The sequence below is a fragment of the Dendrobates tinctorius genome, unplaced genomic scaffold, assembly GCF_039654945.1.
Source record: "Dendrobates tinctorius isolate UK_male_01 unplaced genomic scaffold, ASM3965494v1 ptg000021l, whole genome shotgun sequence".
In the NCBI taxonomy this organism is placed as follows: domain Eukaryota; kingdom Metazoa; phylum Chordata; class Amphibia; order Anura; family Dendrobatidae; genus Dendrobates; species Dendrobates tinctorius.
Window position 1 is genome coordinate 8,766,875 of NW_027361689.1, and position 144,179 is coordinate 8,911,053.

At 43.8% G+C, this 144,179-nt stretch overlaps 1 long non-coding RNA gene across 1 annotated transcript; it reads left to right on the forward strand.

Annotated features, from left to right (window-relative positions):
• The first annotated feature begins 40,215 nt into the window (after positions 1-40,215).
• On the forward strand, positions 40,216-120,845 carry LOC141083718 (uncharacterized). Its single transcript, XR_012230798.1, has 3 exons — positions 40,216-40,310; positions 117,810-117,898; positions 120,545-120,845. It is a non-coding gene; the product is annotated as an uncharacterized lncRNA (long non-coding RNA).
• Positions 120,846-144,179: the final 23,334 nt, after the last annotated feature.

Sequence of the window (144,179 nt, forward strand, 5' to 3'; positions counted from 1 at the left end):
CCTTTATTGTATTTTATATGGGAGGGACTATCTGGGTGATTTTTATTATTGTTAGTTACTAATACTGTTTCTCTATTTGACATACTTTTTAAGCTTCCCATCATTATTCTTCTATGTTTTTTCTCTCTATGGATTTTACAGCATATGTGCATCATGTTCCTCGGGATTCCCAAGCTTCCACCAGTTGTATCTCGTGAAGAAAGACTTTTTATTATTATTTTCATTAGGTCTTCTGTTCATGTTGCTTTCTTCTATTATCATTAATAATTTTCTCTATACTATTGATAAATTTGTGATGTTCTTTGATGTGTTATGATTTTTATTATTTTTTGCATTGCTGCAGCATTCCAAAAGCAGTATATTGTTAATTATAATTTTGTCACCTCTTCTTTAAAACATAGTTAGCTCCATGTGGCCTTGTCCTCAACAGTGAAGCGGCTGTGCAATGTTGCTCCTCCCTCTTCATTGTAAGGTATGGTCCCGCATGGCACTTATTTATAGAGTTGAGCGAAACAGGTCGAAAAATTTCAAAAGTCGCCGACTTTTGGCAAAGTCGGGTTTCATGAAACGAAACCCGACCCTAGGATGAGGTCGGCCACGAGGTCGGCGACTTACGCGCCAAAGTCGCGTTTCAAAAGTTTGTTTTGCGCTCTTTTTCAGCCAATCAGGATCCACGGACACTGTGGGCAACGTGATGACATAGGCAGGGGTCACCACCATCTTTCAGAAGGGCCTGCAAGTGATTGGCTTGCTTTGGTGGGCGTCACAGGGGGTATAAAAGGGCGTGCACGCCGACCGCCATCTTACTTCTGCCGATCTCAGTATAGGGAGAGGTTGCTGCTGATTCTGTAGGGAGAGCGTTAGGCAGGGAAGAAGACAAAAAAACTGCTTCTGCTGCTAGCGATTTGGCCTGCACAACACACCAGTCACTGTGTGTGCAGTGCAAGGGGAGGCTATATAGTGGTGTATCAGTGGTGTTGGTTGTTGGGCTGCCTTCTAAGGCTTCCTGACATTCCTGCATTGCTGTTTACCCACTGCTCCGCAAACTGCTTTTTTAAAAGCAATCCCAATTTTTTTTTTTGTCCTGCTGAGAAGAAAAAAAAACTGCTTCTGCTGCTAGCAATTTGGCCTGCACAACACAACAGTCACTGTGTGTGCAGTGCAAGGGGAGGCTATATTGTGGTGTATCAGTGGTGTTGGTTGTTGGGCTGCCTTTTAAGGCTTCCTGACAGGCTGGCATTGCTGTTTACCCACTGCTCTGCAAACTGCTTTTTTAAAAGCAATCCAATCTCCCTTATCCTCTAGTCACTTTTGTCACAGCTGTGCCATCGAGCCTGTGACATAGTGCTCAGATATCAGTGGGCCTCACACAATCCAAAAGTGTCCAGTGTCCAAAAGTGTGTGCAGAGATTCAAAATCTCCCTTATCCTCTAGTCACTTTGGTCACAGCTGTGCCACCGAGCCTGTCACATAGCGCTCAGATATTCATTGGGCCTCACACAATCCAAAAGTGTCCAGTGTCCAAAAGTGTGTGCAGAGATTCAAAATCTCCCTTATCCTCTAGTCACTTTGGTCACAGCTGTGCCATCGAGCCTGTCACATAGCGCTCAGATATTCATTGGGCCTCACACAATCCAAAAGTGTCCAGTGTCCAAAAGTGTGTGCAGAGATTCAAAATCTCCCTTATCCTCTAGTCACTTTGGTCACAGCTGTGCCATCGAGCCTGTCACATAGCGCTCAGATATTCATTGGGCCTCACACAATCCAAAAGTGTCCAGTGTCCAAAAGTGTGTGCAGAGATTCAAAATCTCCCTTATCCTCTAGTCACTTTGGTCACAGCTGTGCCATCGAGCCTGTCACATAGCGCTCAGATATTCATTGGGCCTCACACAATCCAAAAGTGTCCAGTGTCCAAAAGTGTGTGCAGAGATTCAAAATCTCCCTTATCCTCTAGTCACTTTGGTCACAGCTGTGCCATCGAGCCTGTCACATAGCGCTCAGATATTCATTTGGCCTCACACAATCCAAAAGTGTCCAGTGTCCAAAAGTGTGTGCAGAGATTCAAAATCTCCCTTATCCTCTAGTCACTTTGGTCACAGCTGTGCCATCGAGCCTGTCACATAGCGCTCAGATATTCATTGGGCCTCAAACAATCCAAAAGTGTCCAGTGTCCAAAAGTGTGTGCAGAGATTCAAAATCTCCCTTATCCTCTAGTCAGTTTGGTCACAGCTGTGCCATCGAGCCTGTCACATAGCGCTCAGATATTCATTGGGCCTCACACAATCCAAAAGTGTCCAGTGTCCAAAAGTGTGTGCAGAGATTCAAAATCTCCCTTATCCTCTAGTCACTTTGGTCACAGATGTGCCATCGAGCCTGTCACATAGCGCTCAGATATTCATTGGGCCTCACACAATCCAAAAGTGTCCAGTGTCCAAAAGTGTCTGCTGAAATTCAAAATCTCCCTTATCCTCTAGTCACTTTGGTCACAGCTGTGCCATCGAGCCTGTCACATACAGTGGGGCAAAAAAGTATTTAGTCAGTCAGCAATAGTGCAAGTTCCACCACTTAAAAAGATGAGAGGCGTCTGTAATTTACATCATAGGTAGACCTCAACTATGGGAGACAAACTGAGAAAAAAAAATCCAGAAAATCACATTGTCTGTTTTTTTTTATTTTATTTGCATATTATGGTGGAAAATAAGTATTTGGTCAGAAACAAAATTTCATCTCAATACTTTGTGATATATCCTTTGTTGGCAATGACAGAGGTCAAACGTTTTCTGTAAGTCTTCACAAGGTTGCCACACACTGTTGTTGGTATGTTGGCCCATTCCTCCATGCAGATCTCCTCTAGAGCAGTGATGTTTTTGGCTTTTCGCTTGGCAACACGGACTTTCAACTCCCTCCAAAGGTTTTCTATAGGGTTGAGATCTGGAGACTGGCTAGGCCACTCCAGGACCTTGAAATGCTTCTTACGAAGCCACTCCTTCGTTGCCCTGGCAGTGTGCTTTGGATCATTGTCATGTTGAAAGACCCAGCCACGTTTCATCTTCAATGCCCTTGCTGATGGAAGGAGGTTTGCACTCAAAATCTCCCGATACATGGCCCCATTCATTCTTTCATGTACCCGGATCAGTCGTCCTGGCCCCTTTGCAGAGAAACAGCCCCAAAGCATGATGTTTCCACCACCATGCTTTACAGTAGGTATGGTGTTTGATGGATGCAACTCAGTATTCTTTTTCCTCCAAACACAACAAGTTGTGTTTCTACCAAACAGTTCCAGTTTGGTTTCATCAGACCATAGGACATTCTCCCAAAACTCCTCTGGATCATCCAAATGCTCTGTAGCAAACTTCAGACGGGCCCGGACATGTACAGGCTTAAGCAGTGGGACACGTCTGGCACTGCAGGATCTGAGTCCATGGTGGCGTAGTGTGTTACTTATGGTAGGCCTTGTTACATTGATCCCAGCTCTCTGCAGTTCACTCACTAGGTCCCCCCGCGTGGTTCTGGGATTTTTGCTCACCGTTCTTGTGATCATTCTGACCCCACGGGGTGGGATTTTGCGTGGAGCACCAGATCGAGGGAGATTATCAGTGGTCTTGTATGTCTTCCATTTTCTAATTATTGCTCCCACAGTTGATTTCTTCACTCCAAGCTGGTTGGCTATTGCAGATTCAGTCTTCCCAGCCTGGTGCAGGGCTACAATTTTGTTTCTGGTGTCCTTTGACAGCTCTTTGGTCTTCACCATAGTGGAGTTTGGAGTCAGACTGTTTGAGGGTGTGCACAGGTGTCTTTTTATACTGATAACAAGTTTAAACAGGTGCCATTACTACAGGTAATGAGTGGAGGAAAGAGGAGACTCTTAAAGAAGAAGTTACAGGTCTGTGAGAGCCAGAAATCTTGATTGCTTGTTTCTGACCAAATACTTATTTTCCACCATAATATGCAAATAAAATGAAAAAAAAACAGACAATGTGATTTTCTGGATTTTTTTTTCTCAGTTTGTCTCCCATAGTTGAGGTCTACCTATGATGTAAATTACAGACGCCTCTCATCTTTTTAAGTGGTGGCACTTGCACTATTGCTGACTGACTAAATACTTTTTTGCCCCACTGTAGCGCTCATATATTCATTGGGCCTCACACAATCCAAAAGTGTCCAGTGTCCAAAAGTGTGTGCAGAGATTCAAAATCTCCCTTATCCTCTAGTCACTTTGGTCACAGCTGTGCCATCGAGCCTGTCACATAGCGCTCAGATATTCATTGGGCCTCACACAATCCAAAAGTGTCCAGTGTCCAAAAGTGTGTGCAGAGATTCAAAATCTCCCTTATCCTCTAGTCACTTTGGTCACAGCTGTGCCATCGAGCCTGTCACATAGCGCTCAGATATTCATTGGGCCTCACACAATCCAAAAGTGTCCAGTGTCCAAAAGTGTGTGCAGAGATTCAAAATCTCCCTTATCCTCTAGTCACTTTGGTCACAGCTGTGCCATCGAGCCTGTCACATAGCGCTCAGATATTCATTGGGCCTCACACAATCCAAAAGTGTCCAGTGTCCAAAAGTGTGTGCAGAGATTCAAAATCTCCCTTATCCTCTAGTCACTTTGGTCACAGCTGTGCCATCGAGCCTGTCACATAGCGCTCAGATATTCATTGGGCCTCACACAATCCAAAAGTGTCCAGTGTCCAAAAGTGTGTGCAGAGATTCAAAATCTCCCTTATCCTCTAGTCACTTTGGTCACAGCTGTGCCATCGAGCCTGTCACATAGCGCTCAGATATTCATTGGGCCTCACACAATCCAAAAGTGTCCAGTGTCTACAAGTGTCTGCAGAAATTCAAAATCTACCTTATCCTCTAGTCACTTTGGTCACAGCTGTGCCATCGAGCCTGTCACATAGCGATCAGATATCAGTGGGCCTCACACAATCCAAAAGTGTCCAGTGTCCACAAGTGTCTGCAGAAATTCAAAATCTCCCCTGTCCTATAGACACCTTGTACCTTGTTTTACATTACTATATAGTTTGTTGGATTTTGTCTACATTTCTACCAAAAATGAGGAAGGCTGGTGGAAGAGGCCGTGGAATTGGGCGGGGGTTGGCAGCTGGTAATGATGGTGTTGGTGGTGGATCTGATGGTAGTGGCAAGAGCAAAATAGGACTGAATGCAGGAGGTGTTGAGCCTGTGTCATCGTCTGGCTACATAAGGCCTCGAACGCTTAGTTTTCTAGGAGTTGGCAAACCGCTTTTAAAGCCAGAGCATCCGGAAAAAGTTTTGTCTTACATTGCTGACTCAGCCTCCAGCTCTATCGCCTCCTCTTCTTCAGTTGTAAAAAGTAAAAGCACTGAGTCGTCATTGGAGGCTCATGTTCATGAACCACACCTTTCCTTGTGTCCTTCACCACAACCAAGATTGAAGGATGACGCAGGCCATACTACTGATTACTCCATGGAGCTGTTTTCACATACCATGCCTGGATTATCAAGTGAAATGGTGAATTACCCAGGCCAAGATGAATCTGACATGGAGTGCACTGATGCACAGCCGCTGATGGATGATTCTGCTGGTACATTCACTCAGAGCACTACATTGTCCTCGCAGTGTACAGAGCCAGATTCTGACCCTGATGAGACTCAGGTGCCCCTTCCCGCACACTATACCACCATACACGGTGACACAGAGGAAGGTGCACATGACATAGAAGAGGAGGTGATGGATGACCCAGTTGTTGACCCAGATTGGCATCCATTGGGGGAAGAGGGTGCTGCTTCCAATAGCTCAGATGAGGAGCATCCACAGCAGACATCGACATCGCAACAGCTGTTATCTGGCAGGCCCGGAGCACTCCAAAGACAGGTTCCAAACATCAAAAGAGTTGCTGGACAGCTTGTCCAGAGGGTCAAAAGATCACAGCGTGCTAGGCCGCAAAATGTCTGCCAAAGTAGGAAGAGTGCAGTGTGGCACTTTTTTGAACAAAATCCTCATGATCAGGCCAAGGTTATCTGTAAGAAGTGCGCAAAGACCTTTAGCCGAGGGAAAAATCTGAAAAATTTGAATACCAGTTGCATGCATAGACATTTAACCAGCATGCACTTGCAAGCGTGGACACAACACCAAACCTCAAGTGCCACATGTGCAACTGATCACAACGAAGGTAGTCAGCAACGCTACATTGTTTCCCACACTGTAAGCCCACCGGTTAGCACAGCAGCAAATGTTGAGGTGTCGTTGCAAGGCCACAGCAGTCAGGGAATCCCACTGTTATATCAACGAAAGACTGATTCTAGGCCATCAGAAAGAACACCAACTCCATCACCATCATCAACCCTCTCTCAGTCCACCCTGTCCACCGCTACTTCCACCATATGCAGCTCTCAAGTCCAGCTCACCCTCCCAGACACTATGAGTAGGTCAAGAAAGTACTCAGTCTCTCATCCGCGTACACTGGGTTTGAACGCCCACATTGCCAAACTAATCTCGTTTGAGATGATGCCCTTTCGGTTGGTGGAAAGCACAGCTTTCCGCGAACTCATGGCCTATGCAGTACCACGCTATGACCTACCCAGTCGCCACTACTTCTCTCGCAAAGCCATCCCAGCCCTCCACCATCATGTGAAAGACCGCATTGTCCATGCACTCAAGCAGTCAGTGAGCGGAAAGGTGCACCTCACAACTGATGCATGGTCCAGTCGGCATGGCCAGGGCCGTTACGTGTCCATAACTGCGCACTGGGTTAATGTGGTGGATGCAGGGTCCACAGGGGACAGCGGTGGTGGGACAGTGCTGCCTAGCCCACGGTATAGGAAACAGTTGGCTGTAGGCGTTCGACCCTCCTCCTCCTCTTCCAGAAGCGAAAGCTCGTCCACAGAGCGCAGTCGTACGAGCACTCCATCTGCAGCTGCCACTGTTGCACACGATGTGTCCCCCTATCGAGCAGCTAGTGGAAAGCGTCAGCAGGCTGTGTTGCAGATGATGTGTTTGGGCAACAGACACACCGCCGAGGTGCTGGCGGAGTACTTGAAGCGACAAACTGAGTCATGGCTGGGCAGTGTACATCTTGAGGCAGGCAAGGTAGTTAGTGATAACGGCCATAATTTTGTGGCAGCCATAGCCCTTTCAAAACTCAGCCATATACCTTGCTTGGCTCACACCTTGAACCTGGTGGTGCAGTGCTTCCTCAAAAATTGTCTGGAGTTAACAGCCCTGCTCCAGAAGGTGCGAAGACTGTGCGCGCACATCCGCCGGTCGCCTGTACACTCCGTTCGTATGCAGAAGCTGCAGCGATTGCTCCACCTTCCCAACCACCGCCTCATTATCGACATTGCAACAAGGTGGAACTCCACCCTGCACATGGTGGAGCGGCTGTGCGAGCAGAGGCAGGCCATAATGCATTTGTGGGAGGATACACGGCCAGGCACTTTGAGAGAAGACATGGAGTTGACAGGTGTGCAGTGGTCAAAGCTGAAAGACCTCTGTAAAGTCCTTCAGTGTTTTGAGGAATGCACACGGCTGGTAAGCGCAGACGACGCCATCCTAAGCATGAGCATCCCACTTATGCGTCTGCTCATGCAAACTTTGACGCACCTTAAGGAGCAGGCTTCTGCAGCCAATGTTGATGAGGAGGAAGAGGAGGAGGGAATCCTTGATGACATTCAGCCATTGTCTGCTCAGGGACCTCTCCTGGACGAGGTGGAGGAAGCAGAGGAGGAGGAGGAGGATGATGGGGATGATTACTTAGGGGAGGAGGATGCATCTCGTGGGGCAAGTGAAAATGTTGGCGTGGCAAGGTCTGGTACAGGGTTTGTGCGTGACTGGAGGGATGTGGATTTGCCAGAAAGTGCTCCTCCAACTAGCACTCGCAGTGCATCATTGACACCGGGAACATTGGCCCACATGTCAGATTATGCCTTGCAGATCCTAAAAAGGGACCCCCGCATTGCCAAAATGATGAACGATGACGACTACTGGTTGGCCAGCATCCTGGATCCACGCTATAAAGGCAAATTACAAAACATCATGCCACAGGAGAACCTTGACCTAATATTGGCTAATAAACAAGCAACTCTGGTAAATCGGTTGCTTGAGGCATTCCCAGCACACAGCAGCGGTGATGGTTCTCACACGAGCCGTACGGGCCGGGGGCAGCTTGGCAGAGGTGTTCGTGGTGCACACAGCAGAAGTGGCGTTGGAGACAGGGGTTTCATGACAATGTTGTGGACTGATTTTTCAAGTACCGCTCACACAACTGGTAATACTGCATCGATGGAAAGTGACAGGAGACAGCAGTTGTCAACTATGGTTACAAACTACTTTTCCTCCCATATTGATGTTCTCCCACACAGGTCATTCCCCTTTGACTATTGGGCCGCTAAACTGGACACCTGGCCTGAATTGGCACAATATGCCTCACAGGAGCTCGCTTGCCCAGCTGCAAGTGTGCTATCGGAAAGAGTCTTCAGTGCAGCTGGATCAATCCTGACAGAAAAAAGGACCCGTCTGTCACCCCAAAATGTGGATGATCTAACCTTCATTAAAATGAACCACGCATGGGTTTCCAAGGATTTTGTCCCACCTTCCTCTGATGACACATAGGGTGACAGAAAAATGGCTTGCTTTGGTCCACCTCTTCCTGGGACTTGACCTATTTCACCTTTTGCATCAGCTGAATGTCCAACATCAACATATGCCACTTTCTAAAACTCCCTAACTGTGCTGCCTCCCCCCTCCATGGCCGGGGTCACCACCTAGCGCACGACACCGTGCGAGTGCTGTTTCCCTGGACAGGTGGGTAGGCCGACTCTTGGGCGCGGGCACTGGTACAGGGTCCTTCATAGTGCAATCAAGTGTCTCTGACGGTGGTGGTGCACACCCGCCGTCAGACACACCGCCGTACTATGAGGGGACCAGTGCCAGTACCGACGCCCACGAGTGGGCCCCCCTTGCTTGGGCAGGGCCCCAGCATTTGCAATCTTTACCTCTCCCTGCTCCTCCGCTGTGTAGTCTGGGCCGTCAAATCCATACTGTGCCTGACACCGTCTGAGCCTGCCTCCTGATGTATAGACATATATTTTGAATGTGTACGCTATCCATACATGTTATCCGGGGATACGGTACCCTTTCTAACCTTTGTGCAATCACGTGCAATCCATACTGGGCCTAACACCGTCTGAGCCTGCCTCCTGAGACATATATTTTGAATGTGTACGCTATTCATACATGTTATCCGGGGAAACGGTACCCTTTCTAACCTTTGTGCAATCACGTGCAATCCATACTGGTCCTAACACCGTCTGAGCCTGCCTCCTGAGACATATATTTTGAATGTGTACGCTATCCATACATGTTATCCGGGGAAACGGTACCCTTTCTAACCTTTGTGCAATCACGTGCAATCCATACTGGGCCTAACACCGTCTGAGCCTGCCTCCTGAGACATATATTTTGAATGTGTACGCTATCCATACATGTTATCCAGGGATACGGTACCCTTTCTAACCTTTGTGCAATCACGTGCAATCCATACTGGGCCTAACACCGTCTGAGCCTGCCTCCTGAGACATATATTTTGAATGTGTACGCTATCCATACATGTTATCCGGGGAAACGGTACCCTTTCTAACCTTTGTGCAATCACGTGCAATCCATACTGGGCCTAACACCGTCTGAGCCTGCCTCCTGAGACATATATTTTGAATGTGTACGCTATCCATACATGTTATCCGGGGAAACGGTACCCTTTCTAACCTTTGTGCAATCACGTGCAATCCATACTGGGCCTAACACCGTCTGAGCCTGCCTCCTGAGACATATATTTTGAATGTGTACGCTATCCATACATATTATCCGGGGAAACGGTACCCTTTCTAACCTTTGTGCAATCACGTGCAATCCATACTGGGCCTAACACCGTCTGAGCCTGCCTCCTGAGACATATATTTTGAATGTGTACGCTATCCATACATGTTATCCGGGGAAACGGTACCCTTTCTAACCTTTGTGCAATCACGTGCAATCCATACTGGGCCTAACACCGTCTGAGCCTGCCTCCTGAGACATATATTTTGAATGTGTACGCTATCCATACATGTTATCCGGGAAAACGGTACCCTTTCTAACCTTTGTGCAATCACATGCAATCCATACTGGGCCTAACACCGTCTGAGCCTGCCTCCTGAGACATATATTTTGAATGTGTTCGCTATCCATACATGTTATCCGGGGAAACGGTACCCTTTCTAACCTTTGTGCAATCACGTGCAATCCATACTGGGCCTAACACCGTCTGAGCCTGCCTCCTGAGACATATATTTTGAATGTGTACGCTATCCATACATGTTATCCGGGGATACGGTACCCTTTCTAACCTTTGTGCAATCACGTGCAATCCATACTGGGCCTAACACCGTCTGAGCCTGCCTCCTGAGACATATATTTTGAATGTGTACGCTATCCATACATGTTATCCGGGGAAACGGTACCCTTTCTAACCTTTGTGCAATCACGTGCAATCCATACTGGGCCTAACACCGTCTGAGCCTGCCTCCTGAGACATATATTTTGAATGTGTACGCTATCCATACATGTTATCTGGGGATACGGTACCCTTTCTAACCTATGTGCAATCACGTGCAATCCATACTGGGCCTAACACCGTCTGAGCCTGCCTCCTGAGACATATATTTTGAATGTGTACGCTATCCATACATGTCATCCGGGGAAACGGTACCCTTTCTAACCTTTGTGCAATCACGTGCAATCCATACTGGACCTAACACCGTCTGAGCCTGCCTCCTGATGCATAGACATATATTTTGAATGTGTACGCTATCCATACATGTTATCAGGGGATACGGTACCCTTTCTCACCTTTGTGCAATCACGTGTAATCCATACTGGGCGTGAGAACGGCTGGCGAGCTGTTAAGCAAGCTACAGCACCTGTGGTTTGCACACGTAAGTTTTTCATTTTTTCAGGAATGACGGTTAGGCCTAATTCCGGAACTGCGGTTGACCTGCCTTACTGGGAAATCATTGTTCGCGGGTAATAATTGTAATCAGTGATCCCCATCACTAACGTTGTTCAGCGGGTTATCTGCACCTGTAAGCGACAAACGCTGGCCTTTTCAGTGTAGCGCACATGCAGCCACGGACATGTAAGGGCATGACACACCAGTTATTGGCCAATCTCATGTGCCAGAGCCTCACGTGTCCCTCTAGTAAGCCGGACTCGGACCGCGGGGCATGACGGAGTCTCGTTCGTTAACGGAATTAAGCTTGCAATGTGTGCATCTGTTCTGTAGCTGGCATGGTTGAGGTTTCCCAGGTGGAGTCGAATTTAACCGCAGGCTCCACTCCTGGTGGTGCCCTTCTGGACATTCCTTTAAGGTTCAGCTTTGCAACCATACTGCCCACGTAAAACAAACACTTTGCCTTCATGAACGCTGTTTGGAGGGTCATGACTCGTGGGAATAACGCCGCCCAATCAGTTAACCTGCTAGAGAGATCCTTCGTTGCTCCCAAGCATGACATCACACTCCCTAGGAAGAAGGTAATGCCACTGTGGCGACCGTACTCCTGGGGGCGACACAAGTGCACTGATGCCCAGCCACTGCTCGATGAATCTGCTGGTACATTGACCCAGACCACTACATTCCCCTCGCACGCTACACGACCTGAATCTGACCCTGATGAAACTCAGGTTACCCTTCCCATATACAGTTCCATCTTACACGGTGACAAAGAGGAAGCTGCAGATGAAAGTGCAGGTTCGGCCCACCCGCCATCAGACACACCACCGTACTATCAGGGGCCCTATGCCAGTGCCGTCGCCAACGAGTGGGCCCCCCCTGCTTGCCCAGGATCACAGCACTTGCAAAGTTGAAATACTGTGCAGTGAGATGGAAGATGGGGACGACGAGGAATCCAGACAAGTACAGGGATTCCCTAGCGAGGAGACTTATTTGATTGTTTTCAATGTTGGGACAGCAATTTTTGGGGAGCACTATACTCTGGAGAATGATAGATGGGGCCCACCATACACTGGAACATTCCAAAGGTGGACATCAGACACTGGAGCAGCATTTACAGGGCCCATTATACACTAGAGCATTAGAAATGGGGCCCATTATGTTTGGAGCATTATTTGGGCCCATAAGACAGTGGAGCATCATCCATGGGGACCAACATATACTGTAGCATTGTGTGGAGCTCATCATATACTGTTTCAAACATTATATGGGACCAATTATTCTGTATGGAGAAATAGATGGGCCTCGTCATGAGATGTAAAAAGTGAGGTATTTTTCATTGTACTATACCGCTATTTCTCTGCCGTATCGGAGCATGATGAGTTGTGGTATGTGTTAAAGGGGCGCTCTTTCGCCCAGGGCACATGAAAACCTGCAGCCAGCCCTCCCCCCCACAACTTTAGCCAAATAACCCCCATTTTTCAGTGCGTAACTTGTATTATGAAGTTAATTAAGGTTGACAAGCTTAAGTAAGAAGAATTGATGCTTTTGGCATTCAAATGGGCACTGTAGGTGTGTTTCCTGTCCTCCTCTCACTGCCGACTTTTATTCCCCATTGACTTACATTGGGTTTCGTGTTTCGGGACGACCCCGACTTTTCCCTATAATCGGACGATCTTGCTCGACCCGACTTTTGGAAAAGTCGGGTTTCACGAAACGAAACGCGACCCTAAAAAACCAAAAGTCGCTCAACTCTACTTATTTACTATGCTATATTTTACTTTTGCCATTCCTTGTGATGACCCATACTTCTGAACCCCTGCCTTTGCTGATGGGGCATTCATTTCCCTCGCTGTAACAGTTGGGAGGTCTTCTCCCTGCACTGGCGGTGTGGCCCCACATTCCATCGCAATGGTGGGTAATCCTATGTTCTAGCTTTTATACTGTTATCCACTGTGACAAGCACAAGTTACAGCTTAGACCTCAGGCCTCGTCCACTGGAGATTCGGCTGGCCACATCATGGCGACTGAGCGGTGAAACCTTTACTTGCCATTGGTGGTGCAACCTCACCCACCTCACTGCGGGTCTATACATTTCTTAATGACATATGATTAAGTATCATAACACTTTGAGGCCCTGACCCTACCAGTGACATGGCCCAAACATGTCATAATGGTGATGTGGGACACTAATCTCCTTGCTGTCTGGCATGCGACTTACTTGTCTCACTGCAAGTCTGTCTATTTAGGGAACACTTTTCACACATTGCTGAGATGAAAAGCAGAGCTGATTAGTGCAGTTGTGCCTCGCACATGTGCTGCTCTGCCCCGGTGGCATCAAGGCCCTGGCACGTTGCAGTAGTGATGGGGGCAATAATGTATGTCCTCTACCCCATTATGCACTGTGCGCTCCGGCCCACCCTGTCACGGGGGCAGAGCAACCTGATGGGCTACATGCCGATTCACTGTTTACCCAGACATTTTCATTTACATAGCACCCACCTTTTATTTTGACCACGCGACCACGCCTTCTGACAAAGCCAAGCAGATGAAAAGCAAGTTGAGGCTTTTGCACAATCCCTAGTTTGCTTCTGACCTATCTGACATCATGACATGTATGGAATGGACAAGGCAACTGTTAGGTGGACTCATAACTGGCTTAGTGATCGGATCCAAAGAGTGGTCGTAAATGGCTGCACATCCAGTTGAAAGAATGTCTCAAGTGGGGTACCACAGGGCTCTGTCCTGGGCCCTGTATTGTTCAACATCTTTATCAGCGATTTAGAGGAAGGAATTGAGGGTAAACTGATTAAATTTGCTGATGACACAAAGCTAGGAGGGATAACTAATACTAGAGAAGAGAGAGAGGATGGAAAAAGATATAAATAAACTGGAGCAGTGGGCAGCAGCTAATAGAATGGTTTTTAACAGGGCAAAATGCAAAGTACTACATCTGGGCAATACAAATGAAAAAATCATATACAGAATGGAAGGAATAGGGCTAAGCAACAGCACATGTGAAAAAGACTTGGGTATGGGTATACTAATAGATCACAGACTCAATATGAGTCAACAGTGTGATGCAGCAGTAAAAAAGGCAAATGCAATTCTAGGATGTATTAACAGAAGGATACAGTCTAGATCACGTGAAGTCATTATTGCCCTCTACTCCTCTTTGGTCAGACCTCATCTGGAATACTGTGTCCGTTTTGGCGCCACATTTTAAAAAAGACATCAACAAACTGGAGCAAGTTCAGAGAAGAACGACCAGAATAGTGACCGGCCTGCAAACCCTGTCTTATGAGGAATGGTTGCAGGATTTGGGAATGTTTAGCTTGCAGAAGAGAAGACTGAGAGGAGACTTAATAGCTGTCTACAAATATCTCAAGGGCTGTCACATTGTAGAAGGATCATCTTTATTCTCATTTGCACAAGGAAAGACTAGAAGCAATGGGATGAAACTGAAAAAGAGGAGACAAAGATTACATATTAGAAAAAACCTTTTGACAGTTAGAGTGATCAATGAGTGGAACAGGTTGCCACGAGAGGTGGTGAGTTCTCCTTCAATAGAAGTCTTCAAACAGAGGCTGGACAGACATTTGTCTGGGATGATTTAGCAAATCCTGCTTTGAGCAGGGGGTTGGATCAGATGGCCCAAGAGGTCCCTTCCAACTCTACAATTCTATGATTCTATGATGCAAGGTATTTTCTTGCCATATATTTGAGTTGGTTCATTGGATTTAACTGCCATATGACGGTGATCGACCTATGTTGTTTACAGGATATGGACTTATTTAAGTTTGCTATCTATTGTGGCATTGCTAAGGGTCGTATAGTCGATGGGAGGTATGTTGCACAGAGATGGCTTGTCTGTTTGATGTAGCCCAGAGTGTTTTCTTTAGTGCACGTAAGCACTAAGGGACGTCACCATACCACTATATGTGTTTAAGGACCTATGGTGATATCACAGTCACGTGGTTAGTCAGTTGGTTGGTTTGTGGGTTTGGCTATACCTATATAATGTAGACTACTGCTTAACACAGGGCTGTATGTGGGGAGGGGGAAGCCTCCTGTGTGTGTTGAGGCTCCAGGACAGAGCCTAAAGTACTGTACATTTGTACTTTGTTTTGCCTGAGCTAAAGGCTATTTCTTTTTGTTCTCTTTTGTTTTGTGGGTTTGTGAAGCAATAAACCCCATGAACTTTAAAAGGAACGTGCCTCCTGATTGCCACTCATTGCACATGAGCGAGTACAATCCCTACACGATCTATAACCTGTATCTTAATAGATTGTCTCGCTATGGGTTCCCCTGTATTGTTATATCCAGTATATTTTATGTATGCGTGGAGCTGGTTAATCGTGTATTTTATCTATTGGGCATTTAGACTATGCTGTATTGGCAATTTTATTGCACACTTGCATTATGTCAGTTTACAGCATTTCTTATACTTCTGCTGAGTTATAAGGCTCATTATTTTTCAGAAGAATCTGTTTAAGGATTTTTTTTGTCTCCCATTGATTTGATGAATTTTATCATCTTTTCCCATATCTTCTTTTAGTTGTACTTCTTTCATTAACTCCATGTTATTGTAATACTATTTTTTGTATGATATTACATAGTAACATAGTAACAAAGTAAGCAAGGCCGAAAAAAGACATTTGTCCATCCAGTTCAGCCTATATTTCAGTCTATATGCCGTCAGAATAAATCCCCACATATACGTCCTTCTAAAAGACCTAATAACTGTAAGATACAATATTGTAACGCCCCAGGAAGACATCCAGGCCTCTCTCGAACCCCCCGACTGAGTTCGCCATCACCACCTCCACAGGCAAGGAATTTCAGATTCTTATTGCCCTAACAGTAAAGAATCCTGTTCTATGTTGGTGGAAAAACCTTCTCTCCTGCAGACGCAGAGAATGTCCCCTAGAGACCGTCACCTTCCTTGGTATAAACAGATCCTCAAAGAGATATTTGTATTATCCCCTTATATACTTACATATGGTTATTAGATCACCCCCTCAGTCATCTTTTTTCTAGACTAAATAATCCCATATTTGCTAATCTCTCTGTGTATTGTAGTTCCCCTTTATTAATTTTGTTTCCCTCAATTGTACTCGCTCTCGTTCCATTATATCCTTACTGAGCACCGGTGCCCAAAACTGTACACAGTACTCCATGTGTGGTCTAACCAGGGATTTGTACAGAGGCAGTATAATGCTCTCATCATGTGTATCCAGACCTCTTTTAATGCTCCCCACGATCCTGTTTGCCTTGGTAGCCGCTGCCTGGCACTGGCTGCTCCAGGTAAGTTTATCATTAACTAGGATCCACAAGTCCTTCTTCATGTCAGATTTTCCCAGTGGTTTCCCATTTAGTGTGTAATGGTGATATTGATTCCTTCTTCCCATGTGTATAACCTTACATTTATCCTTGTTAAACTGCATTTTCCACCTTTCGGCCCAAGTTTCCAACTTATCCAGATCCATCTGTAGCAGAATACTATCTTCTCTTGCTTTACATAGTTTTGTATCATATGCAAATATCGATATTTTACTGTGCAAACCTTCTATCAGATCATTAATAAATATGTTGAAGAGAATAGGTCCCAACACCGACCCCTGCGGTACCCCACTGGTCACAATGACCCAGTTAGAGAATATATCATTTATAAACACCCTCTGATTTCTATCACTAAGCCAGTTATTTACCCATTTACACACATTTTCCCCGAGACCCAGCATTCTCATTTTGTGTACCAACCTCTTGTGTGGCACGGTATGAAACGGTTTGAAAAAATCAAGATATACCACATCCAATGACTCACCTTGGTCCAGTCTATAGCTTACCTCTTCATAAAGACTGATTAGATTGGTTTGACAGGAGCGATTCCTCATAAACCCATGCTGATATGGAGTTAAACAGTTATTCTCAATGATATAATCCAGAATAACATCTCTCAGAAACCCTTCAAATATTTTACCAACAATAGAGGCTAGACTTACTGGCCTATAATATTCAGGTTCACTTTTAGAGCCCGTTTTGTATATTGGTACAATATTTGCTATGTGCCAGTCCTGTGGAACAGACCCCGTCACTATAGAGTCTCTAAATATAAGAAATAATGGCCTGTCTATTACTTTACTTAGTTCTCTTATTACTCGTGGGTGTATGCCATCCGGACCTGGAGATTTATCTCTTATTTAGCCAGTTTCGCACCTCTTCTTGGGTTAGATTCGTAACCCTTATTATGGGGTTTTCTTTGTCTCTTGGCATTTCACCTAGCATTTCATTTTCCACCGTGAATACCATCGTGAAGAAGGTCTTTAATATATTAGCTTTTTCCTCGTCCTCTACAACCATTCTTTCCTCATAATTTTTCTTGGCTATTAGCAGAAAACTGTTGCCTTTATGGGTTTCACAGGTCTCTGTTTCTCAGTTAATATCGGTTAATATCTGTGCTTCTGTTAAAGTCCCCCATGACAAGAGCCTCATTATGGGTTGCAGCTTCATCTACCTGCCTTAGTAGTAGACTTTCGATGATTTCTGTTATATTTGGGGGTTTGTTACAGACCACAATGAAAATTTTGTTACTATTTTTCCCTCCATGTATTTACACCCATATGGACTCGACATCCTCATTCCCTTCTTTAATATCCTCCCTTAAAGTGGACTTTAGGCAAGACTTTACATAAAGACAAACCCCTCCTCCTCTCCGATTTTTACGATCCTTTCTATACAGACTGTAGCTCTGTAAGTTAATTGCCCAGTCATAGCTTTCATCTAACCATGTGTCAGTTATTCCCACTATGTCATAGTTACCTGTAGATATTTCTGCTTCTAGTTCTTCCATCTTGTTTGTCAGGCTTCTGGCGTTTGCGAGCATGCAGTTTAGAGCATTTTGTTTTGTTCCAATCTTCTCTTAGCCAGTTGTTCACATCAAGAAATCAAGAATCCTTTTCCATCTCCTGGTTCCATGCCCATCTACTGGAAAGATAGAAGAAAAAACTACTTGTGCATCCAGTTCCTTTACTTTCTTCCCCAACTCTTCAAAGTCCTTGCAGATTGTTGGTAGGTCCTTCCTTGCCACGTTATTGGTGCCAAATGTATCAAAAGAAATGGGTGGACGTCCTTGGAACTGATGAGCTTTGGTATCCTATCGGTCACATCCTTGATCTTCGCACCTGGGAGGCAGCATACTTCTCTTGCGGATATGTCCGGTCTGCAGATGGCTGCTTCTGTGCCTCTCAGCAGTGAGTCTCCCAACACTACCATTACAATTTCTGCTTAAAATAAAATTATTACTTTTCTAGTTAACTCCTTGGAGTCTTTGCTCTTTTGGATTTCTCGACCACCCCTGACTGGCTATAAAAGTATCATCTGTTATTTTATTAACTATATGTATCTGTTGGGTAGGATTTAGATAGGGAACCCATCACTTTGGTTATGTACAATATTTCAGAGGTTTATTCCACTCTTGTTTAGTGGTAAATTTCTTTGAGGTTCAAGTCTGCAGTCCCTGTTTGTGATTGCAAACTTGTGAATCCTCACAGCGTGCACACTGCAGCCTCTCAAGAGTCTCTGGTGATGGTGCCAGGAGTGGGCGGGTATGTAATCGCAAGTATGCAATGAACCAGCCTTAACCCTAACAGGCTAATTAAGGTCTGAAAACTTCGTCTAGTTTATCTGACCACACACAAATCTCCAAAGGGGCCCATTTTCCTTTTTGTAATTTTTAAAATGTGAAAAATGAAAATATTTTTCCCCCTAAAATATAATGGATATTTGTCTTCTTTAACTTTAGTCCTTTTAGAGATAATTTCATCTTCAACTTACTTAACTGTTCACAATAACAGTGATTTTCATCAGGGGTGCCCAAACTTTTACATGCCACTGTATTAATCACAATAAAAATTTTAACAATCCTATAGACTATAATGGATTTGTGTTCTATCCATGAAAGCATAGAAAGAACTTGTATATTAAAAGTAGATGTCTGAATGAGGTCTAAAAGATCTAAAAACACTGAAGCATGAAAAATTGTGCATACCACACTGCAGAAATTTTGCATCAGTGCTTGTATGCCAAAGCCAGTAAGGGAACTTAGAGATAAAAACTATAATTGAAATATTGACTACTGTTCTGTGTTTTAGTGGCACTTCTTTAGGTATAAATACTGTGAGGCAGCGACTGGGGTGATTTGCGAGGGTCACTATGTGTCCCCCAGGATGCGCTCAGAAGCATATTAGATCCACTGGAGTGCCTTGTGGTCACAGCAGGATGCCTGTGAGTCACAAGGCAGAACAAAAGTATGCATGAGCCTGGTCAAGTTATTTGGCCAAGGAATTGTTAAGGAAAACCTGGTATGGACTTTTATTTTTGAAATGGACTGCAGGAAGGTAGTAGGGCCAGTCCGTTTCCTCCAGCCCGGATCTTACAAGTGGCCCATGGCCACAGAGTTGATTTGAGGAAAAAAAACCCTGCAGGAAGGCGTTTGGGTGTGTCAGTTTGTAGTTGGCATGGTGTAGAGCAGACAGCTTTGCAAAAACTCTGGTTTTGTGAGGGAACACAGAGCTCAGTGCGTTGAACTCCTGGCTCCCCGCAGCGTGATATGGTGGTGCAGTCGGCCATGGCAACCAGACACATTTATGGACTGTTTTGCTACTCGGCTGTGGTCTGGAGGATACCATTTCTTTTATTTGTAAGGTTTTTTTTGGACATTAAAACCTATGCTTACTTTGATCTTTCTTGGGTCACTGCCTCATCACTGCATAGCGTGGACACCGCTGCACTGCAATACTGACGAAATAAAAATTAAAATATACTGATGTGTGAATGAGACTTAAGTCTTGAAAAATTTTAGCCATGAATATACATAAGCAGAATATTAAATATATATGCTAAAAAGTATGATCTCCTATCCAAACACGTAAATTAAAATATATAACCCAAAACAATCTGTTAACTAAAATAAACCTGATTAGAATTCTGCAAAAATATACAGCACTTCCCAATTTAGAAAAAAATCACAAGTACAACCAGTCTTTATGTCTGTAGACAATTAAGTGCCATTAATAAGGTTGGGTGCATCAGGTGCATGTTTATAAAAAGCTCTTTGTAGTGGCTAAGATGATGGGATCTAATCCTCTAAGAGGCAGGTGTTTTTCTGTGAATTGCATCTCTAGCCATCTCTACCTGCTGGGAAGGACATCACCGAGGTCATTAAAAGGATTGGATCCAAATTTTGGGCTTTCCTTACATCCCCTTGTTGATGATATGAATAAGAATGGACAGTTTTCATCTCTCGGATGGCTAAAGCACTGTCATATGTCACTGCAATTATCACCGTATTAAAGGGACGCGTTATATGTTCTAGAAGTAAAGCTCCAGATTTCACAGCGGGTTACAAATGTTTAAGAGAAGACTGAATGGTCTCCTCAGAATTGCAGATCAATATTCTGTGCTAGACAGGTGATGATTTGGAAATGCAGCCAACAAGACTAAATTGCCTATTTTAAGACACAACATGTAATTAGTACCAGTGCTGAATTTTTCTACACTTTTACAACATATTCATAAAGAAATTAAAATAAGCTTTGTAGTATATTTCAAAGCAGAGATGCAATTAAACATTTCTGAGACCATCAGCAGAATATAAAATATATCTGCAGTGCTTATGTCTCCTTCTTATCTATTTTTAAAGAGCTCTTGCGCCTCCTGGAGGTAAAGGGAAGGGTCTAAATTGTGGGACTTAGACATCTTGCAAGATTTCATGATTTGCACAATTTATTGTTTGAAAGCAAATGTACTATCACTGTTTTCTTGAAATGTGACCCTTGAAATCTTTATATGAGATCATTATGGAATTCAGCCGTTAAAGAACCCTGAACATGTACTTTTTACTCTACGTTCGGTGTCCTGTTTGGGTTCGCCAGTCTAATAAAGCTTGTTGAAAGGCAGCAGCACAGCCAATCAAAAAGCATTTAGACTGTGGGCACTTCCGGAGCCATCATAGCCATGCCATGTATTGGTATGACTGTGATTGGCTGGCTCATCACGGCCTTCGTTAGTGTAGCGATAGGACGCAGCTGGAAAAAAGCTGCTGTGTCTACTCTGCAACCCATATATCTGGGAGTACTGTGCCAAAAAGACCCTGAGTGCACTCTGCAACCCATTTCTGTGGAAGTACTGTTCCTTTAAGCCGCTGTAGGAACTCTGCAGCTTTCCTCCGCCTGTGGGAGTACTGTGCCTTTAAGCCCCCCAACTCTGGGAGTACTTTGCCTTTAAGATGCTTTGTATGCTGCCCCCCACACCTGTGGGAGTATTTTGCCTTTAAGCCACTTTGTACTCTGCCCCCCCACCTGTGGGAGTATTTTGCCTTTAAGCCACTTTGTACTCTGCCCCCCTACCTGTGGGAGAACTCTGCCTTTAAGCCATAGTGCGTACTCTAAAACCCTGCCTGCGGGGGTGCTGTGCCAGACTGTCTGGGTGTGAAATTTTTAATCAAATTCTCTGTGGGAAATGTGAAAACAAGCTCTGTGGGTGAAATTTGCTATCAGCATCTGAGGGGGAAATGTGAATACATAAGAATGTGGCTTTGTTTTACCAATTAGAACCTTTTTTGTAGGGGATGAGCTGGTATTTTTATTTTATTTTTTTTATTTTATTCTAAATGTGAAAACATCCTCTCGGGTGAAATTTGCTATCAGCTTCTGCAGGGGAAATGTGAAATCGTGCTCTATGGGTGAAATTTTTAACTGGATTGCCAGCAGCAAGCCTCACAGCGGACCGCCACCTCAATTCAAGATCATGCTAACAGCTTTTGTTTGGTGGCATTTGTAATGTACGCTACTGGAGCTGACATTTTGGACCTGTGGGGATTCTCTACCACATGCTCTGTGGATGAAATTTGTTATCAGCTTCTGTGTGGGTACTGTGCCCCATGCTCTATGGGAGACATTTTTAACTGGACTGGCAGTAGCAAGCCTCAGTTTCTGTGGGGGCCATTGTAAAATGTTTATGTTATACATTTACTTCCTATTTTACCATGATTGCTGTGGTGAAATAACCTCTTTAATCCCTTTCCTACAATGGACGTAATATTCCGTCCATGTGACCCTGGACCTAATTCCCATGGACGGAATATTACGCCATAGCGATCAGCGGCACCCACGTGGTGAGCGCCACTGATCGCAGCCAGGTGTCAGCTGATTATCACAGCTGACACCCGGCACAATGTGTCAGGGGCGGTCATGAACTGCCCCCGACACGTTAACCCCTTGCACACCGCGATCAAACATGATCGTGGTGTACCGTGGGTTAAAGGGAAGCATCGGCAGGGAGGGGGCTCCCTCCGTGCTTCCCTGAGCCCCCCACAGCAGCGCAATGTGCAGCGCTGCTGCGGGGGGCTCTTTCACTGCAGGTCCCCGGATCCAAGATGGCGACGGGGACCTTCGGGGGCATGCAAGGAGCTGGCTTCCTCAGTGCCTGCAAAGCGCAGGCAAGAGGAAGTCTTTTCAATGCCTGTGACAGATCGCTGATCTGTCACAGTGATCTGTGATGTGACAGATCAGCGATCTGTCACATGACAGTTATGTCCCCCCCTGTGACAATGTAATAAAGTTAAAAAAAGTGTAAAAATAATTTTAAAAAAATTGCTAAATAAATTAAAAAAAAAAAAAATTCCCAAATAAATTCATTTTTTGGAAATAAAAAAAAAACAATAAAAGTACACATATTTGGTATCGCCGCGTCCGTAACGACCCGCCCTATAAAACTGTCCCATTAGTTATACCCTTTAGCGAACCACTTAAAAAATAAAAATAAAAAACGAAGCAAAAAATAGTGATTTATTATCATACCGCCGAACAAAAAGTGCAATAACGTGCGATCAAAGAGACGCATATAAATATCCATGGTACCGCTGAAAACGACATCTTGTCCTGCAAAAATCGAGCTGCCATACAGCATCATCAGCAAAAAAATAAAAAAGTTATAGCTCACAGAATAAAGCGATGCAAAAATAATTATTTTTTATATAAAATTGTTTTCATTGCATAAAAGCGTCAAAACTTAAAAAAAGACCTAAATAGGTATCGCTGTAACTGTACTGACCCGAAGAATAAAAGCGCTTTATCAATTTTACCGCAGGCGGAACGGTGTAAACGCACCCCCCCCAAAAGAAATTCATGAAACGCTGATCTTTGTTCATTCTGCGTCCCAAAAATCGGAATAAAAAGCGATCAAAAGATGTCACGTGCTCAAAAATTATACCAATAAAAACGTCAACTTGTCCCGCAAAAAATAAGACCTCACATGACTCGGTGGGCCAAAATATGAAAAAATTATAGCTTTCAATATGTGGTGATGCAAAAAATATTTTTACAATAAAAAGCATCTTTTAGCGTGTGACAGCTGCAAAACATAAAAACCACCATAAATAGTAAATCAAACCCCTCATTATCACCCCCTTAGTTAGGGAAAAATAATAAAATTAAAAGAAAATGTATTTATTTCCATTTTCCCATTAGGGTTAGGGCTAGGGTTAGGGTTAGGGCTAGGGTTAGGGCTAGGGTTAGGGTTAGGGCTAGGGTTAGGGCAAGGGTTAGGGTTAGGGCTAGGGTTAGGGCTAGAGTTAGGGCTGAGATTAGGGTTAGGGGTGTGTTGGTGTTAGGGTTGGAGTTATAATTGGGGGGTTTCCACTGTTTGGGCACATCAGGTGCTCTCCAAATGCAACATGGCATCTGATCTCAATTCCAGCCAATTCTGCGTTGAAAAAGTCAAATGGTGCTCCTTCCCTTCCAAGCTCTGCCATGCACCCAAACAGTAGTTACCCCCACATATAGGGTATCAATCTACTCAGGACAAATTGCAAAACAACTTTTGGCATCCAGTTTCTCCTGTTACCCTTAGGAAAATAAAAAATTGGGGGCAAAAATATCATTTTTGTGAAAAAAAATGATTTTTTTATTTTCACGCCCGGGCGTTATAATCTTCTGTGAAGCACTTGGGGGTTCAAAGTGCTCACCATACATCTAGATAAGTTCTGTGGGGGGTCTAGTTTCCAAAATGGGGTCACTTGTGGGGATTTTCAATAGGTTAGGTACATCAGGGGCTCTCCAAACGCACATGACACCCACAGACCATTCCATCAAAGTCTGCATTCCAAAACATCACTCCTTCCCTCCTGAGCCCCGACGTGTGCCCATACAGTAGTTTTCTCTCACATATGAGGTATCAGCATACTCAGGACAAATTGGACAACAACTTTTGAGGTCCAATTTCTCCTGTTACCCTTGGGAAAATAAAAAAATGGGGACTAAAAGATCATGTATGTTGAAAAAGTATGATTTTTTTATTTTCACGCCCGGTCGTTATAAACTTCTGTGAAGCACTGGGGGGTTCAAAGTGCTCACCACACATCTAGATAAGTTCCTTAGGGGGTCTAGTTTCCAAAATGCTGTCATTTGTGGGGGGTTTTCACTGTTTTGGTACATCAGGGACTTTCCAAACGCAACACGGTGTCCGATCTCACTTCCAGCCAAAAACGTCAAATGGCGCTGCTTCCCTTCCGAGCTCTGCCATGCGCCCAAATAGTGGTTTACCCCCACATGTGGGGTATTAGCATACTCAGGACAAATTGCACAATAATTTTTAGGGTCCTGTTACCCTTGGAAAAATAAGAATTGAGGGTGAAAAGATAATTTTTGTGGAAAAAATATGATTTTTTAATTGTACGGCTGTACGTTATAAACTTCTGTGAAGCCCTTGGGGGTTCAAAGTTCTCACCACACATCTAGATAAGTTCCTTGGGGGGGTCTAGTTTCCAAAATGGTGTCATTAAAGTGGGGTTTCCACTGTTTTGGTACATCAGGGGTTTTCCAATCGCGACATGGTGTCCGATCTCAATTCCAGCCAAAAAAGTCAAATGGCCCCGCTTCCCTTCTGAGCTCTGCCATGTGCCCAAATAGTCGTTTTCACCCACATATGGGTATCAGCATACTCAGGAAAAATTGTACAATAACTTTTAGGGTCCTGTTACCCTTGGGAAAATAAAAATTGGAGGTGAAAAGATCATTTTTGTGGAAAAAATATGATTTTTTAATTGTACCGCTGTACGTTATAAACTTCTGTGAAGCCCTTGTGGGTTCAAAGTTCTCACCACACATCTAGATAAGTTCCTTGGGGGGTCTAGTTTCCAAAATGGGGTCACTTGTCTGGGGTTTCCACTGTTTAGGTACATCAGGGGCTCTCCAAACGTGACATGGCATCCGATCTGAATTCCAGCCAATTTTGCATTGAAAAAGTCAAACGGCGTTCATTTCCTTCTGAGCGCTGCCATGCGCCGAAACAGTGGTTCCCCCCACATATCAGTAACAGTGTACTCAGGACAAACTGCACAATAACTTTTGCAGTCCAATTTCTCCTGCTACCCTTGGTAAAATAAAAAAAATTGAACCTGAAGTATTTTTTTGTGAAAAAAAGTTAAATGTTCATTTTTTTAAATATTCAAAAAATTCCTGTGACGCACCTAAAGGGTTAATAAACTTCTTAAATGTGGTTTTGAGCTCCTTAAGGGGTGCAGTATTAAGATTGGTGTCACTTTTGGGTATTTTCTATCATATAGACCCCTCAAATTGGCTTCAAATGTGATGTGGTCCGTAAAAATAAAATGGTGTTGCAAAAATGAGAAATCGCTGGTCAACTTTTAACCCTTATAACTTCCTAACAAAAAAAAATTTTGGTTCCAAAATTGTGCTGATGTAAAGTAAACATGTGGAAAATGTTATTCATTAAGTTTTTTGTGTGCCGTATCTCTGTGATTTAAGGTTATAAAAATTCAAAGTTGGAAAATTGCGAAATTTTAAAAATTTTTGCCAAATTTCCGTTTTTTTCACAGATTAACGCAAGTTATTTGATTGAAATTTTACCACTAACATGAAGTACAGTATGTCACGAGAAAACATTGTCAGAATCCCTGGGATCCATGGAAGTGTTTCAGAGTTATTACCTCATAAAGGGACAGTGGTCAGAATTGTAAAAATTGGCCCGGGAGTTAACGTGCAAACCACCCTTGGTAGTGAAGGGGTTAAGTCATTTCCCTATCCACATTTGTTTGCAGGGCAATTATCCTGCTCTTACACCCATTTCTCTTCCTTTTTTCGGCCCCTAGCCCTTACTCAAACCATTTTACAGCCATTTTACAGCACTGAAGTTTAGGTCCACATTGACTTAAAAAGGATTTGGAGTCCGGGGTCAAGTTCAGGTACAAAACTGGACTTTTTAAATAGTCCAGCCGAACCCGGCCAACCTGAACATCCACTGGTTCGCTCATCACCACTCTCTAGTCTTAGACAAGAATATATTAATTTCCCATTCAGTTTTTTGTAAACAAAACTGAAACTGCCCACTAGAAATGAGTTGATATATTTGAGTGAAATTGAATTTTACTTGCTAAAATTCTAATTTTTTTGTAATTTGCTGTAGTGCGCATTCAGCAAAATAGCAGTAAATGATCACCGTTTTGCTAAACCATAAAGGGAAAACCAAAGAAATGAGCCAGAGCATAAGTTGATATGCGTGCACAGTAGACCCAAGAAAAAATAGGACCAGATAGGACCATCTTAATTAAGTACACTGGGGTGGCTTTTACATGTTTTTGTTAACTAAGTACCTTGTGTAATTTACATGTACTATTACTATTTACTTATGTACTTGCTACATGGTATTTGCTTATTTTGTTGAATTGCAGGGGGCCATCAAAATGTTAAAAAGAAAAAAAAAAATTCTTACAATCACGTTACCATTCATCTCTCTGGCTCCTCCGCTCCACACAATTACCTGTCTGGTCCTTGTCGCTTGCCCATCTGGTTCTCAATGCATCTTCAGAGCACTGCCACAAGCATTGAATTAGTCTCTAATGTTGACTAGGACAGTTCTCACAAGGTCTCAAAGCTTGTCATGTCATCATGACGTTTCACCCACTTGCACAGAACGGTCCCGGACCTCATCAGAACTGGAAGACCTTGCCTAGAGTGAAGATTCCTGGATATTTAGCACTTTAGGTGGCAATCAGAAGATGTGACAAGAGCAGGATAGCTGAACATATGGAGTTGAGGGGCGGTAAGGTAAGTGTAAAGTTTTTTTTCTTACAGTTTTTAATTTTGACTTTTATTATGCTTTGGGGTCTGGAGAGACTCCACAGCATAATAAATAACACTTCATTTGCAGAAAATAACATCTCTGCAAATCGAATTTCCTGTGAAAATCCATATGAACAGGTGATCGAATTTTGCCTGAATCCACTCATGCCTACTGCCAATGAGAGTATACTTTTGCCCTAAGATAGTTGACTTTGGGCGAAGCACGATCAAATGTTTATCAACTATAGGACGGGTAAGGGGCAGGCGTAGGACAGACGAGTACAATCTTTTCATAGATTTTAACCCCTTCCCGTCCCTTTGTTTCTTATGCTCTGTGGTCTGTAGAGATGTCTGAGCATAAAACACATCTTATCAGTGGAAATTCAAATTGGACCAAATTCTATTCGAATATGCCGGCCGTTTCCAGCAAATCTGCCAGAAAAAAAATCTCTAGATCTTATCTCATCTCTAATAATAAATTTGACTTGAACCATGTATTTTGGTGCATTTTGCTTATTAAGTCCTCCTACTGAATGTAACTTATTTCTATACACTGCCACACATTTTTATGGTCGGAGAGCCCTGTCCACTTGCTATAATGTCAGTTTCACCTTTTGGAAAGAACCCTTATGTATGTCAAAAAATGACACAATTGAATACCAAATAGGACGACTTCAGTGTATATTATATTACAGAAAACAAAGTGCACGTACTGCTATACATCATCCGTATGGATATGGCAAACCATCAAGATGAGAATATATAGCATTACATAGTAATCATATTATGACTGCACAATATTTATTCTCACTATTGAAATGCGCTAATGTACATAGCGCCGTGTGATCGGTTTGTCTTTGTCAGGTCTTATGCATATTTATTTCATCCATTTTAATATTATATTGTGCACATGCACGTTGTTCATGGCATCATGAAAATGTAGATTCTCTCAGCATTCCGGAATCTTTTCAAGAGGATTGGCAAACAAAGGCATTCACCCAAAAAAATAGATAATGGATACAGATGACCAGATTTGAGATCACTGGTCGGGGTATTTAATCAACTCATTGATGCATCTCGTAAAGTAAAGTATGTTTTATTACAGTCATCAGCGCATTGGCCCAACTTCCTATAACAACCCTAAATCAAGCTGAAATGTTGATGATTTTGTACTTGCATTAAACATCTTTTTATGATTGTGCCTGCACCCTAAATGTTACTTGGTGTTGATGGTATAAAATGCATGCTGATGGAGGAGTTTGTAATGAATATTTGAATATTTCACCTTAACTCATTCATTATCAACCTACGAGCCGCAGGGATAATCCCATATGTGAGTTCAGACGATATGTTTATGTGAAAGACAAGATACTGAACACATTATGGAAATATTTTGAATTACAATTATTGGGTTGGGTCTTTCCAGTTGGATTCTGTTTTTTCTTAGTGTTTTATTGTTTCATTTTGTATCTGATGTTATACAGTACATACACTGCCCATCCAGTTGGAAGAATGTCTCAAGTGGAGCACCACAGGGCTCTGTCCTGGGCCCTGTATTGTTCAACATCTTTATCAACTATTTAGATGAAGGAATTGAGGGTAAACTGATTAAATTTGCTGATGACACAAAGCTAGGAGGGATAGCTAATACTAGAGAAGAGAGAGAGGATTCAAAAAGATATAAATAAACTGGAGCAGTGGGCAGCAACTAACAGAATGGTTTTTAACAGGGAAAAAATGGAAAGTACTACATCGGGGCAATAAAAATGAAAAAAGCATATACAGAATGGGAGAAATAGGGCTATGCAACAGCACATGTGAAAAAGACTTGGGTATACTAATAGATCACAGTGTCATGATCTGCTGAGTTCGTGGGATCTGGTAGTTTAGAGGTTAATCTGACAGCCTCACTCTGAGATTCTGGGAGGCTTTTTAAAGCCTCATTGTGGGCTTACTCCTTGTCGCTAATACTCAGACCCTTGGCCGAGTGTGTGACCCTGGGGTGCTTTGTGACTGTGATACTTTATGCTTGCTTGGTCTTGATCCGGTTCTGTCCCTGTTACGAGTTCTGCCTGTTCCTTTTGTACTGCTCTGCTATTCCCGTGTATGACTCTTTTGCCTTTGACCTGACTACTCTCTGACTGCCTCCCTTGTACTGCGTTGCTATCTCTGTGTATGATTCATTGTTTACGTTTTGACTATTCTCTGCTTGTCCCTCTGGTACCGCGCTGTTCTCCCAGTGTATGACCCCCCGCTTGTCTGACCTGAGTTTCCCTAGCCTTTGCTCCAGGATTCCTGTAATAGAACCCGATCCTGCAGCAGGATGCTAAGCCACGCCCCCTGTGGTCACATGATCGTAGGTCCTTGTACTGCTAAACTACTTTCAGTGTCGCAGGTCCTGTTGTCTGAACTTTCCCTGCAGTATCGGACCCCGGGTCCTCCCATAGTCTGGGTGAGTTACACTGTTCAGCTGCGGCAGCCCGCCGGTGCTGACAGGATACTGATACACGGATCACAGACTCAATATGAGTCAACAGTGTGATGCAGCAGCAAAAAAGGCAAATGCAATTCTAGGATCTATTAACAGAAGAATACAGTCTAGATCACATAGAAAACCAAAAACAAAACACAAAACAAATATCCTCTCTTCTCTTCTCAGTCTAGATCACATGAAGTCATTATTGCCCTCTACTCCTCTTTGATCAGACCTCATCTGGAATACTGTGTCCAGTTTTGGGCGCCACATTTTAAAAAAGACATCAACAAACTGGAGCAAGTTCAGAAAAGAGCGACCAGAATGGTGACTGGTCTGCAAACCCTGTCTTATGAGGAAAGGTTGCAGGATTTGGGAATGTTTAGCTTGCAGAAGAGAAGACAAAAAGGAGACTTAATAGCTGTCTACAAATATCTCAAGGGCTGTCACATTGTAGAATGATCATCTTTATGCTCATTTGCACAAGGAAAGACTAGAATCAATGGAATGAAACTGAATGGGAGGAGACACAGATTAGATATTAGAAAAAACTTTTTGACAGTTAGAGTGATCAATGAGTGGAGCAGGCTGCCACGAGAGGTGGTGAGTTCTCCTTCAATAGAAGTCTTCAAATAGAGGCTGGACAGACATCTGTCTGGGATGATTTAGCGAATCTTGCTTTGAGCAGGGGGTTGGACCAGATGGCCCAGGAGGTCCCTTTCAACTCTACCATTCTATTATTCACTGCACTGTGCCGCCGCTGTCATCATCTGCCCCCTCCACCTTCCTTCCGCTCCCCCCGCAGTCCGATGACCCCCCTCCCACCCCCGGTGCTTACCGAGTGCCATTGTCACTCCCGTTGTCCTGCGGTCCCGGATCATGAGCGCCGCCATTTTGGAAAATGGCGGGCGCATGCGCAGTGCGCCCGCCCGAATCTGCCGGCTGCAGATTTGATTAATTCATTTTGATCACTGTGATAAACTCTCACAGTGATCAAAATGAAATAAAAAGTAAATAACCCTCCCTCTATCACTCCCATAGGTAGGCACATATAATAAAATAAAGAAAATATTTTTATTTTTATTTTTCCATTAGGGTTAGGGTTAGGGCTAGGGTTAGGGTTAGGGCTAAGGCTAAGGTTAGGGTTAGAATTAGGGTTAGGGTTGGAATTAGGGTTAGGGTGGAATTAGGATTAGGGTTGGAATTAGGGTTAGGGTGGAATTAGGGTTAGGGTGGAATTAGGGTTAGGGTTGGAGTTAGGGTTAGGGTAGAATAAGGGTTAGGGTTAGAATTAGGGTTAGGGTTGGAATTAGGATTAAGATTAGGGTTAGGCTTGTGGTTAGGGTTATAGTTAGTGTTGGGATAAGGGTTAGGGGTGTGTTCGAGTTAGGGTTGTGGTTAGGGGTGTGTTGGGGTTAGAATTGAGGGGTTCCCACTGTTTAGGCACATCAGGGGGTCTACAAGCGTGACATGGTGCCACCATGGACTCCAGCCAATTTTGCGTTCAAAAAGTCAAACGGTGCTCCCTCCCTTCCAAGCCCCGAAGTGTGCCCAAACAGTGCTTTACCCCAACATATGGGGTATCAGCGTACTCAGGACAAATTGCACAACAACTTTGGGGGTCTAATTTCTCCTGTTACCCTTGGGAAAATAAATAATTGGGGGCTAAAAAATGATTTTTGCGGAAAAAAAATGATTTTTTTATTTTCACGTCTCTGCGTTATAAACTTCTGTGAAGCACTTGGGGGTTCAAAGTGCTCACCAGACATTTAGCTAAGTTCCTTGGAAGGTCTAATTTCCAAAATGGGGTCACTTGTGGGGGGTTTCTACTGTTTAGGCACATCAGGGGCTCTGCAAAAGTAACGATGACCTCAGACCATTCCATCAAAGTCTGCATTTCAAAATGTCACTACTTCCATTCCGAGCTCTGACGTATGCCTAAACAATGGTTCCCCCCACATATGGGGTTCCAGCACACTCAGGACAAATTGGACAACAACCTTTGGGGTCCAATTTCTCCTCTTACCCTTGTGAAAATAAAAAATTGTGAGCTAAAAAATCATTTTTTGAAGAAAAAAATGATTTTTTATTTTCACAGCTTTGCATTATAAACTTCTGTGAAGCACTTAGGGTTTCAAGGTGCTCACCACACATCTAGATAATTTCCTTGGGGGGGTCTAGTTTCCAAAATGGGGTCACTTGTGGGGGGTTTCCACAGTTTAGGTACATCAGGGGCTCTGCAAATGTAACATGATGCCCGCAGACTATTCCATCAAAGTCAGCATTTCAAAGTGTCACTACTTCCCTTCCGAGCCCCGACGTGTGCCCAAACAGTGGTCCCCCCAACATATGGGGTACCAGCATACTCAGGACAAACTGGAAAACAACTTTAGGGGTCCAATTTATCCTGTTACCCTTGTAAATTAAAAAATTGCGGACTAAAATATAATTTTTTGAGGAAAAAAAATATTTTTTATTTTCATGGCTCTGCCTTATAAACTTCTGTGAAGCACCTGGGGGTTCAAAGTGCTCACTATGCATCTAGATAAGTTCCTTAGGGGGTCTAGTCTCCAAAATGGGGTCATATGTGGGGGAGATCCAAAGTTTAGGCACACAGGGGCTCTCCAAACACGACATGGTGTCCGCTAATGATTGGAGCTAATTTTCCATTCAAAAGTCAAATGACGCTCCTTCCATTCTGCGCCCTGCCGTGTGCCCAAACAGTGGTTCCCCCCCACATATGGGGTACCAGCATACTCAGGACAAACTGGACAGCAACTTTTGGGGTCCAATTTCTCATGTTAGCCATATGAAAATAAAAAATATGCTAAAATATCATTTTTGAGGAAAAAAAATGATTTTTTTATTTTCACTGCTCTGCTTTATAAACTTTTGTGAAGCATTTGGAAGTTCAAAGTGCTCTCTACACATCTAGATAAGCTCCTTAAGGGGTCTAGATTCCAAAATGGTGTCACTTTTTAGGCACACAGGGGCTCTCCAAACGCGACATGGTGTCCGATAACGATTGGAGCTAATTTTCCATTCAAAGAGTCAAATGGCGCTCCTGCCCTTCCGGACCCTGCCGTGCGCCCAAACAGTGGTTTATGACCACATATGAGGTATCAGTGTACTCAGGAGAAATTGCCCCACAAATTTTAGAATCCATTTTATCCTGTTGCCCTTGTAAAAATGAAAAAACTGAGGCTAAAAAAATTTTTTGGGAAAAAAAAGTACTTTTTTTTATGGATCAATTTGTGAAGCACCTGGGGGTTCAAAGTGATCACTATACATATAGATAAGTTCCTTGAGGGGACTAGCTTCCAAAATTGGGTCACTTGTGGGGGAGTTCCAATGTTTAGGCACATAGGGGCTCTCCAAACGCGACATGGCAACCGCTAAATATTCTAGCATATTTTCCATTCAAAAAGTCAAATGGTGCTCCTTCCCTTACGAGCCCTGCCGTGCGCCCAATCAGTGGTTTATGACCACGTATGAGGTATTGGTGTACTCAGGAGAAATTGTCCAACAAATTTTAGGATCCATTTTATCCTGTTGCCCATGTGAAAATGAAAAAATTGATGATAAAAGAAAATTTTTGTTGGAAAAATTAAAATGTCCATTTTTTCCTTCCATGTTGCTTTAGTTCCTGTGAAGCACCTAAAGGGTTAATAATCTTCTTCAATATAGTTTTGAGTAGCTTGAGGGGTGCAGTTTTTAGAATGGTGTCACTTTTGGGTATCACTTTTGTGTATTTTCTGCCATATAGACCCCTCAAAGTGACTTCAAATGTGAGGTGGTCCCTAAAAAATATGGTTTTGCAAATTTTGTTTTAAAAATGAGAAATCGCTGGTCAACTTTTAACCCTTATAACTTCCTAACAAAAAAAATTTGTTTCCAAAATTGTGCTGATGTAGAGTAGACATGTGGGAAATGTTATTTAGTAACTATTTTGTGTCACATAATTCTCTGGTTTAACAGAATAAAAATTCAAAATTTGAAAATTTCACAATTTTCAAACTTTTCGCCAAATTTCTGATTTTTCCACAAATAAACGCAAAAATTATCGACCTAAATTTACCACTAACATGAGGCCTAGTATGTCACGAAAAAACAATCTCAGAATTGCTGGGATGCGTTGAAGCATTCCAGAGTGATTACCTCATAAAGGGACACTGGTCAGAATTGCAAAAAATGGCCTGGTCATTAAGGCCAAAATAGGCTGGGTCATGGCCGTGTGCTGAGTTATTAACGGTACACACACATTTACACTGTTATATAAGCTGTGAACTGACTACTTTACATTGCATCAAAGCGTCATTTCTTCAGTGTTGTCCCATTAAAAGATATAATAAAATATATTCAAAAATGTGTGTACTCACTTTTTTGATATAATGCAATAATGCTGTGCCTAAAAGAAGATTTCATGTTGGCTATACTTTCTCCCAGTGCTATCTACATTATTACTCTTTGGTGCACTGTTTTTTTCTCTTGTTCCTTCACACACACACAGTAATGATACCAAGAGCACAAACATGGAATGGAAAATTCACCTTCTCCATCCTTTGCTTGAAGAATGCAAGCTTTAGTGAAAATGTTAGGATGAAGCAAAGGTTGTATTCATTTATACAGAAGACTGAGTAGATCAGTACTTACAGCACAGGGTTCTAAACTGGAGCCCCATTATCAAAATATTGGGATTAGCACCTTTGTCTAGGATAAAACAAAACAATATTCTAAGAGTGTTACCATCCATGAGAAATGCAGCAATCTTTTGACTCAGATACCGTCCTAGTCGCATCTTAGTTGCATCCCTTTTTTTTCTTATCCATTTTCCTTTTCACTGAAGCAGTTAAACTTTTAACTATTTTCTCCAATGACGCCTCCCAATGGATCAGATTAAAAGGAATGACACTTGGTTGAATCTCTGCGGTACAAAGTCTGTGTTCAGTGCGTCATCAGTTTTACACAGCTCTCCATAGACTATAATGGCCATCTCTAGTGGATGAGAATAAGTCCTGCTCTGAGATCTATGGACACGCAGATTTGTTTTTAAAACTGATGTGTGCATGGATCAATGAAAGGGCTCGCGCAGATGACTATATTATCTGGCCAAGTGCGATCATTCAAAACATTGGATCACACTTTGGACCAATGTTGATCTATGAGACTTTGCACGTCCCATTTTTTCCACTGCTTGCCTGAGTTTGATCCGATATTCGGAACGCACTTGACCATGCAAGTCGATGAGTGCTTGGAAAATTTCGGACTGCACTTGACATTAGATTTCCACGAACTGACAGAATGGAGAAGACGGAGAGGTTTTTTTTCTCCATCTTCTCCTCATCTGAGAGAATTGGAACGCGCTATGATTACACTGTGATTTGCGTAATTGACTTGATTCTCTAGGGATGAGAAAATATGCAAGAGAATATACAATCGCGGGACACTAGCCATAGAAAGATTTTTCACGTCACATGCATATGTTGCCTTTTCTATACTAAAGATGTATTTTAATTTATGAATGAATGTTTATTTCAGGGAAATATTGCATCAGAAGCAAAACTACATTATTCGACAACACTCTCCATAAAGCAGCTCTAGAGTCCAATATTTTCTGCATTCTGTGGCATTCACAAAGCCCCTTAGTTTTGCTTATTTCATAGCACACATTATAAAACCACTTCTTTCACAATACCAGGCTTGTTCCCCGCTCTGTACTATATAGCTATCCTTCATTCGCAGCAGACTGTAAACCGTGCCCTCGCTATATCATCAAACACAATTTTAGACCATATTTACAGCTTTATTTTTCGCTTTACTTATGCAAAAGTGTTGACTTGACCTAAATAAAGTCTTGTTTTCGATATTATTTTTTATTCTTTAGAGCCGTTCCTGTATGTGAACGATTCTGTGTTTGCTACGGTCCCTTCTGTTAACAACTCGCAATCAACAAATTGAAAACCTCAGTGTTTTATTAGCTGATGTCGAGAATTTCGATCCTTGGGGCTCATTTCAACACCTTCCTTTCATCATTTTTCATTACTGAACTTGCATGGTGGAATCCATGGGCACAAGTGAGGAAAATAAAAATGTCCATGGTAAAAACTTCACATTTCTAATTATTTATATTAATGAGTGGCTGTGCATGAATGAATTCTGCCAGGTGGCAGTTATATTTTTATCATTTGTATATTTTATTAAAGCCATTAAAGGATTTCTCCACTTTATCTTCATTTCACCAGATGTGAGAGGGACATGATTTTGTGCCACTTAAATATATATTAATTGATTGTTAGTGCGGTGTTCCTCACAGATTGCATAGCTCCCTCTATCCTCAAAATGGCCACTGATGAAGGTGCATGGACTCTCACAAGACTGTGAACCCCGCCTCCATGTCATAGTATGGATCACATGATGGAGGTGGGTCAGGTGATACGTCATATGACGGATAACTTGAATGGCCATGTGATGGATAATGTGATGAACCTTCAGGTTTTCATGTGCACATTTTGGAGACATCTAACAAGCTAAGATTGCAAATTTTTTTCCTTATGAATTACAGCCTTTCACTCCTTAAAATGAATATGTACCACACTCCAGACTTGTACAAAACACACACAGAGGTATCAATGATTATATGTACACACATGGTCAAAATTGTTGGTACCCTCGATTAATGACAGAAAAACCCACAATGGTGACAGAAATAACTTGAATCTGACACAAGTAATAATAAATAAAAAATCTATGAAAATGAACAAATGAAAGTCAGACATTGCTTTTCAACCATGCTTCCACAGAATTTAAAAAAAATAAAACTCATGAAATAGGCCTGGACAGAAGTGATGGTACCTTAACTTAATATTTTGTTGCACAACCTTTTGAGGCAATCACTGCAATCAAACGATTCCTGTAACTGTCAATGAGACTTCTGCGCCTCTCGACAGGTATTTTGTCCCACTCCTCAAGAGCAAACTGCTCCAGTTGAAGGTTGCCTTTTCCAGACGGCATGTTTCAGCTCTTTCCAAAGATGCTCAATTGGATTTAGGTCAGGGCTCATAGAAGACCACTTCAGAATAGTCCAATGTTTCCTCTGAGCCATTCTTGGGTGTTTTTAGCTGCGTGTTTTGGGTCATTATCTTGTTGCAAGACCCATGACCTGCAAATGAGACTTTTGATGATGTGTGTAAAAAGGAGGACACTTTATATTATTAGGTAACTGGTCTATACAATAATGGATGACTCATGTAAGGGAGAACACAATGCAATAATGGACGTTGCTATGCATAATAAGGTAGGACACTATGTACTAATGGATGATCGCTATACATAATAGGAAAACTTGTTATACAAACAAGACTGTCACTACCATCATCTTTCTGAGATCGTACCGGTGACATTCCCTCTGATATATGTTTTATTTAATTTATTCTCCATCTGGACAGACTTCCATGTTAAGTTGGATGCAGACTTCTGGTGCTTCTAGATTTTTCAGCAAATCGCCCAGCCTGTGAAAGTAACAAGGTTGCATACATACAGTGGCTATAAAGAGTTTAGACACCACTGTTAAAATGGCAGATTTTTGTCATGTAAAAAAATCATACCAAGAAGAATCTTTTTACATGTTTTTCTACAGGGATGTGGAGACTTTTTAAATCCACTGAAGATGTCCCCTGAAATAAAATTTCCCATGCAGAACACCTTACTTAAAACATCCTCCACACCAATATCATATAATTTGTCACTGTGCACCCCGAACATATTAATAATCCACTCTATGCATCCCCTTATTAACTATGAATTAATCACACGCTTCACTCCACCCATTGAGAGAATGCATTCACCAAACACTCTGCAGTTTCCATTAAATATATAAATCCTTTTCCCACTTCCCCTACATGTTTTGAGCCACTGTATTACACCCAATTTAATACCCACTGATCCACCCTCCAATTTATTATACATTGTACTACTCCCCCAATTTGTTACCATTGTGCGCCTCCCCAATTCATTTACCACTCTGCCTCTCTCCTTAATTCTCTACTCACTGTGCCTGTCCCAAGTTGATTGCACACTGTTCTCACCTACACCCCATTTATAACATTTAATTAAAATAATTGCAGCTGAGAAATAAAACAAATTACTCATCACACACCTCCCACTCCCACGAGGTGCAACCTCCATGAGCAACATAAGCCCCTGTAATCCTGCTTCATCAATAAGATGCCAGGGAGGGAACTAAAATTTGTGTCTGATTATCTCCAAATATTGTAGTCAGTGTGATAGTGACATCAATTTTGGCTATAAAGGACATAAAGGGAACTTCCCATCTTTAAAATAGTAATTGATCTACAGATAGGATGGTTTTGAGAAGAAAGAGCTGATCAGATTAATAAACATTTTTTGTAGGAAAAGTTTCAGCATGGCTTGTAATTTATTCATTGAAATCCCAGGTGTCTTGTATGCATGAGTCCAGTGGGTAGTACCATTCTGTGATTGTCAGTGTTCCTTGTAGGACTATGCATGCAGAGATAGCTGTCAATCACTAGTAGGCTTGCCCAATGGACATGAATACATTCAAACATCAGATATTTCAATGAATAAACTACAAAGTAGTCCAGGATCTCATTAGCATATGGCATCCAATGTGTCATGTCTTCCAGTTATTACTGCTGTGGGGAGAGCTGCACAAAGCAGCAAGGGAGCTGAGCAAAGCACCGGGTAACTATCCAGGTAACAACCAGGACCTGAACCATGTGACAGAGAAGGAGGTGGTCGGAGGAGGAGCCAGACACCAGGGTGCAGAGGAGACGATAAACACAGGAGAGTAGACAAGCAAGCTAAGATCAGAATCGGGAGATCACGAGGTACCAATGGGGTGAGACAGGGAATTGTCAGAAGGGAAGCCAGAGGTCAAAAAGCCAGAACGAGCAGTGCGGTACAATAGGGATAAACTGTAACGGAGTAACAATAGCCAAGCCAGGAGGTCAGAACCGAAGAAGACAATAATACCAAAACGTGAGACGGAGAACAGAGTGAGCGGACAGACCAATTCATACACGGGAGGAAATCAAGCAATGCTGTTGTGAACACTTTTCACCTGGCTTCTGAGTTTGGGCTCCCTATGGTGGTTGCTGCTGGTAATAGAGCTGGTCTAGCTGACAGAAGTCAATCACCTGAGCAGGATGATTGGAGGTCAGGTGTTACAGACTGGAGTGATTTAAGTGAGCAACCTTTCCTAAGCTCTTGCCGGTGATTTGGTTTTCTTCCTGAACTTTTTGGAAGTCTGCTTGCCTCCTGATTCGTCCTGCATCTTTCAGATAAGTTATTTGTCTGCTTAAATCTTTTTGCATTTGATCCATTTTTTGCTTTTCTCTGATTTCTGCCTTGCTGGTGTGAGTCCCTGCTGGGACCTGTGCTGGACTCTGTTTAATTTGCCACAGCTTATGTCAGTCTTTGCAGTATTTCTAATCCCCTTTTATATCAGTATCTTTTGTTTGTGTCCAGTTACACCAGAGTTCTGATTTAGTGCGGGAGAGGTCGTGTGGCCTCAGTATTTTTGCATATCAGACATGTTGGAGTTTTTCTTAGGGTTTTTTGCGTGATTGCAGACAGTATCCTTTCCGGTCCCATTCTATCTAGACAGTTTAGGCCCCATCGTTTGCCTACTCTATTTTCTGCCTGTGTTTGTGCCTCATCTTGTCTCACTGGCAATATATGTTCGGGGTCTATCTATTCCTTTGGGGTTCTACTCTGGGGCAATTTAGCTTTACCCTTTCTCTCTTTAGGCTTAGTTAATTTTTTGGCTGTGCCGAGGCATCTAGGGCATCGTAGGTATGTCCCACGGCTAATTCTAGCTGTGTTGTCAGTTTAGGGGTCTGCAATCCGCTAAGTTACCAACCTCTCTGGTTATCTGGTTGCCTCGCCTATTCCCCTGTTATCCTCCTCGGTTACCTAATCATAATACAATACAATATATACGCATACCAGGAGGTCAGACACACAGTCAGAACAACAGTATAGCTGACAGGGAATCCTAGTCTGGAGTGAGTATAAATATTCCAACCAGATCCAAAGGGAGGCCAGCAAAATTAACCCTGAGAGAACAGGACATTAACTATGTCCTAACATGAGACAATGATTTTCTCTCTGATGCAACATGCTAATGACACTCGGCTCATTCTCTGCTGCGATAGTGAGCCAAGTGTCAGTGCTCTATGCTCCGATCCTCTAGCATGAGAAAAGAAATTTATCCATCTTCTCTGCTGCCGGCGTTGGCTGGAATCGCACTTGGGCAATATCCGAGTGCATTGCGATGTTTCACATGCACACGTAGACTTACATGGGTGCGTGCGATACAATTCTCAGGAGCAATTGCAACAATGTGCCAAATCAGCATGAGAAAATAATCAGATGTGAGCTGCGCCATAGACGAACATTGGTGCTAGTGCAATCCAATTTTTTTATCGGATTGTGTTCTGCCCATTTATGTGCAGCAAGTATTTTCATAAGTGCTGTACCAGTTATGACCATTAGATGTCATAGTTGTTCCCTTTTTCTGTTCCTAGATTTAGGAACCTCTCGCTTTAACAGCTTGTTTTGATTAGAACCACCCCTTCAGTTTCCCAGGCTAGGGAACTTGTAGCCATTTTCAACCCGGATCTCTGAGTTACATACACACATGTTCCTGGCTTTCTCTACAAATACAGCTTCTATCAAGCGGATTTTGGTGAGGGTTAATACAGTTAAATATCTGTGCTAGCTAGCCATTATGCATCCACCGTGCAGTGTCTTATGAGAGAGGCATATGGTGCAGCTTGTTGTAATGCCTTTTGCACTGCTTGTAGATAGGTGCATTTCTGTTTAGGGTAGTGCAATGCTGGCAGCCTAAATTTGCTTTAGTTATCCCTCTTAACTGCATTATGTGTTGTATTGTGCAACCTCTGTAATTCTCCTGTTACTGATGTAATATCACTCTGTATTATTGCCTGTTACTGATGTAATAGCACTCTGTATCATGCTGTTGTCTCTGTTATCTGCCAGTACTGATACACTGTTTATTTCTTTGTAGTTTTTACCCTTTATCATCACCATTGTTGTTCACTGTTACCAAGTTCACATCATCATCTCAATAAACATAGACTTAAGCATCCATACAGTCTTTTTACTGGGAGTGGGTGAAGGGTATAGCCATATGCTGGAATCCACAAAGCATCATAAGTGGAAGAAGGCAGAACAGATTGCATTAGTCCAATTGCATCACAAGTGGAAATGAGCCCTTAGGCTACTTTCACACTTGCGTTTTTTTGCTGCGCGTTTTTTGTGCACACAAACGCGTGAAAAAAACGCATCATGCGTTTGTGTGCATTTTTTTGCGAGTTCTGGTGCGTTTTTTTTAAAAAAACGCATCCTTTTTTTGAACATACGTGCGCATTACAATGCGCACGTATACGCACCCATAGAGTACAATGGGGGTTTTGCTGTAAAAAAAAAAAACGCATTGCGTCCACATGCGTTTTTTGGGGGCAAGTCGGACGCACAAAAAATGCAACAGGATGCATTTTGTGCGCCCGAGCACACACTACAAAAAAACCGCATGCACATACAAACGCGTACAAACGCATGTGTATGCGCACATAAGCACACCCCATGTAAAATATAGGAAAAAAACACATGCGTTTTTTACACTAAAAAGCAGCGCAAAAAAACGCAAGTGTGAAACCAGCCTTACCCTCAATTTTTGTCCAGCAAACCTACATAGTATATCATTTGACACAGCTTCTCCATGTCTATACCATTCTTTCCACAGATTTGACTACATGAACAATGCAACAGGTTACCTTTAATTTTACTGGGGTATGCATATATGGTTGAAGATGGCCAGATGTTAGTATAACTTTAGATATGATACTCATAATAATTCATAAGATTTTAGCTTTGAAGATTTCATTTTTTAATGCAATCTACAAATAAAAGTCTCAAAATAGCAAAAAAGCGCATACTCAAAATAGCAAATAGCGCATATTTTAAGCCACAGCAAAATACAACTACTACAGATTAGTGAATCTATTTGATGAAAATTGCATGAGAATCATTTTTTAAATGTAAGAAATTCACTAAATCTGGAAATTTCAACAATATGGCAGAATCGGTGCAAAGCTCCTAAAATGGTCTTTGCTACAGTGGGGAAAAAAAGTATTTAGTCAGTCAGCAATAGTGCAAGTTCCACCACTTAAAAAGATGAGAGGCGTCTGTAATTTACATCATAGGTAGACCTCAACCATGGGAGACAAACTGAGAAAAAAAAATCCAGAAAATCACATTGTCTGTTTTTTTTTTCATTTTATTTGCATATTATGGTGGAAAATAAGTATTTGGTCAGAAACAAAATTTCATCTCAATACTTTGTGATATACAGTATCCTTTGTTGGCAATGACAGAGGTCAAACGTTTTCTGTAAGTCTTCACAAGGTTGCCACACACTGTTGTTGGTATGTTGGCCCATTCCTCCATGCAGATCTCCTCTAGAGCAGTGATGTTTTTGGCTTTTCGCTTGGCAATACGGACTTTCAACTCCCTCCAAAGGTTTTCTATAGGGTTGAGATCTGGAGACTGGCTAGGCCACTCCAGGACCTTGAAATGCTTCTTACGAAGCCACTCCTTCGTTGCCCTGGCGGTGTGCTTTGGATCATTGTCATGTTGAAAGACCCAGCCACGTTTCATCTTCAATGCCCTTGCTGATGGAAGGAGGTTTGCACTCAAAATCTCACGATACATGGCCCCATTCATTCTTTCATGTACCCGGATCAGTCGTCCTGGCCCCTTTTCAGAGAAACAGCCCCAAAGCATGATGTTTCCACCACCATGCTTTACAGTAGGTATGGTGTTTGATGGATGCAACTCAGTATTCTTTTTCCTCCAAACACGACAAGTTGTGTTTCTACCAAACAGTTCCAGTTTGGTTTCATCAGACCATAGGACATTCTCCCAAAACTCCTCTGGATCATCCAAATGCTCTCTAGCAAACTTCAGACGGGCCCGGACATGTACAGGCTTAAGCAGTGGGACACGTCTGGCACTGCAGGATCTGAGTCCATGGTGGCGTAGTGTGTTACTTATGGTAGGCCTTGTTACATTGGTCCCAGCTCTCTGCAGTTCATTCACTAGGTCCCCCCGCGTGGTTCTGGGATTTTTGCTCACCGTTCTTGTGATCATTCTGACCCCACGGGGTGGGATTTTGCGTGGAGCACCAGATCGAGGGAGATTATCAGTGGTCTTGTATGTCTTCCATTTTCTAATTATTGCTCCCACAGTTGATTTCTTCACTCCAAGCTGGTTGGCTATTGCAGATTCAGTCTTCCCAGCCTGGTGCAGGGCTACAATTTTGTTTCTGGTGTCCTTTGACAGCTCTTTGGTCTTCACCATAGTGGAGTTTGGAGTCAGACTGTTTGAGGGTGTGCACAGGTGTCTTTTTATACTGATAACAAGTTTAAACAGGTGCCATTACTACAGGTAATGAGTGGAGGAAAGAGGAGACTCTTAAAGAAGAAGTTACAGGTCTGTGAGAGCCAGAAATCTTGATTGCTTGTTTCTGACCAAATACTTATTTTCCACCATAATATGCAAATAAAATGAAAAAAAAACAGACAATGTGATTTTCTGGATTTTTTTTTCTCAGTTTGTCTCCCATAGTTGAGGTCTACCTATGATGTAAATTACAGACGCCTCTCATCTTTTTAAGTGGTGGAACTTGCACTATTGCTGACTGACTAAATACTTTTTTTCCCCACTGTATATTACAAATTGTCAAAGACTGTATCAGCCAGAGAAATGTGTGACTTCAGAATGCGGTCTTCTCAATAATGTCTTGCAGCCATGATGTCATCTGGCATACTACAGGCAATCAGGAGGGACTATCATTGTCTGTGTAAAAGCATAAACAGCAAAAGCAGCAGCCATTATGCCATGAATATGGATAGTGAGAGGAAGATAGTCCAGCCATAGAGATAGAGAAAGCCTGAAGAGCTGCAGAGATAGTGTGGGAAAGGACAGCAGGGCTTGAGGAAAATAAAAATAAATTCTGGTGAGACAAAAAGAGAATCACTAGGTCATACACATCTAGGAAACGAGAGGCTTTGAAGTACTTTTGATTTGACTTGCTGCAAATCAAATTTGCTGTCAAGGTTTGGTGAACTTTGCAAATCAAAATTTCAAGAGTTTCACTTATCTATAACTACTACTACTATCAATATTAAAAAAAACAAGCGTGGCTTCCAGCACAAGCAACTGGATAAAAACTGTAAGTTTATGAAATCAAGTTAAAAATCCATAAAACTTAAAAATCTCAACACCTTACGTGTTTCTGGCATTTTAAGACGTAATGCGTGTTAATTTTTTGAAATTTGCGGTTTCACAAAGAATCAAATATTTTGAGATTTGATTCTCGGTTTTCAAAAAAAAAAAACATGCCCTGCACCATTTCCCACACTGCTGAAGCATTAGAGAGTGGGCTAATGTAAATTTGTGCTGCTGCGTGGTCCTCCTTCAATGTCCTACAGCTGTGTCATTGTACAGTGGGGGTCAGTACCAGAGCCATCACAGATATGAGGTTCCCTGTGGAGCACAGCTTGTATGGTAGTTTTTCAATATCCATTTCCAGAGTCACTGAGCTAGCCTCTCTCTCCTGTAGAGTGTAAGCTCTTATGATCAGCAGAGTCTGCTCTTTCCTTCAAAATGGAAGCTCTTATGGTCAATGGGGTCCTTTCTCCTTCACCTGTAAAGTTTAAGCTCTTATGGTCAGCGGAGTCCTCTCTCTCCTGTAGAGTGTAAGCTCTTATGGTCAGCCGGGTTCTTTCCTTCTTCTCTAGTGTGTAATCTCTTATGGTCAGTGAGGTCTTCTCTTTCTTTTTCACTTGTCTAGCTTGTGAGCTGTTATGGTCAGTGTGCTCTTTTTTCTTTGTCCCGCCTTTTTTTGTCTGCAATATTTTCTCTCTAGCCTTGCCCTCGCGTATTTTTTTGAGCAGTTACAAGTTTTCCAGTATTGAGATTTGTGTTAATTTATTTTCCTAAAAATCAAATTTTTGTGGTACGTTAGGCGAAGTCAGTAAATTGAAATTTCAAAAGATTTGCTTGTCACTATTTATTATTATTATTATTATTATTATTATTATTTCTGTATTTCTAAATTATAATTGTTATTGCTTGTTTTACTATATGCTTTTTATTTGTGTTTTAAATCTTTGACTGTTTCTAACATGTTTTAAAAAACATCCTAATATTGGTGCTATAATTATTCACAATTCCCCATCGTGCACCATATCTCGCTGCAACATCTCCAATGTGTTCTGCCCTAACCACATATTAAGAACCCCTATGGCTTTGTGTCATTACTCATAACAAAAGAAGATATGTTAGACTCTATATAAGTTTATTATGTGTAACATAATATAAAATTTAGCAGCACAATTTATGAGCAGCTTGTAAGATTTCTCTGGTGGGGTAAGTCAGTGGTGTGAAAGAAGCCTTATTATTACACTTTCCAGCCTAATCCACCATATGGTAAGGCTTTCCTTATTGATAAAACAAAGGTCTGAATCTCGGCAGACATGGATTTTACATCCTGACATCACATCTGTCACTTGATGCTGAGAGTGGCATAGTCAGGATTAGAGCAGCACTTATTGACTTGTGCAATTACTAACACCCCCTCCAGATAACACTGAGCTTGTAGTAACCTTAGGGGTTTATAGGCATGAAGATACATGGTGGACTGTATAACAAGATAATGGTTCTCTGTCTCTTTGTATATATGAATACTACAAGGAAAAAAAGTATTGTGGCACACTGCTGAATCATTAAATTCAGATTTTTCATATGTGTGTAAGGCTAGTTTTACACTAGCGTTCGGAGGCACAGTGCAGGGCCGCTGCTAAGCTCCGGCCCCGGCCGCTCCTCCTCCGGTCAGCTTCTCCTCTGATCGCATGACGCTGCATGCAATCAGCGTACCCTATATTTAGCTTTGGGTACGCTGGTCGTGCGCTGACATGATTTTGCCGGCGCTGCGCCGAGCGCACAAAAACTCACTGTGTTGCATTTTTGCATTTTTGGCTAACTTTGATATATATATTTTTTCTTGTGATTTTTAATGATTGATTTTATATGTATGCTCTTATGCCTGAATAAAGATATATAATTATATACCTTTCTATTGAGTCTATATTATTCTAAAAATATACCTTTCTATTGAGGTTTATTTACACCTTATTTTTTATATGCTCATCTATATGGGGAGAGTAAAGTAAGCCTTAGCAAAGGTTTATCTGCAGGAATGTAAGAAATAGCATATCGTGAACAATATCAATATCGAATGACAAGTATGCTGAACAATAACAACATCAATAAATGTTTTAATTGACAACACCGATATCAAACGATAAGAATATTGCACAACAACAATATTCCTAGGTAGAATATAGGGGACGTTCAGCAAAGAAAGCACAACGACAAAAGTGTATAAAAAGACATTTTATATCCCAAACCAAATGCACAGTATCAAACTGATATAACAGATAATCCTTAATAAACCATTACAATATAGCAACAGATGACACATACATCCCTTAGGCTTATACTCATTTCCATCATATCATAGTTAGGGATGAGCGAGTACTGTAGTATTCGGACTCGCTGTACTCGTTACGAGCACCTCCAATGTAAGTCTATGGGAAATGAGATTAAAGGGCGGGGACTGTGATGGACTGGGCGGGGACTGTGCTGGCCTGGGCGGGGACTGTGCCGGGCTGTGCGGGACTGTGCAGGGCTTTGCAGGTACTGTGCGGGACTGTGGTGGGCTGTGTGGGACTCTTTCTTTTCACACCATATTTAAATTACACAGAGACGTGCTAACTGGTTGTTATCACCCAATAATGGTTTTAATACACAGGAACCAAAGATATATTTTTTGTGGTCTCAGGAACCTTTGCACTTTCAGATGCCATAAAAATTGACATAAGCATCCTGATTACTACATCTAAGAGCCTTTTAAAAATTGTCCAATGGTCTACATTTTAGCTACAAAATGCAAAATGATATATACCCATATTTCAATGTCTTACATTTGCATATCTTACAGGGAGATCACAAGTATTGACCGTTTGAATGCAATTTGTCTGATTCCCTTTTTGTTCAACATCTTGTGTTAGAAAGAGTTACATAGTAACATAGTAACATAGTAATTAAGGTTGAAGGGAGACTTTAAGTCCATCTAGTTCAACCCATATCCTATCCTAACTTGCCCTAACATGTTGATCCAGAGGAAGGCAAAAAAAACCCATGTGGCAAACAGTAAGCTTCACATTGGGGAAAAAAAATTCTTCCCGACTCCACATACGGCAATCAGACTAGCTCCCTGGATCAACGCAATATTAAGGAAACTAGTGTATATACCCTGTAATATTAGACTTTTCAAGAAAGGCATCCAGTCCCTTCTTAAATTTTAGTAGGGAATCACTCATTACAACATCATATGGCAGAGAGTTCCATAGTCTCACTGCTCTTACAGTAAAGAATCCGCGTCTGTGATTATGCTTAAACCTTCTTTCCTCCAGACGTAGAGGATGCCCCCTTGTCCCCGTCACAGGTCTAAGAGTAAAAAGATCAATAGAAAGGTCTTGGTATTGTCCCCGCATATATTTATATATTGTAATAAGATCACCCCTAAGCCTTCGATTCTCCAAACTAAATAACCCCAAGTGTAATAACCTGTCTTGGTATTGGAGACCCCCTAGTTCCCTAATAACCTTGGTCGCTCTTCTCTGCACCCGCTCCAGTTCAGCTATGTCTTTCTTATGCACCGGAGACCAGAACTGTACACAGTATTCTAAGTGTGGTCGCACTAGTGACTTATATAGAGGTAAAATTATGTTCTCCTCATGAGCATCTATGCCTCTTTTAATGCATCCCATTATTTTATTTGCCTTTGCAGCAGCTGCCTGACACTGGCCACTAAATGTGAGTTTGTCGTCCACCCATACACCCAGGTCTTTTTCAGTGACTGTTTTGCCCAGTGTTTTACAATTAAGCACATAATTATACATTTTGTTCATTCTACCCAAGTGCATGACCTTACATTTATCCCCATTAAAGCTCATTTGCCATTTATCAGCCCAAGCTTCTAGTTTACATAAATCCTCCTCTAATATAAAATTGTCCTCCTCTGTATTGATTACCCTGCAGAGTTTAGTGTCATCTGCAAATATTGAAATTCTACTCTCTATGCCCCCTACAAGGTCATTAATAAATATGTTAAAAAGAAGCGGGCCCAAAACTGACCCCTGTGGTACCCCACTGCTAACCGTGACCCATTCCGAGTGTGCTCCATTAATAACCACCCTTTGTTTCCTATCCCTGAGCCAGCTCTTATCCCACTTACACATATTTTCCCCTATCCCCATTGTTCTCATTTTATGTATCAACCTTTTGTGTGGCACCGTATCAAAAGCTTTTGAAAAGTCCATGTACACCATGTCCACTGCATTCCCTTGGTCCAGTCCGGAACTTACCTCTTCATAAAAGCTTATCAGAAAGAGATGAAGTTGGAGGGTATGGACAACTAAAATCTGACATGTAAGGAAAGCTTTTTCTTTGCATACTCTGGTTTTATCTTGCGCTTCAAAAACAAGTATTCTGTGAAAGTGCTGTGTATATGTTCAGTGCATAGAAAAAATAAAATGTATGTGTCATTGATGACAAAAGTGTTAAATTGGAGCAGAAAGCTGACCATAAGTGAGGTGTTTTAGGTTCAATACAAAGATAATGACTGCTGTTTTATCACTGATCATTAGTGATTAGTCAAAGTGCATTGTGATACTCAGATATCTGGGCACTTGGATGTGGTCGGCACTCATCGAGCATTGGCTTGTGCTAGGATTGGGCCTTGCATGTTTCATGTCTGTTGCACAGTCAATAAACATGCAAGGATTGCCTGCCAGTCACTGTAATACCGTTGCCATCTTGATAGTGGTATTACTGTGATTGGCTGCCCGCATTACCTCAACAGAGGTTATAAAAGGACATGCTCCGCCACGCTCGACACACTGAAGCCATTGCACAGCTCAGGGACTGTTCTGATTGAAGGGAGAGAGTAGTTATCAGGCCTGTGTGCACAATTTTAGAAATCAGAGGTGATACTTTGCTGAACTATCATAATAAATGTCCTTCAAACGGCTAATCTTGGGCTTTGCTGTTTCTTTAAGATACATTCTGCTTTTAGCTTGAGGACAGCTGATGGAACAGGGAGACTGGCTGAAGCAGGGCTTAGGGCTTTGCAGTCCATTGCTAAATAAATAGCTGCTGCAAGTGACCACATTTTTTTGGGGGGGCGAAAAAATTGACTATTGTAGTCCGTACAATTTAATCCACTTTGTGTGAAATGATTGTGGTTTGAGATTTAAAAAATAAACGCTCAGGCTGCTACAGGTGACCAAATTTTTATGTCCAAAAATTGACTATTGTCATCCATATAGTTTAACCTGCTTGTGTGAAATTACTGTGTTTTGAAAGTTAAAAAATGCTTGGAATGCTAAAGGTGAACACATTTTTTGTTGTAAAAATTGACTCTTATCATCCATACAGTTTAACCTGCTTTGTTTCAAATTATTGTGGTTTGAACTTTAAAAAAAACACTTAGCTTGTGACATGGACCGCATTCTTGTGTTTTAAAAATTGACCATTGTCATCTATAAACTTTAACATGCTTTATGTGAAATAACGCTGTTTTGAAATTAAAAAAACAGCTTGAAGTGCTATGGTTGATGACCACATTTTTCCTTTTATTAAAAAAAGTATTTTCAATTAATCAAGAAAAATTGGTTTCCAGAGAAATAGCAATTGAAAAATACGTGAGGCATGTGGTAAAGGATGGGAAAATGGAAGAGCTGATGATGATGCATGCAAATGGCATGGATGTGGGGTAGCTGCGACTGCACCTGCTGCTGGAGTACATATGAGCATGGCCGGTATGCAGTAACAGACAGAAGGCAGAGCAAGGGTTAACAGTTTTTACTGCTTTAATTGAACAGGGGGTTAACTTCTCACAGGGAGATGAAAGGTTAAAGAGAGAAAAAACAGTCCAAATTACAAAGGATATGCAGAGCTAAGGAGCAAAGTAACAGCAGTTTTTTTGTACACTTATCATGTCAGGAATTTCTCACACTGCAGATACTACCTGGAGGTTAGTAGTGCCAACAACAGCTGGCACGGTGCTTGTCCAAGAAGATTCTGTGGGTAACAGTGGTCCATCTTCTGGGGGCAGCGGTCGGTCTCTGGCACCTTCTGCTGAGCCGCTAGTCCATAAGCATATGCGGCTGGAACAAACAAGCCCGCAGAACTATCAGGGTCCACTGTGGCCGGGCAGGTATATGCTGGTAAGATGGGTTGCAAACGTCTGTCCAATACCTGGTTTCCTCTATGCGGCACGTGTGCTGTACTCATGGTCACGAAGCACACAGGACCTTAGTCTCTGCCAGTTACCGGGCACACTGCATTTTTCTATCTGGAATACCCGATTGTGACGGCAGGAGTACACGGACACGGGCGGGCGCAGTCCCAGTGCTCAAGGGATGGAGCGCGCCTCTCTCTGTGTTGCATACTGCCTGTTCCCACCAAGACTGACTGCTTCCGGGTGCGCTGTGGCTCTTGCCACTTTGCTACACCCCCTGCTTCCGAGTGCAAAGGTCTGTCCGGTCCCTTACTCTTTCCCCTGGACAACAGAGGAGACAGCCCCGACAGTTCCAGACCCAGAACAGGACCCTGTTCTCCTCCTTACATACAAGCAACAAACCCATCCACGACACATAGCTTCCTGTCCCACTGGCACAGGACACAACTTTTGAAGCCACATCAATGTAAACAGGCGGTTGGTTGGATAGCAGATAATGTTTCCAGCATGCTTGCCAGCACTGCCAACTCTTCAAAACAGTACAGTCTCACTAGCAAGTAATCTGGATCACTTAATACTCAAAAGTGTGCATGAAAAATCCTTAAAAACATGAATTTATTAGATTATAAATAAAAAATACCAAGCCCTGTGCATGGCATTAATAAGACAAGAAATTTTTTGGGTACCAATACAAGCCACTAATCCCTTAAATGGCAGTGTTATAAAGATGACATGCTAATAATAAAATGCTATCACCATAACAGGATAAATCAGATAATTAAAAATACCATTATTGCAGGTTAGTGGAAATAACTCCAGGTCATATCATAAAATGTATAAGGCCTATTTTTCCCTGGGATTAATGCTAGACTGTACCTGCCTAGCAGTGGAGGTTGGCACCCTAATAATATGATATTTGCCCCCCCCCGCTTCATAGTAGCTCACCCTAGTTTGCCCTATTTGTCCATGCTAGACATACAGATGCAAATACATAACTAGTTTAGACAACATAGGCACTAAGACACACCATCGAAGAAATGAAAAACTTATCGTATTCCAGATGTCATAGTATCAGTCTCTGACGCTCAACACATTTCTCCAAGAAAGTGGATCTCATCAGGAGGTCAAATTATAAATCATAGAGAGATAGAGATGACTGTGGTAAAGCAGGATAATCAAGAGCTCATTGGCACATATCACAATGGGTTCTTGATTACCTTGCTTATCTGCAGTCATCTCTATCTCAGGGACTGTACACTTAACGACCAACACGTTAACAAGTGCTTGTGGCTAGGGACGTTATATTTTTCTGACAGCACACTGGGTGAAAATTGTGGAGGCAAGGGCAGAATCCCAACGGATAACGGCACATGTGTTATGTTACCGACTCCAAGGATGACTGGCCCTACCTCTATCATGGTTTCTTCCATCTCCTACATCAGTTCCTGCTCCTCCTCATCCTCCCTCTTCAAGTTATTATCTCAAAGCAGATCGTTCGAATCAGCCGTAAGTTGGAAGCTCTGCAGCACTGCCTCAGCAAAGTGGTAACAGGCTCTGCTGAAGCTAATTTTTCTAACACAAAAACCGCAAACCACTCCACAACAGAGTTACTGAATGTAATAAAAGACCTGACAGATCGGTGGCTCTCACCACTCAACCTACAGCCAGGCATGGTCGTCTGTGATAATGGCCATAACCTGGTTACGACTGTGAAGCTTGGCAAGTTCACACACATACAATGAGTGGCCCATGTGCTCAACTTACTGGTTCAGAAGTTTCTGAAAATCTGCCCAGATTTGCCAGATCTTCTGGTCAAGGTACACCACGTCAGTGCCCATTTCTGCAAGTCTACTACAGCTGACACCGCTCTGAAACTGCTGGAGAAGTGCATGCAAGTGCCAGATCATTGACTGGTGTGCACGGGCTACATGCTGGAACTTCACACTGCACATGATGGCAATGCATTGTGAGCAGCATAAGCAAGTTGTTGAATGCCAGCTCCAACATGCCATTAAGTACTCTAGTCAGCTTCCACCACTGAAGATTGAGCATTGATATCTGATATTTGTGCGGTTTTCCAAGATTATGAGGACTCTACAAAGATGGTGCATGGTGATGTCGCCATAGCGCAGAGACCACGGTTCTGTACCTGCTGCTGCTCACAATTAAAGCTGAAACTTTGCATGCGGACCAAGTGGAGATGGAGGAAGACATGAGACAGGCAGATACTACCCAGCCTCATTTCATATGCTCAGCACATATTAGATAACAATGAGGAGGTGGAGGCTGAGGAGGAGGAGGAGGAACAGAAGTTGGATGGTAGTGCAACAGAGGCTATTACCCACACAAGCTTTGTCCCTTCTCTCTGATGTGGATGGGCTGAGAAGGGGAAAGGAGAAATAGATGGAGGAGGAGGAGAAGCTGGAGAGTAGTCATCATGGTGGAGACAGGGAAGTGTTGGCTGCATGTATTTTGGCACATATGACTAACTTTCTGTACTGCTGCCATTCCCGTGATCCTCATTTAAATTCATCTTGGCCAAAAAAGACTACTGGTTGTTCATCCTGCTAGAACCACACTAAAAGGAGAAACTTGCATTTCCCCTTCCTGAGGCGGAGAGGTCTACTAAAATGGTGCTATAATAGAAGACCATTAAGGCACCAAGCTTCCTTGCCCAACTAAGGAGAGGCTAGGGAGATACACACAAGGTACAGCAAAGGCAGGGTTACACTGTTAAAGGCCTGGGTCAATTTCATGACACCCTCCCAGCATCCAGATCCTGATGACCTGGTATTTTTGACAAGGAGGGAAAAGTTTTTAAAAATTGCAATACCTGGCAGAAAAACACAGTGTATTCACTAACCCCTCTGTGACTTTCAGCTTTTGTGTTTCAAACTCGACACCTAGCATTAGGTGTCCCTCTATGCCTTGGAGGTGTTGTGCCACTAAAGTCTTGTCTGAGCGAGTTTTTTGTGCTGCCAGGAGGGTTATAACAGACAGGCGCTTTCACCTTTCAATAAAAAAGCTGACAGGCTCACCCTAAAAAAAATGAACAAAGCCTGGTTTAGCCATGACTTTTCCCCACCTCCAGATGACACATTCAGTGTTATTAATCTTCAATATTAAAGTTGTTGCCTTCAAGGGTCTATGGATGACTGGATGACCCTACTTATAATTTTTTCTCAGCTTTGCACTTTGTTCAAAGCCTGTATGAGTACATCAACTACAAATTCAAAATATTTTAAAGAGGCACACCAGTTGTTCCTTTCAAGGGTCTATGAATGAATGGATGAGCCTACTGACATTTTTTTTCCCAAAACCTTCAAGAGTGTAGAAGTGCCACAACTACACTTTCTTAATTTTTTATAAGGCACTTCAGTTGGTGTCTTCTAGGGTATATGGATAACACTGCTTATAACTTTTTTTCTGGGTTCGCAATGTGTGAAAATCTTTTATGAGTGTAGAAGTGCCACAACTACAATTTCTTACGGTAATTATTGTATGAGGCACTCTAGTTGGTGCCTTGAACGGTGTATAGATTACCCTTCTTACAATTTTTTTCTGGATTTTCACTATATAGAGAGCCTTTGTGTGAGTACCACAACTACACTTTTTAGTATTTGAATGAGGCACTACTGTTGGTGCCTTCAAGAGTGTATGGATGCTGCTGCTTGAAATTCTTGGCAGGCTTTGAACTCTGTGCAGACTTTTTATGAGTTTGAGAGTGCCACAACTATTCTTTGCTCACAATATTTGAATGAGGTGCTACAGTTGGTACCTGGAGGGGTGTGTGGATGACCCTCCTTGTATTTTTTGGCAGGCTTTGCACTGTGTGCAGACCTTTTATGAGTATGGGAGCACCACAACTACACTCATTGATCACTCTGTCAAAAAGTTTTTTCTAACATCTAATCTGTGTCTCCTCCCATTCAGTTTCATCTCATTGCTTCTAGTCTTTCCTATTGCAAATGAGAATAAAGATGATTCTTCTACAATGTGACTGCCCTTGAGATATTTGTAGACTGCTATTAGGTCTCCTCTCAGTCTTCATGCTTGCAAGCTAAGCATTCCCAAATACCATAAGTGTTCCTCAAATGAAATGGTTTGCAGACCGATCACCATTCTGGTCACTCTTCTCTGAACTTGCTCCAGTTTGTTGATGTCTTTTTTAAAATGTGGTTCCCAAAACTGGACTCAGTATTCCAGATGAAGTCTGACCAAAGAGGAGTGGAGGGCAATAATGACTTGTTAATACTTCCCAGAATTGCATTTGCCTTTTTTGCTGCTGCATCACACTGTTGACTCATGTTCAGTTTATGATCTATTAGTATACCCAAGTCTTTTTCACATGTGCTGTTGCTTACCCATACTCCTCCCATTCTGAATATGCTTTCTTCATTTTTAATGCTCAGATGTAGTACTTTGCATTTTTCCCTGTTAAAAAACATTCTGTTAGTTGCTGCCCACTCGTCCAGTTTATTTATATCATTTTGAATCCTCTCTCTCTCTTCTCTAGTATTAGCTATCCCTCCTAGCTTTGTGTCATTAGCAAATTTAATCAGTTTACCCTCAATTCCTTCATCTAAATAATTAATAAAGATGTTGAACAATACAGGGCCCAGGACAGAGAACTGTGGTACCCCACTTGAGACATTCTTCCAACTGGATGTGCAGCCATTTACGACCATTCTTTGGGTCCTATCACTAAGCCAGTTATGAATCCCCCTAACAGTTGACTTGTCCGTTCCATACTTAGTCATTTTTTCAATAAGGATTGTATGAGATACTTTGTCAAATGCTTTGCTGAAGTCAAGATATAATATATATATATATATATATATATATATACAGCATTTTCCTGATCCACCCCGTCAGTGATTCTGTCATAGAAGGAAATTAAGTTAGTCTGACATGACTTATTAGTTACAAACCCATGCTGTCTATGGTTTATAAATTCATTCTTATCCAGGTACTTACATACATGTTGTTTAATAATTTGTTCAAAGATCTTTCCTGGTATAGAAGTCAGACTCACCGGCCTATAGTTGCCTGGGTCCACCTTCTTCCCCTTTTTGAAGATAGGAACAACACTTGCTCTTCTCCAGTCTTCTGGTACTTCTCCTGTTCTCAAAGAATTTTCAAAGATTTTCAACCGAATTTTTGACTCCAAAATTTTGCCTGGACGTCCACATCCTGGCTTTTGAATGGATGGATGGACTTTCATATTCTTCCAACTGTTATGACACTCACATGATGCAGTTTGTCCATTTTCTTATGCAAGAGACTGCTATGGATGATCTGGATGATGCTGTTTCTCTTTTCTTGGGAATTGGCTGCTCCTCGATTTTAACTGGCGACCTTTTGCTTGGAAATCAAACTAATTGTACACTGAGCTTTTAGGAAATATGAGAACAGATTGCAATTTGTAGTGTATAGGATGAAAAAGTTTTTTTGCACCTCCAGGAGTAAAACAGTAACGATGCACCTACTTGACAAGAATTTGCATTACCAATCATATGTTAAACAGTTGCAAGTCAAGTTTATGCATGAAATAGCCAAGATGATTGTCTATAAAATGGTGGTGGTCTCAAGTTTGAAGCAGTAGTGGATGGTGAGATATGGAGCCTGAAAGTCAAAAGTACAAACTCTTTTGCTTGTCAGTGTAAAAAAAATGATAAACATAGTTTATAATCATAAAATAACTTATTGGGAATCTTGTAGTGGGCTTGTGCTCATCTATGCACACACATAGCAAAAGCTTAAGATACTTACAGTATAAGGCAGGAGATGTAGGAAATACTTGATAAGACTCATAAAAGTTTTGCCAACAATGCAGCCATGCTGCTGTTACTGATCATAGTTATACGTTATTGGAGCAGAGCAAATCAGCATCCAAGCAGATTAGTAAAACTGTAAGAACTAACAATGTTCTATACGCATTAACCGATGTGTCAATGCTTTCAATGTCTTATTTTTGGATGTTGTGAATATAAATTTTTTAAAGTTTTGGTAAAATGAGGACTAAAAAGTCCTGGACGTCACTGGGTATTTTCAACTGAATTGCAAGCAAATGATTAGTCAAGAAAGCAATCATGGTGTTATAACTTAACTTTAGTGGGAAGAGGTCAATTATATATAGTGATAAAGTATGATTTCTCAACAACAAAGCATCTGATATGAAACACACAGGTAGGACTTTTTTCCAGCACTCTATAACCTGTACTCCCATATTAATAGTTTACATAGGTCAAATGTGGTAACAGATTCCCTTCTAGTTTGGAATTCTACCTTACATTTGCTGGTGCTATCACAAATGAAATTAGCTACAAAGAAAAACTCTAGATAAACAGTGGAAGATGTATCCACCATATTGTTGCTGCCTTGATACAAACCCAAGGTGTCTGCTATATACACTGCCAATTCTTTTTATAGTTCCGCATCCAATATATAGGACAATGGCAAGCTAAAATAGAAATTCTATATAATTAGACGCTAGGGAAGTTCAGGCTTTTCCAATTCCTTGTGTGGTTGAACCTTGACCATTGATAAATTGAGCTCCAATAAAGGCGATAACCCATAGGCTTGGTTAATGTGTTTCCTCCGGCAAATGAAGAAACATGTTAAAGTGGAATTTCCTTTGGCTTTCATTATTAAATACTGATACACTACTGAGGATCCCACCTCAGAGCTGTAATTTTTGGTAGTTCTTTATACATTCTCCTAAATACGGTATCAATGGTAGATTTTATGAATACATAACAGCACTGTGTCTTCTGTTTTCATTTAAGACCAATTTCCCCTGCGTTGTGTTGAAGCCTCTCCGCATTGACTCCGCAGAGTTAATATTTCCAGTGAATCCACATTGAGCTCTGGAGATTTAAAAATCAATACACAAGTAATAAGTTATAGTCCAACAGTGAAGCTCAGATACAATATTATGGTTGGACTAGCCACATACATATTGGCCCTATAATTCTTTTATGCCACTTAAGCCAAAATTTCTACGATATGCTTCTGAGAAGTGAGATGATACCCATAAATCAATTTTCATTTCATCCATGTCCCCAAATCATCCGTTAAAAGATATACATTGAACTTTTAATGTGGAGCACACTGGAGGTAAAAATTAGATTTCCTGTAAATTGATTCGGTCTAGCTCACGCAAGAAACGTGCCCACTGTAAGGCAGTGCTTGGAAAATGTTACATACAAGTAAAATTATTCACCCTTTCCACTAGAAATAACTTTATTTTTTAATTTATTTTATATATGTATTTGTTTTTTTTTATCTCCATAAGAATTTGTAAAATATTTTTCCAAAATTTTCTATTTGTAGATCAAAGTCTACCAATTGTCTTCCCTCTAATGTTGATTTAAATCAATGTTTTTTTTTTTGCCTGTAAAATGATTGGCATAGTAGGTATAGAAATTGCGCAAGAATATATGTAACGGATTTCTTATAAGTTGAGACGAGGAAATCAATAAAATTCAATATTTTGGGAATTTTTAGGCCAAAACAAGAAAATGTAAATAATATGCAAATTACTGTAAGATAATTGCCTAAAACATTCACCACCTCATTATCAGTGAAAGACTGATCAGATGTCTCCAGGCACAGTCAGGATGCTCCATCATAATTCTTTGTAAGTTTCACATCACATAGTATAGCACCATTAATCAAGAGGTACTATCACTTCCTGTATAAAATTATGATTAGGAAATGAAGCAGCAAGTGTGCTGAATCTGGATAGGGATAGGTCATACTTATAATGTCTCACACCTTAACCTTAGAGATATGGAGAGAAAAGCAAAAACACTGAACAGTGGTGCTTCACATATGCACATCTTTTAGGAGTAATTGGAGGCTTTGGTGTACTTTTGATTCGTAGTGAACCAATTTGCCATGAATCAAATTTCCTGGCCCAATTTGATAAAGCTGGTGAATTTGAAATTGTTAAAGATTTTCATATTACTTTTCTGTTATTTTCATATTGAAATCCAGATTTTAAATTAGTTTACACATTAATATTATTCAATCGAAGGAAATCAATTTCTTTCTGACATCAGTCAGGACCAAAAGGGGCATCAGGCCAGTTCCAAAGCAACCATAGCATAGTACGCCTGGCGATACTCCCTCTCACCCCTACTTTTTTGCTACTTGTTTGTTAATGAAGGACTTGGATTAAGTAAAAAAAATTACCCCATTGGTGAGTTCCAATTTTCTCTTCTACACTGAACATTTATATTCTTTTATAGTATATGTTAATTATGGCATTTACCACTTTAAACAAATTTTATTCAAAAGTGTTCATGGTCAGAATTACAGAACTTATTAATCCAATTGTATTAGAAAAAGTTCCACAATTTCCACATTTCACTGAAGCATCTGGGTACTAGCCTTGATAAAAGGGACTGCTTAGAAATTGCAAGGAGCAGTCAGAACTTTTTCTCTTCTTTGCTGATGTGCCCACAAAAGAAAAACTTTCCAGTACTGAAAGAAAAGAAAGTGGAGTTTTTGGTACCCAAATGAGTTGTTAAAATGAGGATATGGATGAGGTTTTTATAATTTGTACGAGTACATTAGGAAGTTATATATAGACAAAGAAGAGAAGGATCGCATGTCCAAATTTCTTTAAAAAGACTAATTTATTGATTAAATCTTCATATTACATATAAAAAGCATCCTCGGCGTAATGGTTGAACTATCGTCTTAGTTTATAGTTCATCCATCATGTTGAGGATAGTTTTTTTCTATGTATTATGAAGATTTGATCAATAAAGAAGCCTCTTTTAAGAAATTTGGACATGCTGTCCTCATCTTTCCTTTTCGCATATGATATCAGTTGGAGGTATGCACCATGATTTTGGCACCCATCTTCGGAGAGAACCATTGTCACCTGCAAGGTCTATTTGCAATTATTGCAGAAGTGGTAAGCCTAGCTTCTCTTCAAATGTTTGTCTAGGCAGATGTGTACTATAAATTACTTTAAAAGTAAATACTTTAACATATTATAAGGGTATGTGCCCGCATTCAGTAAACACTGTGGTTTGGACGCAGCGGACTTGTTCAGCGTCCAACCCGCAGCATCCAGATGTTACAGCGTAGTCTCCAATTCGGCTCTTAACCAAAGTTTATGTCTCAATGCTGCAGTGTTTTATAGTTAAACACGTATAATGGAAATCCTACAGCCAGAGTCTAATACATGTTGCCCGTGCATTGGGCAGCATGTATTGGCTGTCAGGTTCCCACAAATAAAATGTAAATTTTGTCAACCGCTTTCTAGGGTCCTCTAATGTTAACTGGAGGCAGAGTTACTGTTACAGGGACAAAGTGTCTAGTATTGGGTACTCACTGGATAGTATTAGAAACTGTGAGGCTCATACTACTCTGTTGTTAATACAACAAGACACTTTTGATTTTACTGGGGGGAATGGTAGCACAGTGCACACAATATGTTCTTTTTTTCTTATGGATGTTGACTGGTTAGATTCATGTGTCTCTATGATCTTACAGTTGGGACTATGTGTGAAGTGACTAGAGCCGGTAGCCATAACAAAGCTGTTGCTCCCATCGCCCCGGTACTTTGCAGGAAAATCATGTCTCAGTCCCAATGAGCTGCCCAGTGTGAGGTGCATCACATTCATGTGTAGGCCACAGGCCTCTCCTCTTTCCTGGCCTCCACCTTCCTGAACCTCCATGCATAACTCAGGGGACACACTTCGTATTAACCAACGAAACTTTACTGGGCAGTTCAAGTTCATCAGATTGTAATATGCAGTATCGGGCACAACACTTCTTATTCCTTGTTTCCTTAACACAGTATGTTTACAACATTACCATTGGTTCATCCTGACCTATCCCTACATTCGCTATTCCTTTATGCCACCAGGATTTCCTGTGCAATCCCACAGTGCATGTGTAATTCATTACCTTCCCTTCTTGTGGTTGTTCTCCCATCATCCACTGTACACCTGAGGATAAGACACTTCTCCTAGTACCTAAATTGAGCCCTGAGCTCTGTACGTTGCAGGAATGTCTGCAATCAATTTTTGTAAGGTCTCCGATTGCATGATTGATTGAGTGCCTGAAGACCACTGCACTCAAACTTTACCTTGGTTACTGCACTTGCCTATCTGACTAACTATTATAAACCATTCCATTGTGGGCTAGTCCCAAACATGAACTGTACTTTAGTCTATGCCTACAGCTAACTACATTTACTATGTAACATCAATATATACTAACCCTACTACATTTATCTTATGTCCTAGCTCCTAACCTACAGTTGTGGCCAAAAGTATTGACACCCCTGCAATTCTGTCAGATAATACTCAGTTTCTTCCTGAAAATGATTGCAAACACAAATTCTTTGGTATTATTATCTTCATTTAATTTGTCTTAAATGAAAAAACACAAAAGAGAATGAAGCAAAAAGCAAAACATTGATCATTTCACACAAAACTCCAAAAATGGGCCAGACAAAAGTATCGGCACCCTCAGCCTAATACTTGGTTGCACAACCATTAGCCAAAATAACTGCGACCAACCGCTTCCGGTAACCATCAATGAGTTTCTTACAATGCTCTGCTGGAATTTTAGACCATTCTTCTTTGGCAAACTGCTCCAGGTCACTGATATTTGAAGGGTGCCTTCTCCAAACTGCCATTTTTAGATCTCTCCACAGGTGTTCTATGGGATTCAGGTCTGGACTCATTGCTGGCCACCTTAGAAGTCTCCAGTGCTTTCTCTCAAACCATTTTCTAGTGCTTTTGGAAGTGTGTTTTGGGTCATTGTCCTGCTGGAAGACCCATGACCTCTGAGGGAGACTCAGATTTCTCACACTGGGCCCTACATTATAGTAACATAGTAACATAGTAACATAGTAATTAAGGTTGAAGGGAGACTTTAAGTCCATCTAGTTCAACCCATATCCTATCCTAACTTGCCCTAACATGTTGATCCAGAGGAAGGCAAAAAAACCCCATGTGGCAACAGTAAGCTTCACATTGGGGAAAAAAATTCCTTCCCGACTCCACATACGGCAATCAGACTAGCTCCCTGGATCAACGCAATATTAAGGAGACTAGTGTATATACCCTGTAATATTATACTTTTCAAGAAAGGCATCCAGTCCCTTCTTAAATTTTAGTAGTGAATCACTCATTACAACATCATATGGCAGAGAGTTCCATAGTCTCACTGCTCTTACAGTAAAGAATCCGCGTCTGTGAGTATGCTTAAACCTTCTTTCCTCCAGACGTAGAGGATGCCCCCTTGTCCCCGTCACAGGTCTAAGAGTAAAAAGATCATTAGAAAGGTCTTTGTATTGTCCCCACATATATTTATACATTGTAATAAGATCACCCCTAAGCCTTCGATTCTCCAAACTAAATAACCCCAAGTGTAATAACCTGTCTTGGTATTGCAGACCCCCTAGTTCCCTAATAACCTTGGTCGCTCTTCTCTGCACCCGCTCCAGTTCAGCTATGTCTTTCTTATACACCGGAGACCAGAACTGTACACAGTATTCTAAGTGTGGTCGCACTAGTGACTTATATAGAGGTAAAATTATGTTCTCCTCATGAGCATCTATGCCTCTTTTAATACATCCCATTATTTTATTTGCCTTTGCAGCAGCTGCTTGACTCTGGCCACTAAATGTGAGTTTGTCGTCCACCCATACACCCAGGTCTTTTTCAGTGACTGTTTTGCCCAGTGTTTTACAATTAAGCACATAATTATACAACTTGTTCGTTCTACCCAAGTGCATGACCTTACATTTATCCCCATTAAAGCTCATTTGCCATTTATCAGCCCAAGCTTCTAGTTTACATAAATCCTCCTGTAAAATAAAATTGTCCTCCTCTGTATTAATTACCCTGCAGAGTTTAGTGTCATCTGCAAATATTGAAATTCTACTCTCTATGCCCCCTACAAGGTCATTAATAAATATGTTAAAAAGAAGCGGGCCCAAAACTGACCCCTGTGGTACCCCACTGCTAACCGTGACCCAGTCCGAGTGTGCTCCATTAATAACCACCCTTTGTTTCCTATCCCTGAGCCAGCTCTTAACCCACCTACACATATTTTCCCCTATCCCCATTGTTCTCATTTTATGTATCAACCTTTTGTGTGGCACCGTATCAAAAGCTTTTGAAAAGTCCATGTACACCACGTCCACTGCATTCCCTTGGTCCAGTCCGGAACTTACCTCTTCATAAAAGCTTATCAGATTAGTCTGACAGGAACGGTCTCTTGTAAACTCATGTTGATATTGGGTCATAAGGTTATTCTTCTCCAGATACTCCAGTATAGTATCTCTTAGAAAACCCTCCAGGATTTTACCCACAGTTGAGGTTAAACTTACAGGCCTATAATTTCCAAGTTCAGTTTTTGTCCCCTTTTTGAATATTGGCACCACATTTGCTATACGCCAGTCCTGTGGCACAGACCCTGTTATTATGGAATCTTTAAAGATTAAAAATAGTGGTCTATCAATGACTGTGCTTAATTCCTGCAGTACTCGGGGGTGTATCCCATCCGGGCCCGGGGATTTGTCAATTTTAGTGATTTGTAGACGCCGCCGTACTTCCTGCTGGGTTAAGCAGGTGACATTTAATGGAGAATTTTTATCCCTGATCATGTTATCCATCATGGGATTTTCTTGTGTAAATACTGTTGAAAAAAAGTCATTTAGCATATTGGCTTTTTCCTCATCCTCATCCACCATTTCACCCAGACTATTTTTAAGGGGACCAACACTATCATTTTTTAGCTTCTTACTATTTATGTAGTTAAAGAATATTTTGGGATTATTTTTACTTTCTCTGGCAATGAGTCTCTCTGTCTCAATCTTTGCTGTCTTGATTTGCTTTTTACAGAATATATTTAATCTTCTGTATTTATTTAATGCCTCATCACTACCTACTTGCTTTAATTCTCTAAATGCTTTATTTTTATCTCTTATTGCGCCCCTTACAGCTCTATTTAGCCATAGTGGTTTCCTCCTATTTCTCGCATGTTTATTCCCATACGGTATATATTGTGCACAGATCCTATTCAGGATGCTAATAAACGTCTCCCATTTTCTTTGTGTATTTTTATGTCTCAGGATATCGTCCCAGTTAATTGCACCAAGATCATCTCTCATCCGTTGGAAATTTGCCTTCCTGAAGTTTAGTGTCCTTGTAACCCCTCTACTACACATCTTATTAAAGGATACATGAAAACTTATTAATTTGTGATCACTATTACCCAAGTGACCCCCAACCCTTACATTTGATATGCGGTCTGGCCTGTTGGATAATATTAGGTCTAGCAGTGCCCCCCCTCTTGTTGGGTCCTGAACCAGTTGTGAAAGGTAATGGTCTCTCATAGTAGTCAAAAACCTATTACCTTTGCTGGAACTGCAGGTTTCGGTTCCCCAATGTATTTCAGGGTAGTTGAAGTCCCCCATAATAATGACTTCTCCTTGAGTCGCTGCTTCATCTATTTGCTTTATGAGGATATTCTCTGTAGCTTCCATTATTTTTGGAGATTTATAACAAACCCCTATCAGTAATTTATTATTTTTCCCCCCTCCCCTTATCTCTACCCACAGGGACTCTACATTTTCATTATATTCATATATATTATCACGAAGGATGGGTTTTAAGGATGATTTTACATATAAACACACGCCTCCCCCTCGCTTATTTGTACGGTCATTTCTGAACAGACTATAGCCCTGTAAATTAACTGCCCAGTCATGGCTCTCATCCAGCCATGTCTCAGATATCCCCACCATGTCATAATTATGTTCCAACAACATTAACTCCAATTCCTCCATTTTGTTGGCGAGACTTCTGGCATTAGTATACATGCACTTTATGTATCTCTCTGTACCTCTATTCTTTCTTAAATTATTAACTGTTCTAACCCCACCCCCATGCCACCCCCACCCCCAATGTCATTATTTGTGCCCAGGTCTCTATCTGCACTGTCTTCCCCTCCTATAAAAGGAATACCCTCCCCCCCCGTCCCTAGTTTAAACACTCCTCCAACCTTCTAGCCATTTTCTCCCCCAGCACAGCTGCACCCTCCCCATTGAGGTGCAGCCCGTCCCTAGCGTAGAACCTGTAGCCAACTGAGAAGTCGGCCCAGTTCTGCAGGAACCCAAACCCCTCCTTCCTACACCAATTCCTGAGCCACTTATTAACCTCCCTAATCTCCCGTTGCCTCTCTGGCGTGGCACGTGGTACAGGAAGTATTTCCGAAAATACCACCTTGGAGGTCCTTGCTTTAAGCTTACAGCCTAATTCCCTGAAATCATCTTTAAGGACCTTCCACCTACCTCTAACTTTGTCATTTGTGCCAATGTGCACCATGACCGCTGGATCCTCACCAGCCCCTCCCAGTAATCTGTCAACCCGATCAGCGATGTGTCGGACTCGAGCGCCAGGTAGGCAGCACACCGTTCGACGATCCCTGTCTTTGTGACAGATTGCCCTATCTGTTCCCCTAATAATTGAGTCTCCCACTACCAGAACCTGTCTGGCCTGCCCTGCTCTCCTATTTCCCCCCTTACTGGAGAAGACACTCCTCCGGCTTTCAGAGGACATGCCTTGCTGCAGCAGTGCTACTCCTGCACTAACACTCCCCTCATCTGCCAACTTAGCAAACTTATTGGGGTGTGCCAGATCAGGACTAGCCTCCCTGGTGCTCTTCCCTCTACCCCGCCTTCTAACTGTCACCCAGCTAGCTGCTTCATTGTCCTGCAGCTCCAACCTAGGATCCCCCCCCTCATCTATCCCATTGAGCGTCTGCTCAGTGAGCAGAAGACTCCTTTCCATATTGTCTATGGATCTCAGTGTTGCCAGCTGCACATTTAGATCCAGTATCTGGGCTTCCAAATGCACAACGTGCTCACATCTTGCACAGCAGTATGCACCCTCGACCGGCTGTTCAAGGACTTCATACATGCGGCAAGACGTGCACTGGATGGCATTGGCAATAGTGGAGCACATCCTAATGGGGATTGCACCAGACAATAAGATAAGCAAAAATAAATTAAAAAAAAAAAAAAAAAAAGTATTACTATAACAGCAATTCAGTAAGACCTCCCTTGGAAACTCTCTGAATCTAAAGTCACTGAATTTCAAGTCACACACTTACCACAGTTCGCACTTACGCTCAGGTCACACTCAGCTCGTTCACACTCGCTCAGGAAGAAGATTTAAAAGAGTTTTTTTTTTTTTTTTTTCCCCTTTCACAGCACACCACCTTGCTGCTCAATGCTAATTACGCTTGCAAAATGCTAGTTTTTCCGCGGGAAAATCACGGGAATTTAAAATGCGATTTTCCCGCGGACTGGAATTCCGGAATTCTCGCGGTAATTTCCGCGAGAGTTCCGGTACGTGTGCACTTAGCCTTAAAGGGGTGGTCCGGAATCCAAAATTAATTTTCTTCCTAAATCCCTATCTATTTAATGCCATAATCTAAACTATTTTCTAATATACTGGAATTAAAAATTCCTTAACTACTATTATGAACCAGCTAGGTCAGGAAATCCCCGGCCAGTCCGTACATCGTGGTCTGAAGGCGGACCACGAAAGACAGATGTGTGAAACCGGCCTAAGTACCTACAACAACAATTTAGCATGTCACACAAGTGGACAATTCCACCCTCCAGCGTACAGTATCACTGTGAACACTTGTTCACTGTCATAATGAAGGACAAACATTATGGGAACATGCCGAAAGGTTTTCTAGGGACTTCTAGCCACTAAAAAAAAATATTGAGGAACGGGAAAAGGTTTTCATTGTCTATAGCAACCAATCATAGCGCAACCTTTTTCAGTAACCCATGAATCATACAGGGAAAATTGACCTCCTGTTTCTACATAGAGCTTAGAAGGATTCAGCTAGTCAGTTATTAAAAACACACACAGGACAAAGTCCTTTGTTTGACCAAAACACCCCCTTGAACCTCTTTTACCCATTTATTAAGATCCAAATAAAAATAAAACAAAGTAATCCTCCCCTGTCCGCAGATAACTCACACTGATGATGTCCCACGACGATCCCCAGCTCTGCTGCATCCAAATTTTGAGTTGACCGGTTGCATGAGCATGCGAACGCTCAGCACGCCAGCCAGAGCTCACTGACAGTAGCGTGAGGACACGCTGTTAAATATTAATTGTTTATTAATTTTAAATTTACACGCGCCTGCAGTAACGAGCGGTGATGTCAATAAGGTGACCGGAGTTCATCAGCTGTGAACTGCAGTAACCTTACTGACTTCACTGCTTGTAGCGCGAGAGATTTCTGGAGATAGTCGAGGGACATCAATATCGATTACCTGTGAACAGGTGAGAATTAGTTTGTTTGTTTTTTTCATTTTATTGGGATCTTAAAAAATGGGTAATAGAGGGTCAGAGAGTGGTTTGTTCAAATAAAGGACTTTGCTCTGTGTGTGTTTTTCAACATAAACGTACGAGGTTATTAATAGGGGTGTCTTATTGACGCCTCTTCATAACTAAACCCGTGGACTCAATGTCAGCGCACATCAAACAGCTGACGTCAACCCCAATTCTATTCTGATGGTTCACGCTGTGAATTTACTGTACATGGCAGATGACATGTGGGGTTTCCGCATGGTCCGTGTGCCATGCGTTTTTTTTCTCGCACCCATTGAGTTGCATTGGCGAGTCTCATCCAATATACCTGTATACTGTCACTCGCAGCATGCTGAGATTTTTCTCAGTCCGATCCGAGCTGCGAAAAAATTTTTTTCAGATGAACACAGAATCATTCAATAATATTAGACAATCTGAACTGTTAACGAATAGCACTACTCCGATTTAAACGCAGCTGAGTATGAACCCTTGTGAAAAATACTGATATCTAGGAGGCCGTTAACTGTTTGGGAGGAGAGGTCCGGACATTCAGTTTGCCTTCTAGTACAGCAGCTCAATATCATAGCCTGCAGCACCACTGTGGATGGATGGCACATGGGCAATCCCTGTGTCCGAGACTTGATACCTGCAGGTTAATAAACTCCTGAGCACACACATCTCCTCTCTGAGGGCTGTCCATGTCTGTGCTGATTATCGAACAGATCACATAATGCCACCTTTACCCGACTCTGCACATAGCCTAACTGTGAAATTAAAAGCCTGATATCGCAATGGCCGAACAAAATTAGTTGCATTTTCCCCATAACACAGTTATGATGGTTAAAGGGAACCTGTCAGCAGGATTGTGCACAGTAACCTACACACAGTGTCAGGTCAGCGTCGTGCATGATAACTTGGCACTGCCGCCGGCACTGGGACCGGAGCGGGCGGCTACATGTGTTTCTATGCAGCCACACGCTCCGGTCCGACTGCCAACAGCAATGCCAGGTTTTCATGCGAGAGACTCGCACGAGAATAGTGCGAGTCTCTCGCAAGTGAGTATGAGCCCTAAACAGAGACCAGGTTAAACTATCACATTTTCAACACGCAAATCAAAATGATTCAATTAACAATAGCAAATCAGGATTATTAGCAAAATTTACAAACGCTCTCCTGTCAGTAAACTAATGAAACAAGAACAATTTAAAGGGAACTTTTCACCCATTTTGTCCTGTAACAACTAAAACTATGACCTTTTTCAGTGCAGCGATGCATTTCAGCTTACATAACCCGCTGACTCTCCTTTATAAACCCTCAAAACCTTTAAGTTCTCCAGCACTCTATGGAAATCAGATCGGACAGGTCAGATGGGTGTGGCTTCGGGCCTCTCTGTCCCTCCCCTGGCTGCTGCTCGCCATACGCCTTGCGTCTTCCACATTGCCAGGCAAAATATTGCGCCTGTGCACAGAAAGTGCGCAGGCGCAAGCCGCGATATGCTTTGCCCTACTGCGGGTGCATGCGCACCTGTTTTCAGCTCTGCCGCAGTAGACAGACCTCATTTCCATACAGCGCAGGAGACCTTAAGGTTTTTTTTGTGTGGATACAGGGTGAGAGTCAGGGGGTTATATAAGCATTTATGCAAAGCAGCACAGGCGCTCAACAAGGTCATAGTTTTAGTTGTTATATGACAAAACTAGTGACAGTGCTATCTTCAAATTCAACACAAAATGCCACTTTTACCGACTGGTGCAGTCTCCAAATTATTCAACATCTTCACGACAAACGTCTTTAGTATAGTAGAGCCCCTCTGGCTGTTGTGACTTGCTGCAAATTTGTTGCACAGCCAAACACCAGCTTCTGGCAATGTTACATAAGAATCTTTTCCCAGTCCTCATGGGCAATGGCCTCCAGTTCACTAACTTTCTTTGGATATCAAGAGAGTGGCCCAAAAAGTTCATTGCCTTGCACAAAAAGAAAATGATACAAAGAGATATAAAATAAAAGCATTGAAAGGTTCCATGAAAAACAGCTGTAAGCAGATTTCACAGGTACAAAGTTACATGAACACAGACGACACTACATGGATGAGACAGAAAGATCAAGAAATAACTTGCTTCTACCAGATTCCTGAGGAGGCAGGTGACTCGAGTGATAGCAAAAGTCCTGTGTAAGATTTTGGTAGTAGTGTGGCGCCCCCAGGAGTATGGTCGCCACATTGGCATTGCCTTCCTCCTAGGGAGTGTGATGTCATGCTTGGAAGCAATAAGGGATCTCTCTGGCAGTTAACCACAACACAGTTTTCCACTCCAGGCCAGGAGAGGGAGCTCTGAACAAAACCTGGGGGGAAGAGCTGCTCTCTGGGGGCCGGGAAGGGGAAATTTAGTGAGTTCCTGTGAGGAGGGCAACATGTGTTGACGTGGACGAGAAGAGTTGGGAGATTGAGCAGAGAGTTCAGGCTCATTCCCAGCTATAGCGCATGATCTGGAGCCCGGTCTCCAAGGCTGTACGGACACTGATGGTCCTGCAACAGAAACCGTAGGAATAGGAAGCTGTAAATGCTCTATTCCCACATAAGACTCGGAGGCACAACAGCGACGTGTGAGCCAGAAGAGGAAGGCTACAGCTGTCTGCCATACGAGGGGGTTCTAAAGAGAATAAGAAAGTGGACCTTCATTGTAACACAGTACTGCAAGTACCTAAAAATAAGCGCTAGGAAGGAGACTACACAACCCATCTGCATAGAGAGATTTCCAAGTTGCTTCCAGGCTAGCCAGCTCCTGTGCCATCTGTAATCTGGACCCTGGACTGCATTTGCCAAGCAAAGTAAAGGTAGAGAAACTGCACCCTGTTGTGTCCTTGTCTTCTTCCTGCAACCCTGTCAGCACTGCTTCATCCCTGTGCCAGGCACTGCACCCTCTTCCTCAACACCTATCCTCACTGCCCTGGGACTACTGCCTACCTGTGGAGGGCCCCAACATCACTGCTACACCACACCATCTGTCCCAGAGGATCTGTCCGCAGCGTCGGCTTAACATCTTCATTGCCGACCACCACAAGTGGCGTCACGAATCACTCAAACTTTATTCCATCACTTAATCCATTTTACATGGGTGCCTAGGGCCACGGACCGGGTCACCGCTGCTGTGACTTTCCCCTCTGAAAGACCGGCCCGGTACAGAGTACCCCACAGCCCTGGGAGGGCGACCCAGTAGCAGGCACTGAAGTTTCAGTTTACATAGCAAGATGCATAATAAATATTGAAGGTCTTCCTGCCCAAACTCGAAGATGTCACCTCTACTGACCTAAATGCACAAAAAGCCTCATCTCCAATATGCTGAAAATCATAACTAACCACAGGAGTTTGGGGATTTGTTCTCTAGAGGAATGAAGCAAAAGTGGAACTTTTCTGGCCTATGAGTCAGCGGCAGCTCTGGAGGAGGAAGAATGAAGCATACACTGAAGAGAACATCTAGCCTACAGTGAAGCATGGCAGTGGCTCCGTGAAGCATACAAAAAAGCATGGTGAGTTCATAGAGGTTTTGGAGCTGGAAATGTGCAGCACGTGGAAGGCAAGATGGATCCAATAAATATATTCAAAAATTCCAAGAGAAAACATTATAAGAAGCTGAAACTTGGGCATCATTGAAAGTTGCAATACGACAATGATTCCCAGCATACTTCAAAGTCCACGAAAGTTATGCTGCAAAATTTGTTGGTAGTCTTCAGACTTCATAATCCCATGCACACGGTCAAGCAGTCCAGTGCCAGAGGCAGCAAAGCAACCCCAAAACATCAGGGAACCTCTGCCATGTTTGACTGTAGGGACTGTGTTCTTTTCTTTGAATGCCTCTTTTTCTCCTGTAAACTCTATGTTGACGCCTTTGCCCAAAAAGCTCTACTTTTGTCTCATCTGACCAGAGAACATTGTTCCAAAACGTTTTAGGCTTTTTCAGGTACGTTTTGGAAAACTCTAGCCTGGCTTTTTTATGTCTCGGGGTAAGAAGAGGGGTCTTCCTTGATCTCCTACCATACAGTCCCTTTTCATTCAGACGCCGACGGATAGTACGTAGACTTAATAGCTGTCTACAAATATCTAAAGGGCTGTCACATTGTAGAAGGATCAACTTTATTCTCATTTGCACAAGGAAAGACTAGAAGCAATGGGATGAAACTGAATGGGAGGAGACACAGATTAGATATTAGAAAAAACTTTTTGACAGTTAGAGTGATCAATGAGTGGAACAGGCTGCCACGAGAAGTGGTGAGTTCTCCTTCAATGGAAGTCTTCAAACAGAGGCTGGACAGACATCTGACTGGGATGATTTAGCAAATCCTGCTTTGAGCAGGGGGTTGGACCAGATGGCCCAGGAGGTCCCTTCCAACTCTACGATTCTATGATTCTATGATTCTACGGGTTGACACTGCTGTACCCTTGGACTGCAGGACAGCTTGAACTTGTTTGGATGTTAGTCGAGGTTCTTTATCCACACAATCTTGCGTTGAAATCTCTTGTCAATTTTTCTTTTCCATCCACATCTAGGGAGGTTAGCCACAGTGCCATGGGCTTTAAACTTCTTGATGACACTGCGCACGGTAGACACAGGAACATTCAGGTCTTTGGAGATGGACTTGTAGCCTTGAGATTGCTCATGCTTCCTCACAATTTGGTTTCTCAAGTCCTCAGACAGTTCTTTGGTCTTCTTTCTTTTCTCCATGCTCAATGTGGTACACAAGGACACAGGACAGAGGTTGAGTCAACTTTAATCCATGTCAACTGGCTGAAAGTGTGATTTAGTTATTGCCAACACCTGTTAGGTGCCACAGGTAAGTTACAGGTGCTGTTAATTACACAAATTAGAGAAGCATCACATCACGAACAGTGCCAATACTTTTGTCCACCCTCTTTTTTATGTTTGGTGTGGAATTACATCCAATTTGGCTTTAGGACAATTCTTTTTGTGTTTTTTCATTTAAGACAAATTAAATGAAGATAATAATACTAAAGAATTTGTGTTTGCAATCATTTTCAGGAAGAAACTGAGTATCATCTGACAGAATTGCAGGGGTGTCTATACTTTTCGCCACAACTGTATATCTTTCCCTATGCTCCACACTACCATATCACAGTCTATGCACAATATACATGTTATGCTTATTATTACCTCTACTTTACTCATCCTCTACATTATCGCATCAAAATACATTACACAAGATAACACCAAGGTATTGCGGTCACCCTCCGCACATAACAACTGAAGAGTGGGCATGGATGTCTAGTATTTGTGTGATTCTCTAAGACTTTGAGGACTGCACAAAGATGACGCCATAATCACAGCGTTGATCACGCTTCTGTGCCTACTTAAACAGTCTCTGCTCACAATTAAACATGAAGTTTTGCATGCGGACCAGGTGAAGATGGAGGAAGACATGAGACAGGCAGACACTACCCAGAACAGCTTCATCTCATCTGCTCAGCACAGACTGCGTAAAACTGAAGAGAAGAAGGAACAAGAGCTGGCTGCTATCGCAACAGAGGCTAGTACCCATACTGACTTCATCCCGTCTCTCCTAAGTGGATGGGCTAAGGAGGGTAATGAGGTGTAAGGGCCCCGTCACAAATAGCGATCTCGCTGCTGAGTAGTGTTGAGCATTCCGATACCGCAAATATCGGGTATTGGCCGATATTCGCGGTATCGGAATTCCGATACTGAGTTCCAATACTTTTTGCATATCGAATACCGGAATCGGAAGTTCCCATAGTGCTATGAGCCAGTTTGATTTGTTTCAGCCAATGAGGAATCCTAAGAAGTGTGGGCATATCCTGTTAGGCATGTAGGCATGTTAACTAATGGCATGGCTGTGTTTGGCTGTTGAAATGATGTCATGATGCACTATAAAAGCCGCCGCCGCCGCCATTTTGGATTCTCTATGCTGTGATTTCAGTTAGGGACAGAACGCTGCTCTTGTGACTCTGAGGGACAGTTAGAAATATCGATTTGCTAGATTGTGCTTTACCCAGGCTAGTTTAGCAACCCCTGTGAGAAGCTTTCTTTTGCCTTGCAGCGCTGTTCACAGCTGTCTACAAGGTCTGTGTGAGTGCAGCTCACGCTGTAGTGTGTTCTGCATCCACCTCTGGTTGTAGGCCACTCAGCGTGCGTCACTGCATCATACACATTTATTTTTCTTTTATTGCTGCTCATTTTTCATTAATTCTCCTATTAGTGTGCATCCATCCGTATCCATCTACATTGGTTGCAAACACTATATAGGAGTAGACAGCGGAGCCTTTCTGCAGCCTTTCAGTGCTAGTGCACAGTTCTCTGCACTGTTCATGGCTGTCTGTGAGGTCTCTGTCTGTGAGGTCTCTGTGTGTTCTGCAGCCACCTCTGGTTGTAGTCCGTTCAGCGTGCGTCACTGCCTCATACATTGTCCTTTTTTGCTGTAATGCTGTTTATTTTTCCTGAATTTCTCCCTTTAGTGTGCTTCCATCTGTATCCAGCTAGATTGGTAGCAAACACTATATAGGAGTAGTTAGAGGAGCCTTTTTTCTGGCTTGTGCCCTGCAGCCCCAGCCAGATTAGTATTAGCCTATTTTTTGGAGCCTCATCTATTGCAATGTAGGTTACCTTTCAGCATTGTAATACCTCCAAAAAGTTTGTGATACTATCGCTTTTACATCTTTGGTCACATCCTTTTTGTTTTTTTGAAAAAAAAACCACGTAAATAAAGTTCACCAAACACTCCACTTGACAGTTGTGTAGGCCACATTAGTTCATATTAAAGTGTAGTCCACACACTTTATAAAATTAGTGTTTCTTATACCTGTTACCAGCTGTTCAGGAATAAGTACATGAAGCCCCCCTTAGTACTTTTCTGCCTATCTATCAGTCTACCAAGATGAAGAAGGCAGGGAGTAAGGCACGTGGTCGTGGGCGTGGAGTTTCAGCAGGGAGAGGACGTGGGGATTCTGTGCCTGCTGCGGGCACCAGTGACTCAGCATCCCCCAGTTTTACCAGGGAACAGTCCTTTATGTGCAGCTTTGTAGGACCTCGCCGTACCCCACTGCTGCGGGACGAACAAATTGAAGCTGTTGTCAGATGGATGGCAGCTAACGCATCGACTTCAATTACTTCCACATCCTCTCAGGGCCAAAGCACTGAAGAGCAACCATCTGTCTCTTCACCACCTGCCAAATTGCCCAGGCAGTCAGAGAGCCCTGGACAGGAGCCATCTCTTCTTCTGTTCTCTGAATCTCTTGGCTTGGAAAAAGGGGGCCAGCAAAGCAGCATTCTAGAATGTGAAGAAGAGGGAGTATGCAGTGATGCCCAACTGCTTTGTCCCTCTGAATCTCAAGAGGCGGGTGGGCCAGTGCCTATGCTCAGCACACCTCAGTACGCATCAGATGATGAGACTCAGATGCCACTTTATGGTGTGTACTGTGCTGGCGAGACTACCCAGGAGAAGCAGGTGTTTGAAGAGGGGAGTGTAGATGATGAGGTCCTTGACCCATCATGGCGAACAGGAAGGTGGTTGGAGCAGCTCTGAGGAAGAGATTCCCCGAATGGCCAAAATAGGAGGGAGAGGGAGGGGGCAGACTTGATTGCCTGTAGCCTCCACTTCAGCACCCATTAGAAGCATTCCTCTTCCAAAACCCAAAACAGGCGCTCCCAGGACTTGCAGTGCGTGGTTCTTTTTTTACACAGTTGCAGATGACATTTGCTTTGTCAAATTGCAAGCTGTGTAATCAGAAAGTCAAAAGAGGGAAAAGTGTCAGCAACCTCAATACCTCAAATATGTGGAAACATGTGTGGACCAAGCACGTGGTGGAGTTACAAAGACACACTGAAGACGTAGGCCAACCTACAGCACCACCTACCACCTCTTCAGCTCGTGTTGTAGCCTCTTCCTCCAGGTCACACACAGCTGGTTCGGCTTCCTCACAGGATCGCCATGGAAGAACCTCTGGCACTGTTGTCCAGAGACCCAGTGACATTCCACCCTCAGCACCACGTTCCCTGTCATCCTCACACTCCCAGGCCGCTGTACAGCCATCGGTAGCACAGGCATGGGAGAAAAGGCGGCAAACCATCCCCGAGCAAAGGCTCTGAATACTGGCATTGCAAAACTACTGGCCCTTAAAATGCTCTCATTCAGGATGATGGAGACTGACACCTTCCGTAACTTCATACACCGTGCCCAGCCGCTTTTATTTCAGCAGGCAAGCCGTCCCTGCCCTGCAAAAGCATGTGGAGGGAAAAATTAAACATGCGCTACTAAACGCCGTCAGTAGCAAGGTCCACCTGACCACCGATGCGTGGACCAGTAACTATGGACAGGGACGATACCCTTCCCTCACTGCCCATTGGGTCAATGTTGTGGAGCCGGGTACAGATCTTGAGAGTGGCGCTGTACGTGTTCTGCCAACTCCAAGGATTGCAGGAATCCAGTCTGTACACATTGATTCCTCCTCATACTCCAGTTCCTCAGAATCAGCGCTGCAGGAGCTGTCACGGTCTACCTCCACATAGACCCGTGAACGCTTACCTGTTACGACCGATATGAGCACAGCCGTGGCCAAAGGTCAACAGGCCGTACTGAAATTAATTTCTTTGGGGAATCGAAGCCACACAGCGCAGGAGCACTGGAATGCCATCAAGCAGGAGAGCGATGTGTGGTTTTTGCCAGTGAATCTCCAGCCAGGCTTGGTAGTGTGTGACAATGGCTGAAATCTGGTGGAAGCTCTGGGCCTAGGCAACCTCACTCACATCCCATGTCTGGCACATGTGCTCGAATTGGTCGTGCAGAGCTTTCTGAGGGACTCTCCAGATCTTGATGCACTGCTGCACAAGGTCCGCATAGAGTGCGCTCACTTGCAGCGTTCCAGCATGACAAGATCGCGCATTGCAGCTCTGCAGCGCCGATTCCGCCTTCCGGAACATCGCATCATATGTGACCTACCTACCAGGTGGAATTCAACGTTACATATGTTGGAGCGGTTGTGTAGCAGCAAGCAGCAGTAATGGAGTACCAGCTGCATCAGGTGCAAACGAGTGGTGCTGCACGGCGGTCACACTTCACCACCACTGAGTGGGCCTCTATGAAGGACATCTGCCATGTTTTGCGTGCCTTCGATGATTCCACGCGGATGGCGAGTGCAGATGATGCACAAGTCAGCATGACTGTCCCCCTTATTTGCCTGCTTAAAAAACACTGCAAGCACTAAGGGAGGAGGTTTTGGAAGAGGTGGAGGATGATGAGTCACAAATGCCATTTGCTTAAGGACAGTCTGTGCTATGTTGTTCCTCACGGCCTAGGCAGGGGACACTTTGTGAATAGGATGAGGAGTCAATGGAGGAGGAAGACATCTCTCCAGAGGAGGGAGGTACACAATGCTCTAGTAGTCAGTATGTAGAGCGAGGGTGGGGTGATGCAGAGCAGGCAGAGATGACGCCTCAAGCAGGAGACAGCGTTTCTTGGCCAGTTGGGAGTCTGCAGCACATGGTTGATTTCATGCTGCACTGTCTGAGAAACGACCGCCGCATCACCCACATTCTCAACACGGCTGATTATTGGATGTACACCCTCCTAGATCCTCGCTACCGGGACAACTTACCAAGCCTCATAACACCGTTGAACCGGGAGTGTGAAATGCGGGAGTACCATGACACTCTGGTGCATTCCATCATTTTCTCCATTCCACCCGAGAGCAGTTCTGCTAGTGCTTTACAAAGCAGCTCTGTGCGTCGAGGCAGTGGAGGAAGCTCTGCACAAAGAGGGAGCAGAAGCAGCGCCTCAGCACAAGGCAAAACCAGTATGGCCAAAATGTGGCAAAGTTTTGTGTGCCCGCCACAAATGTCTACACCATCACAGACGGCTCCAGTCAGCACGAGGCAAGGTTTCCGTTAGATGGTGACAGACAACATGTCTTGCCCTCTCAATGTACTCCTAGACGGCTCTTCCGCCTTCAAGTTTTGGGTCTCTAAGCTGGATACCTGGCCAGAGCTTAGCCAGTATGCATTGGAGGTGCTGGCTTGCCCTGCTGCTAGTGTATTATCGGAACGCGTCTTTAGTGCCGCAGGTGGTGTACTAACAGACCGTCGCATGCGACTATCCTCTGATAACTTTGACCGGCTTACTTTTCTGAAAATGAACAAGGCCTGGATCTCCCCAGAATTTGCCAGTTCTCTTCCAGATTAAATAATTGGTTGGCAACAGTAACCAGGTCTCCTGTTGTGTTCATGTTTCTACCACCTGAACTGTAATCCCTGGGCTCCAACACCGCCAGTTGTTGCTCAGAAGTGCCGTCTGCACAGAAAAAAACACTAGCTCCTGTGTTAGTAGGGTTCAGTAACGTCAGCTGCTCCCCTGCTGTGTGTCCGGCAATATCTCCTGCTCCCTCCACATTCAAACTACATCAGATTTTAAACTTGCTCCAAGTAGGCCTCAGCCTACTCCATGATTGACCCTGGGCTCCAACACGACCAGTTGTTGCTCAGAAGTGCCGTCTGCACAGAAAAAAACACTAGCTGCTGTGTTAGAGGGGTTCAGTAACGCCAGCTCCCCTGCTGTGTGTCCGGCAAAATGTCCTGCTCCCTCCACATTCAAGCTACATCAGATTTTAAACTTGCTCCAAGTAGGCCTCAGCCTACACCATGATCGTAAATGGCTGCACATCCAGTTGGAAGAATGTCTCAAGTGGGGTACCACAGGGCTCTGTCCTGGGCCCTGTATTGTTCAACATCTTTATCAACGATTTAGATGAAGGAATTGAGGGTAAACTGATTAAATTTGCTGATGACACAAAGCTAGGAGGGATAGCTAATACTAGAGAAGAGAGAGAGGATTCAAAAAGATTTAAATAAACTGGAGAAGTGGGCAGCAACTAACAGAATGGTTTTTAACAGGGAGAAATGCAAAGTACTACATCTGGGCAAAAAAAATGAAAAAAGCATATATATAATGGGAGGAATAGGGCTAAGTGACAGCTCATGTGAAAAAGACTTGGGTATACTAATAGATCACAGACTGAATATGAGTCAACAGTGTGATGCAGCAGCAAAAAAGGCAAATGCAATTCTAGGATGTATTAACAGAAGCATACAGTCTAGATCACGTGAAGTCATTATTTCCCTCTACTCCTCTTTGGTGAGACCTCATCTGGAATATTGTGTCCAGTTTTGGGCACCACATTTTAAAAAAGACATCAACAAACTGGAGCAAGTTCAGAAAAGAGCAACCAGAATGGTGACCGGTCTGCAAACCCTGTCTTATGAGGAAAGGTTGCAGGATTTGGGAATGTTTAGTTTGCAAAAGAGAAGACTGAGAGGAGACTTAATAGCTGTCTACAAATATCTAAAGGGCTGTCACATTGTAGAAGGATCAACTTTATTCTCATTTGCACAAGGAAAGACTAGAAGCAATGGGATGAAACTGAATGGGAGGAGACACAGATTAGATATTAGAAAAAACTTTTTCACAGTTAGAGTGATCAATGAGTGGAACAGGCTGCCACGAGAAGTGGTGAGTTCTCCTTCAATGGAAGTCTTCAAACAGAGGCTGGACAGACATCTGACTGGGATGATTTAGCGAATCCTGCTTTGAGCAGGGGGTTGGACCAGATGGCCCAGGAGGTCCCTTCCAACTCTACGATTCTATGATTCTAAGATTCTATGATTCTTTGATTGATCCTGGGCTCCAACACTGCCAGTTGTTGCTCAGAAGTGCCGTCTGCACAGAAAAAACACTAGCTCCTGTGTTAGTGGAGTTCAGTAACGCCAGCTGCTCCCCTGCTGTGTGTCCGGCAATATCTCCTGCTCCCTCCACTTTCAAACTACATCAGATTTTAAACTTGCTCCAAGTAGGCCTCAGCCTACACCATGATTGATCCTGGGCTCCAACACCGCCAGTTGTTGCTCAGAAGTGCCGTCTGCACAGAAATAAACACTAGCTCCTGTGTTAGTGGGGTTCAGTAACGCCAGCTGCTCCCCTGCTGTGTGTCCGGCAGTATCTCCTGCTCCCTCCAAAATCAGACTGCATAAGATTGTAAACTTGCTCCAAGTAGGCCTCAGCCTACTCCATGATTGACCCTGGGCTCCAACACCGCCAGTTGTTGCTCAGAAGTGCCTTCTGCACATAGAAAAACACTAGCTCCTGTGTAAGTGGGGTTCAGTAACGCCAGCTGCTCCCCTGCCGTGTGTCCGGCAATATCTCCTACTCCCTCCACATTCACACTACATCAGATTTTAAACTTGCTCCAAGTAAGCCTCAGCCGACACCATGATTGATCCTGGGCTCCAACACCGCCAGTGTTATTGGGGTTCAGTAATGTCAGCTGATCCCCAGCTGTGTGTACAGCTATGTCTCCTGCTCGTTCAATACTCACACAACTAAAGATTTTAAACTTGCTGCAATTAGGACTCTTCCTCCACTCTGTTTGAACTGAAATCCCTGGGGTTGTGAGCTCATTTTCGGGTTTGCCTCTGGCTTCTGGTGAGGGTTATGAAGCTGGCTGTGCTGACAGAGGAGTAGTGAGTTCTCTATCTGGACTCCCTCTGTTGGTGAAGGGAGGTAATGAAGATGATCTAAATGGCAGGGACCGTCCACCTGAGGAAGAGGACTGCGATTGGACATCAGGAGTTTCTGATTGGATTGTAAGCAGCCGACTCCCTAGTTTCTTGCTGGTGATTTTTCCTGACTGTGGCTCCTGGTTTCCAGTTTGGTTCCTGCCTTCCTAAAGCTAAGTTTTCTCTGCTATTGTTCATATGAGTTTTTGTCTGATTTACTTAGTTTTTGTGTTCAGCCAGCCCTGGCTGGGACTGGGCTGAATCCCCATTTTGTCTCTGATCAGTTGATCTCTTTTGCTCTGTCTTCAGAATATACCTGAGTGCTGATATAGTGATTTGAAGTCTAGCGACTTCAGGGCCTTTTTCTATCAGACGTGTTGGGCATTCTTTTTGGCAGGGATTGCAGACAGCAGCTTTTCTTTACTGTCCTTTCTAGTTAGCGAGGGCCCCATCGTTTGCTCAACCTATATTTCTACCTGTGTCTGTGTTTTCATCTTTTTTCACCGACAATACATGTTGGGGGCTGTCTATTGCTTTGGGGTCTGCTCTGGGGCAGTTTAGATTTTCCCTTTCTTTTTTTAGGCTTATTTAGTTCTCCAGCCGTGACAAGGCGTCTAGGACCACCGTAGGCAAGCTCCACGGCTACTGCTAGTTGTTGTGGATAGGATCAGGGGTCTGCAATCTGCTAGTTACCAACCTCTCCGGTTTTCTGGGTTTAGCTTGCTTTTTGTTTTTTCCTCCTCGGTGACTCATTCATAACACCTTGGGCTCCAACACTGCCAGTTGCTGCTCAGAAGTGCCGTCTGCACAGTCAACATACTGTATGCTCCAGTGTTATTGGGGTTCAGTAATGTCAGCTGATCCCCAGCTGTGTGTACGGCATTGTCTCCTGCTCTGTCCACACCCACACAACTAAAGATTTTAAACTTGCTGCAATTAGGACTATTCCTCCTCTCTGTTTGAACTGTAATCCCTGGGCTCCAACACCGCCAGTTGCTGCTCAGAAGTGTCTTTGGCACAGGTAGTCCTTCCTGGCCAGTCTGGTTCCAGCACGCCAGCTGTTTCTGGGAAGTGTCAACATCAGTTTGTCACCAATACGTTGTCCTGTCGTGTTGCGGTCGGGTTAGCCGACTCTATAGTGCCTGCAGTTTAGGTGCTTCCTATGTGGGCTGCGGGTTCTGGCAATAAAGGCTGGTTCTGTAGTGCCAATAGGACAAGCACCCCCTGTAGGACTGTGGGTTTCGGTAACTGCGGCCGGCTCGCGGCCTTGCAACTTTATTTTTCATGGGTACCTTCTGCTACCCATCCGGGTTCCAGCACCGTCTGCTGGTTCTCGGCAGTGCCCCTGGCTTAGGTGCCTCCTTCTCGGTATCCGAGTTCCAGCAACGTCTGCTGGTCCTTGGTAGTGCTTTCTAGTACAGGTACCTCCTGCTTAGTCACCGAGTTCCAGTACCATCAGCTGGTCCTCGGTAGTGCCATTGGCTCTTGTTCCTTCTGCTACCCTTCCGGGTTCCAGCACCGTCAGCTGGTCCTCGGCAGTTCCATTGCCTTTTGTTCCTTCTGCTGCCCCTCCGGGTTCCAGCACCATCAGCTGGTTCTCGGCAGTGCCTTTGGCTTAGGTGCCTCCATCTCGGTATCTGAGTTCCAGCAACGTCTGCTGGTCCTTGGTAGTGCTTTCTAGCAGAGGTACCTCCTGCTTAGTCACCAGGTTCCAGTACCTTCAGCTGGTCCTCGGTAGTGCCATTGGCTCTTGTTCCTTCTGCTGCCCCTCCGGGTTCCAGCACCGTCAGCTGTTTCAGGGAAGTGTCAACGTCACTTTTGCACCAATACATTTTCCTGTCGTGTTGCGGTCGGGTTAGCCGACTCTATGGTGCCTGCAGTTTAGGTGCTTCCTATGTGGGCTGCGGGTTCTGGCAATAAAGGCTGGTTCCGTAGTGCCAATAGGACACGCACGCCCTGTAGGACTGTGGGTTTCGGTAACTGCGGCCGGCTTGCAGCCTTGCAACTTTGTTTTTCATGGGTACCTTCTGCTACCCATCTGAGTTCCAGCACCGTCAGCCGTTTCTCGGCAGTGCCTTTGGCTTAGGTGCCTCCTTCTCGGTATCCGAGTTCCAGCAACGTCTTCTGGTCCTTGGTAGTGCTTTCTAGCACAGGTACCTCCAGCTTAGTAACTGGGTTCCAGTACCATCAACTGGTTCTCAGTAGTTCCATTGGCTCTTGTTCCTTCTGCTACCCATCCGGGTTCCAGTACCGTCAGCTGGTTCTAGGCAGTTCCTCAGCCTTCTTGTACCTTCTGCTACATTTCCAAGTTCAAACTTTTTGAAATGGTTTTTGGTAATCACTCTGGATCTCCCTGACAACGACCCTGAAGACCACCCAAAAGAAGACCAAAAAGATGACCATGAAGAAGTTGACCAAGAGGACAAAGAACATGAAGATAACATTAAGCATAAGACTAAAAATCAGAGCAAAAGATATTATCTAAATTATAAGCAGAAGAAGACTAAGCAGTGTATGGGGGTGAGTCCGTTCCTCCTCGTGGTGCCCCTGGAAAATGCCTGCTGCTGCAGGCCAAACTGAACGCGGACAAATCCTGTTGTAAATCTTTTGTCATAGGCAGAACGGCTGGTGTAATCTTCAAACTTTTATAGATAGCAACTACAGGAATGCCTGTCACAAATAAGAATATGATGAAGAAGAAGAATAGGAAGAAGATGAAGAAGTAGAATATGAAGAAGAATAATAGTTGAATATGAAGAATGTAGAAAAAAAGAATAATAGGAAGAAGGTGAAGAAGAAGAAGATGAATAAGGTGAAGAAGAAGTTAATGAAAAAGATGCTGCTGCTGAGGATCATGAAGGAGAAAGTGTGGGAGAAGTAAAAAAGAAGGTGAAGAGCATGAAAGTAGTGAAACATACATATATGACAAAATATAAAAAAGGTTAACATAGTCAATATCTTTGTAACTCCGATCGTCTTTTAAAAAAATGTATTCCTGCTATTCCATTTGATTGGGCTAAACCTCTATGCCTTTTATGTCTCCTCCACCTCCCCCAATACATTCTACATTATTATTAGTTGTTTTTCTTCAAGTAGAATTAACCTACAAGGAAACAAAGGGTTTATTTTAATTCCGATATTTCTGTCCCATTGACTTGCATTGGTTTCTGGTATCGGAATCGGCAATAGCCCATACTTTTTTGGTATCAGTCCGATCCAATCCGATCCCATATTTCACGATATCGGTATCGCTCAACACTACTGCTGAGTCACAAGTTTTGTGACGCAACAGCGATCTCACCAGCGTGATCGCTGTGTGTGACACCTATCAGCGACCGGCCCCCCTGCCGGTATCGCTGATCGCTTTTGGAAAGCCCTGGACATTTCTTTGATCACTAGTCTCCCGCTGGCCAGCACACATCACTGCGTGTGACAGGAGGGACACCAGTGATCAGCTGGTAACTAAGGTACACATCGGGTTACTAAGGGACGTGCGTCACTTAGAAACCCGATGTGTACCTTAGTTACCCGCGCGCTGATGCAGGGAGCTGGTAACTAAGGTACATATCGGGTTTGTAAGAGACGCACGTCCCTTAGAAACCCGATGTGACACCATTGTTCTCAGCAGCAATCTGGAAGTCAGAGATGTTTCCAGGGGTCTTACCATGCTGTTTACCTTCCATTCAGCACTTTTTCCATCCATTTTCACTGTCCTCCAGACCCCCTTGTATGGTCTGCCGGAAAATATCTCAGATTTCCCATTGACTCCCATTAAATTCGTTATTCGAAACGAGCATCTGAGCATTTTAGTGCTCTCTCATTACTAGTAACAACCCTATTATAGTTTCATAGTTTTATGGTTGAAGGTAGACTTAAGCCCATCAAGTTTCACCTATAGCTTAACATGTTGATCCAGAGGAAAGGAAAACCCCCTATGGGGCAGACATTAATAGCTTCATATTAGGGGAATTATTCCTTCATCACTCCACACGGCAATCAGTCTAGTTCCCTGGATCAATGCCCCATCACATAATCTTGTGCCCATAACCTGTAATATCATATTTTTCAGGAAAGATATCAAGACCTTTATTAAATTTTAGTAGTGAATCAACCATTACAACATCATGTGGCAGAGAGTTCCTGTTAGGGATGGCAGAATGCACTAAATATAAATAATAGGAAGTGCGTTCGCCGCACGGGGTCCACCGTGCAGTAGGTGTAACAACCGCTGCTGAGTAATGGCAGACTAGCTATATGGCGGTATACTGCGCTCGGGTTAAACGTCACCCGAGGTGCGCAGAGCGGACTCACAGAGGTGCTTTAGTACAAAAAAAGCATAAACGCCGAGCCTGTTAGCTTCACAGGTCTCAGCTGGCGTACACACGGTATATGGTCACAGGACACGGCCCAAGGCAGAGGTCGGTGTCCGCCTTGACCTTCCGTGCGTGCGGCGTCACTACCGCGGACACCAGTAAGTGATGTTAACTGCAGCGCGGCGGTAACTACTGCCGCTGTACGACAGTGCCGTGAGGCATCACACTATCGGACGCTAGTGTAGCAGTGCGGTATGCACTGTGAAATATGGCTTGCCACTGACTGGCGCTGACTATAACTCTAATTCCCTATCCACATGCGTAATATCAGAGGGAAGGGGTTTCATAATGAGTCAGTCACCAGAATCATACATCCATCACCATTCACACATTGCAAGTATAGTCTATACTAGCGCATGGGCGAGCGGCCATTCGGGCCTTTTATAGCCATGCGCTTTCGGAACCTTCCAGACCTCTGAGATGGGCCAATCAGATCAGGACAAGGACCTGAGCATGTGACCCCCGATCTCCACTGGGAGATCGTCTCGTGGGCATGCCCAGTAGCGCGGCGAGAGAACGTAGCCTCTGGAGTGGTTTCCTGCAAAGCAGGTTGCGCTACCATTGTTGGTCCAGAGGTGGCAGCAACTTCCAGACCCAGAGAGCTGGTCTGAGCAGGGTGCCTGGATTGCCGAGATTGCTGTTCAGGTCCCTGAGCAGTCAGAAAGGAATGGGAGACTGCAGGATGTATGGCTCTGGATTCCTGCTGTGCAGCTGCAGGAATCTGATGCCTAACAGTTCCATAATCTCACTGCTCTTACAGTAAAGTATCTGTCTCTATGATTAAGTAAACCTTTCCTATAGATGTGGAGGATTCCCACTTGTCTAAGTGTAGAAAGATCTCTAGTATAAAGGGCCTTTTACATTCAGCGATACGACCCGGTCAGGATCGCTGGTGCATCGCTAAATGATCGCTAGTGAGCTTCCACACAGGAAGATCTCACAGCGACGCAGCGGACGATACTTACCTTTCACACACAGCGATCCAGACGTCCTCCCGCCCGCGTCCAGCGTCGCTCGTCTCACACAGCAGGAAGCGCCCAACGAGAAATGGAGCCGGACCTTCTCGCGCGATCAGCGACAGACAGCGGGGGAGCCAGTCGGAGGTAAGGATCACACATAGCGATATCGCTATAGCGTCACAAAATCAGTGACATTTTAGCGATATCGCTATGTGTAAAACCCCTTTAAGACTAGACCATAATATCCCAATTTTACTAATCACATAAATCTAACTTTATGGTATGAAAAATGTAGATTTTTTTGTCCTTCTGATAAATTCCCCTTATTTTTTCATCACTATTCATCATATTTTTTACTTATTGAATCAGCACCAATGGACCAAGGATACTTTTTATTTATTTTATTTAGTTAAAAGTTACAGATTTCCACTGGTCCAAACCTTTCAGATGTCCATTTAGGAACGTGTAATACAGCTTTAGTCCCCACACAGCGGTCAGACAGGCAGAAAATTCTTCACATTGGTGGTCACTTTTATATGAAGATTTATTTGAAACCTGTACTCATAAACTTTATAGGTTCATCATAGGGTTCATTTGATCAGACAAATGAACTGCATTGTGGGAGAACCACTCGCGTTTCATTACCATTTATTGCCTTTACACTGGTTCTAATGCTCCGGCACAATATTTTAAAGCAAATCTCAATTTCTTTATATTGTAATTATGGTATTTAAATGTGTCGCTGGCCACGGCTTTTTAACCATTGGGTGCATTGATTAAGTATTTATCTTTGGAGGATTTTTATCTAATTCTAGATTACATTCTGGGCTTCGCTGCTGACCTGAAATAAAGGCATTGACAGATCACTATATCAATGCAAAGCAGAAGTTACAGCCCTGTAACAATTCATCTGGAAGATAATAAGAGCCCGGAAAAAAGTGACATTTTACGTTGACATGAAGGAATTATCTCCGGCCATCCACTAACATTGCAGTGTGCCTGGAATCTGCAGTCATTGTTTATTACACATCCTTTCTTAACACTTAGCACAAATAAACTTCATGTAGAACATTATTAATGAGATATCCAATAGTATTGACTGGTTAATAAACTTATAAGGTCTCATTGGATTTACCAGATGCAACGTGTTCAACTGAGATTATTACCACTCAACATCCTCACTCAGACACTGGTAAATTGCTATTTTTTTGGATCTGACATCTGTTTCTGCATAAAATACTTATAGGAGTGCAGTTTTGCCTTTGAGTAATGCATACCTTGAATGCAGCAACACTGGTAGACATAGGCTATTAAGCTAAAGAGCACATGGAAGCAGTTGACATCTTTTTGGTCCATTTGCTATAGGTAGTTACTAGTGATGAGCGAGTACACTCGTTGCTCGGGTTTTCCCAAGTCCTCTGAGTATTTTGGCGTGCTCGGAGATTTAGTTTTCGTTGTCTTATGTGTATTATTTGTGACTTGTAGACAGGCTGAATACATGTGAGAATTCCCTGACAAACAGCCATTCCACACATGTATTCAAGCTGTCTAGCAGTCACAAATAGTGATGAGCAAGTATACTCATTGCTCGGGTTTTTCCGAGCATGCTCTGGTGTCCTCCGAGTATTTTGGCGTGCTCAGAGATTTAGAGCAGCTCAGGGGTGGGATTCAGCCGGTTCTCCCCAGTTCGGTGGAACCAGTTGTTGAAAGACCAGCTGGTTCCCCGAACTGGGGAGATCCAGAGTCGCGATCCGGTACTTTGATGTTGCTGCAGCCTGCCAGGCAAGGAGCAGGAGCAGAGGAGGACTCTTGCTCTGCTTCCTAGCCCCGCCCGCTGGATACCGTGCATTGATACGTGCTCTGCTCTGTCTTACTCTGACTACTGGACAGAGCACAGCACACCCCGGCGGCCCCCGCCCCACGCACTGATTCCTGCGGCGCAGTGCGGCTATTGGTGGGTAACTGGAGGCTGGAGCTGAGCTCGCTGGAGGAGTCACCGCTGCCCAGTCAATGTGAGCTGAGCCCAGGCCAGGCGTGATTTGCTTTCTGTGCACACTGTGACCCGGAGGAGCAGGACAGGCAGTGCAGGGCCTGGCCATCCAGGAGGCCTCCCTCAACTCAACCAACGCCAGGTCAGTTTTACTGTATGTGCTGTGTCCTATTGGGGACCTGTGCAGTGCTGCCTATTAGGGACCTGTGCCTGCCTATTGGGGACCTGTGCAGTGCTGCCTATGCTGTTAGGGACCTGTGCCTGCCTATTGGGGACCTGTGCTGCCTACTAAGGACCTGTGCCTAACTATTGGGGACCTGTGCAGTGCTGCCTAGGCTATTAGGGACCTGTGCCTGCCTAATGGGGACCTGTGCTGCCTACTAGGGACCTGTGCCTGCCTATTGGGGACCTGTGCTGCCTACTAGGGACTTGTGCCTGCCTATTGGGGACCTGTGCCTGCTATTGGGGACCTGTGCTGCCTACTAGAGACCTGTGCCTGCCTATTGGGGACCTGTGCCTGCCTACTAGGGACCTGTGCTGCCTATAGGGAACAATGCTGCCTATTGGGGACCTGTGCTGCCTATTATTGACCTGTGCTGCCTATTGGGGAACAGTGTTGCCTATTGGGGACCTGTGCTGCCTGTTGGGGAACAATGCTGCCTATTGGGGAACAATGCTGCTTATTGGGGACCTGTGCTGCCTATAGGAAACAATGCTGCCTATTGGGGACCTGTGCTGCCTATTATGGACCTGTGCTGCTTATAGGGAACAATGCTGCCTATTGGGGACCTGTGCCTGCCTATTGGGGAACAATGCTGCCTACTGGGGACCAATGCTGCCTATTGGGGACCAATGCTGCCTATAAGGAACAATGCTGCCTATTGGGGACCTGTGCTGTCTATAGGGACCTATGCCTGCCTATTGGGACCTGTGCCTGCCTATTGGGGACCATTCCAATTTATTTTTTTTTCAACTGTTTGACTGCGCCCCTACTTGTATATGTTTGAGGAAAAGGTGTGTGTAAATGGGTGTGGTTTAATAATGGGTGTGGCTTAAAATGGGTGTTGCTTAAAAATGGGGGTGGTTTTCCTACACACAAACACAGAACCTGTTGTTAAAAATTTGAATCCCACCACTGGAGCAGAGGATGCCTATCAGAGGGCAGAGGGGGCTCCTTCCCTCTGTCTGCTTTCTAAATGCTGTAGTCGATATCATTTGCAGTATTTAGCATGTTAAACTGCTGGGAGCGGTGCAGGCACCACTCCTGGCAGTGAGTTCCAGGTGTCAGCTGTCAGAATCAGCTGACACCTGTTAGCGTTCTCCCAGGCACGGCCTCCTGTGGGCAGTCAATCACCATGACGTACATACTGTATACTGCATTGATTGGGAACGCCTTCCTGACCGTGACATATATATTCTGCAAATGTTGTGAAAGGGATAAAATTCTAATTTTCCAACTTAGTAATATTTTCCACAAAATTTTGATTTGCGGCAAATAAATTTGCAAGAATTTCAATACTAAGCAAATCTTCCAAAGCCACAAAAGCCACCCTCTTACTATGACTCTGAAATTCATGTAGTAGTACATTCCTACTGAGCAACTTCTTCAAAATGAGCTTGTGTGAAAAAAATGTGCAAATCCTTTAAAGGGAACCTGTCAGCTGTTTTGGCCACCACTGCCTTTCAGGGCTTATCTACAGCATTCTATAATGCTGTATATAAGCCCCCGATCCGACCTGCAAGATAAGAAAAATATGTTTAATTCCACTCACCCAGGGGGGCGGCCCGGTCCAATGGGTGTCGCAGGTCCGGGTACAGCGCCTCACATCTTCTTGCGATGCTGCCCTCCTGCTTGCTTCATGGATTCCTGGCATTGCTCTTCTGTGTAGGCGTGCTTATCTGTCTTGTTGAGAGCAGAGAAGATTCCTGGTTTACTTTGAAGCTGTGAAATTAAGAAATGAATTAGTTGGAGAGAATGTCAGCCCCCTACCCATAACCTCAAGCTGCACCTGTAAACACATGAGAAGATACATTTATTACCTGTAACCCTCCTTAGGACTTATTTTGAAGTTGTTTTCCCAGTGTTCCCTTATTTTAAGCGGCCTGTCTGGTCTTACCTTAATCCTCTTGGTGGATTGGCCTCCCCTATCTTCCCATCACGGGTGTTTCTATATGAGGGTTGTTGGTCATCACATAAAAGTAAATGACTTAATTAAGGTAGACCTTGGAATGGTAAGCCAAACTAATTCTCAACAAGGAACATGATGAGTCAGTGCTATTTCTTCATTTGCAATCTTATCGTTCAGGTCACTCTAGAAGTTCTTGAATTTAACTGTCTGTATTTCAGTAGTCCTTTTCTGGAGCTTCTGATCCATTTCCCTTTTGAATTTTTTCAACACATCATCAGACATCTCTTTTTTCAGCATAGTTTGTAGAGTCTCAATTTCAGTTTCCATCTCTGTTAAGGAGTTTCAGTTCAAATCCCTCAGCAGTTCGATATACCCATTTAAACACACATTAGATAGTTCTTCCCATCTAGTTTTAAATATATCATCCTCACTTGGGAATGATGAGAACACCTGAAATCTAAGACCTCTATGGATTAATCTCTTTTGTACATACTGTACTTTTGCAAAAGCGCTTCTTTCCATTAGATTCTGGTCCTTTTTCTAAGTAAATCTTAAAACCTAAATTTTTACCAGTAACCTCCATAAAAGAACTGCAGTCATCTTTGAACACATCATTAAGCCATGTGTTGTCACGGGGCCTATAGTCCATTATAGGTTTGGATTCAACTGTGAAAAGCACAGAAAAATATGTTAACAACAAAAGAAAACCCAAATGCATAATGCTTGTGACTAAAGGTACTGTCACACTTAGCGATGTACCAGCGATCCCGACCAACGATATGACGCGGTCAGGATCACTGGTACATCGCTAAGTGGTCGCTAGTGAGCTGCCACACAGGCAGATCTCACCAGCGACATCGCTGGGGACGGGGATCGCTACTTACCTGTCACACCAGGTGATCCTGCGTCCTCCCGCCCGGCTCCACGCGTCGCTCGTCGTCACAGCAGGAAGCGCCACAGGAAGCTGACGACGAGAAACAGTCCTGAACGTTCTCGCGCGATCAGCAAGAACCAGCGGGGGAGCCGGTCGTAGGTAAGTATCAGACACAGAGATATCGCTAGCAATATCGCTATAACGTCACTAGTTATAGCGATATTGCTAGCGATATCTCTTAGTGTGACATGCCCTTAACACCAGCATATGTAAATGAGAATTTCACAAGAAAACAAAAAGAAAACCACTCCAAAGATATATTGTAAACAGGAGAAATTGGAGTTTAAGTGGTTAAAAAGGTAAACTTTATTTATACAAAGAAAGCAATTATATACTATTGGTAGATCAAATATTCCTTAATAGTAATGGCATCATAGTCAAATTGTATTAAGCATGGTAAGCATAAATTTCACAATGATCATGAGAAATACTCTTACCCATAGATAAAGGCCATAATTGTTACCAATAGTGAGTACAAAGATCGCCACAGTGCGTTTTGAATATTTTCACTTGCTTTCTCAAGTCAGGTGATGATCATGTGATTCACAGCCAACCAATGAAACTGAGGGAGGCGGCTCAGGCGCTCTGTGCCAACACCATACGGCCATAAAATATGTGATGGCCCACGAACTGACCACCATTTTACAAGGTATGATAAGGTGACAGATGTTATACAGAATATTGCAGGGAGGCATGCTCAGTAATGCAAAATGACATTAATATGATGCTTTAACAGTGTTGGAAAGAGTGCATGGCAAGTTTTAATTGTGAAAAGAATCTCAAAATCTTCAAATTTGTGCAAAACCACAAATTTCAGGAAAATCGACTAGGACTTGTTCTTCTGCGGATCGATCTTCTCGTCTCTTGTAAAAACCAAGGCCAAACACTTTTCATATACTTTAAACAAAAAATGTAATAAATGATAGCAAAAATTTGGCATAGCTGCATTGACCTACTCCAGTGAAGAAACAACTCAAAAATGTGCTAAATTTGTTAGGAAACGTTTGAATTTTTTTGCGCATCTAATTCCAGCAGACTTTCGATCAAAACCTTCTTATTCATTCATTAATATTTGCACATTTTATGCTAGTCTAGGTAAAGATGATAACTGGAGGGATTTCCTCTAAACTTATTTAAAACAATAGAGAAGAGAAAAGCTGTTGTTTGTCCGCGCTAGACCACAAGGAACCAACCGAAGATGCAAGCAAACCTTTATTCACATTCAAGCCAACGCATTTCATGGCCTCCTGGCCACTTCATCATGGCAGCAATGTTACAGTCAGTTAACAAGAAACCATTATATACATTACGCAGATGACATCTGAATGATGTCTCTTCCTGTGGGAATGCCCACATTGAACTGAAAAACCTGAAAGTTATCATCCTGATGGAAAAATATTATAAAACTGTAGATAAAAACATGCAATTCAGCAAAAATGATTGGAGCTTATAGAACCCATGTTTCAGCGGCTAAACAATGAGTGTGGGCTTATATAAGTTCAAAACCCCCCAATGTTCTTTTACCTAGATGATGTAATCATGGTGCTGAAGCTTTAAAGTAACCTTAGATAATGACTGCAGAAGCTAAAAGCAGCTAGAATTGGTAATTATGTCCTTAATCCATTGTTTAGCTGCTAAAACATGGGTTCTAAGCTCCAATCATTTTTGCTAAATTGCACATCGATTTACATAATTTTATATTTTTTATATATGTTGAATATCAGTTTTAGCATTTTAGATTAGATAAATGTTTTTATCTACAGTTTTATAATATTTTTCCATTAGGATGATAACTTTCAAGTTTTTCAGTTCAATGTGGGCGTTCCCACAGGAACTGACATCATTCAGATGTCATCTGCGTAATGTATATAATGGTTTCTTGTTAACTGACTGTAACATTGCTGCCCTGATGAAGTGGCCAGGAGGCTATGAAACGCGTTGGCTTGAATGTGAATAAAGGTTTGCTTGCATCTTCGGTTGGTTCCTTGTGGTCTAGCGCGGACAAACCCCGGCTTTTCACTTCTCTATTGTTTTATCTGCATCCCGGTATCTGCAGCGGCCAAAACTTCCTTAGGTGGTTGTGACCCTTCAGAACCACATCAGGTGAGTGGATTACCTTTGTTAAACACGCTGGTGTCCCTCATTTACCGCCTTAGTGCGCGCCCCCTCTATTTATTTTTATTTTAAACTTATTTAAAGGCACCTGTCTGTTACTCAACTTGGCATCCTTTGAAATCCTGAAACAGATTTGATCTTCAAAATGTGCCTAAATTTGTTTGTGTGCCACATCAATTTGGGATTTTAAATACTTTCTGCACCAACAATGAGACATGGTGTGGTGGGAAAGTAGCATAGCTTCCAGAAAAAGATTTAGTTTATTATGTTGCTCATTGAAACACAATTTTAGCATGGTAATATTGGACTAAAGGTATCCAAAGTAATGTTATACTTATCATCCAGTATGAACCATTGTGATAAATTTTGATGCATCCAGTTCAATTTTAAATTGTCTAAAATTGAATAATACCATATTTTTCAGACTGTAAGCTGCACCAGACCATAAGATGCACCTAGGTTTTAGAGGAGGATATTAGAAAAAAAAAATTGAAGCAAAAAATGTGGTCAATTCTGTGCTAATATCCCCTATCCTGGTATATATGGTCCCCTCATCCCCATCATGGTATGTATGGCCCCCTCATCCCTATCCTGGTGTGCATGGCCCCCTCATCCCTATCCTGGTATGTATGACCCCTCATCCTCATCTTGGTATGCAATGCCCCCTCATCCCTATCCTGGTATACATGGCACCCTCATCCCTATCCTGGTATGCATGGCCCCATCATCCCCATCCTGGTATACATGGCACCCTCATCCTTATTCTGGTATATATTGCCTCCTCAACCTTATCCTGGTATGCATGACCCTCTCATTCCTAGCCTAGTAGGCATGTCCCCCTCATCCCTAGCCTGTTAAGCATGTCCCCATTATCCCTATCCTAGTAAGCATGGCCCTCTCATTCCTATCAATGCTATGTGGGGCCTCCATCTAAATCCTGGTTTGCATTGCCCCATCCCCATCCTTGTATGCAAGGCCCCATCAGAAAAAAATGTAAAAAAACATAAGCCATTAAAGTAACATAGTAACATAGTTTTGAAGGCTGAAGGAAGACCTTATGTCCATCTAGTTCAGCCTATTTTTAGTGCAGCTGTTCTGCATTGTTGATCCTGGGGAAGGCAAAAAACCCACAGAGTAGAAGCCAATTTTGTCCATAGGGAAAATAATTCCTTCCCCTAAGCTGGGTCAACCATCTACCTATAATATTCTGTTATTCGTAACCTTCTATACTGTTACTCACAAGAAAAGCATCCATTCCTTTCTTAAATTCATTCAGTGAGTTGGCCATCACCACTTCCTCAGGAAGAGAATTCCAGAGCCTCACTGCTCTCACCGTGAAGAACCCTCTTCTATGCTGGTGCAGAAATTGTCTTTCCTCCAAACGAAGAGAATGCCCCCTTGTTCTTGTCACAGTCCTTGTTACAAACAGTTTATTGGAGAGATCTCTGTATTGCCCTCTGATATACTTGTACATATATATTAGGTCTCCCCTAAGTCTTCTCTTTTCTTGAGTAAATAGACCTAATTTTGATAACCTTTCTGGGTATTGTAGTGAACCAACTCCATTTATCATGTTAGTAGCCCGCCTTTGAACCCTTTCAAGTTCAGTAATGTCTTTCTTGAGCACCGGCGTCCAAAATTGCACACCATACTCCAAGTGTGGTCTGACGAGTGATTTGTACAGAGGGAGAATTATGTTTTCATCTCGTGTCCCCAGATCTCTTCTAATGCATCCCATGACCCTATTTGCTTTGGTGGCAGCTGCCTGACACTGGGCACTCCAATTTAGCTTCTTATTGACTAAGATGCCTAAGTCTTTTTCCATGTCTGATTTCCCCAGCAGTTTCCCATTTAGTAAGTAATTGTAGCATCTGTTTCTCCTTCCCATGTGCATAACCTTACACTTATCTGTGTTAAACCTCATTTGCCATTTTTCAGCTCAATTTTCCAATTTACTCAAATCTGTCTGTAGTTGCAAACTGTCCTCCTTTGTGTTAACTACCTTACATAGTTTTGTATCATCTGCAAATACTGATATTTTACTGTGTAAGCCATCCACTATATCGTTAATAAATATATTAAATAGTAGGGCCCAATACAGAACCCTGTGGTACCCCACTAGTAACCCTAGCCCAATCTGAGTATGCACCATTAATAACCACTCTTTGTTTTCTATCACTAAGCCAGCTACCTACCCATCTACACACATTTTCCCCTAGCCCAAGCTTTCTCATCTTACTTACCAATCTTTTATGTGGGACAGTGTCAAATGCTTTAGAGAAGTCGAGATAAATGACATCCAATGATTCTCCTTGGTCCATTTGAGAGCTTACATCCTCATAGAAGCTGATCAGGTTAGTTTGACAGGAGCGATCCTTCATAAATCTATGTTGATATGGAGTTAAACATTTATTAACATTGAGATATTCCATAATGGTATCCCTTAGAAACCCTTCAAAAATTTTACCCACAACAGATGTTAAGCTTACCGACCTATAGTTTACAGGTTCCCTTTTACACAACTTTTTGAATATTGGTGCCACATTTGCTTGCCGCCAATCAAAAAGAACAGACACTGTTTCTATAGAGTCTTTAAACATAAGGGATAGAGGCCTGTCTATCACATAACTTAACTCCCTTAATACCCGAGGGTGAATGCCATCAGGGCCTGGTGATTTGTCAATTTTAATCTTACTAAGGCGGTTCTGCACTTCTTCCTGGGTTAGGCAGGTAATACTTAATGGGGAGTTTACATTATCACTCTGCATTTCCCCTGGCAAATCTTTTTCCTGTGTGAACACTGTTGAGTAAAAAGTATTTAAAACATTTGCTTTTCCCACATCGCTCTCTATGATTTCACCGTCATTGTTTAAAGGGCCGACACCATCAATTTTAATCTTTTTACTGTTTATGTAATTAAAGAATAGTTTGGGGTTTGTTTTACTTTCCTTAGCAATGAGTCTCATTATACATACCTTCCTGAACTCCCTCACAGCTTCCTGTTCCGATGCCAGCAGCTGATTTATGCTTGTAAGCAGCGCATGGGAGTGATGTCACTGCTTACAAGCTGAAGACAACTGCCAGAATACTCATTGCTCTCCATGCCGAGACTATGTGCATGGAGAGCAGTAAATAGTGAATAGTCATTGCTCTTTATAAGCCTGAAGAGTGTTAGCCACAACCGCCAGCTACCTGCAGCTGCCGAGCATTCTCGTGTGCCCACTACTAAAGAGAATGAATATTCACTGCATTCCATGCCTGTGGGAGTGGAGAGCAGTGATTATTCATTCCCTTAAGTAGCAGACACATGCGAAAGCCCTGCAGCTGCAGGAATATGGCTTCTGAGGCTAACAGTCGCTATTAAAGAGAAATGAGTTTTAATTGCTCTCCACTCCCATGGGCATGAAATGCAGTAAATATCCATTTCTTTTTAGCAGTGGGCACAGGAGTTAGCAGCAGTCACTGGTTCCTGCCTCTTGTGATCCACTGCTCCGCTGCTATCACTCATTTACCTCCCCATCCACAGCCAGAGCAGGTACATTTGGACTATAAAATGCTCCCCTTTTCCTCCACATTCTTGGAGGAAAAAATTCATCTTATAGTCCGAAAAAAACGGTAAGTACATTGGCCACATTGTTATGTGAAAAATCCACACTTTATTTGTAATATATAATCTGGCACAAATTGCATCACCTTTGGACATTTTTTTCTCCAAAAGTACAGAACAGTTGTAACTTGTAAAGTTTTATCCATGTCCCAAGAAATAACCAATTTGGTTCTCCAAAAAGTACATTTAGGTTTTAGCTCTCATTCATGCTGCTGTCAAGCTAGAGGAGAATCCTTGTTGTTACATCACAATGTCCTGCTTCTTGTTTCTTGAAACCTCAGTTCCCAGAAGCTCTATGTCCATTGCTCAGCTAAAATACATCTCAGCAACCCATAATGAATGTAGACAATGTCTGTATAGTCAGAGTAGTCTACTCTGCACAAACCCACCCTGCAGTGTGGGTGGGCAAATTGTGCATGTGCAGTTCTGCTGAACACGGAGAAACTGCGCAGTGCATAGGCACAAAGTAAGCAGAATCTGTGTTATTTTGACCGTAAAATTGAGCACTGCTGAAAGACTTGTCCAATGTCGACTAAGGATAAACAAAGGCTAGGATTTTATTACTTCTGCCGATGAGTAGTCTTAAATTTTCCAATTTTCGATTTATAAGATGCTCTCCCCCAAATTTTGAGGAGAAATACAGGGATTTTTTTTTTAATAAAATGGTGGTGCTTCTTATAATCCATGCATCTTGTTTCTTACCGGGGGTTGTGGCTGCGGTGAAGCGGGGTCCCAGGGTCACTGCTAGAGGAGGCAGGAGTGAGGTGATGCTGCAGGCCGCAGGCTGGGATGAGGGGGTGTTCCAATGTGTGGCTCACCGCTGTGGGTGTCTGGTGCTTCTGCGGGTGTCCGATACTGCTGCGAGTGTCCAGTGCTGCTGCGGGTGTGTCTGGTGCTGCTGCGGGTGTCTCCGGCACTGCGGGGGCTCTGCCGACATTTTGTGAAAGGTCAGAGCCCCTGCAGTTCCATGGTTTCTTATGTGTTGGACTCGGGGAAAATGCATGCCGGGGGCGGGGCATGCACAGATGGAGATCTTGGCACCAAGATCTCGGGAGATGAGATCTCAGCGCTGAGATCTTATCTCCCGAGATCTTGGTGCTGAGATCTCCATCTGCACATGCGCCACCCCCGGTGGCCATTTTCCCAGAGTCCACTGCATAGGAAACCATGGAACTGCGGAGGCTCTGACCTTTCACAAAATTTCAGCAGAGCCACCGCAGCACCGGACACCCCTGCAGCACCGCCAGACACCCCCACAGCACTGCTGGGCACCCGCAGCACCGCCGGACACCCCCCTCATCCCAGCCTGTGGTCTGATACAATGGTGCAGGTAAGATATATCCGCTTTATAAAACACATCCCCATTTTCCCCCAAAATTTTGGGGAAAAAAGTGTGTTTTATAATCTGAAAAATACAGTATATTCACAGTATTCAAGGGTTTGTCCAATGAGCAAAGCACATTTTAATCAATAGATCTTGAACAAAGATAAGTTTAACAACAGGCTGTGTTAAAAAATAGTTTCTAAAATGTGTCCCCACTATGTTGTGTGTAATGTCTGTCTGTGGCCATGCTAGAAAATGGTCTGCAGATGCCACATCTCCTGGGCAGGGGAGGAAGCAAAAGAGAGTACAGTCATTTCAGCTTGTTCCTTCTGTAAGGTAAAACATTTCCATGCCTGATTAAAGGGCCTGTCACACTAAGCGATATCGCTAGCAATATCGCTGTACCGTCACTGGTTTTTGTGACGTTGCAGAGATATTGCTAGCGATATCGCTATGTCTGATACTTACCTGCGACCGGCTCCCCCGCTGGCTCTCGCTGATCGCTTGAGAACTTCCTGGGCCATTTCTCGTCGTCAGCTTCCTGCTGGGCTTACTGTGGCGCCGACGAGAGACGCGTGGACGCGGGCGGGAGGACATCAGGATCGTCTCATCTGACAGGTAAGTAACGACCCCCGACCGCTACTGCATCGCTGGTGAGATCTGCCTGTGTGGCAGCTCACTAGCGACCACTTAGCGATGCACCAGCGATCCTGACTGCGTCATATCGCTGGTCGGGATCGCTGGCGCATCGCTAAGTGTGACAGTACCTTAAGACACGGCCATTACACAGTGCACAGCAGTGGCACATTTATAATATTATCTCAGCACAGGAACATTTTTTAACACATCCAAGTGTGGAACTCATTTTAATTCCAAGATCTATTAATTAAAATGCACTTTGTTTGTGGCAAAACCCATTATTCAGTTGTTAGGGAATAATGAAATATCAATTACATGTTGGGATTGCTTATTCAACTGCATAATCCATGTGAGCTGGAGTTTGCAATCCTTTACATTATGAAGTCCTGCAGAACATGTTGGCTTTACATTCCAAGTACAATAGTGTCATTTCCCCTCTTAGCTATCTTTTCCATTAGACTAGAAGAAATGTCTACTGCAATATTGTACCTCAGATATTCATCAATGCTTCACGGAGCCTTAAACAAGTCATGCTTGTGCCACAGCATAAAAGGGAGAAAATTTCTAACAAGCCATATCATACCTTTGCTTTATTTCTACTAATATGCAAAAATGTTTTGCTTATTAGTAGATTAATTAAAAAAATAGAAATGAAAAAAATATATATTGCAGAAGAATGTCATAAGTTATTTTCAGAGAAAGTCTTGGGTTAAATTCTTTACAGAATCTTAAAGATGCCCACTCAAAAATTGCTTTCTTTGAGCAGGAATTCATCATCATGGTATATGTTGTAACAGGTAATTGCACCGAAAATCTGATTATTTGATTTCTCAGTGGTGCAATAATCTTTAGCTCATGATCTATTTATCATTGATGTGACCTTTTAAGAGCAGTTACTCTGAGTCAATGATATTCAAGGGAAGACAGTTACTTGACTGGATAATATTAATTCTAGAAGGTGTTCTATAATTTTCTATTAAGCGTAACGCAACATATTAAATGTCTGTGTGAAGCACTATTCTCATAAAGAGAGTTTATTGAAGTATTAAGTTTACGCTCCTTTGCTAAAATGGGGGTTCTTTGGAAAATAAGTGAGACTTGTTACCGAGATCAACATGAACAACTGTGGGGAAGTTTGGAGTATGGATCCTTTGGATGTCGGATGCCAGTGTAAGTGGAAATGTTAGTGGTATTAGATTTCAATGCAAATGGTAAATATAGTGGAGATTAATAAAGGATTATATGAATGAGTGGGGTTCTAGCAGAGTCACATGTTGACATTTCAGCCATAAGAAAGTATAAGAAGTTTACGTGGAAAGGTGGAAGAGCGGTGCTGTAAACGTTAGATTAGATTGGAGGGATGTTATCTGGGTCACTGACTGACCAGCAGAGAGGGAAAATAGTCAACTAAACATAATATGATGAGGAAAGAGACTACCATTTTAGTAAGGTTAAAGAGAATTCATCATCAGATAGTGATCTTTAATTCAGATTTTTATGGTAAATGTTTTTCTGTCTTGAGACATATATATATTGTTACACCCGGTCCCCGTCCTGGCGCTGCACCCAGGTCTGTCGCTGTTACATCTGGCCCCTGTCCGCCTGCCGCTGCTTTCCGGTCTGGGCACTCACCTCAAGCCTCTCAGGCTGTTGCTCAGCATTCTGTCCTCCCTCCTGACTCCTCCTCCTGGCGCCCTGTGAGGAGATCTGTAGCTAAGACTATTAGGGCACTCCCGCCCGCTCTCTTGCATTCTTAAAGGGGCGGCGCGCATTATTCAAAAAATACAATTAACCAATGGCAGCACACTGGCTGCTATTTCTGGCCTCTCCTCCATAGGGAGAGCGCCGGAGGAACAAGATCTATCATTGCTACATCCGGTTCTCATGCTAACCTGTCTGCGCTGCATCTGCAGTCTCTGTGCATTCTCTAATGCTGTCTGTTTCCACAGCATATCAGTATCCTGTGTTACCTGGTTATATCAGCAACCATCTGGGCCTAAGCCATCCCGTTCCGCCTACAGCCATCCGAGTCCAAGGACTGTGTGAAGGTCACTGGAACCGACTCCTTACCAACTAACCGGATCCAGGACCCAGCGCATTACGGACTCTGCTGTAACTTTTGTTATCCCTTTTGGTCCCGCTGGGACAGCTACCACGTGTTCGGGGTCTAACTGGAGGTAGCACCTCTGTCCTCTGGGTATACCATTCTGGCCCTGCCTGAGGTGCTTTACTACGGGTGCCCGGGGCTCACTAGTCACACCCCCTTCAGAGCGTCCCGGACCTTGGTCCTGAGGTTCCACTTAAAAAATAAAAACGAATGTGAACTTCACCATCTCTGCCTCCGCTTCCATTCGTTACAGATTGCTCCGGCCATGGAATCCGCTGGACCCCAGAGGCCTCCGACGTTGGAGTTGAGCCAAGAGGTGACCCGTTTAAGAGATCAACAGGATAAGATCACGACGTATCTACGTAACTTGTCCACCCGCATGGATTCTCTGCAGAACCCGGCTGCTCCTGGTTCATCTAGCAACACCCAGGTACCTGCTGTCATGACAAGCAAGGGCCCCCGCCTGGCGGCTCCTACCCGCTTCCATGGTGATCCCACTCAGTGTCGGGGTTTTCTCAATCAGTGTACCCTGCATTTCGAAATCTTGGGGCATATGTTTACTTCTGACCGTGCCAAAGTGGGCTTCATTATGTCACATCTAGCAGGAGAGGCTCTCGCCTGGTTGAATCCGTTATGGGAAAGAGGAGACCCGCTGGTTAATGATCTTCAATCTTTCCTAGAGACTTTTCGCAGGACCTTTGATGAACCCGGCTGAGTCACGTTGACTGCTTCTGCCCTGCTTCACTTATGCCAAGGAGCCCTCATGGTGGCTCAGTATGCTGTTCAGTTCCGCACCCTCTCGACTGAGCTATCCTGGAACAATGAGGCCTTGCTGGCTACCTTCTGGGAGGGCCTATCTGGAAAAATTAAGGATGAGCTGGTGGGACGGGACAGGCCTACCATCTTGGATGACCTGATTTCCTCGGCGACCCAGATTGACCTGCGTTTTCAGGAGTGTTCCATGGAGAATAAGCGTGACAGGAGGTCCTACCACCTGGACTCTAATTCTTCCAAAACGTCTACCTCATCCTCTTCTCCCGAGGCTATGGAGGTAGATCGAGTAAGTCTGGCTAGCCGCCGCCAGGAGGCGCATCGCAAAGACGGAAGCTGTCTGTACTGTGGTAGTTCCAAACACCTGATCCGCTCCTGTTCAAAGAAGTTGGAAAGCTCCTGTGCCTAGGCTCGGTAGGAGAGGCCACCCTAGGTAGAGAATGTTCCTCTCCTTCGTTGCAGATCTCAGTCTCCGTGACCTGCGTAGCAATAAAATTTTCTGGACTCTGTCTGTTGGACTCGGGAGCCACCGGAAGCTTTATCCAGCAGACGCTTGTGGATCGCTACCACTTACCAGTTCAGGCTCTTCCCAACCCATTGCGAGTAACTGCTGTTGATGGCCAGCCTCTGACTGAACCCGTCCAGTTCCAGACTGAGCCAGTGGAACTCCGGGTAGGTCTTATGCATTCTGAAAGAATCCGTTTTTATGTGTACCCTGGTTTGTCTCACCCCTTGCTTCTAGGTTTGCCTTGGTTTCAGAAACATGAACCAGTCCATAATTGGAGAACAGGCGAAATTCTACATTGGGGAGATTCCTGCTCGGACTGTTGTTTAACCCGGATTGAACCAGCTTCACCCCCAGTCCAACCTGCTACCCTGCCTGGATTACCATCCGCTTACTGGTCCTTCTCTGATGTCTTTGGTAAAGAGGAGGCTGAAAAACTCCCCCCCACAGGTCATATGACTGTCCAATAGACCTTCTTCCTGGAACATCTCCTCCCCGTGGGAGAGTTTACCCTCTTTCCCAGGCAGAGACTCAGGCTATGTCGGACTACATCCAGGAGAACTTGGCCAGAGGGTTTATCCGAAAATCATCGTCACCGGCAGGAGCAGGCTTCTTCTTCGTGAAGAAAAAGGACGGATCCCTGCGGCCCTGTATCGACTACCGAGGGCTGAACCAGATCACAGTAAAAAACAGGTACCCTTTGCCTCTAATTTCAGAACTGTTTGACTGTCTCCAAGGGGCCAGAATCTTCACCAAGCTGGATCTCAGAGGTGCATACAATTTGATCTGAATCAGAGATGGAGACGAATGGAAAACAGCCTTCAACACCCGTGATGGCCACTACGAGTACCTGGTAATGCCGTTTGGTTTAAGCAATGCACCCGCTGTTTTCCAAGAGTTCGTCAATGACATTTTCAGGGACCTGCTTTACACGTGTGTTGTTGTCTACCTAGACGACATTCTGATTTTTTCTACTGACTTGGTCTCGCATCGCAGACAAGTGCGCCTGGTCTTACAGAGGCTCAGGGAGAACAGACTGTACGCTAAGTTTGAAAAGTGCCTCTTTGAACAATCCTCTTTGCCTTTCCTCGGTTACATTGTTTCCTCCACAGGATTAAAAATGGATCCAGAGAAGTTATCGGCTGTACTCAAGTGGCCTAGTCTGTCTGCGTTGAAGGCCATACAGCGATTCCTGGGCTTCGCCAACTACTACAGGCAATTCATTCCTAACTTCTCCACCCGAGTGGCACCCATCTCAGCAATAACCTGGAAAGGTACAAATCCGAAGGATTGGCCTCCTGAGGCTGAGGAGGCCTTTGTTTCTCTCAAAAAGACCTTTGCAGTCGCACCTGTTCTTCATCATCCTAACTCCAATGAACAATTTTTTCTTGAGGTCGATGCCTCTTCAGTAGGTACGGGAGCCGTACTAACCCAGAAATCGTCCTCTGGGCAAATGCATTCCTGTGGTTTTTTCTTCCGCAGAGAAGAATTATTCTGTTGGGGATCGGGAATTGTTGTCTATCAAATTGGCTCTGCTGGAGTGGAGGCATCTTCTAGAAGGAGCTCTTCATCAGGTAGTCATATACACTGATCACAAGAACCTTGCTTACCTCAAAACTGCACAAAGGCTGAATCCTCGTCAAGCCCCCTGGGCAATGTTTTTTGCTTGTTTTAACTTTGTTCTTCATTTTTGCCCAGCTGACCAAAATGTCAAAGCAGACGCTCTTTCCAGAGCCTTTCTACCTCCTGATCAAGAAGAGGAACCACAGCATAGCATTGAACCCTCAAGGTTAGTCATGGTCGCTTCTACTGATCTTGCCCGGCTGCCTCCCGGGAAGATTTTTGTGTCAGCTTCTGAGCGTACTCGTTTTCTTCGGTGGGGTCTCCAGTCCAAGTTGGCTGGGCACGCCAGCCAGAGAAAGACTCTGCAACTCATCTCCCGGCACTACTGGTGGCCTGCCATGGCAAAGGACATTCTGGAGTACGTCACAGTCTGTCCTTCCTGTGCTCATAACAAGACAGCCAAGCATCTACCCGCAGGTAGGCTTCAGCCTCTTCCAATTCTGTCTGCTCCCTGGCAACATATCGCGATGGACTTCATCCCAGATCTCCCAATCTCATCTGGCTGTTCTGTGGTGTGGGTAATGGTGGATCGCTTCTCTAAAATGGCTCACTTCGTTCCACTACCCAGTCTTCCAACTGCTCCTGAGTTGGCGGACCTGTTCATTCGGCACATCTTCCGTCTTCATGGTTTCCCTCTCCACATCATGTCCGACAGAGGAGTACAGTTCACCTCAAGATTCTGGAGAGCAGTTTGTAAACTGGTAAGAATAGAACTGGATTTTTCCTCAGCGTACCATCCCCAATCCAATGGACAAGTGGAGAGGACAAATCAAATCCTGGCTGGATTCCTGCCACTTTGTTAATGCCCATCATGACGACTGCGTAGACTTACTGTCCTGGGCCGAATTTTCTTAACACAATCAAGTAAGTGAATCTTCTGGAAAGTCTCCCTTTCACATTGTCTCCGGATTGCAACCCGGAGTACCTCTTCCCATCTCCGGATCATCTGGCGTTCCAGCTGCCGATACCTTCTCCGAAGATTTCTCTAAGGTCTGGAGGGATACCAAAACTGCTCTGGAGAAAGCCTCCCAGCATATGAAAAGGCATGCGGACAAGAGACGTTTGGATGCACCTATTTTTCGCCCCGGAGACAAGGTATGGCTCTCTTCTAAGTACATCCGGTTAAAGATGCCATCCTACAAATTGGGTCCCCGGTTCATCGCACCATTTGAGATCTTGAGACAGATCAATCCAGTCTCGTACAAACTGAAGTTGCCCACTTCTCTATGTGTGCCTAACTCCTTTCATGTTTCTCTCCTCAAACCAGTAGTTTTGAGACCCTTCTTTAAGGATCCAGGTACCACTCCTGACCCTGTCTCGGAGGATGATGTTTTTGAGGTAAAACATATCCTGGCCGTAAAAAAAGTAAGGGGTAAGACCTACTACCTGGTGGACTGGAAGGGTTTTGGTCCTGAGGAGAGATCTTGGGAGCCTAGGGAGAACATCCAGGCTCCTCTCCTCCTTAAATGGTTCTACGCAGGCTTGAAGAAGAGGGGGTGTAAAGAGGGGGATACTGTTATATCCGGTCCCCATCCTGGCGCTGCGCCCAGGTCTGTCGCTGTTACACCTGGCCCCCGTCCTGGCGCTGCGTCCAGGCCTGCCTCTGCTTTTCGTTCTGAGCACTCACCTCAAGCCTCTCAGGCTGCTGCTCAGCGTTCTGTCCTCACTCCTGACTCCTCCTCCAGGCGCCCTGTGAGGAGATCTGTAGCTAAGACTATTAGGGCACGCCCGCCCGCTCTCTTGCATTCTTAAAGGGGCAGCGCACATTATTAAAAAAATACAATTAACCAATGGCAGCGCACTGGCTGCTATTTCTGGCCTCTCCTCCATAGGGAGAGCGCCAGAGCAACGAGTATCTATCATTGTTTCATCCGGTTCGCATGCTAACCTGTTTTCGCTGCATCTGCAGTCTCGGTGCATTCTCTAATGCTCTCTGCTTCCACAGCATATCAGTATCCTGTGTTACCTGGTTATATCAGCAACCATCTGGGCCTAAGCCATCCCGTTCCGCCTACAGCCATCCGAGTCCAAGGACTGTGTGAAGGTCACTGGAACCGACTCCTTACCAACCAACCGGATCCAGGACCCAGCGCATTACGGACTCTGCTGTAACTTTTGTTATCCCTTTTAGTCCCGCTGGGACAGCTGCCACGTTTTCAGGGTCTAAATGGAGGTAGCAACTGTGTCCTCCGGGTATTCCATTCTGGCCGTGCCTGAGGGGCTTTACTACGGGTGCCCGGGGCTCACTAGTCACGCCCCCTTCGGAGCCCCCCGGACCGTGGTCCCGAGGTTCCACTTAAAAAAACAAAAACAAAGGTGAAATTCACCATCTCTGCCTCCGCTTCCATTCATTACATATATACTAGCTGAAGAGCCCGGCGCTGCCCGGGGGTGGTAACTAACTACAGTTAGTTATGACAGATTATAATGATTATGTCTATATATATAAAGCTGAGCGTAGAGCCCCGCCCACTCCACATAGCCACATTCACTATAATGTCCCACATCATCCCGTCAGCCAGAGCCACCGGACTACTACCCCTTATATCCCACATCATCCCGTCAAAGTCAAGTGACTACTAACCCTAATATCCCACATCATCCCATCAGCCAGAGCCACCTGACAACTACCACTAATATCCCACATCATCCCATCACAGCTGCCGGACTACTACCCCTTATATCCCACATTATCCCGTCAGCCAGAGCCACTGGACAACTACCACTAATATCCCACATCATCCCGTCACAGCCGCCAGACTACTACCTCTAATATCCCACATCATCCCGTCACAGCCGCCAGACTACTACCTCTAATATCCCACATCATCCCGTCAGAGCCACCGGACTACTACCCCTAATATCCAACATCATTCCATCAGCCAGAACCACTGGACTTCTACCCCTAATATCGCACATCATCCCATCAGCCAGAGTCACCGGACTACTACCCCTAATATCCCGCATCATCCCATGAGCCAGAGCCACCGGACTACTCCCCCTAATATCCCGCATCATCCTGTCAGCCAGAGCCACTGGCCTACTACACCTAATATCCCACATCATCCCGTCAGCCAGGGGTCAGAACCAGAGCGCTGACTGGAATGGTCCTAACTTCAATACCGGGGATCCATTTAAGAGAGGCCTGGTGTCAGAACCAGAGCACTGAGTGGATTTGCCCTGACTTCCATACCAATGATCCCTTTTATAGAAGCCTGGGGTGAGACTCAGAGCACTGAGGGATTTACCCTAACTTCCATACCAGAGATCCCTTTAAGAAATCCTGGGATCAGAACCAGAGCACTGAGTGGATTTGCCCTGACTTGCATACCAATGATCCCTTTAATAGAACCCTGGGGTCAGAATCAGAGCGCTGAGGGATTTGCCCTAGCTTCTGTACAGAAGATCCCTTTAAGAGAGACTGGGGTCAGTACCAGAGCATTTGAAGGCAATTGCCCTGACTTTGATACCGGGGATCCCTTTAAGAGAGGCATGGAGTCAGTACCAAAGTGCAGAGTGGATTTGCCCTCACTTCCATACTGGGGATACCTTTAAGAGAGGCATGGGGTCAGAACCAAAGCACTGGATGGATTTGCCCTTGCTTCCATACCGGAGATCCCTTTAAGAAAGGCCTGGGGTCAGTACCAAAATACTGAGTGAATTTGCCCTAACTTGCATACCAATGATCCCTTTAAGAGACTCTGGGGTCAGAACCACAGAGCAGAGTGGAATTGTCCTAACTTCCATACCAGGGATCCCTTTAAGAGAGGCCTGGGGTCAAAACCAAAGCGCTGGATGGATTTGCCCTGACTTCCATACCGGAGATCCCTTTAAGAGGGAAGATGTGCCTATGGAATGGATGATGTGTGATGTGTACAGGGTCGGACTGGCCCACCGGAGAATCGGAGGATTCTCCAGTGGGCCCTCGCTCTGACACCTGCTGCCATATTGGCCAGCAGCTGCCTAGGGCCCCCACTGCTCCAGGGGCCCCCAGCCAGTGGTCTGTCATTAATAGCGGCACACCCAGCTGCTATGGGGCCCCTGAGTCAAGGGGGACCCTCCCGCTGCCAAGAGCAGCAGCTGGAGACAAGCCCCTGTCCCCGCTGCTAAACATAAATGAATATTCACACCTTGCCATGCCCCCTTGAGTGTGGAGAGGCGTGAATACCATTTCTCTTTAACAGCCATCAGTGTTAGCCATCAAGCTGCAGCTAACACTGCCCGCTGGTGCTGCTGAGTCGGGGCCCCAGAGTTGGGCCCACTAAAGGGGGCCGAACCCTAATTGCGATCCCTGCAGCTTTTGACCGGAGTGGAGCTGCAGGGATCCAATTATCCGAGTCGTGATCTGACATTGTCCTCCTTCCTGCTGGCCTGCCCAACACTTCCTGTCTGACTCAGCGAGGCTGGATGATGCGGAGAGGTGAGTGTGTGTGTCGTGCGGTGCTGTGTGTGTGTGGAGCGGTGCTGTGTGTGTGTGGAGTGGTGCTGTGTGTGTGTATCGGTGGAGCGGTGCTGTGTGTTTGTGGAGAGGTGCTGTGTGTGTGGAGCGGTGCTGTGTGTGTGGTGCAGTGCTGTGTGTGTGGTGCAGTGCTGTGTGTGTGGTGCGGTGCTGTGTGTGTGGTGCGGTGCTGTGCTGTGCGTGTTGTGTGGTGCTATGCTGTGCGTGTTGTGCGGTGCTGTGTATGTGTGTATGTGGTGCAGTGCTATGTGTTTGTGGTGTAGTGCTGTGTGTGGTGTGGTCCTGTGTGTATGTGGTGTGGTGCTGTGTGTGTGCGGGCGGTGCTGTGTGTGTGCGGTGTGGTGCTGTGTGTGTTGTGCGGTGCTTTGTGTGTGTGAGAGAGTGGTGCGGTGCTGTCTGTGAGGTGCTGTATGTGTGATGGTGTGGTGAGGGGGAGGCAATGATGATGGTGAGGAGGCAATTATGATGGTGGTGAGGAGGCGATGATGATGATGGTGGGGGAGGCAGTGATGATGGTGAGAAGGCAATGATAATGGTGACGAGGAGGCGATGGTGGTGGGGGAAAGGCAATGATGATGATGGTGGTGAGGAGGCAATAGTAATGGTGGTGAGGAGGCGATGATGATGGTGGTGGGGAGGCAGTGATGATGGTGAAGAGGCAATGATAATGGTGATGAGGAAGCGATGATGGTGGTGGGGGGAAGACAATGATGATGGTGGTGAGGAGGTGATGGTGGAGGGGGAGGCAATGATAGTGGTGAGGAGGCGATGATGATGGTGGTGGGGGGAGGCAGTGATGATGGTGAGGAAGCAATCATGATGGTGGGGGAGGCGATGATGGTGGTGGGGGAGGCAGTAATGATGGTGAGGAGGCAATGATGATGGTGGTGAGGAGGCAATGATAATGGTGCTGAGGAAGCGATGATGGTGGTGGGGGGAAGACAATGATGATGGTGGTGAGGAGGTGATGGTGGAGGGGGAGGCAATGATAGTGGTGAGGAGGCGATGATGATGGTGGTGGGGGGAGGCAGTGATGATGGTGAGGAAGCAATCATGATGGTGGGGGAGGCGATGATGGTGGTGGGGGAGGCAGTAATGATGGTGAGGAGGCAATGATGATGGTGGTGAGGAGGCAATGATAATGGTGCTGAGGAGGCGGTGATGGTGGTGGGGGAGGCAGTGATTATGGTGAGGAGGCAATGATGATGTGGTGGGGGGAGGCAATGATGGAGGTGTTGGAATGGGCAATGATGAAGGTGTTTGGGGAGAAAGCAATGATGGTTGTGGTGTAAAGGACAATGATGGTAGTGGTGGAAAGGACAATGGTAGTGGGGGAGGAGGCAATGATGGAGGTGGTGATGAGGACAATGGTGGAGGGGTGCTGCATTATACCCTTTTAGGGGGGTTGCATTATACCCTATGAGGGGGCTACATTATATTCTGTGGGGGGCTGCATTATATTCTGTGTGGGGGCTGCATTATACTATATTAGGTGGTCTGTATTATGCCATATGAGGGTGCTACATTATATTCTATGGGGGGGCGGCATTATAACTTATGAGAGGGTTGCATTATATTTTGTGGGGTGCAGTATTATACGCTATGGGGGGGTGCATTATATTCTATGAGGAGACTGCATTATATTCCATAAGGGAGGCTACATTATATTCTATAAGGGGGGCTACTTTATATTCTATGAGGGGGCTACCCCAAACTGTGCTACATAATTAAGCTGTGTACTACCATATATTATACCCTGATATTAGACTGTTTTACCGCACAATTGGTGGTCTTGTATTTATTTCTATGTGGCTACATAGTGGGCCCCAAGAATGATTTTCTCTGGTGGGCCCAAGGTGCTCCAGTCCGACGCTGGATGTATATATGGGCATGGGAGGGGGGATTCATTTCTGTCATGTGCTCTGTGCTTTTTTCTGGGGGACAGACAATGGCTGGGAGCTTATGTTCCCAGGGATGCTAGATTTCTCCCACCATGTCAGTGTCTGCTGAGGTGTTGTCAAGTGGGAAAACTTGCTCATAGTAACCAATCTCAACTCAGATTCTTTTAACCAGCTCTGATGAAATGAGAGATGCTTAGTGATTGGTTGCAAGGAAAACTGTTGCTCATTGCAACCAATCATAGCTCAGCTTCTTTTGAACAGCTCTGGTGAAAGTTCGTGATGGTTGGTGATACACACACATACATACATACATTCAGTTTTATATATAGATTATATATATATATATATATATATATATTGCCTTGCGAAAGTATTCGGCCCCCTGGAACTCTTCAACCTTTTCCCACATATCTTGCTTCAAACATAAAGATACCAAATGTGAATTTTCGGTGAAGAATTAACAACAAGTGGGACACAATTGTGAAGTTGAATGAAATTTATTGATTATTTTACATTTTTGTGGAAATTCAAAAACTGAAAAGTGGGGCGTGCAATATTATTCGGTCCCTTTACTTTCAGTGCAGCAAACTCACTCCAGAAGTTCATTGTGTATCTCTGATCCAATGTTGTCCTAAATGACTAATGACGATAAATATAATCCACCTGTGTGTAATCAAGTCTCCGTATAAATGCACCTGCTCTGTGATAGTCTCAGGGTTCTGATTGAAGCACAGAGAGCATCATGAAGACCAAGGAACACAACAGGCAGGTCCGTGATACTGTTGTGGCGAAGTTTAAAGCCGAATTTGGATACAAAATGATTTCCAAAACTTTAAGGGTGTGTGCACACGCTGCGGATTCTGCTGCGGTTCTGCAGCGGATTTGGCCGCTGCGGATCTGCAGCAGTTTTAGCTGCGGTGTACAGTACCATAATATCCTATGGATATTAAAAACCGCAGTGCAGACGGTGCAGATTTTTCCGCGCGGTTTTCCTGCTGTTTCAAAACCGCAGAAAGAATTGACATGTCAATTCTTTCTGCAGATTCCGTTGCGGTTTGCAATCTCCTCCATTGTGGAGATGAAAAACCGCAGGGCAAAACCGCAGGCCAATCCGCAGGTAAAACCGCAGGTCTTTTGACCTGCAGATTTACCTTCGGATTTTACAAAATCCGCGCGGCAAATCAGCACCCCAATCCGCAGCGTGTGCACGTACCCTAAACATCCCAAGGAGCACTGTGTAAGCAATCATATTGGAATGGAAGGAGAATCATACCACTGCAAATCTACCAAGACCTGGCCGTCCCTCTAAAATTTCATCTCAAACAAGGAGAAGACTGATCAGAGATGTAGCCAAGAGGCCCTTGATCACTTTGGATGAACTGCAGAGATCTACAGCTGAGGTGGGACAGTCTGTCCATAGGACAACAATCAGTCGTACACTGCACAAATCAGGCCTTTATGGAAGAATGGCAATAAGAAAACCATTTCTCAAAGATATCCATAAAAAGTGTCATTTAAAGTTTGCAACAAGCCACCTAGGAGACACACCAAACATGTGGAAGAAGGTGCTCTGGCCAGATGAAACCAAAATCGAACTTTTTGGCAACAAAGCTAAATGATATGTTTGGCATAAAGGCAACACGGCTCCGCACCCTGAACGCACCATCCCCACTGTGAAACATGGTGGTGGCAGCATCATGGTTTGGGCCTGCTTTTCTTCAGCAGGGACAGGGAAGATGGTTAAAATTGATGGGAAGATGTATGGAGCCAAATACAGGACCGTTCTTGAAGAAAACCTGTTGGAGTCTGCAAATACCTGAGACTGGGACTGAGATTTGTCTTCCAACAAGACAATGATCCAAGCACAAAGCAAATCTACAATGGTTCACAAATAAACGTATCCAGGTGTCAGAATGGACAAGTCAAAGTCCAGACCTGAATCCAATCGAGAATCTGTGGAAAGAGCTGAAAACTGCTGTTCACAAATGATCTCCATCAAACCTCACTGAGCTCGAGCTGTTTGGGCAAGAATTTCAGTCTCTCAACGTACAAAATTGATAGAGACATACCCCAAGTGACTTGTAGCTGTAATCGCAGCAAAAGGTGGCACAACAAAATATTAAGTTAAAGGGGCCAAATAATATTGCACGCCCCACTTTTCAGTTTTTGAATTTCCACAAAAATTTAAAATAACCAATAAATTTTGTTCAACTTCACAATTGTGTCCCACTTGGTGTTGATTCTTCACCAAAGATTTACATTTGGTTTCTATATGCTTGAAGCATGATATGTGGGAAAAGGTTGACAAGTTTCAGGGGGCGAATACTTTCGCAAGGCACTATATATATATATATATATATATATATATACACTGCTCAAAAAAATAAAGGGAACACGTAAACAACAGAATATAACTCCAAGTAAATAAAATTTCTGTGAAATCAAACTGTCCACTTAGGAAGCAACACTTATTGACAATCAATTTCACATGCTGTTGTGCAAATGGAATAGACAACAGATGGAAATTATTGGCAATCATCAAGACACACTCAATAAAGGAGTGGTTCTGCAGGTGAGGACCACAGACCACATTTCAGTACCAATGCTTTCTGGCTGATGTTTTGATCACTTTTGAATGTTGGTTGTGCTTTCACACTCGTGGTAGCATGAGATGGACTCTACAACCCACACAAGTGGCTCAGGTAGTGCAGCTCATCCAGGATGGCATATCAATGTGAGCTGTGGCAAGAAGGTCTGCTGTGTCTGTCAGCGTAGTGTCCAGAGACTGGAGGTGCTACCAGGAGACAGGCCAGCACACCAGGAGACGTGGAGGGGGCCATAGGAGGGCAACAACCCAGCAGCAGGACCGCTACCTCCGCCTTTGTGCAAGGAAAGACAGAAGGAGCACTGCCAGAACCCTGCAAAATGACCTCCAGCAGGCCACAAATGTGCATGTGTCTGCACAAATGGTTAGAAACCGACTCCATGACGATGGTCTGAGGGCCCGATATCCACAGATGGGGGTTATGCTCACAGACCAACAGCATGCTGGATGCTTGGCATTTGCCACAGAACACCAGGATTGGCAAATTCACCACTGGTGTCCTGTGCAATTCACAGATGAAAGCAGGTTCACACTAAGCACATGTGACAGATGTGATAGAGTCTGGAGATGCCATGGAGAGCGATCTGCTGCCTGCAACATCCTTCAGCATGACCAGATTGGCAGTGGGTCAGTAATGGTGTGGGGTGGCATTTCTTTGGAGGGCTGCACAGCCCTCCATGTGCTCGCTAGAGGTAGCCTGACTGCCATTAGGTACCAATATGAGATCCTCCGACCACTTGAGAGACCATATGCTGGTGCGGTTGGCCCTGGATTCCTCCTAATGCAGGACAATGTCAGACCTCGTGGCTGAAGTGTGTCAGCAGTTCCTGTAAGATGAAGGCATTGAAGCTATGGACTGGCCCGCCAGTTCCCCAGACCTGAATCCGATTGAGTACATCTGGGAGATCATGTCTCGCTCCATCCACCAATGTCACATTGCACCACAGACTGTCCAGGAGTTGGCGGATGCTTTAGTCCAGGTCTGGAAGGAGATCCCTCAGGAGACCATCCGCCGCCTCATTAGGAGCATGCCCAAGCGTTGTAGGGAGGTCATACAGGCACGTGGAGGCCACACACAATACTGAGCCTCATTTTGACTTTAATTTTTTGTGTGACTCCAAATCCAGGCCTTCATTGATTAATAAATTTGATTTCCATTGATGATTTTTGTGTAATTTTGTTGTCAGCACATTCATCTTTGTACAGAAGAAAGTATTCAATGAGAATATTTTATTCATTCAGATCTAGGATGTGTTATTTGAGTGTTCCCTTTATTTTTTTGAGCAGTGTATATGGGTTGGTTTTTCTGTCAATAAGCGAGGGGTACCAACAATTTTGACCACATGTGTAGTATGTGGGCTGGTGGGGTTTGTGTGGCAGGGCAGCTTTTTTGTCCCAGTCTGGCCCTGTACGTGAGCCTGCTGGACATCCTGGGCCATTGACTCTGGCCCTAGGCTCCTTACGTACTTTCTATGCTCCCTGCTTCTCGCGCATGTGGCACGAGGCAGACACTGAGGACCCCTGTGTCCCACCACCAGTCTGCAGAGTGTGGCAGCAGGCTTACATTGCGTGTGATCCCGGCTGAGGAGTGAGGGATGTGCTTCAGGCAAGCCAGACTGTCGCCATACTGAGAGATTCTATTGTTAACCTTCCCCCTGAAAATTACAACTGCCAACATGTCATGCCAGAGTCAAACCTTCAGGGCCTGCTGGGAGTTGTAGTTTGGTTCCTGCAGTGAAGATGCTAGGACAGGTGCTCCATCTAAACCCACAGCATCAAAAGTCATTCACATTTGCATTGTGAAATCTGGCAGGCTCTTATGTCTAGGAAAAGTCAGATGGAATTCACAGAATCCAGCACTTTCAAGATACAGCCAGATGCTCCTATTGACTATAATGGAAGGCCGATCATGAGCCAGCAAAGCAGGTGGCTGGAAATCACACCATGCTGAGGCTTTGCCATTTTGCTGGCTCAATGCTGGATCCGGGTGGCCTCATCTTATATTCAATGGGATCATCTGGCTGAATCACGTGAATCCTGTGAAACCCATCTGGCTCTTCCCAGACAGCAGTGCCTGCAGGATATCACAACCACTATGGCAGAAAAAAACAGATAAATGTCAGATTAAGGCTGGGTTTACATCGTATTAGGTGCCATTTGTATAACGCATCCGTCACAAAGCGGCACTAACGCTATGTAACGGATGCTTTAATGCACACATTTCCAGCCATTATCGTAACGCATCCTAACGCATTTCAAATTCGGCATGCGTTAGCGATGTTCTGTTACTTTGTGACGCACCCTCGAATGTGGCCTACTGCGTTTTCGGGTACGTTATGTCTAACGCTCAGCGATCGGACACGTTTGCTGTGCACAGACCTCCATTACTAACGCATGCCGAGTCACGGGTACCTAGCGTTAGCGCATCCGTTAACATGATTGAAGAAAAAAGTTGCTTTTGGCCATCAGCGTTAGTGCATCCGATGTGTGATGTGAACCTAGCTTAACATAACGCAAATGTTCACCAGAGTCAGATGGAAAAGATTATTGGCGTGAATCTGCTATACACCCCCACATATATCTCACGTTATAGGGTATTTCCCAAGTCAATTGTGAAAGACCCTCTATGAGTGGATAGATGGCGGCAGAGGTGGATTCATTGTTGTAAACGTTTCCATTTGAAGTTGCTGGATAACATTTTGCTTCACTTTGAATATTGTTTAAATGGAATCTGTCAGGTCCCCGTCTCCCAGATCCACCAGCAGTTTTGTCCGCATATATAATTTCCCTGCCTAACTGTCCCTTTATTACATTACAAACATAAACAGATCTTTAGAAAAAGCATTTCTAAAGTCCATTTATGATATGTAAGGGCTTTGACAAGTCGATGGGGTGTTATTGTTCCCAGACTAGATGGCCCACTTAGATGTTATCATGCCCCTGTGGATGTGATAACATGACTCGCTAGCGCTATACTCACCTCACGCATGCGCGGCTTCTTCCCCTCACTGTATGGATCGTCTGAAGTTGGGTGTACGCGTCCTGGCTTCAGAGAGGCTCAATGTGCATGATCGGGAGTGCAATAGACTAGACAAAGGCCTCTTTTACATATGATAAATTGACTTTAGAAATACTTTTTCTAAATATCTGTTTATGTGTGTAATGTATTACAGGGACTGTTAGGCAGGATGTTTATATGTGTAGACACAACTGCGGTGGTTCTGAGGGTGTGGGGGACATGACAGGTTCTCTGTAAACTGATTGAGAGGCTAGGTGGTCTACCTAGGACTAGTGTGAAAAACTACTGATTGTAAATAACATATTCCGCTATTAACTACAATAAATAAGTTGCTTAACAAGAAACACTTTGATATAGTGCAGTGCACAATAGAGGTCTCTTTTGCCCACTGTATAGTTTGCTAAAAGACACGTTTTCGTGAGAGAGGCCAAAAAATTAAAAAATAATAAAACCATTTTTGGAAGCCATAGGGTGGGCCACTAGAGTCAATGCCACTGGTGTACCCTCGGCATCTGAGTCCAACCCTAGTTATACATTATTGTAATCCTGTAGGGAATGTGGAAAACCACAGAAAAAATGCGACCATAGATCCACAATGTTAAAATATAAAGCGTCTTTATTAGATAACGGACAGAAAAGGACAACTGGAGGACGTGCAAAATAGCAACCAAAGTGCAAATAGTGCAAAAATGTAAAATGAGCAGTCTAGCCACAGTCAAACCCCGTTACAAAATAAACCATTACTCATATTCAAAATACCAAAGAGTGAGGAAGTAAATAGTACGCCTAAAAGGACTTTATCAATGATTAGGGGGTAGAGATGGACTATCCTATATATTGGACTGGCTGCGCATGTTGAATCCGTGTATAATAATAACAAAAATGGGAAAAATAGTGCCCGTATCTATTCCCCATACGTGCTCTATAGATTAAGCAATCAAATCCCATTTAAATACTGCCACAAGGCAGAATCATCTTTATTGCTAGAGCACACTATGGGAATATAGGGAAGATTCCCAGCACTATCACACATGCGCCCAAAGTACCCTGAAAGGGTTACTTCCCCGCAATAATATTACCTCACTGAAGGTTCAGGATGACCGGGCGGGCTGCTCGTCTCCCCGACGCGCGTTTCGGAGCTCTAGGGCTCCTTCCTCAGGGGGCGTAATCAGTAGATGCATGGTGCACATTTTTATATATGTCCGCCGGAAGTGCCGCGGACACGCCGCCCGCCGCTGCACTGCAGAGGTACCTCCCACCGCTGACGCGGCCGGAAACACGCGGGCCCACGTGGTCCGGCACCCGACACCGGCTGGGCACGTCACACAAAGGAGCAGTAGGCGCGCATGCGCGGCGCTTATGACCCCGGCGGCCATATTGCAATAGGGCAAGTGAACAGAACACCCACAACGGGACAAATAAAAACAACCAAAAAACCAAAACCGCATAATGATTTAAAATAGGGAAGGGGATAGGGGGGAATCAGATAACAAAGGACAAGGTTAGAGTTAAAATGCTCCGGACATAATACATAAAATTATACATATATTGGAAAATATTGATATATTATAACTCTCTCCTCGTATTATTAATGATATTTCTACAAATAATCCTCAATCGGAGGATCTTCCTGACATTACCCTAATACAGGGGAAAGAAAGGAAGGGGGAAGGAGGGGGGAGGGAAAGGGGAAACCGAGGGGGGGTGGGAAGACATAAAGAAAACATGGTGCTGCATATATAGATATCTTATATCACCATGTATAATGTAATAACAGACCATGATTACAATTATTAATATATATTCATATTACCGTTATAGATATATATACTGGCCACAATATGATATTACAATCTCATTGAATATATGTATTGCCCTTACAAATATGCTGGCCACAATATGATGTTAAATAACACTTAATAGGATCCATGTGAACACGTAATACCACAAAAAAAGGCCAAAATTGAGTCCCTCAATATATTCCTCATGTATATATATGTGGCAAATAACCCCAAGGACAAAGGTCAGGAGGGAAGGGGGGGGAGGGGAATGGGGAAAGGAAAGACAAGGAAAACCATCACAAAAATGAATATAAAGAAAGAACGAACTTCATATATAAAAGTCCATATCATTAACAATCCACACGGAGTCTTCAAAAAAGAAGTCTTCTCTTCTCCGAATTCCTTCGTGGGTATCATTAGATTCCTTCTTTATAATCTGGAGCAATAAACTTGTGTCCCAAAATGACCCCGTACACCCGACGCCTACTGCTCCTCTGTGTGACGTGCCCAGCCGGTGTCGGGTGCCGGACCACGTGGGCCCGCGTGTTTCCGGCCGCGTCAGCGGTGGGAGGTACCTCTGCAGTGCAGCGGCGGGCGGCGTGTCCGCGGCACTTCCGGCGGACATATATAAAAATGTGCACCATGCATCTACTGATTACGACCCCTGAGGAAGGAGCCCCAGAGCTCCGAAATGCGCGTCGGGGAGACGAGCAGCCCGCCCGGTCATCCTGAACCTTCAGTGAGGTAATATTATTGCGGGGAAGTAACCTTTTCAGGGTACTTTGGGCGCATGTGTGATAGTGCTGGTAATCTTCCCTATATTCCCATAGTGTGCTCTAGCAATAAAGATGATTCTGCCTTGTGGCAGTATTTGAATGGGATTTGATTGCTTAATCTATAGAGCACGTATGGGGAATAGATACGGGCACTATTTTTCCCATTTTTGTTATTATTATACACGGATTCAACATGCGCAGCCAGTCCAATATATAGGACAGTCAACTTGTGACATACAGGATGCAATGCTATACCATTGCTATTGTGGTTTGTCAATTTTTTTCTGTGTTTTGCACAGGTTTTTGCATTGGTAGAATGGACTACAGGGCCAGGGAAAAATCCTGGCTGGGTCAAGCTGATGAAGTCTTTGGACGGGACGGGACAAGTGGTATGCAGGCTGATGGTCATGGGAATGATGGTTTATTTGAATCTATTAAGAAACTACTCGTTAAGTGAACGAAGATCTGGTGGAGTAGAATATTTTTAGAGAAATATATCGTGAAAGACATGATTCCAAGGGGCTTACAGGTCCGCATTCTACCCACTTTCCCCATTGAGGATGCCGAATTTGTGTCGTGTTGGGAGGAGGCATGTGGGACATGTTCTTTTGCATTAATGAAATTACTGATTAACTACAATTCAAAATCTATTAGTGGTCTTGATAAGGAGATTGATCAGGCCTTGGCAGATCTCCGGGCTGGCTGTTCTGTGGAACAATTGAAATTGTACGAGGATAATCTTGAAAAATCAGTGGACACTGTGGTGAAGAAAATCAATGATACACAGGCCTCAAAATTCAACAGGGACATTAAAGATTATCAAGATAAAATTGTGTATCAATGGAAAAGACATGCCGGCAATCTATCTGTAGGACATCGCAGTGTTTCTAACACTTCGATTTCGTCACTTAGTACTCAATCTGGAGCTTCCATTGCTTCCATGGTTACCCGATCTAGGGCCAATTATGGGCGAACAAGGAATCACAACTTTCACCCATACAAAAGACAGAGGTATCGTTCACCTGAAGGCCCAAGTAGGGATAACAAGGTAATCAATCTTAGTGACTACGTGCTTACTAAAGCTGATTGTGATTTGCTATATAAAGGTCTGTCATTCTCACCTACGGCGGGTTTTGACAGATTTACAGCTATTAAAGATCTACACATCTTTGCTAGATCTTTACTTTTTAAACGTTTTTTCTTCGATGATAACAAAAATAAATTGTTTCCTACAGAAAAAGAACAGTCGGCCCTGAGAATTCTTGAGGAGTTGGCGGAGGAACATTCATCCATCGAGGGAGGCAAGATTCCTCCGGTTTTGAGGGTACGCTCCAAGAAGTTCCCCCTCCTTTCGAACTGTGGTGTCATTGACCTTTTTGTTAAAGTTGTTAGTAACGAATTTCTTAAGATTCCACAGTATATACAGAGGGATAACTTGACTGGGGAGGAGAGAAAACGTTTGAGCTATCTAAAGAGTCTCCCTGATATTGTGATAAAGCCGGCGGACAAGGGGGGAAACATCGTACTATGGCCCAAACAAATGTATGAAAAGGAAGCCATGCGTCAGCTCTCTAACACTACGTGTTATAAGAGACTGACGTTTAACCCCTTGTCAGCCTACTGTGCACAGTTGAAGGGGATTCTTACAAGAGCCAGAGATGCCGATATTATCTCGGCGGAACTCTTTACAGCATTAATAGTAGTTGAACCCATGATACCAACGTTTTATCTCCTCCCCAAGACCCATAAAAACATACAGTGCCCCCTGGGTAGACCCATAGTCTCGGGGCGGGGGGGCTACTTGGAGTGTATCAATCAATGGTTGGATTCCCTCCTCCAGCCGCTGGTGGAGGATTTGCCATCCTACCTCAGGGATACAAATCAACTGCTACGTAAAATGGATGGTCTTACCTTGGAGGATTCAGAAAGTTGTGGGAAGCAGGGTGTGTTGCAGTCCGCGCTGCCGAGATTCACAAATCACCTGGGATGCAAGATGTTGTAGCAGTGTACTCCTTTATTTCCTCCTACGCGTTTCGGCGCCCTTCCTGGCACCTTCCTCAGGGATCCCTGAGGAAGGTGCCAGGAAGGGCGCCGAAACGCGTAGGAGGAAATAAAGGAGTACACTGCTACAACATCTTGCATCCCAGGTGATTTGTGAATCTCGGCAGCGCGGACTGCAACACACCCTGCTTCCCACAACTTTCTGAAGGTTTTTCCACGTGCGAGTGGTTGGTGGAGGTCCTGCAGCAGCTGATTCTGTGATATGCTCTCAAGCCAGTTGTGGGTTACACAACTGGAATAGGTGAGTGGAACTGTATTATACCGCTCATACTTCTAGTGTCACTAGTGATAGGGCACTATTGCGCCTCTTGTTCCCCCCACCATTTTTGTATTGTTACCTTGGAGGATGACACACTTCTGGTCACTATGGACGTGGAATCGTTGTATACGAATATCCGCCATAGTGACGGATTACGTGCAGTTGATTTCTTTCTATCCACATCCAATTTTTCCTTTTGTTTTAGGACTCTTATCTTGGAAATTCTAGAATTTGCCCTCAGGCATAACTTCTTCACGTTCAGGGGGTCTTTCTTCCTGCAGCTCCAAGGGACAGCTATGGGGGCGGCCTTCGTGCCCTCATATGCCAATCTGTTCCTGGGGCTGTGGGAGAGAGACCTCCTGATGTCAGATCAACTGTCATCTATGGAGCTCGTCCCCCTTTGGACGCGCTACATAGATGACATTCTATTGATCTGGCAGGGGGATACGGGGTCATTAGACAAGTTCATCTTAGAATTAAATGGCAATGGCCTTAACATTCATCTTACTGCCTCGTATGATCAAGATAGGATAGAGTTTTTGGATGTTTTGTTGAGGAGGGGTCCCGAATGGAATAAACAGACCACTATTTATAGAAAGCCTACTGCCACAAACATGCTCCTGCATGCATCCTCCTCACACCCGACACACATGGTACGTTCTGTACCGGTAGGCCAGTTTTTACGCCACAGACGTCTATGTTCAACAGAAGAAGAGTTTGAAACTCAAGCAAGGGACCTGAGGGGTCGTTTTGCAGAAAGGGGATATAGCAACAGGTCAACTATGAGGGCCTATTTACGGGCCAAATACAGCAATAGAGATACTCTTCTGTATAAAATTGACGATGAGGTGAAGAAATCAGAGATAGCGAGATTTATTACCACCTTTAATGCCCGGTCTGACCATGTACGTGGTGTTTTGAATAAATCCTGGAACATCCTGCAAACTGACCCCATTCTAGCAAAGATCATCCCAGATAAACCACAAATTACCTTTAGAAGAGCTAGGAATCTACGAGACCATCTTGTACGTAGTCATTACATTGGGGATCCACCTAAGACCTTTTTGGACAATTTTACCCGTAGCAAGAAAGGTGGCAGTGCGGCTTGTGGTCATTGTGTGGCGTGTGTTAATATGATCAAGGATAACAAGTTTACGGATTCTACAGGGCAGAAACACTGTAAAATTGAGAAAAATATCAATTGCCTATCCCGTAATGTGATTTATTATGCCACATGCCCGTGCTCCCTGATCTATGTAGGTCTCATGACCAGACAATTGAAGGTCAGGATCAGGGAGCATGTGCTGGGCATACAAGCCGCGGCCAATGAGGATGAGGTGCACTTGCTGAAGACTCTACCGAGACACTTCAAGTCACACCATAATTGTGACAGCAGTGGCCTTAAATTTAAGGGCATTGACATGATAGATATGGGGATTCGGGGTGGAAAAATCTCCCAACGCTTAGCTCAAAAAGAAACGCGTTGGATTTGGACGCTTAATACGGTGCATCCCAACGGATTAAATGAAAGTTTGTCTTTTGTTCCATTCTTATGATTTCAGTCTCGTATTTTGGGACTGTGCTTTGGCATACTATGGTGCGGTAGTTTTTATGCATTGGTTTTAATTTAATTTTGTTTTGTTATTTAAGTTTATTATTAGGGTCGGGTGTACGGGGTCGTTTTGGTACACAAGTTTATTGCTCCAGATTATAAAGAAGGAATCTAATGATACCCACGAAGGAATTCGGAGAAGAGTTCCGACATTGGTTGTGGCCCATAGACGTCCAGGAGACGGAGGATGTGTTCGTTGGCTTCCCCCTTTGAAGACTTCTTTTTTGAAGACTCCGTGTGGAGTGTTAATGATATGGACTTTTATGTATGAAGTTCGTTCTTTCTTTATACTCATCTTTGTGATGGTTTTCCTTGTCTTTCCTTTCCCCATTCCCCTTCCCTCCTGACCTTTGTCCTTGGGGTTATTTGCCACATATATATACATGAGGAATATATTGAGGGACTCAATTTTGGCCTTTTTTGTGGTATTACGTGTTCACATGGATCCTATTAAGTGTTATTTAACATCATATTGTGGCCAGCATATTTGTAAGGGCAATACATATATTCAATGAGATTGTAATATCATATTGTGGCCAGTATATATATCTATAATGGTAATATGAATATATATTAATAATTGTAATCATGGTCTGTTATTACATTATACATGGTGATATAAGATATCTATATATGCAGCACCATGTTTTCCTTTTGTCTTTCACCCCCCCTCGGTTTCCCCTTTCCCTCCCCCCTCCTTCCCCCTTCCTTTCTCTCCCCTGTATTAGGGTAATGTCAGGAAGATCCTCCGATTGAGGATTATTTGTAGAAATATCATTAATAATACGAGGAGAGAGTTATAATATATCAATATTTTCCAGTATATGTATAATTTTATGTATTATGTCCAGAGCATTTTAACTCTAACCTTGTCCTTTGTTATCTGATTCCCCCCTATCCCCTTCCCTATTTTAAATCATTATGCGGTTTTGGTTTTTTGGTTGTTTTTATTTGTCCCGTTGTGGGTGTTCTGTTCACTTGCCCTATTGCAATATGGCCGCCGGGGTCATAAGCGCTGCGCATGCGCGCCTACTGCTCCTTTGTGTGACGTGCCCAGCCGGTGTCGGGTGCCGGACCACGTGGGCCCGCGTGTTTCCGGCCGCGTCAGCGGTGAGAGGTACCTCTGCAGTGCAGCGGCGGGCGGCGTGTTCGCGGCACTTCCGGCGGACATATATAAAAATGTGCACCATGCATCTACTGATTACGCCCCCTGAGGAAGGAGCCCTAGAGCTCCGAAACGCGCGTCGGGGAGACGAGCAGCCCGCCCGGTCATCCTGAACCTTCAGTGAGGTAATATTATTGCGGGGAAGTAACCCTTTCAGGGTACTTTGGGCGCATGTGTGATAGTGCTGGGAATCTTCCCTATATTCCCATAGTGTGCTCTAGCAATAAAGATGATTCTGCCTTGTGGCAGTATTTAAATGGGATTTGATTGCTTAATCTATAGAGCACGTATGGGGAATAGATACGGGCACTATTTTTCCCATTTTTGTTATTATTATACACGGATTCAACATGCGCAGCCAGTCCAATATATAGGACAGTCCATCTCTACCCCCTAATCATTGATAAAGTCCTTTTAGGCGTACTATTTACCTCCTCACTCTTTGGTATTTTGAATATGAGTAATGGTTTATTTTGTAACGGGGTTTCACTGTGGCTAGACTGCTCGTTTTACATTTTTGCACTATTTGCACTTTGGTTGCTATTTTGCACATGTCCTCCAGTTGTCCTTTTCTGTCCATTATCTAATAAAGACACTTTATACTTTAACATTGTGGATCTATGGTCGCATTTTTTCTGTGGTTTTCCACATTCCCTACATTATAAGTTTTAGCGATTGATCCTTGATGGTCCGGGTTTCATTGCACCTGTGTGTCAATTTATGACATACAGGATGCAATGCTATACCATTGCTATTGTGGTTTGTCAATTATTGTAATCCTGCCTGTGATGGTAATGAAACTGTTGAAAAGTCATCTGTACAGAACAAAAAATGAAAGTACATCCCTTGACCCAAGAATCTTTATTAATGAACTAGCTGAAGAGCCCGGCGCTGCCCGGGCATAGTAACTAACTGTGGTTAGTTATAGCAAATTATAATTATCCTCCATCCCATAGTCCCGTGCCCATATACCCATCATACATATCCACGATCCTATAGGCCCGTGCCCATATACCCATCATACATATCCTCCATCCCATAGTCGAGTGCCCATATACCCATCAAACATCCTTCATCTCATAGTCCCATGCTCATATTCCCATCATACATATCCTCCATCCCATAGTCCCGTGCCATATACCCATCATACATATCCTCCATCCCATAGTCCCGTGCCCATATACCCGTCATGCATATTCTCCATCCCATAGTCGAGTGTCCATATACCCATCATACATCCTTCATCTCATAGCCCCATGCCCATATACCCATCATACATATCCTCCATCCCATAGTCCCATGCCTATATAATACCCATCATGCATATCCTCCATCCCATAGTCCCGTGCCCATATACCCAACATACATATCCTCCATCCCATAGTCCCGTGCCCATATACCCAACATATATATCCGCCATCCCATAGTCCCGTGCCCATATACCCGTCATACATATCCTCCATCCCATAGTCCCGTGCCCATATACCCGTCATACATATCCTCCATCCCATAGTCCAGTGCCCATATACCCATCACACATCCTCCATCCCATAGTCCAGTGCCCATATACCCATCACACATCCTACATCCCATAGTCAACCATTATGACATCATAATGAGCGGCGGCAGGGCTTGCAACCTATGATGACATCAGTGTCGCCATGGCAGCCATTGTGACATCATAATGGGAGAGGCGGGGCTTGATACGCACACACTGTTTCCCTAGTATGCAAATAGGGGCATTATGACATCATAATGAGGGGCGGGCTTGACACACGCACTTTTTCCCCAGTATGTAGATAGGGGCAAAATTGTTTGGTGAATTGGAACGCACGGGGTTAAAATTTCACCTCACAACATAGCTTAGGACGCTCTCGGGGTCCAGACGTGTGACTGTACCAAATTTTGTGGCTGTAGCTGCGACGGTGCGGATGCCTATCCCGGACATACTCACACACGAACACACACACATACATACATACATACACACTTTGAGCTTTATATATTAGATTATCATAGAGTACAATTAAAATAAGATAAGGTGCCTCATGCCAAGAGGAGATGCAGTAGCAAAAAATTAGATAATCAGTGTATATGACAAAGCATAATGATTTCACTAGTAGTCTAGGTGTAAATATGCATTTTAAACCTTCATGTGAAAAACAGTAACGCACTATTATGAATGTAGATGTGCAGAGTGGATCCACCAAAACAATACGTACATGGTATAATAATTTTACTTACCTGAGAAGAAGTGCTGGTGGTGTCCACATGAAATATAATACTGTGTCCATCCACCTCGATGATCATTTTGACTTGCTTTTTTGGGGGCGGGTGAGGGAGCGCCATTGCTATATAAGTACGGATTAGCCAATCAGAAGATAGCAAACCCTAACAATTTACATCCCCTTTCAAAAGTTGTATGTCAATCAGGTTGTGACATGTCAAAGTGTCAAGTGCATGTGGTCCCGGTGCCATCACAAATTAAGTGACTTCCGGTCCGCCGCCAAGGTGGAATGCATGAATTCCATCACACCCAACTGGACAGAAGTGGAAACCTAATCGTCACCAGCTGCCATGGACAGGACAGTCATATGGGTGGTGCAGTTGATGCATGCGCACAGCCACGGCACTGGTCCATATTGTGTACATTGGATAAATGAGTGAACCATCTTGGCAGTTAAGAGCAAAATGCTGCAAGGGCTCTGTGTCCAAAGATAACTTTTATTAAAAGGTCTAATATTCTTAATACTTAACTAGAAAGGCTAAGGCAAACACAGAAGTATAGGCAGTATGCAAACAATATTGATGCAATAAAGTGATACCTTGGGTCAAGGGATATATTTTCCTGGTGTCATTATGTTATAATGAATTGTGAAGTGTAGCCCTCCCAGGTGTTAGTGTTTTTGAACACTATTATGTTTATTAGTATTAGGCTTAGTAGCCAGTGTGAAAATTGCAAGATGATTTTTATTCCTTGAAATATAAAGGAATATGAATATTGAATGATGGAATTTGTAACAATGTAGGTAAAAGGAAAAATTTTAGCTGTTACTGATGACAAGAGAGCACAAATAAACAACAGCATGGAGGTTAGAATAAAGGTAAAAACCTATAGACTGAACAGTGTTCAGGAACCACTGCCCGATTTTCACACAGGTCTTGTTGAGGGGGCTTGGTGGGGTCAGGCAGTCCTGATCCATTAGGAGGCATCTGATGTGGGGTGCGAGCCTCCTTGCGCCTCACGACAGTGACTGTAATAAGATTTCTAGTGTAAGGAATACCACAGCTCATCATGAATTAAACAAGCAGTGGTGTCATGCCCCCATTGTGTCATTTTTTTATAGAGCTGTGAGAAACTGGTATGAAAACGCCAAAAATCAGTAAATGTCTGCTCAACTCTGAGTTGGTGACTTTTCAAAGCAATTTATGCCAAAATTCTGGTGAAATTTCTTTGAGGAATTGTGGCCATAATCTTCAGGTTTCTAACCTTCAATTGGATGTCAACTGCCAAATGGAAAAGTAATTCAAGATAGTTTGGAAAGTAAATAGAGGGCCCAAGTGGTCAACTGTATCAAACATAAAACAAAAAAAAGACTAAAAGATGAAAGCTGGAATGGTCATCTTTAGATTGTGTGGTCAGATGAAGACGTGTGGCCTTATATCTCTTTCTATATACTGTAGAACAAACTTTGTGGTGAGAATAGCTTAAAACCCATTATTTTATATGAGGCAAAAAACCCATCAAGAAAGTACTAAGTGATATCAGTGTGCTTTACGATAAGACCTCTATGCAGTAAAAGCTAATGTGAAATACGCTAAAGGTCAAACTGATTGACATCATTTACTGGACATAATACTTTTTTACCCATTGACATAAGATAGCTGTCACTCATCGTTATTCCATTATTCCTCCATTGATTACAATACTCATGCTGTTTGGTTTATGTCTATAGAAGAACAATCCTCTGCTGCTGCTTTTCCTAAAGGTAGAAAACATAAATTAGGTGAAAATAAAAAAAAAACAAAATACTAAATGGTACTCAAGAATTGACGTCCTAATGGATGTGAAGTAAATCAAATGGTTATTTCACAGAGAAATATTTGGAAAATGTAGGTTTTTTTTTCAGGTGGAGCCAGAAGTGTCTTCAGCAATATGGTGAGTAAAATCGAAGGTTTATCCCCTTCACCCTCCAAGCCTGTTTTCACCACAACACATCTGAAGTGACCTTGGGGGGCCTACCTGAAAGAAAATACCCAAATGTGACACCATTCTATAAACGGTAATGCTCAAAGTCCTGAAAACCACATTCAAGAAGTTTATTAACCAATCAGGTGCTTTATGGGAATTAATGGAATGTGGAAGGATGAAATGAATATTTAACTTTTTTTACAAAACTTTTATTTAGCCCTAAATTTTTTATTTTTACAAGGGTAACGGGAGAAAATGCACCCCAAAACTTGTTGTGCAATTTCTTCTGAGTACATCAATACCCCATATGCGGGGAAGACTTCTCCTTGGTTCGGACACAAGGCAGGGCTCAGAAGAGAAGGAGCACATTTTGACTTTTTTGAAAATGTGATGTTCCCCCACACGCGCACTTTGAAAACACAGTGTACGAGTCAGAAAACTATCGTTCAGTACATTTCTCTGCAAAGATTTTTAATTGTCCATTTGCTCCCTATATTGCAAATCAAGCAGCTCTCTAATAGTCTTCATTAAAAATATCCCACCTTTTTGCTTCATCAGAATGTCTGTAAGTTTTTTATTTGGAGAGCGTTCTGCAAAACTGACACAAATCATTCATTGCTTTACCTCTGGCGTCTCTCTATTCTCTGCCTCAACTCTGTTAGTGTTAATATTATCAGCAGGGAGGGAATTGAGCACAGATTTCCAAAGTGTTAAAAGGGACTGGGGAAAGTATCTACTGTTTCAGGGAGGGCTGTGAAAGCAGGTTGGAGATAGGGAGGAAAGCTCAAGAAGAGAAAAAAAGAACATGATGGACATGAAGCTATGCTGATATATAAGCTAGTGAATATAGCAGCATCCGGGATATACATACCTCATATCCAGTCTAAATTATTGGGTGGGACATCCACACAAGAGAAAAAGTATGAACTCTAGAGCAGGATGCAAACTACATATCAGTGCATATTTTGCAACTAGAGATGACCAATAGCATGAAAAACTACTTATTTCCATGCAAAAGGTGCCCATAGCCTTTATTAAATGCTTGAATAAGAAATATAAAATACTATTTATTTTACTACAGGAATCATGCAGAAACTTATTTAATAAGGGGTAAAGCACTAAAATACATTTTGCCAAAACCTCCAATACAATAACATAGGTGGAATGTATGCCAGGGTTAAATCAATGTTATTTTATTATGGATCATTCCATTAGGAAGATCTGTATATCATCAATCATCCCTGACATCATTGGAGCCGCTGTCCAGACCAAAGGTAAGAAGATACACTTCAAATACTAATAATACAACTTATGGACGGATCCCGCTAACAGTAATATGACTAGCATGCTGCATAAGAGTAGTCCATTTATAGAGAGTATTTACAGGAAGCAAAATTAGTAGTTAATGGTAAAACTCAACATTTGAAACTGGAAAAAAAATGAACTAGCTTTATAGTCCAGCTTTATGCAAATTTATGCATTTGTAATACAGACTGCACATATGCAATGCATAGTCTGATCCTACAGCCATAATCCCTCATGTCTGTACCATAGTTTATAGATCCTACAAATTGGCAAAAAGAATGGACAGGAAGATTTTTGAACCCAAGGACAAGCTACACAAGTTATGCTTGGTGGTCAGGGTCGTATTTGGTGTTCATGCTGCCCTAGCCACTTTTAGTGGTCACGCCTCCTACTGACAAGTCAGGCTAAGGGTATGTGCACACGACATCTATTTCAGATGGATCTGCTATATAACCCATCTCAAAAAGCGCTAAATAGATGCTAAAAAGAATGCACATATGCTCTGAAGTATAAAACTGACTTGCTGAAAATATGTTAAGTAGTGATCTGACCATTTTTAATTTGCCTTCTGCTTGAAAGCCACTCACTAGTTTATTTTATACAATTTATATAAAAAGACAAGCGTGGCCAAAAGATGTCAGAAAAATTACCAAAAAGAATAAGAAAAAGTCTTTTCAGGACAATTAAAAGGTGTTGGCATGTCCTCAAGCGTCTACTGCCTGAAACATTTGCAGATTTGGCAGACTACAGATCATTTTGTTCTCTAGTGATTAGCCAGCACTAGAGATGTATAGCAGCGATTTTCTCATAGAAGAAACAGGAGCCCTTGGTAGAGTGAACAATCCTGTGCATGGGAAAAATGGTCAAGCTAGCAGACAGCTTAATGGTCTGACAGCTGTCTATATTGTATGAGGGCTTTAGTCAACCATTTATTCTGCTGACATATATAGTCTGATTCAAATAATGTATTTTAAGAGCAGCAAATTAGCCCTGTAATGATCTAGTATAAAGTCTAATACATAAAAGATTAAAATATCTATATAATTACATCACCAGAACCACTTTCAGTACATGAATACATAAACAGAACCACCATCAGTACACAACTTCATCATCAGAACCAGCATCAGTACAAGAATACATGACCAAAACCACCATATTAACATGTAACTACATCACAAGAGCCACCATCAGTACATGAATACATTACCAGAAACACCAATGGTACAAAACTATATTACTGGAACCATCATCGCTGCATCAATAGAACCACTATCAGTATATATCTACATCACCAGAACCATCGTAAATACATAAATACATCACCACAACCACCATTGGTACACAATTTCATTAACAGAACCATCAACATTGCATCACCAGAACCACCATCAATACCAAGCTACATCACCAGAATCAACAATGGTACATGACTACATTACCAGAACCACAGTCAGTACAGGCATGCATCACCAAAACCACATTCAATTCACAAGTACATCACTGGAAGCACTGTGAACACATAACTACATCACCAGAACCATCATCAGTACACAACTATAGCATCAGAACCAATGTCAGTACATAACTACATCACCAGACCACCATTGGAGGATGGCTTCATCATCAGAACCACCTTAAATACATAATTACATCACCATAACCATCATCACTACATCACCAAAACCACCATCAGTATTCAACTACATCACCAGAATCACTATTGATACAGAACTACATCACCAAAGTCACCATCTGTACAGGAATACATCACCAGAACCACCATCAGAACACAACTACATCACCAGAACCACCATCAGAACACAACTACATCACCAGAACCACCATCAGTATACTACTAAATCACCAGAACCACCATCAGAACATGATTACATTTCCAGAACCATCATCAGTACACAACTACTCGAGTTTATTACTGTGATCAATTACAATATCAGATCAGCTCCACATACATTTGCATTGCTAAAATTGTAACTGCAGCTCCCATTATGTCCTTAACAATGGTAAGATGATGAGTGCTGTTGTTAAAAGCCATCATTAGGCTGTTGACCATACAGGAACCACAGAGCTTATTAGCTGCAGGCACTATTAAATATTTAAAGAGAAACTTAACTTTTGGGAGATATCTATTATATTTTAGGTCCACTAATTCTGAGCAGATAGATATGGGTCTGGGACCTGAGATCCCCAATGATAGCTCAAAAGACTTCTTAGAAGTATGTAGCTCAAGAGACAGAAACCTAGGACTTTTTACTGCATCCCTACTCTGCTGTGTGCTCTCCTGTCTACTGAGCTGCAGTAGTCTTCTAAGACGTCAATTGGTCTCAGGACCAGGTTCCCCAACAATCTTCATAGTATTAATCAGGCCCTAAAACATACAAAATCTCCTAAAAGATTAGTTACTCTTTAACATGCATCTACACTGCGGTTGATAATCATATACCAATTATTAGTCTATATAAACAGACTAAAGGGAATCTATCACTATCACCCTCAAACTGGCAATTAAATTGCATATGTCACAAAGGAGGAAAAAAAAAAGACCGAGTTTTTCAATGTATCCGTGCTGACCACGCAAGGACAGGATTATTCTTCAAAGCTTTATAGTGCCAAAGTGTTTCGTGGTAAATCTGCCACTTCCTCAGGGTTAAAGATTCTGCAAGGCTGCAGCGCTGGGGTCCTGGGTTCGAATCCCACCAAGGACAACATCTGCAAGGAGTTTGTATGTTCTCCCCGTGTATGCGTGGGTTTCCTCTGGGTACTCCGGTTTCCTCCCACATTCTAAAGACATACTAATAGGGAATTTAGATTGTGAGCCCCATCGGGGACAGTGATGATGTGTGTGCAAAAACTGTAAAGCGCTGCGGAATATGTTAGCGCTATATAAAGATTATTATTATTATTATTATTATTCTTCCTTTATGACATTGGTATCTATGGGAGTCTGCAGCGACCACTGGTTCCTTTTGCATTCTGCAAGGGGTTGTGACTGTTTACAACCTGTAAAGGTGAGTGCACTAACTGTGTATTGTCACCCAAAATATCACTTTTGTCGCCCTATGTGCGCTCTCTTTCCTTAATTATAGTGCTTAAACATTTATATAGAAAAAGATGAATACCTCTATAAAAATCATACCAGATGTATACAGTTTAGTGTAATATTTCCTGAAAAATCTATGTTTATTTAATATGCAAATTAAGGCGCTTTGGTACAACATTTGGCATGGCCTATGCTTTGGAATACTGTTATGCCCTTTTTCATATTATTATTATTATTATTATTTATTATTATAGCGCCATTTATTCCATGGCGCTTTACATGTGAGGAGGGGTATACATAATACATACAAGTACAGTAATCTTAAACAATACAAGTCAGGACAGGCACAGGATGAGAGAGGACCCTGCTCGCGAGGGCTCACAATCTACAAGGGATGGGTGAGGATACAGTAGCCGAGGGTAGAGCTGGTTGTATTGTCATAATAAGTCTGTCCATTGTTCTGATTGCCAGCGATCATTTGATAAGGGCGAGAGCTATCTGAAACCACTTTGCATTCTCCACTTCTTTTGTGAATAGACTCTGGAGAAGTACAGCAGCGCAATGTGATTATGGAAGCGTTATTGTGACTGAAATAGCAAAAAAAGAGGACTTAAAAATCCTCCAATAATACAAGACAACAGCCAAAAAGCAGAGAGGTTTACCCATCCAGGCCTCCAGACAAATGCACTATCAGGATGCAGTCGACCCATATAATTAAGATGGCAACACAGGTGCAAGACTACCGATGAAACAACCGCTCACAGCCTACCAATACATGGAGGGGGAGGCTGCCTGGTATGTTAATGCACAATAAAAAACTTGTATGCGGCGCTGTCCACACTATGGCCATGCACAGCATCCAGGCCAGCCTAGTAGTGACACCCTTCTATTAGCTCAGGCGGGCTGCCCAGCGCTATCAAAATGCATCCCATGTGAACAGACTCCACAGTTTACAAGACCAAATGGGCCCAACTGCACCCTGAATAAAAAGTGCAAAAAAACACATAAAAATTGTGAGGCATTAGCTGATATTTTGGCCAAAATACGTGAGCCCGTAACCTGCGCCAAAGGTCTCCAGCAGGATTCAGAAAAGTAATGTCTGATGTGGACACGCTGTGTAAAACGGCTTTATATGTGCATGGCCCACAAGAGAGGGATTGAGACCTCCCAAAAACTTGCAAAAGTAAGAAAGCAATTGAATGCAAACGCATGGGCCATGCACACACAGTGAACAAGTCGGTAGGACAGTGCTCACACCACCAAGAGACTGAAACATAGAGAAACACAGTTCAACAAATGTGAAAAAGTACTCTGCATTACGTTTCTGAATCCTGCTCATATAGCTACTGTTCACATGGTCAGGTTTTAAATACATTGGTTAGGACTGCTCGGAAGGGTATACCTTGGCGTTTGGTAGAGCGGCTTAGTATACAATTTTTGCAAAAAACGTATCAACTAAATACAGTGTTTTGTTATCATCTTTTTACTAGCACTTGCTGTTTATTGTTAGATATGTTTTTACAGCAGAGTATTTTTTCACGTTTGTTTTACTGTGTTTCTCTGTGTTTCTGTGTAGATATTAGTTTAGTGTGTTATTATACTATGCAGAGCAGCTTCTTTTCTGAGTGTTAGTGTAGGGGAGGTGGACTGATGTACGGAACTGTCTGCAGTGGGAAGGTAAAGGTATAGTGTGCTTTAGGTGGACTGTTGCATTTATAGATGGGAGACAGCTGAAATAGTGGAGATGGGTGCAATACTGAAGTTTGGCCACAAGATGGGAGTAGAGAGAGTTGTGAGAAATGGACTTAACATCAGCTTATGGCTACGAAACCTTATAGTCATGGGGGGGCGGGGTTTCCAGAACTCTGGGAGGAATCCTCAAGGAGGGGGATTTAAAGCAGGTAGAGAGTTCTAGAAGCAGTCAGTCCAGGGAGAAGACCTGAGGAGAAGAGTAGACCTGAGGAAGAGAAGGACAGTGGGGAAGCTCCAGAAGGGACTGACATCTGAGACAGTCAGGGGGGGTGGCCCTGACAAGCGAAGCCGCAGACAGAGAGACAGGAGAAGCCGCAGACTGAGAGAGCCTGGGGGTACCACAAGACAGACGGACTCGGGCAGGCGAAGCGTTGTAGGGGTAAGCCTAGGGCAGCTGCAGTGAAAGAGCGAAGGTAACCAGGCCTGTGTGAGGAGAGTGTCTAGCTGCTGCTGTATGTTGCTGCAGTCGTCAAGAGGACGGCCATTAAAGAGGACCTGTTCGACGCACTTCAGTCTCCGTCTCAGTCTGTTCATGGCGGTAAGAGGACCACCCCCCCAGCCAGTCACTTACTACATTGTTATCACTCTTCAGATTGTCTGGGTCCCACTGCCTCTATGTGACCAGGAAGTGGCTTTTACAATGTAAGTCTATGAAGCGTCAGAACAAGGATCCATAGACTGACACTGTAAGAGACTTCTGGCCCACACATAGGGCAGAGGGTGATCTGGGAAAGTCTGAACAGCGGTGACGTCACTCAGAAGTAGAGTGGAGCAGCGCTAGATACCGGAGAAGATGGCAATTGGTGATTTTATTAACACAATGACAATACACTACCTTTAACACAGGTTTAGGGGAAAAAATAATGGGACTGTTTCTTTTAGTTAACCTTGCCTGGTATGATGTTAATTGCGTCTATCTCCCCTATATAAAGGTGTATGCAGTTAAAGTGGCATTTGGGGAGTGAAACGCTCTCTTATATAATTGTTCAAAGAAGCACATTGGCCTCTGTACACATGTGCTGTGAGAACAATTTTATTCTATGTGCTCAGGACAATCACGCTAATGATCATTCTGTGCACATGCTATTAACCCCACGATCCCAGAGCCTATTTTAACCTTACTGACAAGGTCAAGCTGACAATTCTGACCAATGTCACTTCATGTGGTAATAAGTCTGGAACGCTTGGACGAATCCCAGTGATTCTGAAATTGTCTTATTTTTTTTTCATGACACATTGTAGCTTTGTGATAGTGGTAAACTTAGGTCAATATTTTTGGCATTTATTTGTGAAAATATTGGAAATTTGGTGAAAATTTCTGAATATACAAACTTTCAATGTTTATATCTCTAAACCAGTTATGATGTACAAAATAATTTACAAATAACCTTTCTCATATGTTTACTTTACTCTACATCTGCTTCATTTTTGAAAAATAATATTTATTTGTAAGGAAGATAGAAGGTTAAATGTTTATCAGTAATTTCACATATTCGCAAAATTTACAAGACCTTTTTTTACGGGCCAGATCACGCTTGAAGTAACTTTGAGGGGCCACTGATTGCCAGAAAAGCAGAATCCCCACGCAAGTGACCTCATTTTAGAAATTACACCCCTCTGGGGATTTACCTACATGTGCAGTGACAATTTTTGCTCCATGTGTGCTTGCAAGAAACAAGCAGTGAATGTTGGTAAGTGAAAACTGAAAATCTTCCTGTGTAGCGCCTTGCGCTGTAGTGCCCATACATTGTAGTACCCATACATTGTGCCCAGCTCATACTTGTGGAGACATGGACCCTTTAAATTAAGCAGGCTCTCTTTGATATACAAATGCCAAACATGGATGCTATCTGCAATGTAGGCAAACTGTGGGGCGCAAAAGAGAGGGGGATTTGGGAGTGCAGAATTTGCTGAATTTTTTGGGGGGCAAGGAGCCATTGCTTTACCAGTAACGTGGAAGACACTTATATTTCCATTGACAGATGATGGACCTGATTGGGGACGTGATTTATTGTGGATCGAGTTGAAGCTTTCATTGGGAACAATTTACTTTATTTATTTTATTCCATAAAGCTCATGAAAACTGCTTAGTGAATCAAGGCGTATGTTTCCAAATAATTGTGACCCTTGAAGTGCCCAATCCTTCTGCTTAAGTGCTTTCATTTCCAATGTAGCGTGAATTACCGTACTAATGTTTTATTTAGTGCGTTTCTTTTTTGTTTAATACAAAAAACACTTTGCAAAGTATTGCTTCCATAAAGCCAAAATTCTTCCCAAAGTAAATACAGTAAATGTCCGGTTCAGCTGCCTTTTGAGTATCACAAACATCCAATTTGCATTGATGTTCAGATGTCTGTGCACATTGTGAGTTGTTATTCGGTTCAGAGTACGGCCACGAGATGACAATAATTGTATCGCGTTTGTCATTCCAGTAGTTTCGTACTGTGCTCCCGAGTTACATTGTTGCATTATGTAGAATAGTTGAAGAATGACAGCACAATCACTTTACTGCACCAGTCACAGCTGTGTGGGTTTTGGATAATTAATTATTTATGCGCAGCCAGACACAGCAATTAACATCCAGATGAATATAATATTCCGATCAGAAATACTATGCATTTCAGCCATCCCTCAAGCAACTGTCAAAACCAAAGTGGAACTTGCCAAAAAGGTTCAGACATATGTTTCAAAGAAAAGGCGAGCAGGTTCTATAAAGTCTTCCCGCACACATTTCCCTTACCCGCGGCTAGACATAACTGATTACTTCTTTACGTATTCTGCTCCATTTACATTTCACATTTCATCTTACGCATCCTCTTATGTTCTCTTGTATTAGATGTATATGAAAATTGTAAGTTTATTCAAGGAGTTTCAGCCTAATGAATCCACAAATGAAAAGATATCCTGCATATATATTTTTGATTGACAGACTACTAAACACAAAGAAAATGCTATGTATAAAGAAAAAAGCTGCTTAGGATAATAATATCACTTTGTAGGGTTGCTACAAGCATATATCCGCTAAGCCTGGTGTCACTGTGGTTAAGGCGGTATGTCGGAACTCAGTGGTCACTGAACCAGAGCACTGAAAACCTCCTACTATCCTGTGGCATTTTCAGTGCCTCTTATGATTAGTAGGTCCTACAACTCCCTTTTGTAACAGCACAATGCATGCATGACCTCATGAGAGTGTAATAATCAGGAAATATGCCTGTGATGCCACAAGTAGTAAGAAGTTCACAATATTATGGTCTGGTGGGCCTCGGGAATAAGAGATAGAAAGTTCTCCTTGTAACTGAACAGTATGAGGAAGAGAGTATTCAGGATTCTCAGAAAATTTACAACTCCACTGGAAAGGGTATGGTCTGAAGGAGAAGTCCTGGGTACTAAGAAACAGAATTCATGCTGATCGCCTGAATTCCGTAGGAGGTTTCCTAATAAGGTGGGTGCTGAGTGTTCAGAGGTCTCTCTTAGACAGGGGGATTGTGCTAGGAATGCCTGCCGTGGACACAATCATCTTTCTGCAGGTTCCAGACTGCACTGCCGGTCTGTCCGCGCTGGGTGCAGAGCTATTGCGCACTTGGATGGTGCGATTGCACACGTTGGTGCCTCATCTGTGGAAGTAGTGACTGCTGCTTCCTTCTTGTTTCATGCCTCAGGAGACATGGGACTCTGTGTCTTATGGCTGCCAGGAAACGCAGGACGTTGCCTTGACTGGTGTAAGCCAATGGCAGAAACGTGTGTATCCTGCTTTTACAGGTGAATAGAGAGTGGCTCCCAGGACATGACTGGAAGGAATGCATCACCTGATTATCTTTAGGTTTGGGCTGGCTATTTATGGCCTACTGTTTATCCATTCCAGTGGTGTTGATGCAGTTCCCTTGCATAGAGGTATGGTGAGTGCTTCCATGTTGGGTTCAGGTTGCTTCACAGCAGTTGCTAATGGTCTTTACTGATTCTTCTTTATTAACTATTGTCCCGGGGTTTCCCATTGGCTTTCATTTGCGATTTATACTGCTAGCTGTAGATTTACTCCTATTACCTGACTCTACATTGTCTGCTTCACCAGACGCCAGCTACCCTGCGACAGCAATCTGGAAACAGCTCTGTATAGCCCTCTCCCCTTCGGGAGTGGATGAAGAGTATCCTGGCCCTTAAGGACTTGCCTAGCAGTGGTGGCTTGTGCAAAGGATGTCTGCAATTGTGCTCTTGCTGGTCTGATGAGAGTCTCTGCAGAGTAGTTATTCCTGTGCACAAGACTGGCCATGTTAAGATATTGCAGGACCTGTCTTTGAAAGAAGTAAATGCACATATGTACGAAGGTGACAGGGTCCCTCAAGTGTCTTCCCCCCTGTGGATACAGTACGTTTTTCTTGGCCTTCCTGTGCTGGGATATCCGGAGCAGGAAAGGACTGGCCCACGGGCCTGGATTGTTGTTAAGTAAGCACCTTATGTGTACAGGTCCTAGAAACAAAGGGACCAGGGTAAGTTAGAGCCATGGTAAAGAACTTGAACTCTTTTGATTCCAGGGTTCCAACCGAGTGTAACCGAGGTCATGGTTAACCAACAAGAACCGTTAGAGATAGACTGCATGAACTGTAAAAATGGTAAATGTTTTAAAATTTCTAACAGTTTTAGTTGCAGGTGCCGCCATGGTCGGGACAACCATATATTAGATGGGAGGAGTGTAAAGAGGTGACAGGGTCCATCAGGTGTTTCCCCCTGTGAATACTGTACACCTGTCTTACGTGCGGCACCCTGCTGTTTGCTAATGTTACTGTTGGGTTACAGAGCAGTGCAGCACAGAGGAATGGGATATAGGAGGGCACTTCCTGGCTAGGGCTCAGTGCAGTCAGGATGCAGCAATGAAGAGTGACAGTCTGCCAGCAGTGGGGATAGAGCTGCTATAGCAAGAAGGGGCCCCAGGCTAAGGAGCGTGTGGGCGGTCACTAGCTAGAACAGAGACCAACCCGAAGAGAATCCGGGGTTTACGACCAGGGCATGTAAAGCTGAGATGATAAGCCTGGCACCTTTTCCTATTGAAGCTGCACCATGTAATGGTAGGAAGCGGGTGGGCCTGGAGCATGGATGGGACAGGCATTGTCCAGAAGCAGGACAGGGATTGTCCAGGAGTGGGACAGAGATTGTCCAGAAGCAAGTTAGAGATTGCCGGAGGAGATAGAGACTGCAGGAGAAACAGGGAAAGCTGAGGAAATGCCCCTCTGTGTAGATTGTGCTGCATGTATGATGGATGTCCTACTGCTCAGTAAAGTTAAACCGTTGGAAAAGAACATTGTCTCTAAAGTGGTTTGTGGAGCTCATGGATGCGGAACTGGAGTGACAGCAGCCAAGGAGACTCTGGCAGTGAATGTGAGTGTTCTGCTGTGCACGCTGCACATGCAGTGGGTAATACATATTTCATCTGTGGAGCGCCGGGGTGTGACAACACTACAGCTCGTTGCCACAACTACCACCCTGGCCATCTTACCCATATAAATAGTTGAGGGGTGAAATGCAGTTGACAGATCCCCTGGAAATAATGGGAACATTTATCAGCGTATAAATTATGTGAGAAGTTACTGGAGTCAAAGGCATCTATAAGACATGATTAACACCCACAGTGCGATATAATGATCTCTGATTTCATCGATCATAATATTCCAATGAGCATTCAAAAGGTCTAATAACAAAAAAATCTGAAATAATTTCTTCATCTTTCCATCAAATGGATGTCTGTCAGGCGATGACAGTCGGGCATCATTTGCTTAGCATTACTGGGATAAGAAATCAGTAGGAGAAGTGCATATTGCAAATTAACTTCAAAATCACTGTCTGGCCTAGCCTTATTATGCCCACATTAGCAATCAAGACTCCTCGCTGTACATAAAGCTGATGGAACTATTCTCTGGAGAGCTGGGCTAATACAACTACTGATTCTAAAGACTGATTGACTGTTGAAAATATTCACTATACACATGATTGCCCATCATGCTATGAACTAGAACTATGCAAGTGTTGTTTGGAGGACAATACACATATGGACGTGTGAACTCCTATTAACTTCTATTACCATCTTGGTACTCCTACAGCAGTCTATAATTTATAACCCTGCTGCTTGGATCTAATTGCTGTAGAATGGTAATCGTGCATGTGATTAGATGAGATTGATGACTTACTGCTAGCGTTGAGTGATACCATCCGATATCGTGAAATATTGGATCAGATTGGATTGGACCGATACCCAAAAAGTATAGATGTTTAGCCCAATCAAATGGAATAGCAGGAATAATTTTTTTTTTAAAGACGTTCGGAGTTACAAATATATTGACTATGTTAACCTTTTTTATATTTTGTCAGATATGTATATTTCACTACTTCCATGCTCTTCACCTTCTTTTTTACTTCTACCACACTTTCTCCTTCATGATCCTCAGCAGCAGCAGCAGCTTTTTCATCAACTTCTTCTTCACCTTATTCATCTTCTTCTTCTTCACCTTCTTCCTATTCTTTTTTTTTACATTCTTCATATTCTTCTTATTCAACTATTATTCTTCATATTCTACTTCTTCATCTTCTTCCTAGTCTTCTTCATCATATCCTTATTTGTGACAGGCAATCCTGTAGTTGTTATCTATAAAAGTTTGAAGATTACACCTTCCATTCTGCCTGTCACAAAAGATTTACAACAGGATTTGTCCGCGTTCAGTTTGGCCTGCAGCAGCAGGCATTTTCCAGGGGCACCACGAGGAGGAACGGACTCACCCCCATACACTGCTTAGTCTTCTTCTGCTTATAATTTAGATAATATCTTTTGTTCTGATTTTTAGTCTTATGCTTAATGTTCTTCTGCTTTTTTTTCTTCTTTTTGTTCTTCAGCTTCTTGGTCTTCTGTCTCTTGTTGTTCTGTATCTTGGTGGTTGTCTTCATGTTCTTTGTCCTCTTGGTCATCTTATTCAGGGTCATCTTTTTGGTCTTCTTCGGGGTGATCTTCCGGGTCATCTTCAGGGTCATCGTTTTCATGGCCGTCGTCTTCTTCGGGGTGGTCTTCAGGGTCGTCGTCAGGGAGATCCTGAGTGATAACCAAAAACCATTTCCAAAAGCTTGAACTTGGAAATGTAGCAGAAGGTACAAGAAGGCTGAGGAACTGCCGAGAACTAGCTGAGGGTACTGGAATCTGGATGGGTAGCAGAAGGAACAAGAGCCAATGGCACTACCGAGGACCAGCTGACGGTGCTGGAACCTGGCGACTAAGCAGGAGGTACTTGTGCTAGAAAGCACTACCAAGGACCAGCAGACATTGCTGGAACTCAGATGCCGAGAAGGAGGCACCTAAGCCAAAGGCACTGCCGAGAACCAGCTGATGGTGCTGGAACCCGTATGGGTAGCAGAAGGTACCGATGAAAAACAAAGTTGCAAGGCTGCGACCCGGCCGCAGTTACCGAAACCCACAGTCCTACAGGGGGTGCTTGTCCTATTGGCACTACGGAATCAGCCTTTGTTGCCAGCTCCCGCAGCCCACATAGGAAGCCCATAAACTGCAGGCACCATAGACTCGGCTAACCCGACCGCAACATGACAGGACAACGTATTGGTGGCAAAGTGACATTGACACTACCCGGAAACAGCAGGCGTGCTGGAACCAGGCTGGGCAGGAGGGAGTACCTGTGCCAAAGACACTGACAAGAACCAGCTGACGGTGCTGGAACCTGGAGGGGCAGCAGAAGGAACAAGAGCCAAAGGCACTACCGAGGACCATCTGACGGTGCTGGAATCTGGCTACTAAGCAGGAGGTACCTGTGCTAGAAAGCACTACCAAGGACCAGCAGACGTTGCTGGAACTCAGATACCGAGAAGGAGGCACCTAAGCCAAAGGCACTGCCGAGAACCATCTGACGGTGCTGGAACCCGGATGGGTAGCAGAAGCTGCAAGAGCCAATGGAACTAGCGAGGACCAGCTGACAGTGCTGGAACCCGGAGGGGCAGCAGAAGGAACAAGAGCCAATGGCACTACCGAGGACCAGCTGACGGTGCTGGAACCCGGTTACTAAGCATGAGGTACCTGTGCTAGAAAGCACTACCAAGGACCAGCAGACGTTGCTGGAACCACGATACCGAGAAGGAGGCACCTAAGCCAAAGGCACTGCCGAGAATCAGCTGATGGTGCTGGAATCCGGATGGGTAGCAGATGGTACCCATGAAAAAACAAAGTTACAAGGCCGCGAGCCGGCCGCAGTTGCCGAAACCCACAGTTCTACAGGGGGCACTTGTCCTATTGGCACTACGGAACCAGCCTTTGTTGCCAGATCCCGCAGCCCACATAGGAAGCCCATAAACTGCATTCACCATAGACTCGGCTAACCCGACCGCAACATGACAGGACAACGTATTGGTGGCAAAGTGATATTGACACAACCCGGAAACAGCAGGCGTGCTGGAACCAGGCTGGGCAGGAGGGAGTACGTGTGCCAAAGACAATGCTGGGAAACAGCTGGCGGTGCTGGAACCCAGGGAAAATACTACAAACAGAGTAGAGACAGAGGCCTAATTGGAGCAAGTTTAAAATCTGTAGTTGTGTGAATGTGGACAGAGTAGGAGAAATTGCCGGACACACAGCTGGGGATCAGATGACATTTCTGAACCCCAATAACAGTGGAGCATGTGTTGACTGTGCAGACGGCTCTTCTGAGCAGCACCTGGCGAAGTTGGAGCCCAGGGTCAATCAGGGTGTAGGCTGAGGCCTAATTTCATCAAGTTTAATATCTGTTGTAGACTACTACTGATTTTAAACGTGCTCCAATTGGGCCTCTGGCTCCATTCTGTCTCTAGTATTTACCCTAACCTCCAACACCGCCAGTTGCTGCTCAGAAGTATCGTCTGCACAATCAACACTTGTTCCTGTGTTACTGGGGTTCAGTATCGTCAGCTAATCCCCTAGTGGGAATGTGGACCGAGCAGGAGACATTGCCAGACACATAGCAGGGGATCAGCTGACGTTACTGAACCCCAGTAACACAGGAACAAGTGTTGATTGTGCAGACGGCACTTCTGAGCAGCAACTGGCGGTGTTGGAGGCCAGGGTAAATACTAGAGACAGAGTGGATCCAGAGGCCTAATTGGAGCACGTTTGAAATCAGTAGTAGTGTGAATGTGGAGACAGCAGTAGACATTGCCGGACACACAGCAGGGGAGCAGCTGGCGCTACTGAACCCCACTAACACTGGAGCATGTGTTTTTCTCTGTGCAGACGGCACTTCTGAGCAGCAACTGGCAGTGTTGGGAGCCCAGGGTCAATCATGGAGTAGGCGGAGGCCTACTTGGAGCAAGTGCAAAATCTGATGTAGTTTGAATGTGGAGGGAGCAAGAGATATTGCCGGACACACAGCAGGGGAGCAGCTGTCATTACTGAACCCCACGAACACAGGAGTTAGTGTTTTTCTCTGTGCAAACGGCACGTCAGAGCAACAACTGGCAGTGTTGGAGCCCAGGTTCAATCAGTGTTTAGGCTGAGGCCTAATTGGAGCAAGTTTTATATCTGATGTAGTTTGAATGTGGAGGCAGTAGGAGACTTTGCCAGACACACAGCAGGGGAGCAGCTGGCGTTACTGAACCCCACTAACACTGGAGCATGTGTTTTTCTCTGTGCAGACAGCACTTCTGAGCAGCAACTGGCAGTGTTGGAGCCCAGGGTCAATCATGGAGTAGGCTGAGGCCTACTTGGAGCAAGTGTAAAATCTGATGTAGTTTGAATGTGGAGGGAGCAGGAGATATTGCCGGACACACAGCAGGGGAGCAGCTGGCGTTACTGAACCCCACTAACACTGGAGCATGTGTTTTTCTCTGTGCAGACGGCACTTCTGAGCAGCAACTGGCAGTGTTGGAGCCCAGGGTCAATCATGGAGTAGGCTGAGGCCTACTTGGAGCAAGTGTAAAATCTGATGTAGTTTGAATGTGGAGAGAGCAGGAGATATTGCCGGACACACAGCAGGGGAGCAGCTGACGTTACTGAACACTACTAACACAGGAGCTAGTGTTTTTCTCTGTGCAGACGGCACTTCTGAGCAACAACTGGTGGTGATGGAGCCCAGGTTCAATCAGGGTTTAGGCTGAGGCCTAATTGGAGCAAGTTTTATAGCTGATGTAGTTTGAATGTGGAGGCAGCAGGAGACTTTGCCGGACACACAGCAGGGGAGCAGCTGGCGTTACTGAACCCCACTAACACTGGAGCATGTTTTTTTCTCTGTGTAGACGGCAATTCTGAGCAGCAACTTGCAGTGTTGGAGCCCAGGGTCAATCATGGAGTAGGCTGAGGCCTACTTGGAGCAAGTGTAAAATCTGATGTAGTTTGAATGTGGAGGGAGCAGGAGATATTGCCGGACACACAGCAGGGGAGCAGCTGGCGTTACTGAACCCCACTAACACTGGAGCATGTGTTTTTCTCTGTGCAGGCGGCACTTCTGAGCAGCAACTGGCAGTGTTGGAGCCCAGGGTCAATCATGGAGTAGGCTGAGGCCTACTTGGAGCAAGTGTAAAATCTGATGTAGTTTGAATGTGGAGGCAGCAGGAGACTTTGGCAGACACACAGCAGGGGAGCAGCTGGCGTTACTGAACCCCACTAACACAGGAGCTAGTGTTTTTCTCTGTGCAGATGGCACTTCTGAGCAACAACTTGCGGTTTTGGAGCCCTGGGATTACAATTCAGATGGTAGAAACATGAACACAACAGGAGACCTGGATACTGTTGCCAATCAATTATTTATTCTGGAAGAGGACTGTCAAATTCCGGCGAGATCCAGGCCTTGTTCATTTTCAGAAAAGTAAGCCGGTCAACGTTATCGGAGGATAGTCGCGTGCGACGGTCTGTTAGTACACCACCTGCTGCACTAAAGACCTGTTCCGATAATACAATAGCAGCAAGCCAGCACCTCCAATGCATACTGGCTAAGCTCTGGCCATGTATCCAGCTTAGAGACCCAAAACTTGAAGGGGGAAGTCTGGGAGTTCACTGACAGGGCAAGACATGTAGTATGTCACCATCTGACGGAAACGTTGCCTCCTGCTGACTGGAGCCGTCTGTGATGGTGTAGACATTTGTGGCGGGCACACAAAACTCTGCCACATTTGGGCCATACTGGTCTTGCCTTGTGCTGAGGCGCTGCCTCTGCTCTCTCTTTGTGCACAGCTTCCTCCACTGCCTCGATGCACAGAGCTGCTTTGTAAAGCACTAGCAGCACTGCTCTCGGGTGGAATGGAGAACATGATGGAATGCACCAGTGTGTCTTGGTACTCCCGCATTTTACGCTCCCGGTTCAACGGCGTTATGAGGCTTTGTAAGTTGTCCCGGTAGCGAGGATCTAGGAGGGTGTACACCCAATAATCAGCCGTGTTGAGAATGTGGGCGATGCGGCAGTCGTTTCTCAGGCACTGCAGCATGAAATCAGCCATGTGCTGCAGACTCCCAACTGGCCAAGAAATGCTGTCCCCTGCTTGAGGCGTCATCTCTGCCTGCTCTGCATCACCCCACCCTCACTCTACATACTGACTAGAGGATTGTGTACCTCCCTCCTCTGGAGAGATGTCTTCCTCCTCCATCAACTCCTCCTCATCCTCCTCACAAAGTGTCCCCTGCCTAGGCCTTTGTGAGGAAGCACGTTGCGCAGACTGTCCAGAAGCAGATGGCATTTGTGACTTCTCATCCTCCACCTCTTCCAAAACCTCCTCCCTTAGTGCTTGCAGTGTTTTTTGAAAGCAGGCAGGTAAGGGGGACAGTCATGCTGACTAGTGCATCATCTGCACTCGCCATCCGCGTGGAATCATCGAAGGCACGCAAAACATGGCAGATGTCCTTCTTAGAGGCCCACTCAGTGGTGCTGAAGTGTGACCGGCGCACAGTGTGACTTGTTTGCGCCTGATGCAGCTGGTACTCCATTACTGCTGCCTGCTGCTCACACAACCGCTCCAACATATGTAACGTTGAATTCCACCTGGTGGGTAGGTCACATATGATGCGATGTTCCGGAAGGCGGAATCGGCGCTGCAGAGCTGCAATGCGCGATTTTGCCATGCTGGAACGCTGAAAGTGAGCGCACTCTATGCAGACCTTGTGCAGCAGTGCATCAAGATCCGGATAGTCCCTCAGAAAGCTCTGCATGACCAAGTTGAGCACATGTGCCAGACATGGGATGTGAGTGAGGTTGCCTA